Genomic DNA, 144,179 nt, shown 5'->3' with positions numbered 1-144,179 from the left:
GATATGCAATATTGTTTTTGTCAGACTAACAGTGCTGTATGAAGAAACCATACAGTTTCTCTTCTTCATGTATATATTTTTGACTTGGCACTTTTACACATAAGCTTAATAATTAAACGCAAAACATTTGCATAATTTGGTCCAAGGGTAACGTTTGCTGACTTGAATGCCTTGAGTTTGTCTACCTGGCTCAAACCAGTAAAAGTCCCCAGAGTCCACCCAACTCAGGTTACTCTCTCAAGTCTTGGAAAGTAAAGATGGCTAATCAGGAGTTCTGACTATGATCCCTTCAACCAGGTCAGACTAGCCAATGATCTCTGTCATCTGCCCTTTTGGTCACCAGTTCTAAAAGGAACTTTTTAAATTATTATTTGCATAATATGCCGTGTAATACAATGTAATTCTAAATCCAAGCAGATTATTAATGAAAGTTAATTTTCTATATAATTATTTTAGTCTTTAAGTTTAGCTTTATGTAAAGCTATTTTTCTAACTTTCCTTGTATGGTGCTCTGCTTCCTTTAGAAATATCTGCTAGTTTGAATTAGTTAAAGGCTTGCAGTCATCCTGTCATAATTTTTAAATCTGTTCATCACCAGGCACTAAAATTATCATTTTTATTGCTAAACTACAGACAAGAAATATGAGAGATTGGCTTTGTCATACCTGCTAGTTTAAATTTGTAGCTTGTAAAATTTAAACTTGAAGATTGTAGACATTCTCTTATTTCTTTCGTAAAATAATGTAATTTGTTCATCACCAGGCTCTAAACTAAACATTTTTATTCCTAAACTACATACAAGAAATACGAGAGATTGGCTTTGTCATACCTGCTAGTTTAAAGTTGTTAGAAGCTTGTAGCCATTATCTTACTTCTGTAATAAAATAATTTTATTTGTTCATCATCAGGCACTAAACTAATCATTTTTATTGCTAAACTACAGACAAGAAATATGATAGACGAGCCGACCCGCTGCATATCATACGCCGCTATTTAGTTGTTATTTTTTCTACTTTTCAGTAATTCATAATTTGTGAATTCGACACTACCAACGCTGACACTGAAAATATTTTTTTAAAACACTATAAGTAGCTCGTTAAGGACAATAACACCCACCACCACCACCCCCCCCTCTCCGTTAAATTAAACTCCACTTAGTTTCCCCCCCCCCCCCCCCCCCCACATTTAAAATCGTTTCAAACTAAATTATCTGCCCCTAATAGTCGTCACTAAACCCGGCTCTGCTTGTAAACATTTAGCGTGAACACAGATCACCAGACCATGTAGGGGTGGGGGTGGTAGGGAGCGCACTTACAGCTTGTTTTCTAGTGTCTCCCAGAAGAGAATTATATATAGAGATTGGCTTTGTCAATGTACACACATTGTCTTAATATTTTTATTATGTGAGTTAATGTGCTAATGATAAAGTTTTGATTGTCAATAGAAAGCCTAGCAGTGGATGATGTGTAAGTGATTTTTCTATCCTTCAATCCAACAAATTGTTTTAGCAGCTGAGCATATGAAAATAAGAATAAAATCTAAAATTACGCAAAAATAAACATTTAATCACTTTAAATTTTAAATTATTTTAATGATTGATCTCAAAAGCTTGTGTTTTTATCGTGGGAGGTGTAAAATACAAATTTTTAAATGATTTACACTTTTTAAAATTTAAACAATCAGTAAATCCAATATTCTGTGCAATTCTACCTCATCTTTCCATGATTAGATGTTGATTATTTATTTCATATGTCTGGGCAATTCGGCAGATGTATATTTTTTTATTTATAATATATTCTGGCTAGTTGAAATAAAAAATAATTTTATGGTGCTGTTCATTTTTATAAAGATGTTAATTAATTTAACGAAATAATATCCAAAAGTGATGATACACGCATAATAATTAATTGAATTATTTTTAATGGATTAACATGTTTTTCAGCTCTGATTTTAAAATATCAGTTGGTTTCTATCTTAAGCTTTAAAATGTTTTATAGTCAGGGTAAAACTGATTCTCATTTTGTTAATTTTTACACTTTAAAACATTTCATTAAAAATTGTTTGGATGCCTTTAAAAAAATTAGGTTTTCTGTACAAATTAATTGAAATATTTGTGCTGTTCGTAAAAAGCTGGAAGTTTTTTATCTAGTCACCTTGTTTTAATAAATAAGCATGTTTAGTTAATTGGTTATATAAGCCTTACAAATTAGTACCAAATCTTGCCTTGTTTTTTGTTTTACTTACAATCCTGTATTCAATCATCCCTTCATGTGTGGACATATAAATAAGTTTTTATTGTTTTTAAATTTAACGAGATGAGTATCTTTTTTTTAAACATTAATATGTATGGGGAAAATGTTTTTGCAATACCTGTATTAATAATTATGACATTTAAAAAGTGGGATTTTAATTTTGTAGTTTACTGATTTATGTTGCATATATTTCTATACATAACACAATAGATTATCTCTAATAATTTGATAAATAGCTTCTATTGAAAATCAAATATACTTTTCAAATAATCAAATATAAAATTATAAATTTATATAATTTTTTTTGACAGCTTCTTTTTGCTAAATAAGTGTTTCAACCTATAATTGCATTAAACTATCATTTTTATTTATTTGAAATAACAAAGAATTAGTTATAACTAAATTCTTCACGCAGATGAACAATAAAAATGTGTTTTTAAAGTAACAATTAGCCAGTCAAAAATATTCCAGATAATTTTCATATTGAAAATTTAAGATATTTTCTCTATTTTTGTGGTCTACTAGAATAACGGCTGCTATTTGTGTAACTCGTTAGAAATACAAAGTGCTTCTCTTATTGTTCTAGTTTAGTATTCCTAGAAATGACATAACCTCATGTTGAAGGAACAATAGTTTCAATAACTAAAAAGGCCTAATCAACAACAAAATTTATTTTATATTGACTTAATTTTATTGATATGAATTTTAAATGTTCAAAAATTCAGGCCAGATATTTTTTTTTAAATGCAGTATATCTTTTAGCTATACTTGTGATTCCTGTTTAAAGTAACTCTATGAATGCTAGTAATGTTGTAGAATTTAAATTTGTGTTCAACTATAATGTTAATGTTTTGATATGCATTTCTATACAGTGCCTTACCTTACACTGTTACACTTTTAAAGAAATAAAGTTTTTAAAAAAAAAATCAAACTTGTATTTTGTTTGTTTTTAAAAGGATGCTTATAAGTCCTGAAACATATATTAATAAAAAGCAGGTTATATTTTTAGAAGTTTGCATCAGTGTGTGCTTTAATCTTGTCCTTTGATTTTAAAATTTAAAAAATCAAAGGTGAAAATGAGAATTAAATTTATGAGGGTTTATTAGATTTTTTTTCCCTAAAATAAAATTGAGTTCTATTTAAATACATTACTGGATTCATCTAACACATTTTTTAAGGTTCAGATCCATATAGGTTTATAAAAATTTGTATTGTGTATACTGGGTGGTGAATTTCTGTAAATTGTTGAGCACACTGTTACAAACTTTTTAAACATCTTAATTGTATAAATAAGCAGAAGGGATAGCTGAACTTTCACCCCTAATGTCTTGAATCTGTAGGACTTCTGAGCTGTCAGATCTATGCTGTTTCTTGCACACAAGTTTTGTACAGTACCTGAATCAGGTCAGGGAAGTAGCAATAGCTTGAGTTATACTGGCTAAAAATGTTTATGTTGAAGTCTCAGTAACAGAAAATCTCTTAATCTTTCCATTGAACGATATTGCCTTTAAATAATTGGTTAAAAAAAATAAATTAAGTCAAATAAACTAGGTTTTTCTTAGATTTAACCTAGAAAAAAAACACAACATTCTTTATTAAAACACAAATGTTTTAGCAGACTCCAACAGACATTATTTTGTAAGTAAACTGTTTATTTTTAAAAACAAAACATTAACAAGAGAGAAAGATTTAATATGTACATATTTGTTCTACTTTGTGTGACCAGCTGTCACTTTACATACTAAATTCAAACAAAATTACATATCCTGTAATTTAAAAAAAAAAACAAGAGAAAACAAATTCAGTTAAATTTATATTAATGTAAGATTTTTCAAAGTAAATAAATGCAAAAATATTCTTAAATATTTAAATTCTTAAAATGTATGAAACAAAACAAATTTATTTTGTTTTATACTGGATTTTACTGTTAAGCATAACTATAAATAATAATTTAAACCTATGGGCATTGAATGAGCTTTAAAATGTGTTAACAAAATGTTCAATAAAAAAGTATCACAGGATAAAATTTAAATAAAATTATTGCATTTACATAAATTTTATTACTTTAACGTACAAAAATTCAATAAAAATTGTATTCAATGTTCTAAACAAAAAAAGGGGACATAATGTATAGCTACAATTATCAAATTTAAAAACAAATTATCATTCAATCAGCCTTTACTTAGCAGCAATTCATAAACCCATTTCTTGTAAACAAAGATCATTTATAGCTACAATATATTACCTCCCATATTTAATAATTGTCGACAGAAAAATACAAAGGTCTACTAGTATAATTCAAATAACATAAAAAAAAGTGCTTTAAATTTTCACAGGTTTATTCTCAATTAAAAATATCTGGTATTTGACTTTTTTATACAAAAGGAAAATTATTCTCATATTTTTTTAATCATTTAGAAATTGCATGCTCAAAATCTGAGACATGATTTTAAATTTAAGAACACAATGTGACCACAGTAAAATAGAAAAAAAAATTAATATGTTACAAATGAGGTCTTCTAATGATTTTCACCAAGTTAATTACTTATAACTAAATACTATACTTTTATAAATCAAAAGTTTTAACTAACCTAATTACAATCAGATTTTACATTTTTTTAATAGTAGATAAACTTATCTCCTTTATTTTATCACATATTAAATTAAAATTATTTAATCTTTTTTGTACATTCAAGATTTGTGTACTGCAAAGACAAATGGATGACATCAATAATACTGAGAATTATGTTTAACAAGTTTAGAGATCATGAATTATATAAGCCAGAGATGTGGAGTCTGCACATTATTTAACCCTTTCAGCCCTACAATCAGTCTCTTCTTTTTTCTTTGTTTTTATTGTAAATCTAATTTTTTAAATATTCTAAGTGTACTGTGATTAATTAATTTTTATATTTAATTACAAACCATTTTAAAGTAAAAAAAATGTTTTCTGGCAACTTCTACTGATTGGGATTTTATGAGTCTAATAAGGTAAAACGTTGAGGTATTTTAAATCAATTATTTTAAAACCCCTTACTCTTCTTTGGTGGATTTAAGGCTAAAAGGGTCAATGTGTGACCAATAAATAATAAGTTTGATCGGAGGGGAGGGGGGGTGCGTGACAGAGAGAGAATAACAATTTTAGCACATTTTTATTAACAAGTGTAGAAATTCTAAAAATTTGTATTGAGTTGAAATTATTTGTATGTCTATAACAAAAGCTAGAAACCTTAATCTTAGATAGGTATAAAAAAAAATTTGCATTAAACAAGACTTAGATCAGTATACTATAGATGAAATAAAAATTGATATGCACAGCCATATATATAAGATGTTTTATAATAAAAAGTTGTTTTTTTTATTTTGGGATGGTTAAATGACAATGATGTGAACCCATTATTTTGTAAAAATTTAAACATTGATTCAAAGAATGATGAAAGCTTTGCATGCTTCAGAAGAACAGCAATAGGAATAGTCTCGCATGCTTAAACACCACGTCAATTTTTATGTCATTTAACATTCTCAGTTTTACAAATAGAAAGATTTAATGAATTATTAAACACGTAAATGTCATTTCTAAAAAAATTGGTTGAAACCACATCAATTTTTTCATCAATCAAGTTTTAAAATATAAATTATATTAACCACATTACACATTTCCAGTAACATCAATTTAACATTTAATATAATCATTTAACATTTTAAACTGCTGTTGGTGTCACTTTATCATTCTTAACACTTCTTAACACTTGCTGTAGCTCAGGGGTCTCCAAACTACGGCCCGCGGGCATGATGCGGCCCGCCAAGTCCTCTTATCCGGCCCGCAGAGATCTTTTTGTCCAAGGAAAAAACGTTTGTTGGTGATGGCTGAGGATATTTTCCCAGAAAAATCACGACATGTCTGGAAGAAACTGGCCCCCGAACTGAAATTTGATAGTTAATGCGGCCCTTGGACTGAAAAGTTTGGAGACCCCTGCTCTAGCTAAATGAACTGAAACAATTTGTATCAAAATTAATCAAATAATGCATAGGTAATTTCTAGGAAATGAAATGCACTTCAGTGTTAAACATTAGACCTCATTAAATAAAATGAATAAATATAGTCAAACATTGCATGAATCAGATAACATATAAAAACTTCAGGTTAATAATTTTAAAAAATGAATTTATGCATGGTCCATATTTAACTTTCATTTACCTCATTCTTTTTAAATATGAAGATCTAAAGTAAAAGAAGTATCAAAACTTTGAAATCACCTGAATGCTAAAGTGCCTTGAAAGTTGTTGTTTTTTTTCAACAAGATTGTTACAAAAAAATGATTCAAAAATAAAATAAAATATGCAGCCTAAAACATGTCTTAATGTTTAATATTTGTATGTTGTTGTGTATATATCTAACAGTCATCTTTTCATATATGAAGATCTAAAGTAAAAGACGTATCAAAACTTTAAAATCACCTCAATGCTAAAGTGCCTTGAAAGTTTTTTTTTTAACCAGATTGTAACAAAAAAATGATTCAAAAAATCAAAATAAATATGCAGCCTAAAACTTGTCTGAATGTTTAATATTTGTAAGTTGTTGTGTATATATCTAACAGTAATCTTTTCAATTATAAGATTTTAAGAAAAGAAGAAGGTTGGGTTAAAAATACCGGATAAATAATTCCCCAAGATCACAGTTTCTTCTTTGGTCAATGTTTACATTGTGTAAGTCAACAAGTAGGCCTGATGCCAGTCTTACCTAATTGCTGCTAACTAGTAACAGCTGTGTATTTTCTATTTCCACTGTCCAATGACGATTACATTATAAATAGTAAATAGTGTTAATGCATGTCAACTTATTATTGATAATTTACTTTAAAATTGTTCAGAATTATTGACTAGACGTTTGTTGTCGTAAGACTAATTTATGACACATTTAAGTTTAAAAATTAGTTATACTTGGTGGGCTAAGTCTTCTCTACTACTTTGGTAGCAATATAAAAAATAATAATAAAATGTAAAAAAAAAAACTTACATTCAAAATCTAAGCAATTTTCTTATTGACAAACATTCTTATAAGATGAGTTGTTTAAGAGATTCTACTCCTTATGGGTACTGGTTAATGTTTACTACACTGTATTGATACATTTTAGTACAAGTCCCAATTGAACCTTAGAATGGAATTCACAACTTTTGGATAAGCAATCAAACTAGTTTTCTAAAGTGTTTTTTTTCCAATCAATAAATGTAATACAGTAAATTCAAACTATTATTAATTATTTAATTTTAAAATACATCTAATTTAAAAATTACACTGTTTAATTTAGTTTAAATATATTATTTACATAAAATAAAATACATTATATTAAAGAAAATCTAAATAAGACCAATGATTAGAAAAATGTTAACTGACCAATGGCTGATGAAATAGAAATATTAGCAAAAGGTTGGTTAAAAAAAAATATTAACTAACCAAAAGTTGGTTAAATAAATAACTTTTCAATGTACAAATATTTACACTGTTCTCAATCCATCAGAGGCGAAGACACCATAATTTTAAATAGTAAAACATGGACTGCTATGCAAGGGCCTTTTAAAAGCAAACAAACATAGATAAAATTATAATAGTTGCTCTATTTACTTTGCTCCCGACACTTCCTCTCTGTATTGCTGACCTTATTCACATAAATATATAGATTATAGCTCTTGATCTTTCCCTATCACATGTATATATTTATATAAATATTAGGTGCAAATGCCCATATGCTACCACCTCCATAGCAACACCTTAGTAATTTCATTTATGGCACAGTTATAATTCAAGAAGATTAATACAGATACTGTAGGAATTCAAGACAAAATAGATTATTTTTCATACACATCCTCTAAGACACAGAAGGGCAATAAGTATAATTTGTGCACTTTTTTTAAAGTGTACCACGTTTTTCTTTGATTTAGCATTGAAATATCAAATCAGCAGTAGTGACAGTAGATAAGGACAAGAAATGTTGTATAAGCAAACCGTATTCGCAACTAAATAAAAAAACTCACAGAGATGGTTGAATTAGCTTCTAAAAAGCCGAGTCATTATGTGACTCTGACAAAGTGTTCAGGGTCATATTTCGGTTGTCAGCAGGCCTGTACGTGTCTGTAGACCTCATTGTAGCAGTATACGGTTTGAATGAATTCGAGCTCTCGATGCTGCCACGTAAAGCAGTCAGATCCAACGGAGGCACCTCGGCCTCCCACTTCCTCTTCGGGACTGGGGTAAGGGGGAGGAGTTTCTTGTTAGTGCTGTACTTTAGGCTCCCGTCTGCGTTCAGCTCAGCGCTGTGGTTGAGGTGAAAGAGGTGGGTGGTGTTAAGCTCTTCGCTGTCAGGCTCCCCACCGCTGTCAGGCCCACTGCTGGAGTGTTTACGATAAGATTCTGTCCTAAAATTGGCGTTTGGTTCTCCTTTACAAATGAGCTCGCTGGAGGTTGATCTGGAGCCCATTTTTTGATATGGTGGGGTGGTGGATGATAACTTAGTATGCCAGACTTCTTCTTGGCTGCTTTTATAATACATTGATGGATTATCTGATAATTGTAAAAAAGAAAATTTTGAGTTACTATTTGTTTTGTTTTGTGAAAAATTTAAAAAGAAAATAACTTTTAAGAAATAATAGTAAAATACAACATTTCACCTCTCATACATTCAAATTTAATTTAGATCAACTGCATGTGGCAACTTACCAACAGCTGATATTTCTATCTCCTGGTCTGGAGAGCTCAGCAGTTTTTTCTTTTTCTTCCTCTTCAGTTTTCTTATATGTGTCTCCTCAGTGGCCTGGTGAAACTGTGCAGGAATGGGAGGTCAAAGGTTAGATGGTGATGAAGGGCTTTAAACTGGTGGGTTTGTTTATCAATCGAGCAAGCTGTATCTTATTGTCAGTACTGTTGATGTTGAGATGCTATGTATGTGTTATCATAGCTGCGAGTAAGAGGTTTGTTTTGGTGGTTGAGAAACTAATACAACTACATTTGTACTTGGAGCAGGCAGAAGCAAAGAGGGGAGTAAAAGAAGTACTCTGGACATTAAAAGATGGAGAATGTGTACAGTATTAAGCCAAATGGATGTGTAAATATTATCATAACCATTACGTAAATTTATCAGGTTTACAGTTAATTCTTACATACTAGTTACACCAAAAAAAAACAATTAGCAGAATTCATGTGTGATGTTCAAAGTCCAAAAATCATGTGTTGAGATTTTTTTAAAGTTTCATGAAGTGATTATCTTATCAATTAAAAAGTTTGCAAATTGACCATACAACTCAAACATGGTGTAAAAACAGAATGCATGAGAACGAATATCCCTAAAACAAGTTTAAACTGGCTTAATTGTGTTTCAAAAATATTTTCTCATTAGAAAATTGATTTTAACATGATCATTGGGACATAGTTGTATTTGATAGTAAAATATAATTTTGGTATTTAAATAAACACTATCAAAATGTGAATATATCTATGTATAGTTACTAAGACACATACTTTGGAATCCTTTATTGGGCTGGTGAGTGGAGGGGGTGTTTCCCCACCACCATTTCTTTCTGTTTCCTCTAATGCCTTTTGATAGTTGTGTAAATCTTCTTCAGATCTGGTAGTAATAAATGTAAAGTTTAAAAATTGGAAATGAATATATTAGATTACAGATCTTTTTTCTACTGCACTGTAAACAACTAGAGCTACAATTAATGCATAATGTACATTTCAAGACTAATGTATAATTCCCTTTTAAGAGCTAGATGAATTTATATTACTCCTAATTTTTTTACTTACTTTGTCTTAGGCTCACACCCAGAATTCTTACTTGGTGTTATCTTATTGATCTGAAAAATGTAAAATGTGCCATTACATATTTTAATACTGATTAGGTGACACCTTGTCCATAACTCTATGGTACCTACATATCACTTAACAATGTCCTATTAACTATAGCAATAAAACATGACTGAACGTTGTAATGACAACATTGATTATGCAGTTACCTTTAAATATTAAGTTTATTTGTAGTGTTCAAAATATATGACTTTTAATCAAATGGAGGCTTCTGTGATAATAACTGCATTTTTAATACTACTTTGACATTTAATTATATCACTGATTGACACCTTACCTATAGTTCTAAGGTAACTACAATTTTCTATTAGCTATAGTAATAAAACACTACTGACTGTTGTATTGACAGTATTGATTTTGAAGTTGGCCTTAATTACTAAGCTCATGTATGTTTTTAAAAAGGGTGATTTCTAATCACATTAAAACATCTGTGATAATAATTCAGCATTTTTTAATACTACGGTACCTTTAAAGGCTGAGGCTTCGACAAGGGAGAATTTTTCCCATTTGCTGAGCTCTCTTCTTTCATACTTTCTTTCTCTCGTTGCATAATAATAAAATCATAGGTAGACAGATCTTTATAAACTGGAAAATAAATGCATTTTTAAGCCTTAGTCATTTTGAAAGTCAACGGTATTTATAATTTTATTCAAACGTTGTGCTTCCTGTTACACCAGAGCATTGAGGCTAAGCTTAGAGTTGGAATCAGAATGAAGTTAAATGTTTAGGCAGGGACAGCATGTCCAAGCGGTAGAGCTTAACCGCAAGTCTCGAGTTCAAATCCGTTTTCAAAAACAATGTCCCAGATCATGTTAGGGAAAGTAAAATGCTGCTGGACATAGTGCTGACCACACCATCCTTTTGTATTCCAAGGTCAAAAAAGGTTAACTCTACTTCACTGACCCCTTGGACTGTCATTGTCATGATTGAAAGGGAACTTCACTTTTTTTTAATGCTAAGGTAATAGGTCTAGGATTAGGTTTGGTTTATTTTTTGTTAATGTTGATAGTATTTATTGAAAGCATTACACTTATCATTGTCTCAGATTTACAGGCAAGCATGATATTTTATTGCATTAAACATTATTATTTTTCATCATTAAACCAATTAAAGTTTTTTTTTATATATTCTAGAATAAAATACTTTAAAAAATGGCTATCTGAAAACTATGTAGGTAATGTACACTGTAAGTTATAAATCAGGTCACAGAGACAGAACTAATAACTAAAGCTTATACAACTCAGTGAAAGATTAAACATAAGAAAGATAACAAAGATAACTTACTGAGCCATACATGGAACTGAGTTAAATGAACAAGGAAACCAAAAGCAATGATTGCTAGTATCACAGTCAGAATATCAATGGCCAGGAAAACTCCATTGGCCACAGGCTTATCAAACATGAGAAGTGTTGCTGCCTCACTTGAGCCATTGGAGCCTAGAAGTAAAGTTATTCTCAAAATAGTTTGTGTAATTATCAAATGTATGTACTGTAACAACCATATCATAGGGGCTGTTGTTTACATTTTAAACATTGCTTAATAAATATTAGTAAATATTATTTCAAAATTAAATTAAATTTGATGTTAAGTCCAATTTAGACAGAATTAGGTTTAATTAGAGTTGCTGCAGATGTACTAGTAATATGGCTCTTTCAATTATTAAAAAAAAAATATTTCTTGTATTGTGAAAATTTATTTTTAAAGCCAATTTTTTAAAAAATATAAACTACTTAAACAGCACAAATATAGCTACCTTGGTAGACATGTAGAATGTTCCCACTTTTTTTATCAGTAAAGAAAGCAATAAAATCCAACAGTCCTATGCAAATAACAATGGAAGATGACAGTATAGCAAACACCAAAGTTGAGAAGAACCACCTGTTGAATACATTTAAAGCAATTCTTTTAAAGAATCTGTTTATATTTATACAGTTAACTTTAAAAAAAATATGGCTCCATAATCTAATCAACCATTGGATGATTGCGCATTGGAAATCCAAGCAGAACACCTGGGCCCTAAGTTGAGAAGAGCCGGATGTTGTCCATCTATCAGGCCCACCTCTCTCAACATAGCTGATGGACCCGAGGGACAGGACTTAAAAATAACTGACATGACAACGTATAAATAATCACGTCAAATATAATTACTTTACACACCTTTAATTTATATTCAAGTTTTTAAGAACATTGAATCTTCAGAATTATAACTCTTTTCAAATAATATTTAAAGTAAAGTACTTATTTTGATGTTAGGCATTAAGATTTCCACAAATTTTAATGTATGCATATTTTTTTACCATACACTCCCATACATAGTTACAAACTAGAGTATATCTATTTACAACTGTTACAATACATGCATATCATACTGCCCTTACACATAATTATATACTAGTAATAAAGTTCCCCGCACAACTGTTAATACAAACAACCTTCCCCACCCCCTTACCCTCCCCCCCCCACACAAACAATCAATACATACTTGTAATTCCTGTCCCCCACACAGTTGTTCAACCATCTACAGTGGTGATCAAATCCAGACACACATTTATTGCATGCACTGCAATGTTTGGACTTTGGACCCCTGAAAAGTTTAAGATACACATTTTAGCAATGATTATCATTACACATCACACATTAATAGCCTCATTACTCCATTAACAAATGGAGGTGTAATTCCACAATATTTCTAATAAACCTAATTCAGGTCATATAAAATATCCTATGTTTAATGCATACAGTAATTCCAGGCTTGTTTTTCTGGCCTTAGATACTCGTTCTTAGCCTTACATAGGCCGTATTCGTTCCTAGCCTTATATAAGCCGTATTTGTTCTTAGCCTTACATAAGCCGTATGTCTATTAAACGTAACAAATAAAAGTTGTATTATGTTACAACTAACGTGATGTCCCTAACAGACAATCATCATCTTGAAACAGTGTACAATAGAAGGTTCAATGTATCCTTCAGAGACCTAACCACCAAAAATAGAGATAAAGTAGTTTTAAAATGGACTATGAGAAAAGAAAACTTGCTAATGAGCAGTTGAATGTTTTACCCCATAAAAACGCTTTTTAATTTTAACTTAAAAACCTATTAACATGATGCAAAAAATGCAAAAATAACATCTATGAAAATAAAAACTAAAGGAGCAGAGATTTTTCTTAATTTGGGTCTTTCAAAAAAAAAAAATTGCTTACACATTAACTTGACACAAGGAACATGTCTGGTTTTCAATGGCGTGCTTGTGTTTGGTTCTGTCCAGTTTTGGGACATGTTTGTTTCCCCCCTTCTCCCTCACAGCCTTGTCAGCGGGGTCCAGTGAAGTAGCAAACAGCATTGTGACAACCAGACCAAAGACAAAAAATGTGGTTATCTGGATCTGGTTAAAGGTTTGTATTACTTTTCTACTTATATAATGAAATTTTTTACTATGAAAGAACCATGTAAAAATTATACAACACAAAGGGGGATGGGTGGTGGTTCAAGATGTGAAATATAATATTAGGGCTGATGGTAGTCTATGCATTTTATAAGATGGTGGGTTGAAATGCAAATGCGTATTGCATATAGTACTAAAATGCTGCAGTTTCTTTAAATGTTATGTAGGTGGGGGGAGAGGTGATTCAAGATGTGAAATATAATATTAGGGTGGATGGTGGTCTATGAAATTATAGTATTTTATAAGATGGTGGGTCGAAATTTCCGTATAATACTAAATACACAATACCGCAGTTGAATACAAATGTTTGTACATAGTTTAACTTTAAATTAGCTAATTCCTCATGCATCACACACACGTTCCCTATTTTTAAAATACACAATCGAAAATTTCAAACGTCTGTTTTTAGAAATATTATACATTATATACCAAGTAAAGAAGCAATAAATAAAGCTAAAAAGGATACACAGTACAAAGGAATGTGTGCAGCAGATATCAGTGCTGGGATGAGGCATCCATACTGAATGATTATAAAGTAGATAATGACAATCCAAGACAGCATCTGAAGGCAAAAAGAAATTTAAATATTTAACGAACACATGGATAATAACAATCTAAATATATACTGTCATCTGTAGAATTGACATCTAACTTAGCTTAAGGAAAAAACCATTTACTTTAATTTTTAAAAATATGTGTTTATATTAAGGATATTGAAATGTAATTCTACTAAAAAAATATGAATTCTTTAAACTAACAGTTATTTTTTTTTATAAGTAACATAAATTAGTACGGTTAAATATATTAATTAATTCCAATTGATAACTTGCCTGTAAAAAGTGCCATGGACAGTCCCAGCCATGTGTTCGACTAGTATCAGCATTCTCATCCATTGTGATATACAGTTACAACAGCAGAACAACTTCAAAATCAATTGGTTAGCTGACTCACAAAAAGAAATAACATCTCTGTTTCTATGATACCTAGATTTTGAAAAGATTTGGATACAACTGTTTAGTTTAGGTTGTACAATACAGCCACAATATGTTAATACGGTATATGACTAACCATGGTACCTAAATAAAGTTAGGAAGGGTCTTTCATTTTTTATAATAGATCTATAATCCAAAATTGTACTTATTTAGAGAAAAATTAAACTTAACCTGATAAAGAAATTAAAATGTGACATACAAGTTGTATTAGAAGATTGTAAATTATAATACTAATCTTTACAAATATATGTCACTAAGGGTCCTAAGGCTAAGGAAGATGTGGTCGAATGGTAGAGTTAATTACTGCTAGCCCAAAAGTCTTACGTTTGGATCCCAGTCTCAAGTCCTTAGCCTTAGCCTAAGGCCTAAGGCAAGGATTAAGATGTCCATGAGTCCACCTAGCTCTGATAGGTACCTAACTCATGTTATGGAAGCAAAGGTGGCTGGGCATAGTACTAACCACACTATCCCAATATGGATATGTGCTGTTTTCATTTAAAGTTTAAACAGATTGAATTCTACTTAATCTGCCCCATGTGTCGGTGGGGGGGGGGGGGCGGAGCACAAATGGGCAATGGGTAAAGAATCATTAATTGAATATGAAGGGTCTTAATAATTTCTGAAAGAGGTTGGATAAGAAGGACCTGTATAAATATACTTATTCAAATAGACTAAACTGACTAGATTTAGATTTCTAGGTCTAAATTGCTGAGTAAATCAACAAACAAAAAAATAAATTTAAATAACAAATGTAGGAGGCCTAAAAAAAAAAAGATTGTTTTTTTTTAACATTTCCATAACCACAAAGCTAGAATTTAGTCTACAATTCTATATTATATTATTTTTGTTTTGGGGATTTGTTTTTAACCAAGTAGATCTATGACAATCAATTAAGTTATTTTTCATAAATAGATCTACCTGGTAGTAAAATTATTTCCTTTTAAAATGCTGCAGTTTCTTTAGCCTGAACGCCATCTTGAATCCAAGGCAACAATTCCATAACTTGTCCCGTAACACTTTTGCTTGTTCATTGACATCACAAATAACAACCAAAAAATATTGATCCATTTTTTATTCATGTAGAATGTAGATCTATATAAAATTTTTATAAATAAAGGTTTGTTTAAGGTGACTTTTTTCTTGTATCGGACTGTTGTTAATTGTTTTAATTCATTTATTTTAAAAAAGAGGCTGAAAAAATAAATTAGAAATTTTGGACTAGTCAGTTATTTTGCAGTTTATTTAAATTTAATTATTTTTATTCTGACTTTGTACTTGTGTTTCGATTATTTCCGGGTCACAGATTCTGCGTACTACATGTAAACAATCACGAACAGAAATGAACTTCACCTTTTCTCATAGTTTGTTGTTAAACCGGCTTCTAATATTGACACAATGTCAGGAGCCGCCAAACTTATACGCAAAAATATTTTTCAGACACATAAATCTGTTTTTGAAGCACTGTCTTCAAAATGTCAACCGATGCATGCACAGTTGTATCGCACCAGACCAAGTAAATCTCACCCGCTACAGCTGAGTTTTCATTCAACTTGTTTTTGTGAGAGATTACCATTCTGTAAGTACTTAAATGTAAAAATATAGATCTAGATTAATATACAGATCTAATTATAAGAATTAGTCATAAATATTAGTAGGCCTAACACTAATAGATTAATTTAATAATTATTATTAAATTAAGTAGGCCTATGTGGCAGTATGTGCCTCATTTTTCTAGTAGGGATCTACTCAAAATATCTTATCTCCTAAATTGCCAAAATGAATATTCACTAGATCTAGATCTATCTATTCACTCTCAGTTTCAACTAGATCTAAATTTAGCATAGGATGTCTTAATTATTTAGTAAATGATATGTAATTAGTTAGGCCTATGATATGACTAATAAAAAAAAAATAATGTAGCTTATAATAATAATAATAATAAACCATTGGACAACTTTAATTTTTTAAATCGAAATTTTGTCATTGAATATTTATATGCAGGTTATTTTTCACGCACATGTGCAAATGATAGTAAGCATGGTGCAAAAAATACTTGGAATCTAAATTCTGAAGGATGTCCACAAGGTATTCAAGGAGATGACTGTACTACCTTTGAGCTTTGGAAAAAAAACTGTCAAAAGTAGGCACATGTGGCATGTAAATGTCCCTTTTTACAAATCAGAGGTTTCATTTAACTTTTTAGTCTTCATCTAGTCTACAAATTATAAATGGTGAACAGGAAGCCATTTATATCTTAAATTAAAAGTTGGATAACCAAATAACATTTAGTCTTTTTTTTTAGCATTTATTGGCATTATAATATTTCTAGTAAAAGTGTGTCTACTGTTATATAAATTTATACAAGTAGGCTTATGCATATACTTTTATGTAATGTCTATTTTATTTTATTTTTATATATGCTACTTTCTGCAGGTATGGTTTGCAAAATTGTAATGAACAGCTACAAGGAGTACAGTCTGGAAGGAAAACTATGGGAGAGATTTTAGCTGAACAGGAGAAGATAATAGCAGAAATAGCCAAACAGTATGCTGCAAGAAATGACAAGCACCGCAGTAGTTTCCAAGGATCTCAAGATAATGCTCCTGTATTCACTACTAGAGATGATTCTGGTCATCAAGGTGTTCAAGGTAAGGTTAATTTTTTCATTACAATGATAGTTAAATAATAGTTCAAAAGGAAATCAGAAGGGCTAGTAGCAGATAGCCTAAATGAATTACCTAAATAGCATAAAGGTACTGTGAAAACTTTCAATGACCAGTACCAGTAAATATGTCACACTTAACATTAATAAGTTACAGTTTTTATTGTAATAAAAATCACAATGATTATGACTTAGTTTAAACTTTCTATATTTTCTACATTTACAGTTAAAGCCATTTCTTTCAAGTATATCAGAAGCCTGTATTTCATGTTAAAGTTTTATTTTGATTCAGTTCATTTGTTTTATAAATATCATTTACAGAAAGCACCAAAAACGGCCATAGCAGTGACAGGCACCACAGTAGTGCCCAAGGAGCTCAGGACAGCAGCCCAGCCTTCTCTGACAACAAAGATTACCCAGGACCACAGGGTATCCAAGGTAGGATGAATAATTGTTTTGAAAAAAAAAAAGATATTGTACTTTTTTCGCACTTTATAATATTTGGTCTTTGGCTAAAAAAAAATTTTAAATCAAGTATTAATCAAGATGTGTGCACTAAAAATTACTACTTAAAATTCAAATTCATATAATAAAGAAAATTTGAACCATTAAAATCCTTTTTTTTTATGTTTATGTTGTTGTTGTTTCAGTCATATTATTTGATAACCCATAAAAACCAAAATTTGTTTGTAATCCTTTTTAGTTAATAAATGATTTAAATAAACTGAAATTTCCACATGGATCAATAATACTTGTTTAAAAAAATGTTTAAATTTTCTTTGTTTTTATGCACAATTTAAAAGTTTTCTTTTATTCATACAGGTACACAGCATGAGAAGAAACAATGTAATAAGTGTTTAAAGAAAAAATAAGTCGTCCAGTGCATGAGTCTGTAACCAGTGCAGACATAAAGTGAATAAATCTTGTGTATTCATTTTTTTATAATACTTTCATAGAATTATAAGTTAAAATAACTGGCAATAGAATTTACATTCAGACCAGTTGACGTTTTTTATATTGGCCTGAGTTATAATATTTAAATATTTATATTTTGAGTGTGTTGTTTCTTTTCACAGTTATATTCCCATAGAAGTATCTCCAAGCTTTTTTCACAGATTTATGTTACACTGAATTTCAGTTTTTTAAAGAAATCGTTAGGTGCTTTTATTTCAAGTAGCATTGTTGTATTTAATATATTAGAACTTCTTCACATTTTACAATAGGTGTTTTAAACACCAATTTTTGTTGCTGATATTACTGGCATTCTAATACAAATGCCTAAGGATGATAGATCTTACCAACACTTTTGTGCTTGGTTGTCCGTGTGTGATGTTGCTGTAAAGGGCAGGCTTTTAAAAAATTATTTTTCTGTACCTCGCCAAAGGTGAACAAATATAACAGAGGTGTTGTCATTCCTATATTGACAATATATATTGTGGTGTGTTTTTTTTTTAGATTTAAATTGTCACTGTCACAAGCCAAAATGTTTTACACATTAAGAAAAAAATAAAAATATAAGCCTAGTATTATGGTGCTTATGTAACTCATCTATTCTTGTTGTTTATTTATTTTTGTGTTATTTGTTAGAAAATTTTGTTTTGATGTTTTAAAACAGGCTTGCTCTTATGCTAAAAAGTTGAATATAGCCCACTTTTTTCTCCAAAGTAGTAATAAGAAACTGATACTTTTCCTGTGCTGTTATGTTCTCTTTGGAAAGTGAATTTTTAGAGTGGTAATGTTAGGACATTATTCCTATTGTTATAATAATGCCAACAGCCGTTATAGCTAATACTCATGGGAATTATTTAATTTGATATTAAGTGTATACAATATAGGCTTACCAGGTAACATGAGGTTGAATGAAAATGTACTATAGTAGGCTTTTGTCACCATTTAGATATTTGTTGTGACCTATTTTGAAATCATCATTAATTTATTAAACTTAAATTTAACATTAATTTAATTAATCATGGATATAATTTGTCTATATTGGATACATTCTTTTAAGAAATAAAATCATTTTGCTCTACAGTTTAAACAAAAGGTTTTTTTGTTTGTTTTTTGATGAAATAAAATATGATGCGTAAATGCGGATTTGTTCTCTTCAATTCAAGGAAAGCAATGTTTGGTGGGGTAAAACTCCTTTACCGGTGGGTGGATAGTCTAGATGTTTCACATTGGGTTATTTTCCTTTTAATAATTTATTTTCAAAAGTTTTTTTTTTTTTAATGTGCATCGTCACGGTATGAGAGAGGTTAGGAAAAAGTAGACCAAGGAAGAATAAACGCCAACTGTCTGTATCTATGCTATGTCATTGCTCTTAGAGTACATGTGCCCTTACAGTACATAGTACACATAGTAATAGTATTGTTTCGATTTATGTGCCAATGGTTTTTTAAAGAAGTTAAAAAACGTAACAATACAATCCTTAACTTCCGGGTCAAATTAGTGTTTGTTTTCGGTTTGAGACAATCACGCAACGAGTGAGTGTACTCTCAGTGTGAGTGTACGGTTATGTAACGGTAGCGGACTTAACTTGTCGACATTTAGATATAGATCTTCTCGATGACTGTGGTAGGCTATTTTGAAAAGATTTAGACTATTTATTTAGATTTAATAAAACCCAGGTAAACTTAAACGGTAATCTATCGTTTTGGGTACGTAAAATCGCCTGCGACTAGTAATGTGAAAAACAGGTGACTCCTTACATTTTAATAATTATTTCACATTTTGATGAGGATTTATGTTTTGAAAAATACAAAAATGTTTCCTTGTTTCATTTATTTATTGTTTTTAAACAATAAATTAAAACTTTTCAGTAATAGTTTTTAAATGAACACCAGTGATGTTTCCAACAGATGCAACCAGGCTCATTTACTATAGCAGCCATCTTGTTAAAGTTTTATTTTTATAGACTTAAAGCGCCAGATTCAGGCGGAAGTCACTATTTTACAAATGGCTGCTGTTTATATAGTATATAGCAAATATTGCTTGCAGACACTGCTGTTTAAAGTTGATTTCTGGCCGATATTGATATATTTAGCCATTGATTTGGGTTTATTATTCATTTATCTATAATATTTGACACAAACATATCACAATATACTTCTATTACAGCCTTGACAATGAGGTAACGTTTTCGTACATTAATAGCCGCGGGCGATTTTACGTACCCAAAACGATAGATTACCGTAGTCACTACTACTACTAACTACAGTTAGTAACAGTTGACTACACTCAGACTACCCTGACTTAACAGTACTTACACTACTTTCTACTTTCTACTAGTGACTAGACTACAGCTTTACTTTACACAAACAGTTGAGTGAGTGTATACTAGGTTAAATTATGGATTTTTTAAAATAAAATATTCTGTTATTTCAAATACACCATTAAGTTCCTTACCCCTTAAGAGAACATTTGACACCACATTTAAATATCTAGCTTACTCATACTCGGTTGACGAGAGAGAGAGAATTTGAAAATTAATCTAGAATGGAAAATGAACGTTAAAATCTCGTTCTTGCCCCTCGACCGGCATAACATGACGTCTTGGACTTGTGTACATGAGCTTTTAATTCCCGCCATGGTAATTGCGTCAGCTTAGGTTATTTACTCACTGGAAAATAACAAAAAGCAACTGGTTGATAATAAAACTAGATCTAGTTATTTTATTATTTATTAAATTCTACTCTACATGTTATTCATACCATTTTATGAAGTAATGAACACCTGCATAAATCAAATTACCATAATAAATATTTTTATTTCAAATTCTAATTTTAAATAATAAATATGCTTAAAATTAAAATAATATGATAGTAATAGTTATGATAATTTATAAATACATTTTACACTCAATTCACATTATATTGAGTCAACAGTGTGGCAGCTGAGTTTCATACATGTGTATACAGTTAATAGTAATACAGACACACTGTCTGTAGTGTAGTATACTATACACTATACTCATTATTCACTATACAGTCACAGTGTTGAGACTTGAGAGTAGTGTAGTAACGTAATGTAAACAAACAAGTTAGCCTACTGAAATTATTAGTTTTATTAGGCCTACTGGGAAAGAGGGCTCCGGTATTACTGTAAATCCCTAATAAATTTTTAATTAAAGTGTCATGCTGTAAACCACTGTCTAGTTTATTCTACTGTTGAACTAGGCCTGCCTAAAATAAATTTGAAAAAAAAAAACGTGAACATAATTTTTTTAAACTCTTAACTTTATTTTTAGTTTGTTAAAATATTAGGCCTATAATAATTTCAACATAATAAAAATATAAAATAAACACAGTGACTTCGTGGTATGTGGCCTGAGTTTGGGGACCGGGACGATCTGTCAGTAATTCAAAGGGTTGATTCTAAATATCATCCTAATATTTAATATAGCATCTAACATTTAGAAGGCTATCTCAAGTAACTTGGAAAGTTCAGGTTTTGTGATGATTTTATATTTTATTATAGATCTAGAGAATCTAGATGTTTTTAATAATATCATTAACTCCTCAGAATTTCAGAGCTTGCCATCAGATGGCATCCAAGCTATTACTAGGCTGCCATGTCAGACCTTCTGGGAATGTAGCTCTGAGATTGTTTTCAAGTGCTAAAAAATATCAGATCTTTATGAAAAGTTCTGTTTCTGCATTTCCATTCACAAATCTGAATAGTGTTCGTGGTAAGCACGTTTTATTCTCATTATACTTTTGTTGAGTTAATATTTTAAGACAAATATGAATGTGATTATTTGTTGGTATTTAGTTCCACAGCTATGTAGATACTTTACAGTAAATAATTGATAACAATTAGCCATGAGTTATGTAGATAATTGTTTAAATTTTGATTATTTTCTACAAGTCTCATAGTGTCATAGTTAAGGATGAACATGCTTACAAACAAGAAATCATCATTAATGTAAAATGCCTTGCAAGAAATATGTGTACCTTAATCTATTCAAGCATATCCTTTACAAATGGGAAAAACAAACAAAATAATTCAAATTTTTACTACATTTTATTTAAAACTGGATTTAGCTAGATCTTATATAAGTTCTATATGTTTTAATTCTGCTACTTATCTAGCCAGCTCTACAAAATCAGACAATGATTTAAATCTCACTCGCGATGCTTGCCCTCAAGGAATTCAAGGAGATGACTGTGTTACTTTTAAGCTCTGGCTGCGGAACTGTCAACGGTTTGTTTATATTATTTTTTTTTTCAGATACTCTCCTTAAGATTGGTTAAGTCATTTACATTTTTTAACAAGATATCAGATCATTTAGCTAGCCATATTGTCGGTGTCCTTTTTGGTGAAAGAACCAGACTTTTTAAATTGCTAAGGCTTAAGTCAAATATCTTTAGTTTTGAATCCAAAGATTAAAATGTTGAAATCTATTATTTAGCCATTTATAGATTTTAACATTTATTGCATACTTTACAATATGCTTTACAGAAAAAGACTATGCTGCAATAAAATTATATGCTACAATAACCTGTTTCGTTTTGTTTTTTATTAAAGAGAGAACTTTCTGCCCTCTCACAAGAGGCTTTAGGTTAAAATATAATGTTGTATGGTGGTTTCCTACAATTAAATAATATTATGAGATCCTTAAGTTGCCTTTACTTTGTATAGGCTTAATTATTTTAGGACATTATAGGTAATAAGCTATGTAATAATTTTTTTATTATATTCAATTTAAGATAAAGTAGAATATTATTAATTGTGTATTGTACATTTCTGTATCATTTATCTTACAGTTATGGCATTGAAAATTGTAATGAACAATTACAAGGCATACAGTCTGGAAGAAAAACTCTAGCTGAGGTAATGGCAGAGCAAGAAAAACTAATAGAAGATGTTGCAGAACATTACAGAGCTGCTCATAGGAAAAACCATCAACATAGCAGCATTCAGGGTTGCCAGGATAGCTATTCGTCATTGCCAGATAAAGATTTGCCTTGCCCTCAAGGAGTGCAAGGTTAGAGATTTTTAAAAATATGTGAGTGGCGGCTCATCATGGGTAGAAACTGTAATTATAGTTCTAGGTTGATTTTATTGTGTTGCTGAATTAATTTATGTTGAAAATGTTTATTATCATAACTTAATCCAACAACAGTTTTTAAAAACTGTGTCAAAAACATTTGTTCATACATGCTATTATATATATATATATATATATATATATATATATATATATATATATATATATATATATATATATATATATTTATTTATATATATTCTGAGACAACTCTGTGTGTGTATAGTGTCAGATACATTAGCTGAGATGTTTATTATAGCTGAATGCCCTAATCTTTTTTGTGGTGTTTTTACAACAGAATATAATGGAGTTTTAAAATTTTATACAACTTTGTGTGATATCAGTCGTTTATTTGCTCAGGTTTAGATTGTGCACAGTTCAAACTATGGCTTGAAAACTGCCATAGGTTTGGCCTACACAACTGCTTGGAGCAATACAAGAGCTTGAAAGATGGACAAAAAACTTTGGCTGAGGTTGGTTTATTTATTGGTTGTCATCTGATTCTCAAATAATATGTTGATATAATTGTAAAAAAAAAAATTTTTTATCCCGAGTACTTAGAAATGACATACAAGCAATCGAGATATACCCCAAATCCTTAGTACACTAAAGAGGCTCAAGTTCATAGTATATTATAATGGGTACCTGAGTGAAGCAAAGTAAATGCAGATGGGCATAGGAACAACTCCACTTTTATATGCTAAGGTTACAGATACAGATGAACTGAATGGAATGCCTGCTCTGAAAGGGTACTTAGGCCCATTGAGTAGAAGTTTTTAAGTGTCGGAAAATGGTGTGAATATTAAGCCTATATCTTTAATGCAATGACACCTTTATTAGATGTGTTAATTGTTACAAAAATATATCTGTTTTTGAAATCCTGTTAACTATTTCATTTATAAACAGCTTAACATAATTAACACTATCCCTTCATATGCAGAGTTAACAGAAACAGGTGGACTCTACTTCACTTGCCCCATATAATTAAATATACAAAATAAATGAATCAGAACTAGCAGCAAAAATTCCAAATATCTGAAAAAAAAAATGTTTCAATTTGAAGTAGAGATTATTTAGAAAGGAAAATCTAGAACTAAAGTTTTTAATACGTTGTTTTTAAATTTAAATGTTAAAAGAAAAAATTTCTCCCACAGATATTTTCAGAGCAGGATAAAGTGATCAGAGAGGCTGCCAGCTACGCTTATCAGATAAAAAAACAGCAGTTCAGGAAATACTCAACATCCAGTAGTAACTCAAGTAACATCCCACCAACAGAGGGCGCTGCAGATCCGCCTGGTCAGCTGACCCAGAAACAAAAACTGAAGAGAGCTGTGAAAGAATATGGCAGCACTGTCATTGTGTTCCATGTCACAATCTCGTTAATGTCACTGGGTTTTTTCTACTTGCTAGTTTCAAGGTAAACAGGGCTTTTTTTTTACCTGTTAGTTTCACGATAAATGGGGGCTCTTTTTACCTGATAGTTTCACTGTAAATGGGGGCTTTTTAACCTGGTAGTTTCAATGTAAATGGGGCTTTTTTTTACCTGATAGTTTTAAGGTAAATAAAGTTGTTTTTTTAACATAAAGTCTCAAGGTGACAGTAAAAAGGGAATATTAAATTTTTTAGTGCTAGGAATTTGTACTGTTGAGATTGATCAATCACAGCTAACTATTTTTTGTTTTGATTTAAAAAAAAAGAATTGTTAAAAATTGGTATGAATAGATTAACTAAATGGTTTTTAATTAATGGTTTGGAATCTTTTCAATTTTTAGAACTATTATAGTTTTAGCATTAAGTAACCTATTATTACACAATTTCGATCGATCACAGCTAACTATTTTTGTTTTGATTTTAAAAAAAGAATTGTTAAAAATTGTTATGAATAGAGTAACTAAATGGTTTTTAATTAATGGTTTGGAATCTTTTCAATTTTTAGAACTATTATAGTTTTAGCATTAAGTAACCTAGTATTACACAATTTTGATCGATCACAGCTAACTATTTTTTGTTTTGATTTTAAAAAAAGAATTGTTAAAAATTGGTATGAATATATTAACTAAATGGTTTTTAATTAATGGTTTGGAATCTTTTCAATTTTTAGAACTATTATAGTTTTAGTATTAAGTAACCTAGTATTACACAATTTTGATCGATCACAGCTAACTATTTTTTGTTTTGATTTTAAAAAAAGAATTGTTAAAAATTGGTATGAATAGATTAACTAAATGGTTTTTAATTAATGGTTTGGAATCTTTTTAATTTTTAGAACTATTATAGTTTTAGTATTAAGTAACCTAGTATTACACAATTTTGATCGATCACAGCTATTTTTTGTTTTGATTTTAAAAAAAGAATTGTTAAAAATTGGTATGAATAGATTAACTAAATGGTTTTTAATTAATGGTTTGGAATCTTGACAATTTTTAGAACTATTATAGTTTTAGTATTAAGTAAGCTAGTATTACACAATTTTGATCGACCACAGCTAACTATTTTTTGTTTTGATTTTTAAAAAAGAATTGTTAAAAATTGGTATGAATAGATTAACTAAATGGTTTTTAATTAATGGTTTGGAATCTTTTCAATTTTTAGAACTATTATACTTTTAGTATTAAGTAAGCTAGTATTACACAATACCTTATCAGAAAGAAACAACTTTGATTGAAGTGTCATTTAAATTTCTTGGTTTCTGTTTAGCTTTCATGTGTCAGAAACTTTTATTAATGCTTTGTTTTGATCGTTTCAGTTAATTTTACTACCTAGCTATCAGAGCATTATACCATCAATTCATTGAAATTACTTGGTTCATTTTTCAGTGGCATTGATGTGGTCGGCCTTCTGTCAAAACTGGGCGTTGGAGAGTCGCTCCTCCAGAACAAGTTAGCCGCAGGAACTGGGACTTTTGTTGTGGCATACGCCGTCCACAAGGTGTTTGCACCTGTGAGAATAGCCACCACACTAACAGCCACGCCTTTTATTGTTAGATATCTACGCCGTGTTGGATTCTTGAAAGTACCCAAGTCTTGAGGCACGGATTTCTCTCCCTTGTTGATTAACCAGAGTTATCTTGTGTTCAAATAATGAATGTACTGTGTGTAAAGAACAATGAGATTTGTTTGTTACATTTTCTGACCAGATAACAGAATGATGAGAAAACTTTATTAAAAACTTATTGTTATTGTATCCATGTTGATTAGGTTTATATAATCTATATACACATCACTTGCAGTAAAAAAAAAATACAACACAGTATCTATTCATTGTAGACTTTTGTTGATTAGTTACTGTATAACCTCGATTATACTGCAGTGTTATGAAGTGCATTAATTGAATAGTTAGTGATTAAGCATTATAAAACAGTCAAATTATTTATTAGTTTATGGAGGCATAAGGTGACCAGGACATCTTTGGGGCAAGGATTTAGATGTTTGGAATGGTCATTGATGTAAGTTCCTATTAGTTTAATTCCACCTTTTCTGGTGCCAAAAATTTCGTCTATAAAATTTTCTTTGTTTTGTAAATCATTTCTTATGAGGTGCTAGATGGTAATTTTTTATCTAATATCTAATAATTAATAGTCTGTAATCATGGCTTGTAGTTGAAACTAATACAGTATACTGAGACTTAGGCAATCAAATTGAGTTCAATGAAGAAGTGTTATTGAACATCAGATTAAAATAACGCTTGTTGGTTGCTCAAGTATTTGATTTGCTTATACTCAGTATTCTGTAGTGATCTTGTAATATCTTCAATAAATCCATGACGTATTGAAATATCACAATATTACTTTTTGAGGGTTTATAAAACAGGTATGTTGAAAATGCATTACTTTAGTGTGACTAAAATGGCTCATTTTATTTTAACCAGAAGCAAATCAAATTTTACTTTGCTAACCATTTTTCTTGTCAACAGCCAGGGTTACAGCCCTAAAGCTGTTGGCAGCCTAGTGCCATGGTACACCTTTCATTATTGCTTTTATTGATTGATATTTATTTATTTACAATTGAATTTTTTTTATTGTTGTTATACTTTACCTTTCTTTTTTAGTATACTGACAAGAAAATAGATCTTGTATTTTCTCTGATTACATTTTGATAGTTATTAACGAAAATAATTCAGACAGATAACCGTAGTATGTTATTATTAAGCATCTGTATCATTTAAAAGTTTTGTAAAGGATATTATCCCCTTTATATTTGTTATTTATAAAGTCCACATTTTAAGTTTTAAAATGTTGATACTATTACTAGACTATTTTTTAATAATAGTCAGAGAACGAATTTTGTCTCAACATATTTGAAAAGCTTCAGATTGTGTTTAATTTCACATCAAACTTTAGATTGTACACGTTTTAAGTATGCCTTGTGAATATCAGATTTTTCAGATGATTTCACTTTAAAAGATATTCACCAAAAATTGGTTGGTTTCAAAATAATAAATTTGAATACAAAAAGTGAGAAATACTACCCATTGTTTTTTTTTTCTTTTAGAAGGCAGTTTTTGATCTAACCCTAAAGGTTTGGTCAGTCAGTTTCAGGGGTTCGGCTGAGGTCAAGACACTTTTTATCAGTGCAGACGATAGAACTATTGAGAAGGGTTATGTGAATGTGCATTTGAATTGAAGCTCAAGTTCAAGCTTGAAGGTGGAACCCATCTTTGTGTCACATTTTCAAAATTCTCAGTAGTGAACAGGAATTTTGCTCAAAAGTTAGTCTTAAAAAATTAATGGGGGAAAATTGATGGGTAGAGTGTTTTAGTCAGTTAAATTGCTGGGAGGGGGGTGGGCGCATGTTGACAACAATGCATAGTTGTTTTGTTGTCGGGCCTTGGGGTTTACATAAATAACAGATTCGTCTTTTGAACAAAATTTAACTTAAGAACAAGTACACAAGAAAATATTTTTATTGACTGCACTCCGTCCCTGAACGATTTTTGTTTTATAAGGGGAAGTAAGAATATTATGGGTTTTATAGCAAAGGGAAACAACGCATAAAAGAAGAATATATACTTTATAATATTAAATTAGAAATATGCGTAAAGGAATAAAATTATTATTTTCTTGTAAAAAAATTACATAATATTTTTATTTTATATTTTTCATCAATATTGCTTTATCTTTTGTTTTGAAATTTTATGTATACCAAATGCATAAAATTCAACGCTTTAGCTTTCTATAATACAGTTTTGTAAATGAAGAATCTCCGTCGAGAGTCAAGCATACTTACCTGGCACAGGAGGCACCTTGATCAGCAAGGAGGTCCTCCCAGGGCGAGGCCTGCACATTGCACTTCGTGTGGGTTGACCCCTGCGATCACCCCAAATGTGGGTGACTCGGGTGCGTAATTTTTTCGTAGGGGGGACTGCGTTCGCGCTATCCCCTGATAAATAAATTGAAACAACTGGTAACGACTTGCAGCGTACGCTAGTAAAACTGAGTATGCTCTACGAAACCAATCCATTTGGGCAGCTACTACCAGTAACAGGTTGTATTAAAATTTCATTTTGCGCATTTTTCCGATGCGCAATTATTTTTTAATTGCGCTATTTTCCGTTGCGCATCTTTCTGGTCACCGAAATTAAAATCATCCTAATCTTGTTACTGCCTAGAAATGTACCTTTGGTCGTATAATATGTACAACACCCAAAAATCGACTGGCAACCATCCGGGAAGGTAGTAGGCCCTTATCGGAGACAAAACATACACCAGTTGCCAGTCAGGGGTTAAATAATGTCATGCAGCGGCATCAACTTAACGCTGTCACTTATCACATTCTCACACTAGTCTCGGCTCGGTGGCGTAGCATCCGCCGTGGGCCCATGGACATTGAAAGTTTGGGGGCCCTCTTAACACCGAGTCCCTGAGTCCTCCCAGCTCTGATGGGTACCTAACTCAAGTTAGGGAAAGTAAAGGTGGCTGGGCATAGTGCTGACCAGACTATCCCTTCATATGTCGAGGTCACAGAAACAGGTGAACTTTACTTCACTTGCCCCATAGACCGCCAGGTTTGAAAGGGAACTTTACTTTACTTTACTTAACACCGTACCGTGTATGCCAGCTATCAAAAATAGAGGAAATTTGTGACACTCATTACTATAGTTCTGTATAATATTTATTACGTCTTTTCAATTTTATTTTACTAAGTTATGTACAAAATTTCTTTTTGTTATTTATCTTTTCAATTTTATTTTACTAAGTTATGTATAAAATTTCTTTTTGTTATTTATTGTACAGCCCATTTTAGGCCTCTTGTAAAATTAAATATACGAGCCGGCCCGCGGCATAACATACGCCGCTATTTAGTTGTTTTATCTTCTACTTGTCAGTAATTCATAATGTGTGAATTCGGCAGTATCAACGCTGCCACTGAAAATATTTCTTTAAAACACTATATTATATAGACTATAAGTAGCTCGTTAAGGACGATAACCCCCTCCCCCTCCGTTAAAGTAAACTCCACTTAGTTAACCCCCCCCCCCCCTTACGTTTAAAATCGTTTCAAACTAAATTTTCTGCCCCTAATAGTCGTCACTAAACCCGGCTCTGCTTGTAAACATTTAGCGTGAACCACAGCTCACCAGACCATGTAGGTGTGGGGGTGGTAGGGAGCGCGCTTACAGCTTGTTTTCTAGCGTCTCCAAGAAGAGAATTATATATATAGATAATTATATTAGGCCTAAACTATTAAAATCATGACGCAAGCTAACAGAAACTAAATTATTATAAAAGTGCAAAATGCACATAACCTACATCTAAATTGTACACATCGTTAAAAACTGGAAAGTTTTCAAAATACCCAGAGGCGTAGCGAGGGGCGGGGGGGACATATGTCCCCGGGCGCCGACCTTAGGGGGGCGCCAAATTGAAAGTTCGAGGGGGGGTGCAAATCGAAAGTTTGAGGGGGGGTGCAAATGAAAAGTTCGAGGGGGGGGTGCAAATCGAAAGTTTGAGGGGGGGGGGGGGTTGCAAATGAAAAGTTCGAGGGGGGGGGAGTGCAAATCGAAAATTTGCTCCCGAGGGGGGGCGCCAAATTGAAAGTAAGTCCCCGGGCGCCGGGAAGGGTCGCTACGCCTCTGAAAATACCTAACCTTCTCCTAGTTCGATTTAACGGCATAATCACCTTTAAATAAATTGGCTATAACCAGCGTTTCTTCCAGACTTTTTTCTCCGGGGGGGGGGGGGGGGGGCACTTGAAATTTTCGGGGGGGGGGTAGACTAAAAAGTATATATTTTCTATATAAATTATATAAATTTCATTTCGTTCGGGGGGGGGGGGCGGTAAAAAATTTTCGAGATGCCTGGAAGAAACTCTGGCTATAACACATTTCTTTCCAATACTCGTGATTTAAAAATAATCAAAGAAAATAATAAGTTGTTTTAAGGGCGCGATTTATTTACTTAATCTGCCAGGAGGCCTTCGGATCTCGGGGGGAGGGGGGAGGGGGGGGGAGGTGCGTGGACTTTGTCCACCTTGTTTACATGGTTGTTACGCCACTTACTAGCCTTATAATCAACCCGAGAGTTCATAGTCTACGATAAGCTTAACAAACGTACCACATGCGCCCATAATTCAATCTTAGAGGCGTCGTCAAGCAGAGGCGTCGCGAATCGGGAACTGGGGGTGCGGACCGCACCGGGTGACACCAATTGGGGGGGGGGGGCGATGACACCACGACAACAAAAAAATAATTATATGTAGAAGAAAATGTTTTTGCTAGTTCAATTGAAAATTATAGTTAAAAAGTATTTTATGTACAAATTGACGATCCCAACATATTGAGGGGGGGGGGGGGTGAGACCATGACATAAACATGTTAACTAGAGAGAAAACACAATACTACGTCCATCTATATTAATAACCGACTATGCAAAAACAACGTTACTATTAACTTTGCACACTTTAAAGCTGTCCCTCCTAGAGGTGGCGGTGTGACAACAACTGCTAAATTCACAGAGGAAATAAAAGTTTAGTTGAATATTTTCAATAACTTATAAGTCAGCCAATAAAAGGGGTGGGATGACACCATAAGGGGGGGGGGGTCAATATTTTCTAGGGTGGGGCGGATATAACTTCCGTTTCGATCGGGGGGAGCCAACCCCCCCCCCCCCCCCCAAGAGATGCCTGGAAGAAACTCTGGATAGATGCGGAAAGTTTTGGGCTTTTTAAAAGCAATGTTAACTCTTACATTTTCAGCTAGGCGACTTAACATTTTTACCCCCACTGAGATAGGCCACGTTTACTTTTTTTTTCCGAAAATCTGCCTAAAGCCTCACAAATGTCAAACCTTGCCCAAATGAAAGTTAGAAAAATTCGCTAAAAACCAAATCCTGCCCAAATATGCCGAAGCAGAAGTCGGGTACTTCAGTGATTTAGTCGGCAACACGAAGTGCGTGGATAAGTTGCGTTTAATCATTTGTTTTGTGTTATTTAAAAAATATGTCTTGAGCCCACCACACGTTATTGAAGTCAGAACTCTCTCTCAGTAGTGCAGGACAAAAGACCGATATCCAAAAGGCCGACATGTACAAAAGACCGACACGGGCGGGAAGGGCCGACACCATTAAAGTCGACTGGATATAAGGCCGGCAAACATAAAAATCCTAATACGCAAATTATTGTTTACTTCATAGCTCCTCTCTAGACAACCCACAAATAATAAAGTCAAAGGTCTCCGGCATCACATGTTTAAGGCGGAACGTTCAAGAAAAGTGACGGTGCTAGTTGCTATCCGTAGATGGTAAAAATCGGGTCCTTGAGATGACACAAACGATCAACAACATGGGTTACTAATGTCTGGCATAATCAACCTGCTTTAATGTTTGTGAAGAACAAAACGAGCTTTATACTAGCTTCATTTTATCACTAAAACTACTTTAACTGAGAAACCTGACAGCAAAACCACACTTGAATTTTTACGTGGTAAAACACACAATTTATTTTACCTGGCGCTATTTTTTCTATGTTGTACTTTAACTTCCTTATTATGTAACTTGATTTTAATAAACACTAAACACTTTTGAAATTGGAGTTTGTTGTTTTATAAAAATTTGTCGACATTATGACTGATGTTCGGTCGGCTTATTTATGTCGGCCATACGGTCTATCGGCCTTATGGTATGTCGGCTTATTGTCCTGTCGGCCTTCATTTGTCGGTCTTTTAGTTGTCGACCTTTTTTCCTGTCGGTATTTTGGCTTGTCGGCCTTTTGTCCTTGTCAGACTTTTATCCGGATCCCCTCTCTGACGAACCCTTACTTGCTGAGGCAACATCTCTAATTGTTGGGTTACGGTTTAGGTTTATTTATATTATTTAGGCTTAGGGAGATACTATGAACAAGCATAGATAGTGGTTATGTTGGCTACATTATTTATTTTAAAAACAAAAATAAAAAACATTTGTTGCTTTATAAATCTGGGTCTAATAGCCTAGTTTTTTGGTTACCATTGTTTATTAACCTAAAATTTACGTGGAAATTTGGAACGAAACGAAACGCTCCTTTTTCATAAGCATGGCTACCCCACTTGAACAAATTTTGGCGCGGCTTCTTGAGCCTGATAACGACGTTATTCAAAAGGTATTTCAATTTTGAAGATATTAGCAGTATATTCTTTAAATTACCCTTTGTTAAAAAAACGTGAGGATTTTGTCTAGTCTTACAAATAGCGATTATTTCACTCGGTCTCAACAGCAGTGAAGAACCGACCTTCCTTCAGAAATTTTCTTCCCCTTTTCCTTTTTTTCTTTTCCAGTTCTTACACCCTGCCTCGCATGCTCACTAGATCTAGATTTCTAGATTATAGAATAGATTCTGTTTCTTTGATATCGATTTTTTGACAAAAATGTATTCTAATTTTCGCTAATAGGCCCAACTTATAATAATAATATAATACTGGCGTAACAGATCAAATCAAATGGGGCCTGTGGACATAACTGTTACTACTGTTTAGTTAGTCTCATATAAATTCAATTTTCTTCAAATTATAAAAAAAATAGCATATAATTGTAGAGCTTTAAAAATGCAATCCAACAGTATCAATTTTATTAATTTAGCATAATCGGTTGATTAAATATAATTTTTTTAGTGTCGCAAATAAAATATATAGTATTATATAGAAACGCGACCAAAAACGCAGGTAAAAAGTCAAATTCACTTGTTTTAAAGCTAGTAAGCAAGAAAAGACATGATTCTTTCTTACTATTGAAATCAGTTTGCCTATACCTACATTTTTTTACACCAAGGTGAAAGTAAATAGTTTATATAAATTTATAAAATGCCATTTATATAATTTATTGTATGTTTTGTGATGAATTTTCATTGGAAAATACCGCATTTGGAAGCAGAAAGGTAAATTCTACAGAACAGATGTTGTTAGGAATGTTATAGATTATAGATCTAGGCCTATATCAAAATGTTTGTTTAATAAAATTCAATTAGAGTCCACCCATTTCTGATGGGTACCTGATATACATTGGGGAAATTAAAGGTAAAAAGTAAAGGCGGCTGTGAATATCGCTGACCACACGGACAATCACTTCATATGCCGAGGTCAAGAAACATGAACTCTACTTCATCTGCCAAATAGATTGCTTTGACTACAGAGGAATCTTAATTAATGTTTACAGGGGCCTAATAAAATTGAGTTATGTTTGTAAAAACATTAGGCCTAAGCTTTAAAAACTTATTTTGGTCAATATCGGAAAAAAAAATCTTTTCGACTAAATGGGTTGAAAAAAGCTTTGAATTTGTTTCATTGTTTGTTATTATATCTTGTAGTATTTAGAATTGAAGCTTTCTTTCTTAATTACAAGTTGTATTAATTTCAAACCTTAATGTAATTTCTTTTTAATTCAGTATTAGCCTAAATGTAAGGTAGGCTACAGAATTCAGATATTACCTATGGTTTTGTGGTTTTATATGTTTATAACATTTGTGTTTATGAAATGACCTAATGAAGTTATCAAGCAAACTGTTTTATTATTATTTTAATAGGCCTGCAAGTTATAAGTACAAAATATAGATATCTAATCACTAGATCTAGGTCTAAGTTTAAGAAAAAACTACCAAAAGGGTTTGAAATACTTAAATATAGTACTAAAAGTAGCTATGTTTTGAAAAAAAAATATCTTAAACTGGAGACATTGAATTTAAAAGTCATTATAAAAACTCCACGATCTAGAATCTAGATTTATTTCTAGATCTCTAGATCTAGTAGGAATACAGATTTAGAGGCTTTCCCATCAGTATCAATGTACTATCTTAGCTATGTGGGAGGTCAGTACGAGTTCACTGGGAAAAAAATCGGATCTGCCGTAGGGGGGTGGGTTTAGTGCGCAAATGCTCCTGACCGATTGCCAAAAGGTACAGAAATTCTAAAGATACATTTTAAAAGAAAAATGGACAGCTGAACTGCAGTTATCAAAATATCTGTGTAAGTAGAAGTATAAATAATAATATTTTACACAAATATAGCTGTCTTTTGCTAAATTTAGCTCAATTTCCACGAAAATCGCATCCGGTCGCAATAATTTTTATATCAGCTTGTCAGCCATTCAACGATCTATCACGTGTAGCAGACGCCAAACAGATTTACCCGTATGGTATTGCGCGAATGCTATTTTTAGCAACAGTGCCGAGACGCGATCGAAAAAAACGAACTAGAAAGTGGCCATAAAAAAGCGGGTCAGGGAGGTAATTCAACTCGCGTTATGAGACTAGCTATACTGTTAGTGTTACTCAGTTACTGATATGACTGTCAGTGATTGACCGTGACGACACTGAACCTCTTTCACCTGGGGCATTTGCAGGTTGTTGGGGTAGGGGTGGAAACACCAGGCGTAAGGGCCCACTGTCTTTTTAATACCCTTGGGCCCCTGGCTATCTTTTATCCCACTCGGGGGGGGGGGGCATGGGTCCACCTTCAATCACCTTGTTTAGTTGTTACAAGTTACATGGTTAAAAATGCCACGGGTAATAAGTTAGACAACTTTCATCAAAGGATGGTGAATGCAGCCTATATTTAATATCGAAGTGTCTACTCGGAAGAAGATTTTTTCTCCCCAACGTCTCCATTTAGTCGGCAAAAGATAGTTCTGCGCATGCGCAGTGACCTATGGCTAGGGTTAGGGCTAGAATGAGGGTTAGGGTTAGGGATAGGATTAGGGCTAGGGTTAGGGATAGGGTTAAGGATAGGATTAGGGTTGGTGTTAGGGTTCTGCGGTTGTAAACACACGCATGCGCAGTACCATAGAAAACATCGCCGCTAAGGCAAGTCGTAGTTTCTCTCCATTGCGCATGCGTATCGCATGCGTATCTTATTCCGACTAGAATCGGCCATTTAATATTATATATAGATCTAGATTACTATAGGCCTTGGCATATAGGCCTATAGACTATAGATCTATATTAAAATAATCATTCACTCATCAACACTACAACACTGACACAGAACAGCCTTCTGAAGATGGCCAGCCCTTTTACTTTTCTATTAGTATTGCTCACTGGCTATTAGATTTCTATAGAAATCTTCTAGATTCTATACCTGTAGTTTAACACAATGAGAATAAAATGCATTTCGGTGTAGGCTAACTGCTACTCAGTAATTCATTAGGCTACTTTACTTAGTAGATATTCTCGCTAAATCTGAAATTTTCTCACTAATTTTGAGGTTTTTAGGTAGTTTTAAACTAAATTAATTAATTTAATATTTTTCACTCACTGCCATGGTACAGCACACCTCTCCATTACAACCATCTTATGTTTGTGGCCACGACAAACCACAAATCGGTTCAACTTTTTAACTGGCTATGATCCAGAGTTCCTCACTAGTGATAATCCAAATAGGGGTCACATGGTTTTAAAAAAATGGTTGTGATATGAATGCTGGTCTTAAAAAAAACAGCTCACAATATTTGATTTCTGATAAAACTAATAATGCTTCACCTATTCGCTCATTTTTGTATTATATTATTCTCCATTTAACAGTAGGCAGTAATATTTTAATATTAATTTTTAGCTTAAGCATAACCTAATTACTTGAGTAAAAAGATATCATAGGTCCACTCGACTTTATTAAATATTTCATAAAGAATTTCAATTTATGAAGCATTCTTGTTTGTGTAGGCTACTCTTGATTTGAAGGAAGCATTCAAAGACCCATCCACACTTACAGCACTATGCCAGATACTTGGGACATCTCCTCAACCTCAGGTAAAATTTACCTGTAATTTACTTATGCTACTTACCATTGTCACAAAATCAAATTTTTTCACTTGTATCTACATTGTTTAAATTTGTAATTTTGTAGGACTTTCTATATTGCTTAGGATGAACTTTATATTCTTTTTAAGGTATGGATTAATATTTTTATTTCCATCATAAATAATTCAAAGGATGTATATTAATATAAGTAAAGTGGCCTTTCAGACCATAGATTCCATACAGCATTTTATATAAATAAAATTTCCTTTTTTTTTAGATCCGCCATTATGCAGCTGTTTTGATCAGACGTAAGATTCATAAGTCCAAGCAATGGGCTGCGCTGAGCAATGAGTTTAAAGACAGGTATTTGATGCTGATTGTCAATTTATTTGCCTGTAAATAAATATTAAATAAAAAAATGTAATAAAATAATAATTTTTTTTTACATTTAACAATGGGTAGGGCCTACTCAAATAAAATGAATTTGAACTTTTAAATTTCTATTTACAGCATCAGAGGTAACATACTTCAGCTGCTGGTCCAAGAACAAGAGTAAGCACATTAAGTTTTAATATGAGATGTAGATTTTTAAAAAAAATTTTTTTTTAGTGATCGTATTAGTAACTTTATTTTTTTTTTTTTAAATGTATGTAATTCTATTGTAGTAGGCCTTACCTTGTATACGATGTAACATTAAAATGTTAAACTACCTTTTAAAATAGTAAAAGTGCAAGGTCTGCTATAGGCATGATAGTTGGTGTCATAGCACGTCTTGATACACCAAGCAATAGATGGCCTGCTCTGTTTGAGTTCCTTGTTACCTTTACTAAAGATGAGGATCCTGTCAAGAGAGAGGTGAGAGTATTTTTTTTACCTGTAAACCCAATCTTTTCACTCACAAAAATTGATTTGTTGTACTCATGTCCCATAGCTTTTATTTGTGTTGTTTGTACTATTATTTTTTTAATGCTGCAAAGTATTTTTTTTATATAAGAATTGATTGAAGTTAACGTTTTTTAACTTTTAGTGTCACAAGTATGTTGCTATTCTACTCTTACACTTTGTTTTATTTTTACATATAATTTTTGAAAACCTGTTGAAATTGTGTATAAAAATGAAAATTTCTTTTTTTAAAAAAACATTACAAATTTACATCACTCAACAGTATAAACAGTAGATTAGAATGTCAGATCTAACATTAGTATCTAGATTTAAACTGATTTTAATTGCTTAAAACATGTTGAATTTTTTTTTTTTGTAGGTTGGAATGTATGTTTTGTCAACTGTCACGTCCATTGCTGCAGAACAAATGAAGCCTCACATGGTCTCTCTCTTGACACTCCTTGCTGAAGCTCTTAATGACAAAGCTAACATTCAAGTCTGTTATCTTGCAATCAAGTGAGTTTTTGAAGATTTTCAAGACAATTTTCCAACCTAGTTACACAATTTTTATTAGTTTGGTTCATATGTAGAATGTTTTCAAATTTTTACTAACAATTACGAACGAAAAATATTTCTAAGTTCATTAATATATCTTACTACCACATACCTGCCCCAATTTAATGCCTTTTGTGACCTTAACAGTATACACATTTTTAGTTGTAAATGTGTTATATGGTTTAAAAATATGGTTTATTTTTACTTTTTTGTACCACAGGTCTATGACTGATTTGGTGTTTTACATAGGAGATGCTGAAATGGTTAGTTTAAACTGTCTGTAATATTAGCTTCACCAGTTAAGGCATTTTAAACAAGGTTTAGTGTTTGTTGACCAGTATTACAATAATTGTATGATTCTAGCATGTTGCTGTTAATTTAAGTAAGTGCGTAACATGCATTTTCAGTATATTGATTGAGTGTTGTAATTAAATTAAAGTAACAAACATTTTAGTTAAATTCACTGAAAATAAAAAGAAATTGTGAGATTATTTTATTCACTCAGGTAGTTCAGTCTGTGATGTTTATGCTCTGTTTAGTAGGTTTTATGTAAAATAATTTTAAAACAATTTTTTTTTTCAGAAATATGTGCAGAATGTTGTCCCTAGAGTTCTAGAAGTAGTACAGGCATTGGCTGCCTCAGATGAGGTAATGAGAGGTTTACAAGCAATCATAGAAAATTGTCAAAAACATATTTCCTTAAGGGAATTTACAATAGCTTTGTTTAGCTTCATTTTGATCAACAGTTTTAATTATAGGAGTTTAAGATTAATACTCTTTGGTGGCTGTTACAGAGAGATTTAGAAGCCAGTTGTAATATGAAAGATAAAAAAATTTATTCATGTTTAAATTCAGATATTATAAAGAACTTGGGTAACATTTTTTTTTTAGGAAAAGGCTTGTGTTGCGCTGGAGTTCTTTGATGAACTGCTTGAATCAGAAGTTGCCATCATTGTTCCTCACCTGAAACCTTTGGTGCAATATTGTCTCCAGGTAATGGTGATACATATTGCATTGATGTGACTTAAATTAATACTTTTCCCTTTTGATTTTGACTTGTTTGTTAAAAGTATTAGTTGTTTTTTTTTTTTGTTGGGAAATTGAATTTTAATGGAGATGATAAAAATGAAAAACCCAATAGTTTTACAATTATATTTCTTGCTGTAGACATAAAGTCTACTGACAAATTGCACAGCTTGGAATTTTAGGGAATATGAGGCTTCAAGAAATTGCAAATCATTAAAAGGCAGTTGGATTTTTTAATGACTTCAATGTTGAGCAATTATTTCACTATTAAAATACATTTTTAGTTGGGTATATTTTGTTGATAACATTTTGTGATATTTGTATTGATATGAATGTTTTGGGTGTAAGCAGCTTTACAAGGTTCTTGTAATGGTGATGGTCTGAAAAATATTTCAACTTTTTATTTTTTCTTTGGCCATTAATTTGACATTAAATACTTGAAAGCTACCATCATTAATTTCAGATAGCAAAGAACAAAGACTACACTGACTCCTTGCGAGTTAAGGCCATGTCGTTTGTTGCTTCTCTTATTCGACTTAAAAAGAAGGTAAGTTTTCAACACATTCAATATATATTTTTAAAAACAGCTATCTGTGTGTATTTAATTTAAATGAATACACTTTTTTTCATTTGAGGATATGTTTTGATATAAATTTCTTTTACTAAATTGATAATTTTAAACATTTCAAAAACTTTAAAAAATGTCTTTCTATTAAAGACTGTGATCAAGCACCACTTAGTTGACCCCATCCTGCAAGTTTTATTTCCCATTATCTGTGATGATGAAGAGGAGGAAGATGATGGTGAGGAGGAGGAAGAGGTTCACAGTCCATCTCAATATGCTGTTCAGGTCAGTTGCTCTTTTAATTGGTTTAAAATTAAACGACCATATTTTTCAAATTTATTAAATAAATTATGGTAATTCTTCAGCTATTTTATCAGAGAAGAAAAAAAGCCCTACATTCAAACTTTTTAAAAAAATATTCAAATTTAAAATTACAAATTCAGAGTCTATTATTGGTTTGTCGCTTAACAGTAATTTATGTTGTTATCAAAAATAAAAAAATTTATAAATAAAATATAAAACTACTTCAGTGTTTTTTTGTAAACTTATTCTTCACCACGTAACTTGTTTGAATTGTTTTTATCTAAACCCTAAACAGAATTACAAAAATAATCCGCATTTACACATTTTTTTTTACAGGTTATTGACACAATGGCACTACATCTGCCACCTGAGAAATTTTTAAGCAAAGTGGTAAGTTCACTGGGTTTTTCTGATGATTTAAGTTTTTGCAAGCTGATATACAAGAGGTACAAACCATATTTAAACTGAATCTTAAGTTCGCTTTTTTTTTTTAAAGTTTTAAAATCGAGGAACAAGAAATTTTGTATAAAATTAGAGCATAACACGTCTTGATTTTCATTTACCATTACTGTAAATTATCTTTAAGTCACCCGTGTATAATTGTATAGCACCATGTGAGATTCTAACATGTTTATAGACGCCCATGGTGGAGACTTGTTTGAAGAGCGCAGCAGCCTCCCACAGAAGAGCTGCTTACCTGGTGATGGCTGTCATTGTGGAAGGTTGTGGTGACTATGTTATGAACAAGTAAGCTTTTGGTTTCTTCTTCTTTTTTTTTTGACGTTTTAGTTCTGGTGATAATGTTTAAAAGTAGTCGAAATTTAACAGTGATTTATAGCACAAAGATATGGGGCTACCTAGCCTTATTTTTTAAAATGGTATTAGATCTTACGCTTAATGCTCAATACTGTTCAGCCAACAGTCATGAGAGTACCAGATCAGTCATGCACTATTTTAAAATGTTTTTTTGTTGAATGTTGTAGATAAACTTTAACAGTGATTTATAACATATATAGGGCTCTTACGTGACTATCAGGCTTTAGTATTTTTTTATTGCTACTTTAGACCTTACCCATACAGCTTAATATAGTCCTGCCAGCAAGTATCAGAATTAGTTCAGTCATGCACTATCAACTTGTATTATGTAACTTTATTGACTATTGTAGAATGCTGGCACAAATGCTGCATACTGTGTGCCAAGGTTTGAATGACCCCTCCCACATTGTTAGGAATGCTGCACTTTTTGCTGTGGGACAGTTCTCTGAGCACCTTCAGGTAAAGTGATGTAGTACTTTTTAATAAGCTTGTTGGCTTTTGTTAGAGAAGTAAAAAAACAAACTTTTTTGAAATCTTTAAATATTCTTATATTAGATGACGTTGGTTTCCTAAAATTGTCTTATTTTAAAAGTTTTTGTTGGTCTTTTTTTAAAGCGAACTACTTAAATTAGTCAAGTATATAACTAACACTTTTAGTGTTTTTAAAAAATGTTTTAAATTGTTTTGTACTTTCAGCCTGATATTAGCAACTATGCAAACGAGTTGCTTCCCATATTATTCCAATACTTGAATAAATCAATGGAGGAAGCAGATAAGAATCCTAAAGGTGTCATCAAAAGTCACTATGCCTTGGAGATGTTCTGTGAAAATCTAGGTGAGTGTCTTGTCAACAGTCATGACATAATGTTGGCAGTGTAACGCACTACATTTTATCTTAATTTTTTAACCTGTTTGTGATGAAGCTTAATAAATTGTAATAGAAAGGGCCATTTATTTATTTTGTGTATGCAATTTCCATGTTAGTGAAATTGTTTTTTTTTCTTTTAGGTGTTGGCATTTTGCCCTACTTGTCGGACTTGATGAATTATCTTATGAATGTTGTCAGAAATTGTAACCTTTACAAACCAAAAGAACTGGCTATTAGTGCAATAGGAGCTGCAGGTAAAAGACAATCCATTTGTTTTTATTTTTAAATAATAATAAATTGAGATTTCAACTTAAATATAGACTTAAAAATATAATTTTTCAAATGTTTTAAACATATTTTTAAAAAATGTTTACTGGTTTTCTATTTTGAGTGAACTCAAATTTTGAAATTAATTTTTACAGCTAATGCTGCGAAAGAAGATATGAAGCCATACTTTAAAGATATTTTAGAGATGTTCAAAGTGTATCTCACAGTTAGCAATAATGTTGACGAGGAGACTAAAAAGTTACAGTTAGCCGCAATTGGTAAGTTTTAGTAATGCAATGCAACAGTTATATTTCATCATGTGCTGTCTATGAAGCATGATAAAATAGTGACTTCTGGCTTTTGTTCAGGTTGTTAAAATAACATGGTTGTAATTGTAAAAGCATTATTTTTGTCTTTAGGGGAATTGTTAGATAATTTGTAAAAAAAAAAAAATTATTTGTACTGTGGTTTGGCTTAGTCACCCAAATATGTGGTTTTAGTTTACCATATGTTATAAGGGATCACTTTAGTTTTTCTTCCCACCTGACTTTAGTGTAATTTACTTGATTAAAGGCTAATGCTAAATTTTAAAATACCACCTGCAGTAACACAAAAAATAATCCAGTCTAATTGAAAGATAGAATGTATTTGCATACTTAAAAAGCTAAGTTCTACACCACCACTGTAACCAAGATAATATTGGGTCTATCTAACAAATGGTACCTGACATGATGATTTTAAAATTTTTTATTTTGATAAATTAGCTAGAGGTAATTTTAAAAAAATACACTTTCAGATACCTTGGCTGTTTTTGCTCGAAGTATAGGGGAGGAAACTTTCCGTCCTTTAGCCACTGAATGCATACAGCTGGGTCTCAACCTCCTCAACAATACCACAGATCCAGATCTTCGAAGATGTGTGTAAGTAGTTCTTGGCACCTAGGGCGTCAGGGTTGGTTTTTTCTTCACAAGCCCAGTTTTTACATACTATTTCTTGTAAGCTCAATGTAAATGTAATTCAGCAAGGTATTTTGCTATAAATGCATAGAACTTTTTAAAACCTCTTTGTGTTAATTGATGATTTCAGATATAGTTTGTTTGCTGCAATCTCCACTGTACTTAAAGAAGAGATGGGGAAATACTTAGATGCTATTGTCAACTTTATGGTGTCTTCTATGAAATCTACTGAAGGCATTAAGGTAAGCAATGTGCAGTATTTTTTGTATTTCATAAATTCAAATACATTTTTCATTGCATCTGTTTCTAATGGGGGTTATTCTATCTACATTGCACAGGCGCATTACAAATCTGATGCAGAGGCAGTGACCGTGTTTGATGAGGATGAGTTCAATGATGATGAGAATCTTGAATATGATGATGCTGATGATGAAGAAGAAAACTACAAACTTGAAGGGTAAGTTTAAAACTGGCTTACCTTGATCTCCTCAAATTTCAGGAAATCCCTTAAATGTTCTTAACTTTAGTCATGCCATAAATATTAATGTTGGTAAAGCATGCATGGCTGTTTACTTGGCTATATATTTTTTTAATTTTATGACCAACCCCTTTTTTAAAAAAAATACAGGTTTTTTAAAAAAAATTACTTTTATAATAACTTTTTACTTTTGAAATTTTTAAATTTCCTGACAGGATCTCAGTAGAGAATGCTTACCTTGATGAGAAAGAGGACGCATGTTGTGCATTGGGAGAAGTAGCCCTTAACACTGGGTAGGTTGGACTTAACATTTTAGCTTTATATGTTGTGCTTTACCCGCTTTTGTTTTGTACCAATATAGTGTTAGTTAGCCAGCACCATCGCAATTATGGGTTTTTCTTTCATTCTACCATGCGGCATATATTTTTTGTTATAATCACTAGTCTATACAGGATTGATCTTTGTTGTCTGTTAGTTGGCATTTGTTAATGGGTATGAATTCTTGGCTAACTGTTCAAATAAAATTTCATCTTGGTTAAAATATCTATTTGCATTTTATTATTTGTCTGTAAAATCTAGAAATAACTTAACCAGCATCTGTCACAGTAATCTTATATGTGTTATTATTTAAATTAAAACAGTGATTCTAAATATTTGTCATTAAAACTGACTTTTCAACTTGCAGGAAAGCTTTCCTCCCCTATCTCCAGTCATCCTACAATGAAGTCTTGGATCTTGTTGCCTATCCAGCTGTAGGGATTAAAAAGGGTGCTTTCTCAACACTGGGACAGTTGTGTTTATGTGTTCATAACTCTTTTAAAGAAACCAACTCAGAAGATGCATTAACTGGTAGGCACACATTTTGAATATGTTAAACCGTTAACCATTTCTTTTTGTTTTTATGAGTTATCCAACACTTTTTCTATAACTGTTTTTATGAGTTATTGAGTTATTGCTTTAACTTTCCCATTCTAGTTAACTAAAACAAACCACAATATTTATTGTTGCTATCATCAACTTTGTAGATTATACACCTTAGGTAAAAGTAAATAAGTAAGGATTTCTCTTTAGATCTAGCAATCCATTTGGCAAATGAAGTAGAGTTCATGTTTTTCTTGACCTCTGCATGTGAAGTTAGGTATGGTAAGCACTTTGCCCAGCCGCCTTTACTTTCCCTAACGTGAGTTAGGTACCCATCAGAGCTGGGTAGACTCAGGGACGTTCAACTGGCTTGGACCCGGATTTGAGACTTTCGGGTTGGCAGCCTAGCACATACACCTTATGTAGAGGCTACATATTCCCTTCCATACAGAATGTGTTAATCTTTTCCAGGACTTATAACTCATCTTTTGTACTTGTCAATCCACTTAAACTGGATTACCATTTGAGCCATCAGTTATTTTTTTTTTATATAGCTGTTGTATCTAGAATACTAACCTGTTCATAACCCCTCTCTGCAGCTTTAAAGATGATGATCGTGGGGGTTGTGCCCAAGTACCTGGAGGCAATCAAAACAGAAGTTGACCGCACAGTGGTGATGACAGCTGTTGATGCCCTGCAGGAGCTGTTGGATAAAATTGGCCAGCTAGTCCTCTCAATCACTGGAGCAGCTGATGCTATCCTCTCCGCAATGAAGGAAATTTTTACCCACAAGGTAGGATTGATTTTTATTAAAGCACTTTAAAATTTTGCTATATTAATAGTAGGCCTATGTACTTTGTTTTTATTTTAAAAATTGAAGAATAAGACTTGTTTTTGTATCATGAGATTTGAAATAAGGTCATTTAAAATTATATAAACCTTTAAAGTTATTTTTAAAATTACTGTTTAATAAATATTTCTAGATTGTTAATTTAATAATTATGCTAACAAAAATTAAAATAAATTTTTCTAAATTTTTTATTCCCTATTCTTCAGGTAGCTTGCCAGGATCAGGAAGATGATGGTGAAGATGAAACAGAAGCAGAGTTTGACAGCATGCTCATTGAGTCTGCAGGAGATGTACTTCCTGTCATGGCAAGAATCATGGGCGGTGACAATTTCCTACCATTTTTTACCTCTTTCGTTCAAGACTTGCTCAAGAGACTAGTAAGCATCATACTTCATCTTTACTTCTAAAAACATTTGTATAATTAACTTTTGTTTATAATTGATTTGTTAAGAGGGAAGTCCAATGCTTCTTTTTATACATTTTTTTTAGAAAGAGACTTCCTCCACATCAGAAAAGTCATTTGCTGTAGGCACATTAGCTGAAGTGATTGAGGCCTGTGGTCCCCCTGTTGGTTGTGCATTTACTAGTGTTTTGTATCCTGTGTTCACACGCATGACAAAAGATGAAGATGAGGAGGTGCGAAGCAACTCAGTCTTTGCTCTAGGTGTTTTAGCTGTGAATGGGGGTGATGCCATGATTAGGTAAGTGTTCATCTCTACATCACTCTGAAAGCACAAACTGCTACCCATGCTATCTATATAAACATTTTAAAAACCTGCCTATATTTTGAATCAATTTTCCAAATATTTAAATTGAGGAAATGAGAAATTGTATTAAAAAAATTAAGTGAAAGGAAATGGAACTTAGGTAGTGAGACTATCAACAATAGTCCTGAGGTTTTAGATTTTGAACTTTTTACTAAGATTTAACTGGTTCTAAAAAAAAATTCACTTAATTTCCTTGAACACCTAGTTGATTGCTTGCCATTTTTTAGATACCATGGTATAAAATACTATGGAATTTTAAAATCACTTGCTTTCTATCAATACTTTAATTATATAATTTTGTTGAAGTAGCTTAGTACATTTTATTTTGATGAAATGCTGATTAGACATTAGTATAGAATTGTGATTTTATTGGTTACTAGCCTAGTGTTCGGAACAGTGTTACTATTATGGCTCAGGTTAGAGTAGCAATAAAAAGCTTTGATATGATCTACTGCTACAATTACAACACATTCAACTGTTTATCTAATTTTTATGATATTTTTTTACTCTTAGTCATTACACAGACATACTGAAGACATTATTTACTGTGATGAATGCTGAGAGGAATCCCAGAGTGTTGGATAATGTTTGTGCTGCAGTGTGTAGGATGGTGTGGCATAGTCAGCAGAATGTTCCCCTTGCCCAGGTAACCTCTTTTACTCTGTATTAGATTAACAGTGGTAAAAAAATATTACTTTTTGCACTGGTAATTTTTTTTATCACTGTTAATTTAGTTAGGAACATTTCACCTCGAGTGGTAATTTAATTCCAGTTTTTTTTTTTGTACAGCTGTCATTTTTACTGATAAAATATTTTTTTCTCAGGTTCTTCCTGTGATTGTTCAACTGTTGCCACTGAAGGAAGACTTTGAAGAGAATGTGACAGTATTTACGTGTCTAATGAAGTTATACACAGAAAATGTTCAGGAAGTAAGGAAGACTTTTTATTTAATGGTTTCTACTGGACTAGTTGTGAGCATATTTTGTACCTTAGTACAACTGACCCAGTGTTATGTTGGTGGTTTCACTCTTGTTTATATATTTAAATAAAACATCATTTGATCCTGCTACAATTTTAATTGGATTAACATTAAGTGTTTCTTTAAACTGCTAACAGCAGCTGTTATCTGGGGGAATGGTTGTTTAAGGGGATATGCTATGTTTTTTTCTATTTTTTACACTTTAAGATCTAAAGCCTTTTGAATACTTTTATCATATTTGGCATATAAAAGTAAGTACTAAATAGCAAAAAAGAGGGTCGAAAACAATTTTGGTTGTCATGGAAACCCAAAAAACCTCCGCCATTTTGAATTTTACGGTACTTTTAAAAATACTAAGGCTTTTTTATTTATGCACCTATAGCAATCAAATTTAAACTGCTTATATTTCAGTATATATCAAAACTTTTGTCACGACAACTTTTTGAAATAATTACTAGTAAGAATTTTACAAGGTCTAAAAAATCGTACCCTTTTTAGTATTCAAAAGTTTCAAAATGTGCATATTAATTACCAAATACTTTTTTTCTATGAAAGCAATCACAATTCCCTCGTGACAAAAGTTGTATTTTTGCATCAAGAACATTTACTGAAAATATGGTTTGCATTGTTTAATAAATAAAAAAGTAGTAGGCTTTTTAGTGTTAAAAACCTGCGAACTGAGAAAAACAGCCAAAAGTAACAAAAATTGGGTCAGGAAAGTACCATATCTGTGTAAACTGCAAAGCCGATTGTAAGCTTTGGGTGTTTCCGAGATGTAGGAAATTAAGTTTATTAGATACATGAGAAATCCAGCTTTCCAATGATGTCAAATACAATATAATGACGGATATAAAACTTTTTATAGAGAGCTTGTAAGATTGGGAAAAATTATTTTTTAATTAATAGGGTCATAAAAATCGTAATTTAAACACATAAAATATTTTTTTCTCTTTAAAGTTATTATTTTCTTTATACAAAAATGGACAAAGTATCCAAAAGTGCAAGAAACCCATCATGACGTAAAACAAGAAATTTTGTGATTTTTTTCCGCTCATATCCCCTTAAAGAAGATAAAACAAACTATGGAATGCACAAATTTAAGTCAATGCTACCTGTTTGGCTAAATGGTTTAGGTGATAGTGTTTAAAAGTGATTTTTCTAAACTAATTTGAATTTTTATTAATTAGGTAAAGTGGGTTAACCACTAATTCACTTTTGGTTTACATATTTTCTTAGTTTGATTTTATAGTGTTGCTTAGTATAATTATTTTTGAGTCTTGAATTTAGGTGCTTTGATTTTAATGCGTTAAATTCAGTCAATCTCGTGGTAGTTGGCAACACTTTCTTTGGTACTCTTTAATGGGGCTATATAGGAATTCTTAATTAAGTATTGATATAAAAACACAAAGAGGATGGGTCTCACTATCTAACAAATAGTGACACCCATCTTCTAACAAATCATCACATCTCATTAGTTGTAATATATTTTACATAATTATTTGCTCGTTCTAAACTATTTTAAAACATCAATTTATTACAAAGTAGAGGTTGACCTTGTCATTTTTTCTTTTTCACTCATTTTTGTCTGTGAAACCTTGCAAATTACCAAATAAAATATATCTTTCTTAATTGTTTAACCTATTTTACTGGTCAAAATGTATTTTTTATATATTATTTAATATTAATTTAACAAAGTATTATTTTGTATATGAAAATGGGCGTGACTAAATGTATTAAAATATTTCAGTTGATCCCGTACATTCCTAAAATTGTGGAGACGGTGGCCGTGGTGATTAGAACAGAGAAGATCAAGGAAGGTGAGTGTGAGTGCCAATTTTTTTACTACAAGCTATTTGTAGTTGTGGCTTGCAGTGAGTAGAAAAATATGCACTAAAATCACTTTAATGTAGAGTAATTTTAACATGGAAGTAGTATTTTTTGCACACTTTTGACCAATCCCAACAACGTTAGATTTTCACTTCTTGTTGCTTGAGAATAGAATATTTGCTCTGGATTTATTCACCTTCTTGTAAGACTTATTTTAAAAACCTTTCATGTAGTTTATATAGAATCATGCAAAAATATATAATTAATAAACATTAAAATTATTGAGAAGCGTAATGCATTGCTGGGGTTGGTCACTGTGACAATAAGAGCCGTAAGTCTCTTTCTGAATAAAACAAAGTTCACTCTGATAGCTCTTTTATTGTTGTTTAAGCTACTTGTTTCAACTTCAGATCATAGCAACTTACAGTTTTTAACTGTTCTAGAATTCTATGCAATTCTTTTTAGAAGTATCACTTAAAATTAAGAGTATTGACTGGCAACCATGATTTGATTGAAATTATCAAAGATTTTATCATATTAGCTCTCAGTTTTAAAAAAGATTGTCACTTGTAATGTCTTTTACTTAGAAGTTTTATAAGGGTATTTGAAATGTTTTGCTATCGAAATATCATAACTCTCTCTATGTGCACTATCACATACCCAATAGTTATTCCAATAAGAATGTATTGATTTAAAGTATTAACAATTGCTTTGCTTATTTAATCCTGTAAAGAAATATAAATTGTGCTATTATATTTATTTATTCATATTACTTGCTTCAGTATGTAACCAGAACACAGCACTGCTTAAGTTTTACTTCACTTTTTAAAAAATCTGTTATAGAATGTCAACTAGGAAATCTGTATTGTGACTTAGGCTTTATATATAGTTTTCCTAATCTGTATACATAGAATTATTAGCAATAAGCAACCTATTTTAGCAACTAATCCATGTATTTAGATATTTTATCTTACTGTGTTACCTGTAGTATTTTACTGTTGTATTTTATAGTTGCATACAATGCACAATGTTCTTGTTGCACATGATCTGTAATTTTTCTTATTGTGGATTTTTATTTATTCTTACAGGGCATATTTATAAATGCCTTTCAATTTTTTAATCTTGTAGATACAATAATTTGATGTAAAAAATTAACTGCTAATTATTGTAAATAGCTATTGTTAAAAAAATATTTTTTGAAAAAAAAATTATAATTATTTTGTTTAAATTTAGGAACTAAGGCCCTTTATCTAGTGTTTTTTATAATGGGTTTTCAGGTAAAAAAAAAAAAGTATTTTTCTAGAAAACTAAGACTTTGTTTCCTCATTGAATATTTCATTTGTTTTCAGACACACAAACCCTTCTAGTCCATTTCATTCATAGCGTCCACACCAAATTTCCTGCAGAGTTTGAGCAGGTGAGGTCCCGTCTGGAACCAGAGCTTGTGGCAGTCCTTGACCTTTGCCTGAGCACCCAAGCTCCAGACATGCCAGTCTCTTGATTGTGACAGAGTTGAATGACTCAAATTTTTGTTTTGTTGTTTACATTTTTTTTTTTAAATTGTTTTTAAAACTGAGTAAAGAATTTTTAGTTGTCCCTCCCTTCCCTGTCATCAGGTGGTTTTGATAACTTCAACAAAAAGAAATCACTGCGTAGTTATTTGTGTTAAATCAGGGGTCTCCAAACTTTTCAGTCCGAGGGCCGCATTAACTATCAAATTTCAGTTCGGGGGCCAGTTTTTTCAAGGCATGTCTGATTTTTTTTCTGGGCAAAGTTCTTCAGCTATCAACAACCAACAATTTTTCCTTGTACAAAAATATCTTCGCGGGCCGTAGTTTGGAGACCCCTGTGTTAAATAATTGATGTGAGGTTTTTTTTCGCATACTTTGTTTTGGGTTAGCTACAATATACCAAGTGCAATGATTCCTTAAGTTTTGTCAAAAACTGTATACAGCCAGAGAATAAAAAGCCATGCATTTTTTTTATTTTTGTGTGCTGGAAACTACTACAGTGATAAGTCAGAATTAACTTTTGACCATACTTTGTGATTGTAATTGACCTGTTGGCTGAAAAACCAATGTATTGATCATTTCATGTTTTCTTTTTAGATTCAAAAGGCTTTATTCTATGGGTTAAACTATTTTATTCAGTTGTTTTTGTTTTTAAAATATTAAGAGTTTAAGAAAAGGACAAATTTAGATCTTTTTAAGTTAAAAAAAATATTCTATAACATTATTGAAACTCCGAAAGTCTCAAGTTTGAAACCGGGTTCAGGTCCGTAGAATGACCCTGAGTCCACCCAGCTCTGATGGTTACCTGACTTAAGTTGGGGAAAGTAAAGGCGGCTGGGCATAGTGCTATCCCTTTATAAATCGAGGTCACAGATAAAGGTGAATTATACTTCACTTGCAACATAGACCGTCAAAAGGCAACTTTACTATTGAAACATAAAATGAACAGTTGAGATTGTGTTGAAAATGTCCATCTGTACATACTACATAATGCATTGACATAATACTTACAACCCTAAACGAAAAATGATAAACATTGAAGTATTTTGAAGTCTTGTACATGTTTTTTCTACTGTGTCTATAAAATTGATGATGATGAAATGTGTCTCTGTTTTAGTGTTTAGCGCTGGTCTTTAACCCTCTCTATGCTGCTTTTTGTTGTTAACCCCCCCTCCCCCTCCTCTCTTTAAATTGGGAATTCCCTTTGTATTTATCCCATTCTTGTGAAAACAACAGTTTGCCCATATTTTTTGTATATAGGTATTTATATGGGTAATATTTCTATATGCCTTCTGGTACATGTTCTTTCATCTGTGGATTGACAAAGTATTTAATTTGCTTCTATTTATGTCATTAATTTCATGCATGGGATTTATATTTGAATAATCTCATTACCCTTTATTTAAAAAAAAATTACAGCAGTGTATTTTTACGGCTATTTTGTGTATTTGTTTTATTTATTCAAGTGAAGCAATATTTTATTACCTGCCTCCAATGCAAGACCAGCCCTTAACTCTAAAGATAAGGACCTAAAAATGTTGCTGATGAAACTATAAATGTTTAAGAAAAATAAAATTGTATCTAGTCCAAACAGCTGCTATGTTTAGTGGTGATTCTTTTTTAAGGAAGTTTGAAAAATATAAATGCTGTACAAAATAGTTCTTTAATTTATAATCTGCTTCTTTCTCCTGATCTGCATTTCTCTTACAAGTCTGTCATAATGTTGAATGTTTTTTTTTATATGATTAGAAATAGTATTCTTACATTGTCTTGACATGTTTTTTTCTTTTTTTTTTTTGTTAATCTATCTAAAATATTTCTTTGTAATGCTAATTCAAGATTTTAACTACTGACATGCTAGGTTATTCTTCAGTCAAAAAGTTCTATTTTAAGCATCCAGCCTTATGAATTATTCTGCTGCTTAGAAGTGCCACAATTCCTGCAAAAAAAATGTATATTGTAATTTTTTAAAAGTTAATTGTATAAACTAAAAGAAATTTTATAAGAAAACCTGTAATAGAAAATCTCAATTTAAAAATTACTTTACTTGATGATGTCCATATTATGTTTTAGAAATATCAGTCTTTTTATACTTGAAATGTAAAATTTAAAAACATTAAATATTTTTAGTATGGTATCTTATCATCAAAATGGAAGATATTAATTAATAATACTTAGATCATGAAAATTGTGTTTTATAAACTGTATGACAACTTGTTTTACTTTGGAAAATAAAAACAGAACTCCCTTAAGAAATTTGTTTTGTTTTAGGTTGTGAACAAAAAAACTTAAAAAATTATTTTTTAGTAGGCTACCTGTTTAAAACTTTAGGACTAATCATATATATTGCACAACACAAAATATGAGTTTAAAATCCTCTTTCACATTAAACATTGCATTCAGATCATCACAATTTGGTATTACGTAGATCGTTACTGATGATGAACAGTGCCATTGTCACTAGTGTTTCTAAATCTAAAACATTTTTTTTTTCGGGTGAAAAAAAAAATTTGACTATCTGCAGTTACAAGAATTACAGTGCAGCCAAAAGAATGTAAGTCAACAAAGTCTTGCTAGAGCCATTTTTGTGCGCTGACATAATGATCAAGGATAGTGACAAATTTTTTAAAAAATCAGCCAGTCTATTAGGCAGAGTTTCTACCAGGCATCTTTTCAGGGGGGTGGGGGGATCCGCCGCCCCCCCCCCCCCCCCCGAACGAAATGGAATATATTTAAAAAAAAAAATTACCAGTGTCCGCCCCTCCCATCCTGGAGAAGAAAAAGTCTGAAATAAACACTGAATGGCAGTAGGACATTCACTGATCCCTAGTCTGAAAAAAAAACCTACCCTTTTGTATAACCTTAACATTAAATTAAAGTGAACCCTTACCGTAATGCAAGGGAGAAGTTTAGTTTAGGATTAAGTTTATATTTAGAGTTTGTGCTGGTGTTTCCGTAGAGCTAGGGTTTAATTTTTATTTACCTTTGAGTGAATAAACGTATCCTACACTATACCGGTTACCTATTTTAGCAATTTTTGCTAAAAAAAAAGTTCGCTAAATAACGGGCTCTTGTGTTTCTTACTTAGCCTGAACGTATTATCTCGTTTTATTGATTTTTTCTTAGGGATTGTCCGGTTTTTATGTTCTATCTTTGGAACAGTCTCTAATATGATATATTACAATTTTCATAGTTGGATTATATAAGCTTGTTGGAACTAAGTCACAAAGCAGCAACATTCATCTGACGAGGTAGGCCTATCACTTTGTAATTTAAACCTACAGAATTGCTACGTATACGTATAATCAAACTCAATTGATTTGAAACTTTAGACGCTACACTTAAAAGCAGGCGTGTTCAGAAAAAACGACTCCTGTTTATAAATTGTTATAGCCTACTAAAGTGGAATGCAAATGCAGTGTCAACAAATTTAAATTTTAAATCAGCATCTTGAGCTAAAATGTGAAGTCTTTTTTACTGTATGGCTCGGAGACAGAGGGTAACCAACAGTTGAAAACGAAATAAAAGAAAAGGAAAGGTGGTGAATAGGGCACCAACTTGGAAAGGCAGCGAACAGCCAGGATCGTCTCAAGGGGGGGGGGGGGGGGGTCCAATTTTTACCCGGGGAACAAACTTTCGATTTGCACCCCCCCCCTCAAACTTTCAATTTGCACCCCCCCCCCCTCAAACTTTCGATTTGCACCCCCCGTCATACTTTTTATATAAATACCGAGGGGTCTATGGGGGGGGGGGGGTTATGACCCCCCCCTATCCCCCCTGCCTACGCCACTGACAGCGAATAACATTAACACAACTCGACAAACTGGCGTGGAAGAGGTGGAGACAAACAAGTCATGAAGGTAATCATTCGAAATAGAGATAGGGGAGTTTGGAATGTTATAGATTGAGCTTTAAAGATAAAAAGTTAATTGATGAAGTGCTGCCTTGGCCTATGTTCGTCAGGGAGCCGAAAAGAATGAAAAGAGGAAAATCGGAGTTTAGAAGTGGGTTCGTTGAAGGTGCAAGCTATAAATGGGTCCATATTCAGTCGTTTTTTAGAACACATAGAAACTAGTAGGCTTATATTATAGGCGGACATTGTTTATATATTTTCTATATAAATTCCATTTCGTTTGAGGGGGGGGGCGGGGGGGGTAGACTTTCTTCGGGGGAGCTCTGCTCGGGGGGGGGGGTAGACTTTCTTCGGGGGAGCTCTGCCCCCCCCCCCCCCCCCGAAGAGATGCATGGAAGAAACTGATCACATTTTATTGATATTGTTGCTAATTCAACTAGAAAAAATTCAAATGCTCCCCCACCCTATCCGGGAGAAATAAGTCTGAAAAAAAAAGAACAACTGAAAAGAAAAACCCACAGTTCTTGTAGTGTTGGGCTCCCCGCAGACCTCCCAAGGTGAGTTCCAGAACGGAACACATATTTTAAGCTTGACCGTCTTTAGTTATAATTGTGAAATGTCTATATTGTGAGATTATTTAATGATTTTTTTGTTTTTGAAAAAAAAAGGTTATGAATGTTATAGATGTTCAGCCTACAATTGTTATATATGAATCCTTAAGAAGAGGGTGAAAATATGAAAAATTAGCTGATTAATTTGCGACTAAAACGATTTTAGACGCATTTGTTGCACTATCTCATGTTCTATGTCTACTAACATTAAGTATTGCAATCTACAACAGCTATTGATGTATTTATTTTTCAACGTTATAATACTAAATAGACCTACCAAACTATTTTGTTTAGAACTTCTGCTCTATATAATTTTTTTTACAATAGCAAATAATAACTTAAAGTTGTATTTATAAGTAAGCGGTAAACCGAAGGTGCAAACATTTGAAATAAATATTAAGTTAAGTAACGAATTATCTCCTATTTGGAAATCCAAATACCATAATTTTATCCAAGGGAAACAACTTTCTCAAGAATAGCTAAATTAACCAAGTGTAACTAAGACATGCTTGAAAAACACAATAAACCGCTTTAAATTTCAATACTTAATAATTATAATAAGTATTTTATATAAGCTATGTAACTTTTCTAAGTAATATATTTTACTCATTAACTAATTAACTGTAGGTTTTGTTTGAAAGTCTAAATACCGTTGCTTTATTATAACATACTTTTAGTCAATTTTGATGACATTTCTTTTAATTGCGGTGTGTGCTGTCATTTATCGTTATTTTAATTATACAACATACAACAAAAAAAAAAAAAAAAAAAAAAAAAAAAAAAAAAAAAAATTTGGTTTTATAACACCAGCACAAACTGCAATACCACCCACTCCACAAGCCCCCATGCCAAGCAGTCACCAAAACTCCCCAATCAAAGACGCAGCAACTAACCCAAGAACACCGCCCAAAAAGCAGCCTCCAACACAAATGCCAACGTCACCCGCCCAGCCAGCACCAGCACCAAGCAGCCAACAAGCAAGCACAGCCATTGAACCAACAGCCCCAAGTACAAGCATAACGGAATCATCAAACATCAAATCAAATACATCAAAAGTACTCTTACCAAACTTTGCTTTACCACTCGCGCTGAGCCAGAACACTTTTACGTTCACAGCGACGCCAAACTCTAGCAACCCCAATCAAAGCGTAGATATGAGTGACAGCACACATTCAAAAAGGAAAAAGGAAGTTAGCCCCACAGACACAAAACAATCAAAAAGTCAAAAAACCAAAATGCGGATATATGATAACAAACAGTGCAGGTTCTGCACCCTCCTTTTCAAAAATGCTTCGGAAGTGACGGTACACGAACGTCACAAACATACAGACTTCTTAATATGTGAGGTCTGTGATGGCGAAGATGTGTACCTAGACATATATGCGCACTACAAACAAAAGCATCCAGAAAAAACTGTATACTTTTGCCATTCTTGCACCCTAAACCTCCCATTAAAGGGTATGAAAGCACACACTGAAAGCCACCATCCGATGCCTAAAAAATAAAGTATTTGTTCTTAAAAAGTTTAACTTTATAAACGTTTTGTATTAGAAATGCAACAATTTGTATTATTTGTATATATTTTCATGCAAACCTACTCTTGCTGCCAACCCTTGGGAAGGGAAAGCAGCAAGAGAGGAACAATATTAAACGCCAAAAAGAAAAAAAAACATTTGGTTGTATACAACATTTGGTTGAATGATTGTTTATCCATCTGTAATTTTACAAATGTGAATAGTGAATAGTATTTTGTGCAAAAAAAAAAAAAAAAAAAAAATACAACATTTGGTTATGTTGGACCCGAAAAATAATAATTACAGACCTTAAAATATTGTAAAGCATGTTACATACATAATTGAGCATTATATATTAGAATTCCATTTGGAACCTTGTGTGTGTTATTTTTTTTCTTCACATTTTATACATTGTAAGTACTTTTTTTCTTTTTTATTTCTTGTGTGTGTTGTCTGGCCCCGGGTGGGCCTCACGCACAACTATGTCGGAAAAATACATCAAACGGCTATTCCTGCCGAAGTTTGGCTTGGCAGGACATGCGCCAAAAACTCTAGAGATTTTCATAGAAGAGGGTTTTTCTTTAGCTACCCTCACAGCTGACGAACTAAAAAGAGAGCTATGTATGTTATGTAGCCTATCACCAGCTGAATTTGAAGGTCTGTATAACTATGGGACACTGCGTAAATGGTATGTCACCATTAGATCAAAGGAACTATATGAGAAAATGCACCTAAAAGAATTTCACAGAGATGTGCCACCTGGGGTAACATCCAGATACAGAGTGCAGAGAATATCAATAACCTACGCCGACAAATCTGGACAAAGAGGCATGCTGAAATGGCTGCCTTCCAAGACAAGCGACGATGATATAATGGCGATTCTGAAATCTATTAGCAGTCAGGACTCAACACCAACATCAAGGTGCAAGAAGAAGATTTTTTTGGTCGGATCTTGGGTCCTGCCCCCACCAGAGGCGTAGCGGGCTAATCCGGTGCCCGGGGCGGACTATCAATTTTGCGCTCCCCATATCTATATATAGTTATTCCTGTCTGTGAAAAAGCCCCCCCCCCCCCACAAGCTGGAAAGGTTTGTGGCGCTTCTTAACAGTTACTATCCCGTAACATCTTCTATTTCGGTGTCACAAAGTTATAAAATCAGTGTGTGAAGCCTTGTAGTCGTTTATTTTTCTTAGCTTTGACAGTATAATTCGATACTTCACCTTAAAATGAGCTTTCAAATTAATTTCTATACCCCTTTTGGCACCCCCTTAAGGTCGGCGCCCGGGGCGGCCGCCCCACCCGCCCTTCCATAGCTACGCCTCTGGCCCCCACCCCCTCCGCATTGCGGGTTCTTGCGGCATGGTTGTTCCGTCCCTGGCCACAGTATACATTAGCTTTTTTTTTTAAACTTTGCTTATGGCAATGTTTAATTGAATTAAGTAAAAGTTTGAGAGAAACGAAACTTCTTAACTAAAATGAACTATCCCAGTAAGCACACATATATTGACCCAATATTGGCTAAACGTTGGTTACCAATATTGGCTACATCTTGGTGCAACATTTGCTCAACCTTGGCCAAACACTGGTAGTGAAACTCGGCATGATGTTGGCGCAATATTGGCTATATCCTGGCTACATATTGGCCCAGCATTGGCTATATCTTGGTCAAATATTGGCTATATCTTGGCCCAATATTGGCTATATCATGATTACATCTTGGCCCAATATTGGCTATATCTTGGCCCAATATTGGCTACATCTAGGCCCAATATTGGCTACATCTTGGCCCAATATTGGCTACATCTTGGCCCTATATTGACTACATCTTGGCCCAATATTGGCTACATCTTGGCCCAATATTGGCTACATCTTGGCCCAATATTGGCTATATCCTGGTTACATCTTGGCCCAATATTGGCTATATCCTGGTTACATCTTGGCCCAATATTGGCTACATCTGGGTCCGATAATGGCTATATCTATATATAGTCATTTCTTTACAATTCTGGCTGGAGAAATCGTACATGTGAGTTAGGGGTCATTCATAAATGACGTCACGCTTTTTTGGACGATTTTTACCTCCCACCTCTCCTCCGTCACACATCGTCACAAAAAGCCAGACCCCCTAAAATGACGTCACACTTCAGCCTACACCCACCCCCCCCCCCCTCAAAATGCAGTTGAATTTTTCTAAAAACATCGATATTTTTCCAAAATCTTGTCTGAACTATGTCAAAATAGATAATTTCAATCAATTCCTATTGCAATTTATTAAAACAGTTTTCTAAAACGCGAAATAACGTCTAAAATTCGTTTTCTAACATTGCTTTTTTATAATTCAAAAGTGTGACGTCGCACCATCTGAACCCCTCCCCCCTCCCACTCGTCACACACCGTCACAAAATTACGGACCCCCCCCCCTCACCCCCTACGAATGTGACGTCATTTATGGACGACCCCTTAACACAATCGGTTTCCTTTTAAAGTGTTAAAAAAATTCTACACTCCAATCCAGTGTAAATCCTTCCGATTTTTGGTGGCTAAAAAGCGTCCCCCCCCCCAAACATATTTTTAAAAAAAAAGGTGAGCGTTTTATAGCGGTCATTAACATTCAACACTAAAGGGTATTTTGTTTTTTATTGTTACAAATTGTAAAGTGTACGTTGATACTATTGTTTTTTTTTATGTTTTAAAGATTTTTCTACTCACCAATCTGTTGTAGGCGATCCTTCTGATTTAAGTTGGCGAAAAAGCGCTCCCCCCAACTTGGATAAATTTTGTGAGCAGTTTTTACTGGTAACTGACTTATAAGCGTATTTATTTTACTGGTACACAATCAAGGTAGAAAATAGTTAAATCAGTATCTAAAGCTTAGAATCCGTTTATTTTCTTAACTCAAACTGTAAATAATTCAATATTTCGGCTAAAAATGAGCTTTTTTTGTACAAAAAAATTCAAACTCTTTTGGCGCCCCTCAAGATTGGCGCCCGGTGCTGCCACTCCCTCCCCCAAGCTCCGCCATTGGTAATGTGACCTCGATTATGAACGACCCCTTTTACATTTTTGCCTGCCAATAAAATGCAACAGAACTGAGAAAATTCAATTGAAAATTGCGTTTGAAAAATAAATGGTGACGTCACACTTTCAAAACTTTCACCATGTTTATCGTCACATTTTCCGTACCGCTTTCCATTGGAGTATGGTGTAATGTGGCGAGGGTCCCAGTAAAGTTACAAAAAAGTAAACAAAAAAACTCGTTAGGCCTAGTGTGTAGGCTAGTTTCTATGCATTGCATCACCATTCCCTACTATTTCGATTTTAGAATTTCATTATTAGCCTGCTATGAAACACCAAAATGTAATATATTTCTATAATACAATACTATTATCCAAAAAAATAAAAACAAAAAATCTAATTAGTTACAAGAAGATTATTTCAGCCTAGATTCTAGTTGAATTAAATTGATATTTCGTCTGTAATTTAAGTGCTTTGAATAATCGTCGTTAAATGTCATGACTTTAATTTGTATAATTTATTAAAAGTGTAACAATGTGTTTCCGTAGTTCAGTTCAAGTGCGAGTCAGCACTGTTAAGCACACCACGAAAACATTAGGTCTAACATGCTGTCGTAAGGGGATAGACAGTGGTCATCGGTTCATAATTTAGCTTAGATATCATCCCATTCTCATTTTGTGTAGAATCTTAGTAACATTATGCCGCCAGAACCCTTACTGACCACTGAAAATAACATCGATTCTCATAAAAACATGGAGAAAGCAGATTTGGTGGAACCTAAGCTGGTTGGTGATGTTGATGTGAAATCTGATGTTGCTAATGAAAAAATGGGGTTGAAACAGAAAATAACTCTATGGAATGGAGTTACATTAATTGTGGGAACAATAATTGGTTCTGGAATATTTGTTTCGCCTAAAGGAGTATTAATGGAAACGGGCTCCGTAAGTAGATCTACATTTCTTTAATAAATTAAATTATCTTCGCTTTGCAGCTCTGGCAGATAAGGCATGGCATAATAAATGGTTTCTCTAAATCACGGACCAGAACTAGATCTAGAGCTAGCTAGGTACTAGAAATCTAGATGTAGATTTTTAAAAATCTAGATCTAGTCTAATGTTCTAGACTCGACTACATCTACACAAATTCAAATAATAAACACCGATTTCTAGATTTAGAATATAAATCTAGAAGATCTAGATCTAGATTCTAGATCTAGTCTAGTATCAAGTGAAACATTGTTTTTGGAATATGTACTTTTGATGGATCATTAAAAATGACGTCACACTTCTAATTGGGGGGGGGGGGGGAGAGGGGGATTTTTGACAAGGGGGAGCGGTGATTTCAGAAAGTGACAACACATTGTGATTTTTTAATTTAAAAAAAAGTCATGTTAGAAGCTAAATATTAGCCTTTATTTCGCGTTTATATAGATATAGGCCTATTCGGTGTTACCCGAGCTCAGGAATAAAATTTGTTAAACACAAAGTGCGATTTTGAAGTGTATATATATATATATATATATATATATATATATATATATATATATATATATATATATATATATATATATATATATATATATATATATATATATATATATATATATATATATATATATATATATATATATATAGTTGCAATTTGTATCACCCCCCCCCCCTTCCCATTTTGCCAACTGGCGTGAATTTGTGAACACATTTTTTAAAAATCCACCTATTAATTAAAGTGGAAAAAAAGCAACGTTTTCAAAGTAAATTACTAGTAAGACATAGTTTCACAACCACCCCGTCGTTGACTGGCCTACCAATTATTGAGAATATTAAGCTACTTTTCTCTCTGTTAATTTTGCAGTAGGTCTCGTCCTCACCCCCGGCTGATAGTTTTTTTTAACATTGTGCACAGTTAATAGTAACGTCCGCACCGGGTAACACCAAAACGAAATATTAAGTTCCTTTTTGGAACATGACGGTCCTCGGGGCAAGTGAAGTGGAGTTCACTTAATACGAAATATAAGTAATTTCAATAATAGTCTGGCTTTTTCCGGTTAGTTTAGTAGCTCAGTACATATCTATTATCATTAGGCATAGGGTGACACCAAATTTCAGTTCTTTTAATATATCCTACATGTAGTTGTTGGCAGCGGGGGTAGTTTCTTTCAGGCACCTCCTAGGGGGGGGGAGGAACAGCGTCTACCGCCCCCCCTCCTTGAACGAAATATAATTTAAATAGAAATTATATAATATATACTTTTACCAGTGTATCCCCCCCCCCTCCACGAAAAAAAATCAAGTGCCCTCCTTCCCCAAAGAATATAAAAAGTCTGAAAAAAACCCACTGGGGGGGGGGGGGATAACAACCTGGGTTACCCCATCGGGTATCACTCGACCTAATGTCCCCCACTGTATCACCACACCGAAGCACGGTTGATATCTACACAGAAATGGATCGTAACCTAACCATGGACGTCAGTTCTCTACAGACGTATGTTTCAAACAAGCCGACACTATCACGATATCTGGCTATTTACATGCGATTTTTCCAATGCTAAACTATTCAGACCCAAACGTGTCTGGGTCTTGGCTTTCATCCACAGGAAGTGACGTCACAATTGCTGCCTTGATTTTGCATAAGCTGAGTTGTGTTATACACTGACATTGACAATCGGAGTGTTTACATTTTGTTCCTTAATAATGAGTTGACAGAACAAAATCGAATTTTTAAAAATCCATTATACTAATGTACCTTAGTCTAGCCCCGAGGCGTAGCGACCCTTCCCGGCGCCCGGGGACAAACTTTCAATTTGGCGCCCCCTCGGGATCAACCTTTCAATTTTCGATTTGCACCCCCCCCCCCCCAAACTTTCTATTTGCACCCCCCCCCCTCATATATTTTATATACATATATATAAAGCAAAAATGCAGCTAAAATGAGATTGTAATTTGTTTTTCCAACCCATTTTGGCGCCCCCTAAGGTCGGCGCCCGCGGACATATGTACCCCCGCCCCCCCCCCCCCCCCCATCGCTACGCCTCTGGTCTAGCCTTAATCCTGACTCAAGCATTGACCCTAAACTAACATTAGCAGCGATGATAGCATGAAAAAAAGTCCACAAACAATGTGATGCGCTGCCGAATATCTTGTTGCCTTTTTATTTTAATAAAAGCCATTGGTTGACAATCCTGACACTTTTAGCTGCAGCTTTATTTGAAAGATAACACTCAATCAACCTATCAAAGGTGCACTCGGTTCCCTTGTCAATCAGATTTTATAAACACGTCCGTGTCGAGTTCCGTGACGTGACCCCTGGCATGATGTGACGTGGTCAAGTTACCTGTGGCCAGCCCTAGGACTTTACTTGTATAAGCCCTCATGGCAACTAGATTCTGGGCAAGTTTAACGCTTGTATAAGCCCTCACGGCAACTAGATTCTGGGCAAGTTTAAGCACTTGTATAAGCCCTCACGGCAACTAGATTCTGGGCAAGTTTAAGCACTTGTATAAGCCCTCACAGCATCTAGATTCTGGGCAAGTTTAACGCTTGTATAAACATGCAAGGGATCTAGATTTTGGGCAAGTCACTTGTATAAGCCCCCAAGGCATTTAGAGCTAGATTCTGGGCAAGTTTAACGCTTGTATAAGCCTGCAAAGGATCTAGACTTTGGACAAGTTTAAACACTCTGTATAAGTCTTCAATACATTTAGATTTTTTGGCAACTTCAGATTCTGAGAAAGTCACTTGTTTAAGCCTTGAGATATCTAGATGTTTGGCAGCTTTAGCCACTTTATAAGCCTGCAATGGATCTAGATTTTGTGCAAGTCACTTGTATAAGCCTTCGAGGCAATCTAGATTCCGAGCAACTTTAACGCTTGTATAGGCCTACAAGTATCTAAATATTAGGCAAGAACCGCTCAAGGCGCCTAGACTATGGGCAGTAGCGTCACAAGGCGGGGCTGTGGGGTGCGGTTTGCACCCGTTGACACCGTTTACACGGTGACACTAAATCGTTTTTTTAATTTAAAAAAAAATGAATTTCTACTTATGTCTTAATCTAGAACTGACCCCAACATCTAAAATTATTTTGTCACCCCCACCCTTCTCTTCTTACCACAGGGTGATACCAAATGGCTTTTTAAAAAAAAAAATTCTTTAAAAAAAATGAATTTCTATTAATGTCTTTATCTATAACTGACCCCCACATCTGAAATTATTTTGTCACCCCTCTCTCCCCCCCCCCTTTTTACCACAGGGTGACACCACATCGTTTTTTTTTTTAAATTTTCTTTAAAAAATTGAATTTCTACTAATGTCTTAATCTAGAACTGACTCCCTACATCTAAAATTATTTTGTCACCACCCCCTTTTTACCACAGGTGGGCCTATGTCTGGTGGTCTGGTGTGCGTGTGGTCTCATCTCCCTGATCGGCGCCCTGTGTTACGCCGAACTGGGGACCACCATCACGCGGTCGGGTGGCGACTACGCTTACATCAGGGAGGCGTTCGGGCCGCTCATGGCTTTTCTGCAGCTGTGGGTAAGTAGACGTGGACTTTTTAACGCTAAAATTAGCACCTTAATTGGAACGTCAATTAGTGCGGGCCTTATCGCTTTTTTAAACAAGTTTTTCATTTAACCTAATTAACAACATAATAAAGCAATAAATCACATTTTATTTAATTATATAATGATTTCATGTACTGTTACACTGGGGTAAAAAAAAATACCTTTTCGATGCATAATGTTCGTGTTTTTACTATAGACACCCAGCACCTAATAAATATATCTCTACATGTTTGTTAACCCATTATTAGCTGTGTACTCTAACATTTGTCAGAAACGCATTGATAAACTGGATGTAACTACATATACAAATAAACTCTGTTACCCGCCCCTATTTCTGCCAGATAGCTAATATTTGGTACGAGAGTTTCTTTTAGGCCTCTATCCGGGGACACTGCCCCCCCCCCCCCCCCCGAGCAACTCCCACCCCCGGACGAAACAAACATATAGAATGTATAGAAAAAAAATATATCTTCTCCCTTGGGAAATATAAGTTATGCCACTGTGCCCCCCCCCTCTCTCCCGGAGAAAAAATGTCTGAAAGAAACTCTGTTAGGTACACGCCCGAATATCAGACAGATACTGCTTAATTCGGTGGAGCCTCGATTTTTAATCAAAATCCAACCTTAAACAAATCTCAAACACCATCTTAAATAAAACTGCTACTTCATATTCTAGATTAAATAGTGACTCTAACACAACTTATTTCGTAATTAAACTAATAAAAAACGTATTCATATTTACATATTTACAAGGGATACAATTAATCGAACACGGTGCCTTAAATGCATTAGCTCTATGTTTTTTCTTTCTAATATTCTGACGACCTAATGTTAAAATAAAATGTCACCAGTTTGTTTTACGGCTGTTTTTTTTTTTAAATATGAAGAATAATATTTGCATTTTTTTTTACATTGCGATGGCTTTTATGGTATTTAATAAACTCAGTATTATAGTTGATATACTGCATGTATTTATATCCAAACTCGAATTACGCCCATGCAGAGTTTCTTCCAGGCATGTCTGCGGGGGGAGGGGGGGGGTCTATCGAAGAAATTCTACCGCCCCCCCCCCCCCCCCGAACGAAATTAAATTTATATAGAAAATATATACTTTTAACAGTATCCGCTCCCCCGAAATATTAGTCCGCCCCCCCCCCCCCCCCCCCCCGAAAATTTCAAGTACCCCCATCCCCGGAGAAAAAAGTCTGGAAGAAACACTGCCATGGTACCCTGAATTTTAAAGGCACAAAATGACTTGTATATTTTGCAATATATAAACAATCCTTGGATTATATATATATATATATATATATATATATATATATATATATATATATATATATTTATATATATATTTATATATATATATATAATATATAGTTTCATGGGCGCCTCATAACTTCAGTCTAAAGCTAAATGCACTCCTGCTATTACTTTAAAAAAATAATTAGGACAGTAGGTATTGGCAAATTGATAGTGTATGCATTGAACAGTTATAAACAGTTTTTCTTTCATGTCCATCGCCGCCCACACAAATGTAAATACGTAAATTTGAATGCCACGTTGATGGGCTGTAAATAGTCGTCCTATCACCCTTATGTGGGCGTCGCTAATGGCGGGGGGGGGGGGCATGGTGGGAGGGGTGTCCTGTTTAATTCATGTAACAGGTGGTCATGGTTAAATAAAATTGTGGATTATTAAAGTGTTGGGATTATCCTTGGCTTTGACACCTTGCCGGTATTGTGTGGGAAGAATCTTCTAGACTGTAACCCTGACCTGTGCTTTCTGGGTGGTTTTTTTGGGTTAAGCTCTATTAGAATAATTGCTTGTTTTGTTTTTCTCCACTGTAACCTTTAAGCCCGGCTTTAAAAAAAGGAAATTTAATCTCTCACATGGACTAAGTGAACTGTCATTTACTAACATATGGGTGGGGTGGTAGAGCTCACGACTGCTTGCCCAGAGAGTCTCGAGTTCAGATCCTGGGGTCACGGCCGGAGGACCTTTTCTGGGTTCACCCAGCTATAGTGGGTACCTGAGGGACAGCACAGGCCTCTGTTCATAGAACTGACTGCACTATCCCTTTTATATGCCGCGGTGTCTGAAACATGAACTCTACTTCAACTGCCTCATTGGCCCCCCAGGGTAGCTAAGATACTTATAACGGTATGGATGGAGTGGTGGCAAGGTACGGTGTGGTTGGATGGTAAGATTATGACTGCAGACCCGAAAATCTCGAGTTCGGATCCCGGGTTCGAGTGTGTAGCACGTACCTGAGTCCACCCAGCTATGATGGGTACCTGACTCACGTTATGGAAAATGACAGTCCGCTGTATTCCGCACTAGCCCTTTATAAACCTAGGTCACAGAAACAGATGAACTCTACTTCATCCGCTTTATTGGCCTGCAGGGTAGCTAGCACTGATAAGGGTTTGCATGAAGTGGCAAATAGTTTTAATTGGACCCGTGAGAATAGTCGCGATAATTGTGTTTAAATTAGATTGACCGTTAAGTGTACCCCTCTCCGTACAGGTTAAGTGGGCGTCAATGTACCCCCTCACCATTAGGTTATAGTTTTTATATTTGATGTACTTCAATAAATCAATGGTTACCCGACTTTTGTTAAGGAAAAAATAAAGAGATGACTGGGCATAGTGCTGACCACACCATCCCTTCTTGCCGAGGTCAAGAAACATGTGAGCTCTACTTCATCTCCCCTTTGGATCGTTAAGTCTGAAAAGGAAACTTGACTTTTTAAAAAAAATACATCAATTCCTGATCTTATCTTCTTCTTTCTTAGTTATATTTATATCGGAGGATCCAGACAACTAGTCCAACTTCTTGGACAAATTGGACTATGGTCTCATGATCTGCGGGCACCACACACAGTTTATCACTGGGGTCTTGTCTTCGATACTTGCGATTTTATTGCGTTCGATATATCATCTCCTTCTATGTAGCACCTGTCCACATTTACAAAACAAGGTAACTGTGTTCACATTTTCAAATCAAATTAAATGTTTCCATATTTTCAAAACAAGTTAAATATTTCCACATTTTCAAAACAAGGTAAATTTTTCCACATTTTGAAAACAAGTTAAATCTTTCCACATATTCAAAACAAGGTAAATTTTTCTACATTTTCAAAACAAGTTAAATTTTTCCACATTTTCAAAACCAGGTTAATGAGTGTCCAGATTTTGAGAACAAGGTAAATGTATTCAACACAAAAAAATCTCTTTGCCCACACAGCTGTCGAGATATTTGGGACTCGGCAGTTTAAAAAATTTTTTTTTTACATTCATTAGACGAGAGGTCAAGGTTGTCCTACTAAAAAAATAAATAATGAAGACAGCGGTTTTGTAATTCGAGTCGTGTCTGACACTGTCCTTATCTGTAGGATGTGCTGGATCAGTGGTTCTTAAACTTGGGTTAGATCGAACCCCAGTAGATCGGTGAGTTAGTCTTATGGGTTTGGTGAGTGTTAGGGGTTTGGTGAGTTAGTCTTAGGGGTTCGGTGAGTTAGTCTTAGGGGTTCGGCGAGTTAGTCTTATGGGTTTGGTGAGTGTTAGGGGTTTGGTGAGTTAGTCTTAGGGGTTCGGTGTCTTAGGGGTTCGATGAGTTAGTCTTAGGGGTTTGGTGAGTGTTAGGGGTTTGGTGAGTTAGTCTTAGGGGTTCAGTGTCTTAGGAATTCGGTGAGTTAGTCTTAGGAGTTCGGTGTCTGAGGGGTTCGGTGATTTAGTCTTAAGGGTTCGTTGAGTTAGTCTTAGGGGTTTCGGTGAGTTAGTCTTAGGGGTTCGGTGAGTTAGTCTTAAGGGGTTCGGTGAGTAAGTCATAGGAGATCAGTGTCTTAAGGGTTCGATGAGTTAGTCTTTAGGATTCGGCGGAGGTCAAGACACAAACCCGAATCATATGATTCACGATCGGATTTTGTGGCGGCGGACTATAGCACACTATTAGGAAGGGTTCGTCGAATCCGCATAAGAAACTGCTGGGGCTCGATACCTTCAAAAAGGTTGAGAACCGCTGCATTTGGTCAGAGAAGGTTCGGATCACGCGTGGAGACTAATATTCGATTCTTTTCAGTTACAAGAATTGTTTTGGGTTGTGGGAAATTAATGAAAAAAAAAACAACAAAAGAATTTTTTTATTTAGGGGGGGGGGGGCGGAGGGGGGGGGGGAAGAAAGTGGGGACTGCTGTCAGCCAAGCACTCGGTAACAATCCTCCCATTGTTGTTGTATAACGGGTCTTCTCACTCCTTGTGGCGAGGAATTCGGACTTTGGTGTCAAAAAAGATAATCCATCCGAGGGGGGGGGGGGGGGGAAAGAGTGTGACAGGAGTTACTTTTAAAGTTTAAATAAAATGAAGAAAAAGTTTATTTTCTTTAGGATTTGGCTACTCGGAAAGGGTTGGTTTAGGCGCATTGTTACGCTATCTTTTGTGTGGATGATGGGGGGGGGGGGGGGGGGGGTCGGTTGGGTTTTTTGTGACTTGTGCCAATAGGTGGGGGAGGGGTGGGTGTAAATCTCCTTTATCTATGGATACATGTAGACCTATTTTTAAAAAAAAGTGTAATGGGTTATTGTGTTTAATAAAATGCATGTTGGAATGTGCCAAACTGAGGATCGTTTGTAATTTATATTCAAGTTATATATCCACTCAACACAGCTAGAAGACCATTACAATAAAGACAGTCCGACCGTTTAACACAGCTTGACGTCATATGTTATTTTTACGGTCTCCTAATTTAAATATTGGTCTAGCATCGATTCATAGCGACATTGTTGGCGTGTTAACTGTAGCGTGGCTCTCCCCTTGTGTTAAGAGTTGTTATTGTAATTGTGAAAACCGTTTGATACGGACGAAAGCTGTTTGCTGAATCCTGTTTTTTTTTATCTATGTAACAGGTGCTAGTGGATGCCCTCACATAGCTGCAGGTCAATATCGACTCGTATATGGTTCAAGTTCGTCACGAATATAGAAATTATAGCACGGTATTGTTAAATATAGAAAACGCTGTATGCTTTGAAGTCTTTATTAAAGGGGTCCATGTAGTTTTTAACCCCTCTGTGGGATAGGAGGAGGGGGAGGGGGAGGAGCTGAAATATCTAGATAGTCACTTATCCTATCTGTTAAGTATCCCTCTTTGTTGTAGTGATGTCAAGTAGCGCTGGGTTATTTTTACAAGCTTATATTTAACTTGCTTCCGCATACTTGCCTTTGAAGTGCCTTTTTGTCTTCTTCCGTCATGGATCGAAACTGCCGAGCGTAATTTCGACCACTTCTAACTGACCGATTCGTTTCAAACTTTGCACGTGGGCCAAGACCCGTTGACAATGCCGTCTGACATAAAATTTGACTTTGATGCATAATTATTAATCTGTATTCATTTAATACAGTAGCGTGTTTTTTTTTAAACCTCTAGGTGGAGGTCGGGGTGTGGCTAATTTTGCACCCATGATGCATTTCGGAGATCTGCAGTCACTAGGTCACCAATCTCGCGCAATCAGTAAAGGAAAAAAAAAAAGGGTTTCAGGCAGATTTAAAAACGAAAAAAGATTCCCATCTCTTATATCCAACACAATTGTCTTTTTCTCGTGACGTGTTTAGAGTCTGCAGTGTCATAAACTTAGCCGTAGCCTTGAGCGTGCGATTTATTATTGAGCGTGGATTTATTATTGCCCACAGACCGTATCTCTAGTTTGAGCTGCATCATTTTAATACCTGAGCTACAATGCATACGTCTTCTTGTTACTTAATGTTTATCCGGGAGCAGGACATGACACTCTCCCCGTCAATTATCCCATCCCGGGCATAATCCCCGAAGCTATTACCCCCCTCCCCCTCCACGTCTCTTGACATTTACTCCTCCCCCCACCCATGTAGGGATAAGTTAGGGCTAGGGTTAAGGCTAGTGTCAGGACCAGGGTTAGATGTAGGTTTAGAGTTTGGGTTAGGGTCAGTGTTTCTTCCAGACTTTTTTCTCCGGGGGGGGGGGGGGCACTTGAAATTTTCGGGGGGGGGGGGGGCGGACACTGTTAAAAGTATATATTTTCTATATAAATTATATAAATTTCATATCGTTCGGGGGGCGGTCGATTTTTTTTTCGGGGAGGGGGGGGGGGGCGAAGAGATGCCTGGAAGAAAATCTGGTTAGGGTTCTTTAGCAGTTTTTCAGTTATTTAGTCGTTGCATCATTCTTGAATTATTCGCCCCCCTCCCTAATACAGTTACACAATTTGACATGCCATTTGAGTTTAGAACGTCAACTTTATGATAGATCCTATATAAAACGTCGACCAGATTATCATTTTAAAAAAAGTAGATCTAAAGTACTTCACGTAGGCCTAGTTTTCTGCCGCGTATAGTTAAAAATGTCGGCAAGACTTTGAGAGGAACTAACTCAACAAAATTAAATCAGTTGCTACTAAATAAAACAAGAGTAATTCCTGCGTTTAAATGACGGAAATTTGTTTTACAAAAAAATGTGAATGACTGATTTTCCTTTTTCTCCAGGTGAACTTGATTGTGATCATTTTCCTTTTTTCTCCAGGTGAACTTGATTGTGATCAGATTTTCCTTTTTCTCCAGGTGAACTTGATTGTGATCATTTTCCTTTTTTCTCCAGGTGAACTTGATTGTGATCAGATTTTTCCTTTTTTCTCCAGGTGAACTTGATTGTCATCATTTTCCTTTTTCTCCAGGTGAACTTGATTGTGATCAGATTTTCCTTTTTTCTCCAGGTGAACTTGATTGTGATAAGATTTTCCCTTTTTCTCCAGGTGAACTTGATTGTGATCAGGCCGACGGCGCAGGCCATCGTGGCCTTGACCTTCGCCTACTACATGCTCCAGCCCATCTTCCCGGACTGCAACCCCCCGCAGGTGGCCACCCGACTTCTGGCCGCCCTCTGTATCAGTAAGTCTGCCCTTTCTGCCCTCTGTCTGCCCATACTGCCCTCTATGTGCCATTAAGTCTGCCTTTTCTGCCCTCCTTCTGCCCTCCTTCTGCAAATACTGCCCTCCTTCTGCCAGTAAGTCAGCCTTTTCTGCCCTTACTGTCTCTTCCCTCCCTCTGCCAATATCACCTTCCATGTGCCAGTAGGTCTTCCCAACCCGTGCTGCCCAGTGTATCTTCCAGACTTTTTTTCTCCAGGGGGGGGGGGGGGCGGACAAATTTCCGGGGGGGGGGGGCGAACACTGTTAAAAGTATATATTTTCTATATAAATTCCATTTCGTTCGGGGGGGGGGGGTAGACCTACTTCGCCCCACCCCCGAAGAGATCCCTGGGAAAAACTCTGATGCTGCCCTCCCCTGTATTAGTCAGTCTGCCTTCTGCCCAAACCGCCATCCATGTGCCAGTAAGTCTGCCCTTTCTGCCCTCTGTACCAACCAGTCTGCCCTTTTTGTCCTCATCTGTAATCAAACCATCAACTTCCGGTGTGCTATTTTAAAATCTGAGCTAATCAGACGTAGTACTTTAGTCACATTAAATTACAGTCCACTTATAGAATTAAATAGAAATTGATGATTTTTCCTTCTGTTTTTTTTTAAAGTGCTGCAGTATAATTAGCAAGTAGTGTAGAAAAACAAAAACGCTATTAAAAACTATTAAATTAAGTTGGAGGCGTGTACTGTTGAGAGCAGTGCGTCATGCTTGACCTGATAAGTTATCTTAGTTACTTCTGTCCGTTTTTTAAAAGACATTACATAATACATTAGATGGCTGTCAGTTAAGTGTTTTCACAGTTTTTGGAAGCCATTTGTAATGTTAACACCCGCTTGTCTTGTTATTAACGGTCCTTGCCGCTTGCATCAATCACATACATGCTCCATACAGAATCTCTACAACCAAAATGTTTTTTTTTTGCTGTGCCACCATCATGTATCATCCAAAACTGACCAGAAAATTTTAGTCCACCCCCCTTCCCCTTCTATGGTCGCACCTCGTCATAAAAAGCTAGAACCCCCCCCCCCCCCTCCCTTTCTACTTACGGCAAAGCCCAATCCATCCCTCGCTCAATTTGAAAATCTGATTCCAGGGAAGCGATATTTTCTGACAGTACTCACCTAGTAGATGGCAATTTCCCTTTTCTTAGCTACATTTTCCCCCCACCCACCGTTCTCTACCCCCTACCGACCTCATTGGTTATCTTTGTCGACACTAGACGTATTGTTACTGTGGTAACTGATCGATTATTTGCTACTTGATCAAACGATAAACATGATTTCTGATGATCAGTTCACTAGAATTCGAGCGAAAAAAAGACAGTATTGTAAGCCGCCGTATGAAATGTAAATACACCCTGACGATACCATCACACACTGACGTTGATGACAGTGGCGTAGCTAGGGGAGGGTGGGTGGGGCGGCCGCTTAATGAAGCGCCAAAGGGGGTTGAAAAGAAATTAAGAAGTCCTTTTAAGCTGAAGTATTGAATTATACTCATTCAAAGTGTGGCATCATAGCTAAAGTTAGTGACTGGAAAAAAGCGCCACCAATTTTTTCAACTGGGTGGGGGGCGCTTTTTCACTAACATGAATAAATATAATTTTGATGGAAGGGGGGGGGGGGGCACACAATTAATAGTTCGTCCTGGGCGCCGGAATGGGTAGCTACGCCTTTGGTTGATGATTCCCCCTACACCCACCTCCATGCGGACGATTCCCCTCCCCCACACTCCTCCCACACACACAAAACTGACCCACACCAGTGATTGTTTTGTTGTTTTGCGCGGCAAGCGACTTGATCAGAATGTATCGAGAACGGCTGAGCGTGTGTGCTACCCCCACGCCGAGTCGCCTGTTTTATATGCATGAGATTTTAACACCGTGAGCTATCTACGTCTGGGGTTTCCCGCTAGTTGTAGTCCGATATCTTGTTTGTTTCGTCGTTTTTTTTTCGCTATGTAGATTCGTGTTTTTAAATGAGCCGAATTTTTTTATTGGGCTGAATCTGCTAAGTAAGAAATGGAAGATAGTATTGTGCAATATATTAGCGTGGCTTATTGCTATTAATGAGATGGGGGTGGGGGTTTCGTTAGTGCAGTGGTTCTTAACCTGGGCTCGATTAAACACCAGGGGTTCGGCGAGCCAGTCTCAGGGGTTCGGCGTTGACCAAGACACACGCCCGACTTAAATGAATCACGATCGGATTTTGTCAGAACGAACAATAGAATTATTGAAAAGGGTTCAATGAATGCGCATAAGAAACTAGTGGGGTTCGGTACCACAAAAAAAAGTTAAGAACCACTGCTTTAGTGTCTATTATCTGTTAGCTTAGTTATAAGATTATGGGGGCTCGGAGAATAGCGTTATTTTGGTGTTAGATTTTATATATAAAAAATGAAAACACATTAATATAGATCTAGATCTGACGACTTCTTACTTAACGTGAACAGCTTGTACGAGGACAGTCAGGCTACATCCGTATTGAATACTTAATTATGTAGATTGGCGTGTTAATTAATGGATGGTGAAGAGCTTTTGTAAATTCACAGCCTTGTGGTTTTATAGTATCTTCCGTTTTTGTTTGCGGTGTATGTGATACGAACGTAGGGGTCGTCCATAAACGACGTCACATGCCTGGCGTGGGGAGGGGTTGGGGTGGAGGTGGGTTTTTTTTTTTGTGACGAAGTGAACAAATAGGAGTGGGTATACAAAACATGTGACGTGATATTTAATTTTAGAACAAAACAACTTAAACGTCAATTTACGTCAGATTTAAAACTATTTAAAGGGGGTTGGGGGGGGGGTGTTGGGACGTTGTGATAGGGTTAAAAACAAGTGGTTATAGAACATTGGGTATTGGTTTAGACTTGCAATGTTGTAAGCTTAAGGAAAGTAATCAAAACATGATTACGTAGTCGAGTATTACTGAATGTTCAATGAGAACATTTATCTTCATTTTTCTCTTCTTTTTTAAATGGGATAGATCCATATAGTATTCAGAACCTGTTTACAGAGAACTTGTGTAAACAATGTCTGTAGAGACTTGTATAGATCATGTCTTAGAACATATCGTTAGAACATTCAAGGGAACGGTGTTTTCAGCATCTGATTTGGCATCCCCCCCCACACACACACCACGTGTGCTGTGAACTTATAGGGTTTGATGGGTATCAAGGGGGTCGGCGTGGTCGAGTCGGTTAAGCCCATGTTAGCTAAACCGAAAAGTCTCGAGTTCGAACCCTTGGCAGATGAGGCTCGTTAGCTGGGGACAGCCACTCTTCTAGGAGAGACAACTCCAAAATCAAAGAACTGCTGCCTTGTAGTTTGTTCTTGGTTGGACAAAGGCTATGGAAGCAAATCCAAAAAAGAAAGGCAAGCTGAAATCGGAGTCAATAGCCTCAATGGCGCTTAACCAGTTGACACGTATCCTTTATTGTGATGGAGGCGTGTTGAAAAAAGTCTCCAGTTCAAACCCTCTGGCAGATATGGATTGATACCTTCCAACACTAACAATTAAGAATGAAGAAGAAAAAGATGGGTATCAAGGATATCTCATGTAACTCCATTGGAATTTTGGAACCCTAAATTTAATATATTGTACTCTTTACTTCATGCAAACCCAGCCTGTTATGAAAAATATTTACTGTAGTCTGAACAGTTGCTGATGATTATCAATGACATTTTTTTTTCTTTGATATTCTCACACATTGAGGAATAGAAATTCATGAGAGTTTAAAAAAAAATACAAAACTTAACAAGCATTAGTTCTTATTGATTTGGATTAATTAGGCTAATTACACCAGTGAGCTGCTGATTTAATGAATTGAGTTCTTAGAGTCCTCCTAATGACATCTAATCCTGTCATTTCATGATATGACACCTGATGGCTTCATATCTTGACATTCAAATGTCAACTACACACATAATGCCTCACAGGAAATCGATATACTGGTTTAGGAAGCAGGACATTCCCCCCCCCCCCCCCCGTCATTTACCCCAGATATTCCCTTCACCACTAACATTACAACAGAGCAGTTACCCCCCCCCCTGCAAATCACCCCCCCCCCCGTCAATTACCCCCAGACATTCCTCCCCTCCGACGTTACCACAGAGCAATTACCCCCCCCCCCTCCCTGCAAATTACCCCCCCCCCCCAGATGATTCCCCATGGTCATTTAGAGATAGATGCAATGTGGAGGATATGTTAGGGCTTGGGTTAGGATTAGTATAGGAGTTGGATATAGGTAATGGGTTAGATGTAGGTTTAGATTTGGGGTTAGGATTGGGGTTGGGGTTAAGGGTAATTATAGGTTTGGGGTTAGGGTTTGGGTCAGCTTACTTAAGTTTCTGGGTGTGGTGGTGGTGGTGGTGTGTGTGTGTGGGGGGGGGGGGGTCATTACCCTGTGGGGTAATCTACAGGGGTAATATAAGGGCTAACATTTGTGAAGGTTTATTTCTGTAAGGTACCCTAACATTTCTGAACATTTATTTCTCTAAGGTACCCTAACATTTCTGAACATTTATTTCTGTAAGGTACCCTAACATTTCTGAACATTTATTTCTGTAAGGTACCCTAACATTTGTGAACAGTTATTTCTGTAAGGTACCCTAACATTCGTGAACATTTATTTCTGTAAGGTACCCTAACATTCGTGAACGCCATGAGTGTGAGAGCGGCCACTAGGATCCAGGACATCTTCACGGCCGCCAAGCTGCTAGCCCTAGTCATCATCATCCTCACCGGTGTTGTGCTCATTGCTAAAGGTACAAAACTTGTCGTTTTGATCTACTACAGTACAGAAGTTTAAAAATATTTCGGGTGTCTCAAGTTCGGATTCTGGGTACATCACTGAGTCCACTAAGCTTTGACACATCAGGGAAAGTAATGTCGGCTGGGCATGGTGCTGACCACACTATCCGTTCATATTCCGAGGTGTCACTGAAACAGGTGAACTCTACTTCACCTACCCATGGACTGTAAGGTTTGAAGGGGTACCTTATATGTTATGTAAAAGTAAAGTTTCCCTTTCAAACCTGACGAGCTACGCGGCAAGTGAAGTAGAGTTTACTTGTTTCTGTGACCTCAGGGTAGTGTGGGGATGTTATGTAATAAAATGTTATTGCTGGAATAACTTGATGTATATGTTTGTAGAAATGAGTTGAAGCTTATCAATGTATCCCCCCAGGTTCAGTGGAACACCTGAACACAGCGTTCGAGGATACGAATCTCAGCGTGGGCAAGATATCCCTGGCATTTTATTCCGGACTGTTCGCCTATGCTGGCTGGTAGGTTCAGACGTGTGGTGTGTTTCATTGTCTGCCCTCACAACTATGTTTTGTACCTGTTTTACCCTTATATGTAATGTAGTTAGTAGATTTGTTGTTCTTACCTGTGTAGTGTTTTATACCTGTATGCTTACTTGATGTGCTTTGTACCTCTTATGTGTTTTGTATGTATGTTCTTACTTGTTAGATGCTTCGTACCCGTACTCGTAAGGTTCTTCATATTTATAAGGTGCATCATACCCATAATTGCTTTGTACTCATAAGGTGCTTTATCCCTGTAAGGTGCTTCATACCTAGAAGGTGCTTTGTACCTGTAAGGTGCTATGTACCTGTACGATACTTCATAGTTGTAAAGTGCTATTTTCCCATAAGGTGCTTTGTATCTATAAAGTGCTATATACCCATAAGGTGCTTTGTACCTTTTAAAATGCTATGTACCCCTAAGGTGCTTTTTACTTGTATCTCATGTCCCAATGTTTGTCCACACCATTTGTGTACACCAGCTGACCTTGTAATCCTCACCGCTGTCAACCCTCAGCCCACTGGTTGAGTTAGTAAATGCCGTTGCTGTTAACCTAAGAGCCCTGGTTTAAATCCTGCTTGCGCACTGCTTTGATAGATTTAAAAATTGTTTACTATTATTATTTAAAAGGGAACTTTATAATCTTAAATTATTCAAATTATTATTTTAAAAAAGTGCGTACTTATTGTTTCCCTAAAAATTCTCCCCCTTACATATTATTTTACACAGACCCACTTGATATGAAGCTGATGCATCAAATTCTGTCACATTAGTATTCAGTCAACAAATGGTTTTATAAAGTGCTTGTCAGAAATCATCTTCCCCATCCTCTTCCCATCCCCCCCTCCTCCCCCCTCCCCCCTCCCCCCAATTACACGCGGGGCAGTGTGCACATCAACAGATCAATAATTTCCTCATTACCTACACAGACATTGACGTCACTTGACCTTCGACATGACACCTTAAGCCCCATGTCCCCAAGTTAACCCTTTGGTTGTGAACGAGAAGCCTATACCAATCTTTGTTCATTGGTGGTTACGTTAGGGTTAATGGAGTTCATGTACATTGCTGCTAAAAATAAATGTTGGGTCTGATTTAGAGTTACATTCAAGCAGCTAAAAAAGGACATTTGTCATTTAAGAAAAGTACAGTTCCCTTTTCGAACCTGATGGTGCATGGTGCAAGTGAAGTAGAGTTCACCTGTTTCTGTGACCTCTGCATTTGATGGGAGAAGGTGGTTAGCACTAAACCCAGACGCCATTTTAGAATACTTATTTTAAAAAGTTGTTGTGAAAGATTACATTATTTTAAAAACCAAATGAGTTTTAAATTTCAAAGTTTTAGTGACTGTTATTTTTAAAAAAATCTATGATTAGTTAACTAACAAAAGTTATATACAAAAGTTATATACAGAAGGATGTTGTATGGTAACTATACATGTACATAATAAACATAGTTTGGCCATAGTCTAATATTTGTATTAAAGGGTTATGTGTATATATGTACACCAATGACATACAATGGCATAGTGCTGACCATACTATCCCGAGGTCACAGAAACAGGTGAACTCTACATCACTTGACCCATAGGCCATCAAGGTTCGAAAATGGGAATTTTATTTAACTTTACATGTCAGACAATGCCAATATAAATGAGCCTTCTTTAAAAAGGGAGTGTTAAATTAGTGGTAATAAACTAAACCTTTATACATCTTGCTAATATCAATGCTGACACTACCATAGCCCAAAAAAATCCTTCATTTCTGATCCTAACACTCTGCTTGATATTACAATAGTATGAACAAGTATTATACAAGCATTATACTAAAAACAAGTAGCGGAAATATTTAAGAAGAAAAATGAAATAAATATAAGCTAAAGTGTTAAACCATGGCTCTTGAACGCCACTCCAACCCATATTACTCAATATAACATAAACATATAAAGATAAACCACAACCCCATTCCCTATGTGTTAAGTAATATGTGCACATCTATAAAATTAATGAGTTGACTTGGAGCAATAAAACAATGATTAAATTAATGAGCTGGATTAATCTCCCACTACCTGGTGAGTTTCCCAGGTAAGATATAATCTGTCTACATCAGCCGTTAGGGGCAGGGCCAGGGATTAAGTCTTTAATCCCATTCAAGTCCAAACTGTATTTGAACTGTGGTTAATGGCATGACCCAGGGCAATGTGATCCAAGTGTGTATTTGAAATGCATAGAGTTGGATTGTCTGTGCCCTGTATGCTTTGCTCACTGGCCTGTAGGCATGTCTGCTTCAACTATCAGGGGAGGGGGGATGTGGGTGGGTGTTACTGTTCTATTTATAGAATTTTTAGGTTCTGAAAAAAATACTTTTTTAACATTTAAATTTTTTTTTTTTTAGTTTTAGATCTATACAGTTTGAGAGAATTATTAATAAAGTGTATTTATAATAATTAATGAAAAAGTAAATATGGCATATAAAAATAGATCAAAATAACCATTATGGAATGCAATAATGTTTCTGTTGGTGAACAGTTTTGTTTGTTATCTCACCCCTTAACTGGCCTGTAATAAAATGACAGTTGGGAAAAAGGTACATATGACTACTAGATCTATAGGACTAGATTAGGGCAGAGGTCGGCAACCTGCATCGTGCATGCTGCTCTTTTGATGTCAATTAGCATGTCTCTCCAGTTCCATAATAATTATATTCTTTTATTATAAAAACTAAAAAAAAATTATACTGTGAAAACAAAAAGAACTTTAAACAAAATTAAAAACAATGAGAATAGGTGGAGTAGAACATGGACAGCTGACAGCCGCTGGGCCCAAAACTATGCTATGGCCAGCCCCCTGGCAATGGTTCCATGCTTTCCACTACCAAAGTGCACATTAAAATGTTTGTGGCTCTTTAAAAATTCGGAAATTTTGTAGATTGGAAATTTAGGCACTTTAGTCTCAAAAGGTTTGCAGACCCCTGGGCTAGGGTTTTGGGTTATGTATTTTGTGATACCTGATGTAAGTGTGACAAGACAGTATGCAATTTAAAACCTGCATAGGCTTGTAGACACGCAGACAGTGTTGCTTTAAAATTATTCAGAATATTGAAATTTTCCTTAAGGCCCCTTTTCTTAACATTTAAAGAATTGTGGCACAATATTCTAATATTAAAAAAAAGTTATTTCTGAACTAGTAGTTATAATACATGTTGTTCAGGTAAAGGTGAATTGCTAAATATTTATCTCCCCTTTCCTTGCAGGAATTTTCTCAATTTTGTCACAGAAGAAATGATTGACCCATACAAGTGAGTTAGCACTAGCAGTTTTTTGTTTGCTTGAGCACTTGAACCATGAAGTATTTACCTCCCCTTAATTACACCCTCTTATGTTTGAATTACCTCCCCTTAGAGTTGAATCATGAACTGCACATTAATGTATATTTCAATAAACAATAGCATAATGGTTATAAATAAACACATTAAAAGTTTATATAAAAAGTTTGACAACTAAAATTAAATTTATTGACAGGCTCAAAAATTAAAATTGCGATTTTTGTGAATAGATTTAATTTTAATTGTTTAATATATTTATTTTTGAATATTTAAAAATGTTAACTTTTAAAAAAATAAAATAAAAACATTAATATTTTAATTAGCATTGAGTCATTGTCTTCCCTTCCCCAGAAATTTGCCCCGTGCTATTTATATCTCCATTCCACTGGTCACCATGGTCTACGTGCTGGTCAACGTGGCCTACTTCACCGCCATGTCACCACAGGAGATGATGACGTCCTACGCTACAGCAGTGGTGAGTCCTTTTAGCTTGACCACAGTCCCACCCCACACAATACCACAGGAGAGTATGAGATTATGTTGTTCTATGCTACAGCAGTGGTCACTCATTTAAGCTTGACCCCTCCCCCCATCCACCCCCTATCACAGAAGATTATGTTGTCCTATGGTGGTCAGTTTTAGCTTGACCGCTACCCACCCCCTATCACAGGATCCTAGATATTTTTTTAGTTTTTGAGTGCTAGAGCACTTGACTACTTACCTGAAAGTCTCAAGTTCAGTTACCAGATCGGAGACTGTAGGACGTTCCTGAGTTCACTCGGTGATGCCGGTTTGGCTCAAGTTAGGGAAGTAAGTGTGGCTTGACATTTTCCCTTGAAATGTCAAGGGCACAGAAATGGGTGAACTCTACTTCATACGCCTTAATTAGCCATTGGGCGCTGAAACCAGCAAACTCTACTTCATCTGCCTTATTGACAATAGGGCACAGAAACAGGTGAACTTTGCTTCATCTGCATTATTGGCTGTCATGTCAAAAATGGTAACTTTACTAATAATTTTAAGTTGACCCAAATCATGTTAACATGAGTCTTCTCATATTAAATTGAATCCTTCTCATTTTGTATGACCCATATCAAACAACATGAAACTTTTTTTTAGAAGCTTTCTGTTATAATTTGGTTTTCTTTTTTTCTCATGCTCAGACTTTTGGTCAAAATGTGTTTGGTATAGCTGCTGCCATCATTCCTATTTTTGTTGCCCTCTCCACATTTGGAGGAGTTAATGGCTTGCTCTTCACTTCAGGAAGGTAATTATTTTTTTTTGTTGTGCTACAGTCAACTCCTAGTTTTACCACAAGCATTAAAACAAATTTGTGGTTTTTATGGCTTGTGGCTGGGGGTGTAGAACAATGAACAAATAACTATTTAATTTACAATACAAACTAAAGTAACATGGCTCTGTATGTATATATATAGTCTCACATCCCATCTCACCTGTGTGTTAAATTGGATCTCACCTGTTGACCCCTTGTTTGCCACAGATTGTGTTTTGTCGGTGCTAGAGAGGGCCAGCTGCCTGGCATCATGGCCATGATCAGCGTCACACGTCACACACCTTTACCTGCCATTTTATTCACTGTAAGTATTTTATTCACTGTAAGTATTTTATTCACTGTACGTATTTTATTCACCTTTGTGTTTTTACACATGGCGTACATGACTTTCATAGACTGAAGCAGTGGGTTTGTTTGTTAGACTAATGTGAGTTGGGCATTGTGAAAACAGTCTCCAGTCCTTACTTAGATGTAATAAGAGTATCTGTGTTGTTTACTTATCAAAGTTTGGTAGGTAAAATAGTTTAATTAAAATTAAGCTTTTTTAATTAGATAAACTATCGCGTAACCATGGTCATTTAAAAAATTAATTAAACTACCCTAATTAACATTTAAAAAAAAACCTGGTAGAAAATGTTCATGAAAGGTTCATTTAGTAAAATATACAAAAAACAAAAAATGTGTTTTTTTTATGATAAATTGGGGTGATACCGGTCTTTAAGTACAATGTGTTAGCTAAAGGTCTGTGTGTTGCGTACTATAGCTATGGCTTACAAGTGTTTTTTTTCCTTAATGTATCACTTAATGTTGGTGGTATGGAATAGCATGGTCAGATGGTAGAATGCATAGCTGCTACTCTGAAAGATTCAAGTTCAGATCCTAGACTCGAATACATAAAATGACTTAAAGTTTACCCACCTGTAGAGGTAAAGCCAGGTAAAGATGGCTGGGAATAGAAGAGACCACACTATCCGTTTATTTTATATGCCGAGTTCACAGATTCAGATGATCTCTACTTCATTGGCCTTACACACTGGCTACATAAAAGTAAAACACTGTACTTTTTAAAACATGGGGATCATGTGTTCTATCCTCTAACATAGATAACCCATGGCTGAAATAAAATTCTGTTTTTGTTATAAATTTGTCTAGGGAGGACTTTCTATAGTGATGCTCATCTCCGACAACATCTACTCCCTGATCAACTACCTCAGCTTCACCCAGTGGCTGTCTGTAGGGGGGTCCATTGCTGGCATGGTGGTGCTGAGGTTCACTAGACCTGAGATGAAAAGGCCCATCAAGGTAGGTTTTTATATGTTTGTGTTTAGGTTTACTGTGATGAAAAGACCCATTAAGGTAGGATGTTTTTATATGTTTGTGTTTAGGTTTACTGAAATGAAAAGGCCCATTAAGGTAGGATGTTTTTATATGTTTGTGTTTAGGTTTACTCAGATAAAAAGGCCCATTAAGGTAGGATGTTTTTATATGGTGGTGTTTAGGTTTACTCAGATAAAAAGGCCCATTAAGGTAGGATGTTTTTATATGGTGGTGTTTAGGTTTACTGAGATAAAAAGGCCCATTACGTAGGGCTGTTATGTGGGGGTCTAGGACATTACCCCCCCCCTGTTAATTACCCTCTCCCACTGACATTATCCCCTGGAGTCTTTATCTGCCTTGTCAATTACACCCCCCCCCTGCTAAAGAACCCTAACCCAAACCACAAGCCCATCCTCTTCCCACACGGTGGTCCTTTTGTACACTTGACATTTTAAAAAAAATATATATTAAAAAAATTTCCTAGTAAAACACAAATATTAATATTGTTTTGCACTATTGGAATTATGGCACCTCTTTTTGTGTCGGAAGTTAACCCTAACCCCAACATCAATCGTAACCCCAACTCTAAACCTACATCTAACTCTAACCCTTACCCTATCACTAGCCATAACCTTAACCTAACCCTAAGTCTATCCCTAACTGGGGGGAGGGGGGAGTAATATCCCACTCCCATTACATCAGTTTATAAATACATGTAATATCTCTGGGAATTGTTTAAAAACTAGTGTAAAATCTCAAAAACAACTTTGTGTGAAATCTTTAAAAATGCTAGTGTTAAATTAGCAAGGACATGATAAGTTAGGATTGATGCAAATTCAGTAGGGGAAGGACCTAATCAATTACTAAAAATAAACAGTTTATTAGTGGTTAAAGAGCGTTTTTAAAAATTATTTTGTTTTTGTAAGTTATGTAGCCTATGTGGTTACTATACATAAAACAGTTTTTTTTACCTTACGTGCTTGGTAACAAAATGTTGTGGCCTGATGAAACAAACTGCCAATGCCTGCCTCAACTCACCCCCCTACATTACCATCCCCAGATGCCACTGGTCATCCCATTCCTGTTCCTGGCCATTGTCCTGTTCCTGTTGATTGTGCCGCTGGTGGCCGCCCCCTACGACACAGGCATGGGCGTGCTCATTGTGTTTTCAGGGGTGCCAGTCTACATCCTTGGTGTGGTCTGGAAAAATAAACCTAAAGCATTCCAAGACATGATGAGTAAGTTGACGAATCTTGTTTAGTTTTTTGGTTTTTTAGTGCACTTCGAATATTAATTTTCAGGCTTTAACTACACTTTAAATATCAGTTTTTATGCTTCATCGCACTTTGACTACACGTTTTATGCTTGATTACACTTCAGATATTAGTTTTTAAGCTTCAAGCATACTTTGAATATTGTCTCTTAATTTAAGAACCTAATTTAAAAAGTTTGTAGCAGACTATTAATTTTTGACAGTTTAGCATGTATAAGATTAATATTTCCTTGCTTAATTTTTTTTATACAAATGAGCACAAAAATGAACTTGTGGTATGCCTTTGAAACAGATGAACCTTTAGTTAGTACATTGCTGTGGCACTTTGATTTAATTGTTGTATTAAAATAAACTGCTTAAATTTTAAAAATTTCTTATCATTGTGGATAGGTTAACTATCAATGAAATAATTTTTTCTCATTTTTCAGTGAGTTTGACTGTAATGGGACAAAAAACAATGGGTGTGTCCCCCACAGAAGATCAAAAAGAAATCTAAACAAATTCAACTGGACATTCTGAAACTGTGTATCCCATAATGCACCTGGATTTCTCTTATTTCCTGTTGTGTTGTATTCCACACAGTGCTGCAGTGAGGGATAATGATTAATTTTTTTTTTCTAATGACAGTGCAATGTGATCATCAGACATTATCTACATTATTGTAGTTTACACTGGAGTTTACATTATTATTATTCATAATGTTTTACAAACTGGGTTCAATGACCAACCATGACAGGTGGATATGCAATACTGGCCGAAATGGAAATTGTTTAATTGGGATATATTGCCCGTCTTGGCATTCAGAAAACTCATGACAAAAACATTCATGTTGACTTAAATGGTTTTATACCCAAGTTTTAGGAGAAAGTTTCAGTGTATTCTTTTTTAAAAAAGATTTATTCTTTAGCACAGTGGTGCTATCCACACACTTGGTCGTGCTATACACACACTTGGTCATGCTATACACACACCTGGTGGTGCTATACACACACCTGGTGGTGCTATACACACCTGGTGGGGCTATACACACCTGGTGGTGCTATACACACACCTGGTGGTGCTATACACACACCTGGTTGGGCTATACACACACCTGGTGGGGATATACACACACCTGGTGGGGCTATACACACACCTGGTTGGGCTATACACACACCTGGTGGTGCTATACACACACCTGGTTGGGCTATACACACACCTGGTGGGGATATACACACACCTGGTGGGGCTACAGGTGAACTTCTAATGTGGTGTAGTGTCGTAATGTGCTAAACCAGCATTCTGTGTCTTCCAAACAAGGGCCGGAACTTGCCTGATTGTGCACAACAAAGGGGGATAGTTTGCCTGCATGTTTGTGTACAAGAAAGGGGGATAATTTGCCTGCCTGTTTGTGGCCACGAAAGGGGAGACTTTGCCTGTTGTTTAACATAATGTAGTTGGTTGGGGGGATAATTTTTTTTTGTTTAGACAAAATAGTTGAAAGGACATGACTGGTGGATTAACAGGGGAAAGAACTTGCCTGATGTATTATTAGGGGAAATAACTAGCCTGGTGGAATCACCAGGAAAAAGTATTGTCCCTTTACTTTTTACACTGTTTTAATTTATTGCTGTGGAATTTCAGAATACTCCTTTTAAGATCTGCTGAAACAGAAACGGACTGGTGTTCAATCATTTATTTGTGCATCTTGTGTTTAATTTATTATGCAAATTTATTGAAAGGTCTGAACTGTTAATGGTGTTACTTAAAGTTATAATGGAACAAAGTTTTTTTTTAGAATGACGTTGCTTGAATGCACAATTGGATTTGTTTTGTACATATTCAGGTACAACCCCTTAATTACTTAAAATTTAAACAAAAACATGCTGAAAATATTTTTACCAGTGTCAATTATACTTATATGTTAATGCTTAATACTTCTATTTAATAATTTAAGCAGACATTTTAATTTCTTAGAGCACAAGAGAATAATCAGGATTGCATGAAGCATTGATAATATAATTTACGTTTGTCCTAACTCACTGTTTTCAACATTCCAACGATAATAGGGCTGGTAAGTAGGTCACCAACCAGTTCTATGGCTCATGCAGGTTTTATTGAGCCGTAGAACTGGTTGGTGACCTACTTACCAGCCCTATTGTCTGCTCTCCCGAATGTTAAGTTTAATATGGTCTCAGTTGAATATAATAGGCATTATTTTATTATAGGCTTGTATTTCAAAGTATTGTTTATATTTTAAAACTGTTTCAGGTTTATATTTTAAAACATTTACACGTTTTGAAACTGTTGCAGTTTATTTGTAGTTCATTGCAGGTATACACTATCAAAACGTAATATTTTAAAAACACATTTCGCCACTTGATTTAATTCAGTATGCAATGTTATGTAATTTTCCAAGAATCTCAAATAGTTCCTTCACATCGCTAGTCATCAAGGGTCATTCATAAATGACATCATGCAAGTTCTGTCACGTTTTCGCTCTTCACCCCTTCTTTGACAGTCAAAGCCTGCCTCGGAATAACATGAGTTTTCATGACCTTTATTTTTACCAAGTACAAAAATATATGCTGACACATTTTCTTCACCTACCTTTCATCACAAAATTAGCACATCTAAGAAAAACAAGTCCCCGAGGTGCATGATGTCATTTATAGACAACCCTTCAACCCAGAGTTTTATTTTTTAGTACTGCTCATGATATATTTATCAGTCCAGGAATGTGACATTTCACCATAGTATGTCATTTTACAACTGCAGCTTTTTCAAGATAAAGCAAAAGCTCCTTAATAGTGTTGGAATTTAAAGTTTTTTTAATTCATCCATTTTAGGTGGAATTTTTTTTAAAGTGCTCAGTCTCAATTCAAACATTTTATCGATAAGTAAATTGTTACAATTATTTGTGACATTTTAAAATATTTAGTCATAACTCAGAAAGTAAAAAAAATGTTTGCATTATATGACATCTCCTAAATTTGTAATCAAATATGCTGCAAGTATATTAAAACTATTTGTAACTTATGGAGCAAAAAAAAATACAGATTTTAAGTATCTCACAATTGAAATCAAACATTTACACAATCTAAATAAAAACAGATATGACTAAAAGTGGTGGAGCGTCACAATTTAATTGGGTCCATTTTGTAAACAAACATTTACAAGTTGTTTGATACAAAACCCATGTTCCTTATTGCCACTAAGTTTATTACTGGATGTGTGTGGGGTGTGGTCTATTTATTTTCTGGCAAGAATATTGAATTTCTATTATTATGTTTGTTTCCTAACTTAATTTGTGTAAATAGTATCAGTACCTGTGTCCCCCGTTAGTTAAGTACTAAATTTAATTTGGCATTAAATTAACCTTTAGTTAAGGACTAAATTTAATTTGGCATGAAATTAACCCTTAGTTAAGTTCTAAATTTAATTTGGCATTAAATTAACCTTTAGTTAAGTACTAAATTTAATTTGGCATTAAATTAACCTTTAATTAAGTACTAAATTTAATTTGGTATAAAATTAACCTTTTAAAAAAAGTCTGTTTTATAGATGAGCCAATCAAATGGTAGGTTATTCTAAAGTTATTTTAACATTACTGGTGTTGGTTGTATGATACAGATGGGTTTTTGTGTGTTGTAAATAGTGTAGATAAAAGTTGAACAGAATGAAGTGTTGTTTTACATCTTTTCTTTTGATGTTTTTAAGATAATCACTGCTCAAGAGTTGTATGATTAAGTTTTAGTAATTAAAAGTAGATTTACATATTGGAATTTTCAGTTTAATGTATGAGCGTTTTTAATGAAATATTGTTTTTAAAAGGTTTTATTTTTAGGTTAAAAATTTACATTTGTTAAATATTTAAAGTTAGATGTTTTTACCACTTTTCTTGTGTCCATTATCTGTGGTTGGGTTTGTTTGTAGTCAAATTTTGAAGTTAGCTGTTTTTACCACTTTGCTTGTGTCCATTATCTGTGGTTGGGTTTGTGGTCACATTTTTTTGTAACTCACTAAACACATTTTTCTGACCAACACTTACCCTTATAAACAAAGTTCCTTCTCATATTGAGTTTTGTTAAAAGCTTGTTATCGTAAGGTTTATACATATACTTGTTTTGGTGAACCACTTCCCTAACCTAATCTCATGAATCGGTGTAGATCTTTGTATGTGATATTAGAATTTCTATTTCTTTCTAATAAAAAGTCAATATCTTGTTATCAATGGAGAAAATCGATGTCGTTGTTTCCAAATTTGCTATATGGATACATTTATTTGTGCATGGTTGATTCATATGTAGATTAATTGGTGCACTTGTTAAAGGGAGGTGTTGTATTGTTAAATATGAATAAAAAGTTAATAAAGAATAATTTTAGTGTAGACGTAAATTCTTGATATAATAAACCGGGAGTGATCTCCCCTAAACTTTCTCGAATATTCTTATATAAAATAACAGGGGATGGAAACTCGGGCTATAGACATGATTTTTAATCCATTTCAAATACTTAAAGTTTTAAAAATAGAATAAAATCTCGTAGACAAATTAATTGCACACCAAGTGAACGCAAATAAAAAAAGCGCATAATAGTGCGCAATATTATTAGTACTTTTAAAATTTACATTAGTTTTTTGAGAAATCGGAAGTAGCGTAAATTACTACTTCCAGTCAACGGAAATTACTCAAAATTTAACAGAAGGTAGAGAATTAGATCTTTTACTTACATGTGAAATTTCATTTATCTATCTGAAATAGTACTCAAGTTATAGGCTTTTAAAAAATTCAAAGTAGGAAAAGTACCACTTCCGGTTATCGGAAATCGCTCAAAAGTTGATACGGATCTACGATTTTGATAAAATACTTATATATGAAATTTCATCAACCTAGCTGTAACGGTACTCAAGTTATCGTGTTTACATACGGACAGACAGACACAGACACACACACACACAGACATACGGACAAGATTGCAAAATTATGTTTTTCCGTATCAGTGAGGTGTAAAACGTCGAGATTTGTAAAAATCTCGATTTTTTTTTTTTGCACGATTACAATACTTTCTCTATACTACGTATATACGAGAAAGTAAAAAAGGGCATTAGGTTATGTTATGTATGTAGATGCTTGAAAAAAGGAAAATTAATTTTGTTGAACTTTTTAATAAGCGTAAATGTTAATAAAGCATACTAGATATTCGATTGGTATTATGTTGCAGTTGACAAGTTAGGCATTACTATTAAAATTGTTTAACAGTTGATCAAGAAATGAGTAAAAGGGCATTAATTAATGGTTTTTAGATAGTGTATCAAGCCATGGATAACTGTCTCTTTTCCTACAGGTCTAAGAAAGATTTTTAAAATTACTTGTTTACTTAGAAAACAAAATGTGCACAGGTTATTAAATCAAAACCAGAAAGAATGAATTTTAAAATTGTGAATTTTTCACTGCCATATTTTAAAAAAATGTTTGTTCATTTTTATTTGACTAGATGTTTACAAATTTTTTTCTTATTTTTAATGTCAACATTAACTCAACTCTTAAATTTAGCTTTTGAAATGTTTACTTATTGTGTAATGATTATTTGTATTATTACCTTAACATTTTTTTTTCTTGTTGGCCTTTAGTTTTCAAAATTTCAATTCTAAAAACACATTTCAACAGGCTAATGGCCATGTTAAGCTTTTTTTTTAAAGGATTGACATGAACACATCTTAAATCTTTTTAAAAATTTTCTATATAAACTGGTGATGGATTAAAACTTTTTGTATAGTGGGGGAAAACTTGGAAATAGTATCTTAGTAATAAATATTACCCAAAAGCTTTCAGTTTCTAAAGATTTGAGATTGTTATCATCGAAACCATTTCAGGGAAGATAAAATTATATATATATAATCCTTATTGAAACTTTCAATTTTCAAATACTCTGAATTGTGTGGGAGATGTCTGTTTATTTTGTTTCTTCTGCACAGAAGTATGAATGTGCTTTTATTGTTCAACGAAAAATTTTAAGTTTTGATTCTTTACTTATGAATAAAATGCATTCATAAAATGATATTCAGATTTTTGTATCTGTAAATAAAAAAGGCTTAAATATGAGAGAACGAAATTGATTGAAGACAGGATTTCATATCTTTATTGCAATAGTCAAATGTAGTAGATCTACATGTGGCCAAAAATAAAACAGCAGGAAGTTCTTGTAAAAAAAAATATCCCTTTTTATATAATATGAAATAATAGGTGTGCTTGCAGGATTCTTCCAAATGCTTATTAAAATAAGCCAACATCAGTAAAAAAAGGTACAAGAATTAAAAAAAATGCATCACAAAAAAAATTACTTGCCAATAAAATTTACATGAAAGAAATTTCTCTATTGTTTGTATACAACATGTACATATAAAAACTCAATTAAAAATGTTTGTAAAGGTTGTACAAAAAAAAATAAAAATCGTACAACTTTTTTTACTCCCCGCCACAAATCATTGCTCTACAATATTTGTAAACCCATGGCTAAGAAATATACAAGCCACTGATATAAAAAAAAAACAACATTCAGAAATTTAAGATTTGTACTTCTGCCCCAGAAAAATGCCAAGTGCCACCACTCCCCCTGCCACCACAGCACCTGTTGCTACCTTGGTGATTGCCTTTTTGGCCAGGTACACCATCAAGCCTTTCTTGGCGCCCAACACAACCTTCTGAATGGTTCCTCTCTGCTGGGCTTGGTTCCAGTATTCGATTAGGGCTGGACGCTTCTCAGCAATCAAAAACCTGTAGTGAAATGAAAGTGTTAGAACTGTTTTATTTTTTTTTTACATTATGCTGGAATATGGACAACAGCAGGTGTCTATTTGTTTTGTTACATTGTCTGTTATAAATATTGTGCCCTTTCAGACTCGATTAATTTCTATGAAGTCAGGTATCGTATTCAGCATTACGCCCAGTCGGGACGGCGTGGCCTAGCAGTGGAGCGCTAGACTGCTAACCCGATAGTTTTGAGTTCGAATCCGGGTTCAAGTTAGTGGAACGTCCCTGAGTCCACTCAGCATTAGGGAAAGTAAAGGCTGTTGGGCATAGTGCTGACCACATTATCACCTTATATGCCAAGGTCAAGAAACATATGAACTCCACTTCATCTGCCCAATAGATCGTTAGGTCTAAAGAGGAATTTTTACTTTACTATGCCCAGTCACCTTTACTTTCCCTAATTCCAGTCAGGCACCCACTAGGGGTGTCCTATGGACGAGCCTCTACAAATGTAATTAGTACTCGTTAACCATGCAGACACAATAGGTAATATTAGTAGAGATTATTAGATAAATTTACAAATGTTAAAACTAGTCCCAGCTGAAAGTTGTATTTAAATCTAAAAATGATGCAGAGATATAAAGCTACATTAATGAACCATGAGTTAATTAATACATTTTTAAAATGTATTTTTAAAGTAGCCTATATAAAAACAAATACCAAAATTGAAAAATCATTGGATCAAAGAAAGTTGGAAAATTGTTAATAACGTAAAAATGTTTTTGTAAAAATGAGTTGACCAACCTCTGAATGAGACCAACATTGATAAGCCTGCCAAGAAGGATACAGAGGGTGATATCTGCTGCAGTAAAATTTGGCCCACACAACCAGTGCTGGATGATGTTTTCTGTTAAAGTTGACATGCAAATAAATATTTAACTGAATAGTAATATTTTGTTTACAACGCTAATTTATTTTTTATTAACAGCAAAGCCAGTTGACATTGAAAAAAAAAAGAAAAAATACCCAAAGAAATTTATAAATTTTAAAATCTGAAAATCATTTTATTATCTGTTTAAGTTTCCTCTGTCTTTTTTCTAAATGTGAAATCTGAAAAATACTATGTTTTTATCTTTCTCTCCCCCTCCCCCTATAACTTTTCCTGTCTTGTGTGGTATATCTTTGGTTGATCCTCTTTACCCACTCCCGTTACAGAAAAACTAACTTAAGCAATTATTTATTTTTAATATTATGTTCTAATTGTTTTACTAAATTTTTAAAAAGATGGCAATAATTTTTGAAGGAATTTTAAAAATTAACTTTTTAGTCAAAAAATAAATAAATTCTGAACAATGAGCTCACAAAGATTCATAAGGTTATAATATCAAATGTTAAACTTTATAATATTATTTTGCAATAAAGTATTTTGCTTAATACAAGTGCAGCATCATGATATCACATAAATCAGTAATTTTCTGAGTTTTAAAAATATTTAATTAGTATAGTTCAATAGTGAAATTAGGTGGTGTGTTAACCCTTGCAGCTTGCTTCTAAACAATAACTTATTTTGTTGGTAAATAAATACAAATTTTTAGTTTACTTTAAAAAAAAACTCACCAGTTCTGCTTTTCCTTAACTGGGCTTCTAGCTCATCAAACAATGGTTCAAGGTCATCAATCAGTTTAGCAATGTAGTTCTTGTCTAGCATAATAGAGGGCTTGTTTCTAAATTTCTCGATTTTGTCATCGTAGGCTTCTCTCAGGTCTGGGTTTTTGTCTCGAAGTGCTTCCATCCTTGCAACTGCTTTTTTGGCTTTCGCTTCATATCCTTGATAGTAGAAGGTTTATGGTTCAAAAGTCAGAAAGTACAATCTTCTTCTTCTTCGTTCTTAATTTTTTGTGTTGAAAGGGATCGAGATTTATCTGCCAGTGGGTTTGAACTCGAGACTTTTTAAAATTTATCAACCATGAGCTTTTTGCCGACTCGACCACACCTCCAACACAATTAAGGATACATGTCAACTGGTTATGCGAAATTGAGGCCATTGACTCAGATTTGAGCCTGCTTTTCTTTTTGGGATTTGCTTCCATAGCCTTTGTCCAACCAAGAACAAGCTACAAGGCAGCAGTTGTTTGATTTTGGAGTTGTCTCTCCTAGAAGAGTGGCTGTCCCTAGCTAACGAGCCTCATCTGCCCGAGGGTTCGAACTCGAGACTTTTTGGTTTAGCAACCATTAGCTTTACCGACTCGACCACACCGACCCCCAGAGAAAGTACAATAATAAAGACACATTTTTTGTTCATTTGTTAGATAAAAAAAAATATTTTCACTGTAAATGTATTTATATTTAAAATACAAAACTATGGAGTAGAAAAAGAATTTTGTAATAGTATTAAATAAATGAATGTCAACTATATTTGGTGCCTTTAAAAATAATTTTAAATATAATTTTAAATTTAAGTAGAAAAAAAAATTACATTTAAAAAAATATTTCTGAGTTACCTTCCTTAGTTTGTCTGTACATAGCTGGCATCTTGATTTCACCTACAGCAAGTTCAGGGTGCAACAAGACACCAAAGGTCAAACCTTCCACATTGAGGCTGTTAAACTTTGACCTCCATTCCTGCACTAGCTTGCCCTCTGGTGTGCTGGGGTCAGGGACAAGCACCGGAGCTGATAAAAATAAATTATTATTCATAATTAGGCACTAATCTATACATATTATTCTCTTCATGGACAAGACGACGCAATCTGAAAATCTAACCCTCCGCCCGCCCCCTCCCTCGCTCTCTCCAGGCATGCGCAACAGACCATTTCGCTACCACCCCCACCTCCACCAGTCTGGTGAGCTGTGGTTCACCCCGAATGTTTACAATCGTAGAGCCGGGTCAAATTAGTGACGGCTATAAGGGGCGGATAATTTAGCTTTTAAATGATTTGAAACTAAGGGGAGTTAAGAAGTTCTGCTTGATATTTTCATTGTCGCCTGTAAACTGACATCAAGGACGACTGCTTTCAAGGGAGCGGGGGAAGATAGGGTAGTGTCGAAATCACAAATTATGAATTACTGAAAAGTAGAAAATAAAACAACTAAATAGCGGTGTATACTACGCAGCAGGTCGGCTAGTTTAAATTTTTTAAAAAGTTGGATTTAAGTTTGTGCTTCTGCATTTTTCAGACTAGTTAAGGTCTTTATCATCTGTGTCTGACTATGCAGCGCTGTGCACATTTTGGTTGCCCTGGATATGCAATCAAACAGAAAATTAAAAGAAACAAGAGGAAGGGAAAAACTATTTGAAGACTCAGTGTGGAGGAAAGGGATAGTCAAACTTGTCTTGATTCAATGAAATTATCTATGTATTAACTAAAATTGTAAAGATTATAACATTCAATATGAAGGATTTTTTAAACAAACTTTAAGGTTGAACTACACAGTAGCACCATTGTAGTTTCCATTATTAGGGGTTATTAAAAAAATTACATTACATAACAATATACAATAAGTCTAACAAAAATGCAGGATAATTATAGTTATTATTATTGGAGAAACACAATTTTTTTAACATTAAACATAAAGAAAAGCATACAGTTTTAAAATAGTAACACCACCATCTAAAAGTTACCATTATTCAGTTTATCCACAGTGTCTATGACATTTTCAGACTCAGTGACGAACTTGTCGCCCAGCTTCAGCATGGGTACTTGCCCTTTTGGGTTCAGTCGCAGGTACCACGGCTCAGTCTGTTGGTGTTCAGGCAGGCAGATAACTGTTTGCTTGTACCTGACATTTTTCTCTTCCAGCGCCAACTGAGCCTGAAAACAGGACATGGCCTTGTAAACATCACTGCTATATTAGAAGGGATGGCATGGTTGGATGGTAGAGCTTACGACTGCTAACCCAAAAGTCTCGAGATTGAATCCCAGTTCTGATGGGGACCTGACTCATGTTAGGGAGTCAAAGACGGCTGGGCATAGTACTGACCACACTACCCCTTTGTATGCTAAGTTAATTAAAACAGATAAACACTACTTAATCTGTCCTATGTGTCTTGGGCAGGAATGGGAATAGATGATGATGATGAAGTTATCTAAGGAACTTTATTCTAACACAAACCCTATATTAAACTTTTACAGGGAGCTATAACGGGCTCTAAGGGACGGAGTGGTCTAGCGGTAGAGAGCTGGACTACTAACCAGTAAGTCTCGAGTTTAAATCCGGGTTCAAATCAGTAGACCATCTTGAGTCCACCCAACTCTGATGGCTACCTAACTCATGTTAAGGAAAGTAAAGGGGCTGGGTTGAGTTCACTTGCCCAATACACTGTCAGTTTTGAAAAGGAAACTTTTTTAACTTTACTTTTATAATGGGCTTTGGAAAATATGTTCTATCTCCCAGTATGAAAAAAAAATATCCCTATTTCACCAATAGATACAACGGGTGCACCCCATCTCTTATTTATACATAAAATAAAGTCTTTTATTGATTCAAATCATTTCAGGTTACTGTGCTATTGCATTTTTAATCACATTGATCTCTCAACTGTAATAAAACTTAAAGCAAAATGACTTTAAAGAATGTCAAATAATGAAATAGCACAGTAGGTCATTTGATCCACTGCAGCTTGGAGTGGAGTAAAGGAATTGGGTTTATAATCTGGAACAACCTAGATACAAATTTAAATTTTGGTGTGGGGAATGTTGATTTAGACCTCTGATTAAATAAGAACTACATTTTTGCCAAGGGAATGTTGATTTTGACATTAGGTTAGATAAGAACTTAGTTTCAGCCTATGAAATGTTCATTGCCTATGAGTAAGAACTTAGTTTCAGCCTATGAAATGTTCATTGGCTTTGAGTGAGAACTTAGTTTTAGCCTATGAAATGTTCATTGGCTTTGAGTGAGAACTTAGTTTTAGCCTATGAAATGTTCATTGGCTTTGAGTGAGAACTTAGTTTTAGTCTATGAAATGTTCATTGGCTTTGAGTGAGAACTTAGTTTTAGCCTATGAAATGTGCATTGGCTTTGAATAAGAACCCAAGCTGGAAATATTAAATACTGAAATATTAATGTTACATTTGTAAAAAAAAAAAACTATCTTAACTATAAAGAAAAATTTTAAAACACTCTTTGAATAGATTGGCTAGTTACCTTTTGAGAAAAAAATGATCCTGGCCAGAAAAATAACTGTACAGGTAGGGATGCCATAGTAAAACAAACTTCCTACAGTGAAGTCCTTCTATGTATGGCAACAGAAGACTTAAGCCTATTTTTAAAAATAAAGAAAAACTTTCAGGTAAAAAAAAACCCAAACACTTTTTATGTGTAGCTAATTTTAACACAAACAATTAGTGTAAACAATGCATACACAAAGGTCAATGAGTAAGCTGTTCAGCAGAAAATGCAAGTTCTTTTTTTAAATTTTTTTTGTCGCAGTCATGTCCCTTTAAACTTGTGTTTACTTTAAAGTCTCAATGTTTACAAATTTTGAAGGAGGCTGAGAACAAAGATAAGCAAAGTGTAGATCAAACAAAACTGGGTGAAGGTTATGAGCTTTAGTTTTGTAGAGCGCAGAATTTCTTCTGTGACTAAAATAAGTAGGTCTCGACCTAAAAACAAGTTCATTAGTAGGCAGTTTCTTTCAGACACCTTTTTAGGGAGCAGTGTTGCTTCCCCCCCCCCCCCACCCAACAAAATATAATTTATACAGAAAATGTACATTTTTACCAGTTTCTGTAGACCCCCTCTCCCCCCCCCCCCCCCTCCCTGAGATAAAAGTTTAAAAGAAACTGTTTATGTAAGCCGTAAGGCCTAACTAAATTTTGATAAAAAAGCCAACAAAGAGCTACCCATTTTATCATCTTATTAAACAAAATATTTTATGCTTAGTTTAGTCTTCAACAATCTGCTAAATAAAAATATAATTAATGGATCATTGTAAGCTAAAACAAGTGATTAATAATAATTTATATTATAATGTATTATGTATGAATGTTTTAGATTTAAAAAAAAATGAAATTTCGGCAAAAAAATAATTTCATTATAATAAATTAATATAGATCTATAGCCTGGAATAACTTTTAAGTGAGGTTAATTGAAATACCATGCACAATAATCAATGGGCTCTATTTAAATTAGCCAGCTATACACACATACGGATAGAAGGAGTTGCCTATACATAACTTTAACCTTAAATATAAGGGTAGAACTTGAGGTAAGGTGTTTAGTTTTTTTCTATTACTGGCCAAAATGTTCTTGCTAATTGTTGATTACTAGTGCAGAATGTTAACTCCAGCACACAAGTTTATTCCTGACCCTGTGGCAGTATTTACAAAATCATATTGGCAAATTTCATACATGCTTATTTACACTAAAGCTAAAGGTTTGAAACCCTTTGTGTCTTGGGCACAAAAAATAATAATTTTTTTTTTGCACACAGACAAAAGGTTGAAGTACACCCTGGAAAAAAATGCAAAATTATAAAAAGTGGGCAAATGTATTATATATATATATAAGGCTTATTGGAGGTTTTCCATAAGATTCCTTAGGCCTATAAATTTAATAATCAAAGTATGAAGGTGCAAAGTTAACATTAACGGTTAAAGCTATCAATAACAATAATAACATGGAAATGGGGATTTGACTTTTTGACACCATCACCATAGTCTATAGTAGACTACTATAACTATAGATCTAGTAATTAGTAAAGTTTTTTTGGGAGAATTTTTATATCGGTGTCCGATAATGAAATAAAAGGGGTGTTAGGTTACTGGTAGTTAACTAAATAACTAAATACTAAATACACACTTGGCTGGCTAATGTCAATGCTAACCCTGTCCTTAACCCTAACTAATACTTAGACTGTCAATTAGATTGCAGGTGGTTGGGGTGGGGGGTGTAAACCAAAAAGAGTAGTCATTCAAATTGCGTTTTAGTACTTTACTTTTAGACTCAATGATGATTGACTCAACGAGTAGAAGTCTCTAGGCCCTAGGCCTACAGCCTACGGTAATCTATCGTTTTGGGTACGTAAAATCGCCCGCGATTTGTAATGTGAAAAACAGGTGACTCCTTAAATTTTAATAATTATTTCACATTTTGAGGAGGATTTATGTTTTTAAAAATTCAAAAATGTTTCCTTGATTCATTTATGTACCTGTTTTTAAACAATTGAATTAAAACTTTTCCGTAATAAATGAAGACTAGCGATGTTTCCAACAGATGCAACCATGCTCATTTACTATAGCAGCCATCTTGTCTAAGTTTTATTTTTATAAGCTTTTAGCGCCAGATTCAGGGGGAAGCCACTCTATTTTACAAATGGCTGCTGTTTATATAGCAAATCTTGCTCTCAGACACTGCTGTTTAAAGTTAATTTCTGGCCTATATCGATATATTTAGCCATTGATTTAGGTTTATTATTCATTTATCTATAATATTTGACACAAAAGTATGACAATATACTTCTATTAAAGCCTTGACAATGAGGTAACGTTTTCGTACATAAATAGCCGCGGGCGATTTTACGTACCCAAAACGATAGATTACCCAGCCTACTGACTGAGTATTTAGTATTTTAAGTAAGATTTTTGTTTACAGCATCAGTCAGCTAGATAAAAAGCGCGGGCAAGTAACAAAGGGTGTTTGGATAATTAAATTATTATTTCAGTAAGCGATATGAAGTTACATGAGACCTACCTACGAAAGAATAAACAAGCCGTAGGGACGATGAGGTGAGGGACACCGACTAGGCTTAAAAACAATGGGTCAATAAAACGATTTTACCGGTGCTAGAATGAAGGTCAAAGGTCATATTTACAAAAGTGCGATGCAAGGGCGATAAACGTAGAAACCGTTTGGCATTAACGCCCTTGGAATATCTATATACTTTGTAAAATTGTAATATCAAAAGTTGTAAATATAGGTTATATAGGCCTATCAATTATCACTCCCCCCCCCCCCGAAGTAAGTCTACCGCCCCCCCCCCCCCCCGAACGAAAAGGAATTTTTATAGAAAACATACTTTTACCAGTGTCCCCCCCCCCCCCGGAGAAAAAAAAATCTGGAAGAAACACTGATTATCTTAATCACCATTCTCTGCTAACGTTGTTTACACAATCAGAACCCTTACTCAAATTTTTAAAAAAATTAGATAAAAATTTTGTGAAAATAATTGACAGCTTTAATAAACTTTGTATAGTAAAAAAATTCATTGTTCAAAAATATTATTTTCTTCCCCATTACTAGTGAATAAATGAGCAAATATTGATTCCATAATTATAAAATGTGTTAAAATAGTTGCCACCACATATCACATAGAGAGAGTATTCTATCAGAGTTTGGTTTCAATACATGGGTAGGCTACCTTGATAAAATTGGACTTGAAGGCAGCTCCACAATTCCTTTCATTTTGTTAAACTCTCTACATGTAGGCCTACCTTATGGGTCACTGGTCTGAATAAATTTAAGATAAAGCTGGACTGCTAACCCGTAAGTTCAAATCCAGATTCAAGTCAGTAGACTGCCCCTGAGTCCACCCAACTCTGATGGGTACCTAACTCACGTTAGGGAAAGTAAAGGCGGCTGGGCATAGTGCTGACCACACTATCTCTTCATATGCCGAGGTCACAGAAGCAAGTGAACTCTACGTCACTTGCCCTATAGACCATCAGGTTTGAAAAGGGAACTTTACTTTTACTTTTACACAAAATATTTTAGCTACATATTAACTGGAAAATAAAGATTAAGTCAGCAAGAAGGAGGTAAGCAAATGCAAATGTTACAAGGCAAAGCTAGGCTAAAACAGACACAAATGCTGCTGGAGAGAGGTTGAATTGCTGCCCTTGTTTTCAAAATGAGCGTATAAAGAAATTTTTATGAATGTAAAAGCACCAAAAAAAAAAAAAAAAGAAGAAGCAATCCACATAAATGCACACAAGCTTCCTGGGAGTGACATCACAGAAAGCCAGAAAGCAAAAAGACAACACAACATGAGTTAATTTAATTTTGTTTTATTTATTTTTTATACCCGTAAAAAAACAATAAGAATAAAAATGTCTTTCTCAGATAAATGTTTACAAAAAATTAATAGCAGAAGGCACACACTAGCACCATATTTATTGTCTTTGTACATAAACATATTTTAAACATGAAAAAAGTAAATTGCATATTTAATACCAGGGTAAACAAGGGTAAAGTTAAAAAAAAAACAGTACATTTTATAACATCTCTCTCCTACTGGCAGTGTTGGCCCTTAAACAGAAACACCATTTTAAATTTTCCTCATTTCAGGTTCAAGGATCAGAGGTAGAAAAGTTTATCTTTAAATTTAATTTAAACTTCAAATTTAGAGTTTACCATTTCTGGTTTAGGTGTAACTAAGGAACACCGAATGTTACAATCAGAAAGCCCAATCGGCACAGTGGTTACATAATTTTGTACATTAAAATAAATATTCGACATTCTATAACTGCACAACTCCATGTTTGCATTACATAAAAAAATTTGTAAGTCATCACAAATTTCTATAACATTAACATTGATGCAATTTGATTAAAAACAATCATATTTATAAACGGATTGAATGCAACCACATTATATTCTCACTAAAAAATTATCAATTAAAATAAGATATTTTACTCCCCGCCACAAATCATTGCTCTACAATATTTGTAAACCCATGGCTAAGAAATATACAACTCAAGCCACTGATAAAAAAAACATTCAGCACTTTAAAAAAATAATTTGTTCGAAGCATAAATGCCAAATGCAACCATTCCCACGGCCACCACAGCACCTCTTGCTACCTTGGTGATTGCCTTTTTGGCCAGGTACACCATCAAGCCTTTCTTGGGACCCAACACAACCTTCTTAATGGTTCCTCTCTGCTGGGCTTGGTTCCAGTACTCGATTAGGGCTGGACGCTTCTCAGCTTTCAAAAACCTGTAGTGAAATGAAAGTGTTTGAACTGTTTTATTATTATTTTTTTACATTATGCTGGAGTATGGACAACATTAGTTTCATTAGTGTCTGTTATAAATACTGTGCCCTTTCAGATTCGATTGCCCATAGGGCAGATGAAGTAGAGTTTAATTTCTATGAAGGCAGGTTTTGTAATCCGCACTATGCCCAGTCACCTTTACTTTCCCTAATTCCAGTCAGGCACCCACCAGAGGTGTCCTATGGACAAGCTTCTACAAATGTAGTTTGTACTTATTAGCCATGCAGACACAATTGGCAACATTAGTAGAGATTATTAGATAAATTTACGAATATCAAAACTAGTCCCAGCTGAAAGTTGTAGTTAAATCTTATAATGATGCAGAGATATAAAACTACACTAAAGAACCATGAATTAATTTTTTAATACATTTTTTAAATGTATTTTTAAGTATATAAAACAAATATAAAAATTGAAAAATCATTGGATCAAAGAAAGGTGGAAAATTGTCAATAATCTAAAAAAAATTTTTGTTGTTAAGATGAGTTGACCAACCTCTGGATGAGACCAACGTTGATGAGCCTGCCCAGAAGGATACAGAGGGTAATATCTGCTGCAGTAAAATTTGGCCCACACAACCAGTGCTGGGTGATGTTTTCTGTTAAAATTTCACATGCAAATAAATATTTAGCTGAATAGTAACAATTCTTTTTTTTACAAAAAAAAACCGCTAATTTATTTTTGTCGAACAGCAAAGCCTGTTGGCATAAAAAAAGAAAAAATCCCAAAGAAATTTTTAAAATCTGAAAAATCATTTTATTATCGGTTTCAGATTCCTGTTGTTTTTTTTCTAAATGTGAAATCTGAAAAATACTATGTTTTTATTTTTCTACTCCCCATCACTCTTCCTGTCTTGTTGGGTATTTCTTTGGTTGTTCCTCTTTACACACTCCAGTTACAGAAAAACTAACTTAAGCAATTATTTATTTTTAATTTTATGTTCTAATTGTTGTTTTACTAAAGTTTTAAAAAGATGGCTATAATTTTTTAAGGAATTTAAAAAAATTAACTTTTTAGTCAAAAAATAAAACAAATCTGAACAATGAGCTCACAAAGATTCATAAGCTTATAATATCAAATGTTAGACTTTATAATATTATCTTACAATAAAGCACTTTGCTTTGTTCAAGTGCAGCATTATGATATCGCAAAAATCAGTAGTTTTCTTAGTTTTAAAAATAAAACATTTAATAAATATAGTTCAACCTTGAAATTATGTGGTGTGGTAACACTTGCAGCTTGCTACTAAACAATAATTTGTTTTGTTGGTAAATAAATACAAATTTTCAGTTTACTTTAAAAAAAACCTCACTAGTTCTGCTTTTCCTTAACTGGGCTTCTAGCTCATCAAACAATGTTTCAAGGCCATCAATCAGTTTAGCAATGTAGTTCTTGTCTAGCATAATAGAGGGATTGTTTCTAAATTTCTCAATTTTGTCATCATAGGCTTCTCTCAGGTCTGGGTTTTTGTCTCGAAGTGCATTCATCCTCGCAACTTCTTTTATGGTTTCATATCCTTGATAGTAGAAGGTTTATGATTCAAAAGTCAGAATAATAAATAATAATAAAGACACATTTTTAGTTCATTTGTTAGAGCAAAAAAAAAAAACATTTTTCTCACTGTAATGTATTTATATTTAAAATACAAAACTATGGTGTGAAACAGAATTTTGTAATGGTATTAAATAAATGAATGTTAGCTATGTTTGGTGCCTTCAAAAAATTTCAAATATAATTTAAAATTTTAAGTAGAAAAAAAAAATTACATTTAATAAAATATTTTAGAGTTACCTTCCTTAGTTATTCTGTACATATATGGCATCTTGATTTTACCAACTGCAAGTTCAGGGTGCAACAAGACACCAAAGGTCAAATCTTCTACATTGAGGCTGTTAAACTTTGACCTCCATTCCTGCACTAGCTTGCCCTCTGGTGTGCTGGGGTCAGGGACAAGCACAGGAGCTGATAAAAATAATTTATTATACATAATTAGGCACTAATCTGTACATATTATTCTCTTCATGGACAAGACGACGCAATCTGAAAATCTAACCCTCCTCCCGCCCCCTCCCTCGCTCCCCAGCCATGCGCAAGAGACCATTTCGCTACCACCCACACCACCACCAGTCTGGTGAGCTGTGGTTCACCCTGAATGTTTACAATCGTAGAGCCGGGTCAAATTAGTGTAGGCTATAAGGGGCGGATAATTTAACTTTTAAACAATTTGAAACTAATAGGAGGTTAAGAAGTTCTGCTTGATCTTTTCATTGTCACCTGTAGACTGTCATCAAGAACAGCTGCTTTCAAGGGGGCAGGGGAAGGTAGGGTAGTGTCGAAATCACAAATTGTGAATTACTGAAAAGTAGAAAATAAAACACCTAAATAGCGGCGTATACTACGCAGTGGGTCGGCTCGTTTAAAATAAAAAAAGAAGATGGATTTAAGTTTGTGCCTCTGCATTTTTCAGGCAAGTTAAGGTCTTTATCATCTGTGCCTGACTATGCAGCACTGTGCACATTTTGATTGCCCAGGAAATGTAATCAAACAGAAAAATTAAAAGAAACAAGAGAAAAGAAAAAACTATTTGAAGACTCATCATAGAGGAAAGGGATAGTCAAACTTGTTTTGATTCAACAAAATAATTATCTATGCCTTAACTAAAATTATAATGATAATAAGTTACCATTTGTAGTTTTGTTTTTAAAACCAAACTTTAAGGTTAAAATACACAGTAGCACCATTGTAGTTTCCTGTATTAGGGGTTATTAAAAAAATTACATAACAATAAACGTATAATTCTAACAAAAACGCAAGATAATTACAGTTATTATTATTGGAGAAATAATTTTTTAAAACAGTAAACAAAAAAGGAAAGTATACAATTTAAAAATACTAACACCAACATCTATAAGTTACCGTTATTGAGTTTATCCACGGTGTCTATGACATTTTCAGGCTCTGTGACGAACTTGTCGCCCAGCTTCAGCATGGGTACTTGCCCTTTTGGGTTTAGTCGCAGGTACCAGGGCTCAGTCTGTTGGTGTTCAGGCAGGCAGATGACTGTTTGCTTGTACTTGACCTTTTTCTCTTCCAGCGCCAACTGAGCCTAAAACAGGACATGGCCTTGTAAACATCACTGCTATATTAGAAGGGATGGCATGGTTGGATGGTAGAGATTACGACTGGTAACCCAAAAGTCTAGAGATTGAATCCCAGGTTCTGTAGGGCACCCCTGAGTCCACCCAGCTCTGATGGGGAGCTGACTCATGGTAGGGAGTCAAAGACGGCTGGGCATAGTACTGACCACACTATCCCTTTGTATGCCAAGTTAATTGAAACAGACAAACACTACTTAATCTGTGCTATGTGACTTAGGCACTAATGGGAATAGATGATGATGATGAAGGAACTTTATTCTAGCACAAACCCTATATATAACTTTTACAGGGAGCTATAATGGGCTCTAAGGGATGGAGTGGTCTAGCGGTAGAGAGCTGGACTGCTAACCGTAAGTCTCGAGTTTAAATCCGAGTCAAGCTCAAGTCAGTAGACCACCCCTGAGTTCACCCAACTCTGATGGCTACCTAACTCACGTTAGGGAAATTTAAGGGGGTGGACCGAGCTCACCGAAACAAAGTGAACTTTACTTCACTTGCCCTATACACAATCAGGTTTGAAAAGGAAACTTTTTTAACTTTACTTTTATAATGGGCTCTGGAAAACAATTTCTATGTCGGTCTATCTCCCAGTATGATAACAAATATCCCCATTTCACCAAAGGATAAAATGGGTGCACCCAATCTCTAATTTTATTTATACATTAAATAAAGTGAGTTTTTTATTGATTCGAATCACTGCAGGTTGCTAGACCAAGCTTACTGCACCATTGCATTTTTAATCACATTGATCTCTCAGCTGTAATAAAACTTTAAGCAAAATGACTTTAAAGAATGTCAAATAATGAAATAGCACAGTAGGTAAATTGATCCACTGCAGCATGGAGGAATTGGGTTTATAATCTAGAACAACCTAGATACAAATTAAATTTTTGTGCAGGGAATGTTGATTTAGACCTCTGATTAAATAAGAACTACATTTTTGCCTAGGGAATGTTGATTTTGACAATAAGGTTAGATAAGAACTAAGTTTCAGCCTATGAAATGTTCATTTGCTTTGCATAAGAACTTAGTTTCAGCCTATGAAATGTTCATTGGCTTTGAGTAAGAACTTAGATTCAGCCTATGAAATGTTCATTGGCTTTGAGTAAGAACTTAGATTCAGCCTATGAAATGTTCATTGGCTTTGAGTAAGGACTTAGGCCTACTTAAGTTTCAGCCAATGAAATGTTCATTGACTTTGAGTGAGAACCAAAGCTGGAAATATTAAATACTGAAATATTATTGTTACATTTGTAAAAATAAAATTATATTAACTATAAAGAAAAAATTTAATTTAAAAAAAAAAAGATTGGCTAGTTACCTTTTGAGAAAAGAATGATTCTGGCCAGAAAAATAGCTGTACTGGTAGGGATGCCATAGTAAAACAAACTTCCTACTGTGAAGTCCTCCTATGTATGGCTACTCTATCTACACAAGACCTTAAGCCTATTTTTAAAAATAAAGAAAAACTTTCAGGTAAAAAAAAAAACCAAAAACTTTTTATGTGTAGCTAATTTTAACACAAACAATTAGTGTAAACAATGTATATACAAAGGTCAATGAGTAAGCTGTTCAGCAGAAAATGCAAGTTCTTTTTTTTTAATTTTTTTTAAATAATGGATCATTGTAAGCTAAAACAAGAGATTAATAATTTATATTACGTTTTAGATTATAAACATTTAAATTTCTGCAAAACAAGTTTTATATTAATAAATTAAATACATGACCTGGCTTAATACACTAAATGAATAACTTGTAGGCCCCCTAAGTGAGGTTAATTGAAATACCATGCACAATGGGCTCTATTTAAATTAGCTGTACACACATGGATGGGAGGAGTTGCCTATACATAAATTTAACCTTAAATATGAGGGTTAAGCTTTGGGGGTCAGGACCAGAGTTAGGTTTAGGTGTTTAGTTTTTTCTATTACTGGCAAAAATGTTCTTGCTAATTGTTGATTACTGGTGCAGAATAACTCTAGTACATAAGTTTATGCTGACCCTGTGGCAGTAGGTTGTCATATTATAGTATGTAGGCCTATTTACAAAATCATTGGCAAGTTTCATACTTGTTTATTTACACTTAAGCTAAAGGTTTGAAGCCCTTTGTGTCTCTGGCACAAAAAGGAAAAGATGATGACAGGCTTGAAAAATGGAAAAAAGAAATATTTCATAAAGAAAATTTATACTTTAACCGGTGATTGCCCCCTCTCCATAAAAAAAATATTTTTGTGTACGCAGATAAAAGTGCACACTTGAAAAAAAAAATTAAATTATACAAAGTGGGCAAATGTATTTGATGTAAAATGTAAGGCTTAACTGGAGGTTGCCCATAAAACTCCATAAATATTTAATAATTTTAGTATGAGGCCTTCATATTTTTCAAGAAAACGAAATGCTAATTCAGTGTTGGTCCAACACCGTATATTATGAATAAAATAAAATATTGTCTTTTTAATAAAATATAATGATTGAACATTGTTAAAATATAACTATCAGTTGCAGATGCCTTGAATTAGTTAAGATTTCAATAGATACATAATAAGTATCATTATTCTTAACCGCTTCGGCCATTATCGATAATAGGTAATTATCGACATTTGCCGATCGTCGGCTGAAATTTTAAGACCATATTCACTTCTTGAGGCATTATCTAATTCAAGCGAGGGTTAAATTTAAAAAGGAAAGACTTTATAAGAAACTTAAAACAAAAATCTAGGTGTACATGTAAAAAAACAACGGCTATCAGGTTTAGTTATTAAATAAATTAATTATTAATATTTCTACATACCTGTCCAAGAAGTGTAAATTACTCTAAGATACGTCGATGGTGACGAGAAAAAGTTTAATCAATAGCAGGTCGTTTATTCCTAGACTAGTTCGATATTCATGGTGATTTGAGTGAAGTGAATGATTTTCAAATGAGAATCTGGCTAGCGAGCTAGGTTTTGCCTGACGGAAACCAGAATCAATTTTGATACGGCGGCAGTAGCGCAATTTCCGGGCCGAGATTTGATTCAATTATTGAAGGTGCAAAGTTAATGGTTAAAGTTATATATTAACTAGCTGCATCCCGTGCTCCGCCACGGTAAATCTTTTTAAAAATTAAATGTACCAACTTTGGAACAGAACAAAACAAACAAAAAACGCGAAAACGGTCGGTCACGTGACCTTTTGTCTCGCATTTTACCACAACCCGATATTTACGCTAAGTGGTGTTGAAATGCGAAAATTTCTGCGAAAAATTTACCGCACCCGATTTTCAGTGGTACGAGCCTACCCGCAGCGTATCATACGCCGCTATTTAGTTGTTTTATTTTCTACTTTTCAGTAATTCATAATTTGTAAATTCGACAGTACCAATGCTGCCACTGAAAATATTTGCTTTAAAACACTAACCCCCCCCCCTTCCCACTTTCCCCTAACCCCGACCCTACACCCCCCCCCCGTGAAAGCAGCCTACTATTAGTTATTTCTTAGTTACCTCCTGTATGTTTAAAATCGAACTAAATTATCTGCCCCTAATAGAAACCCGGCTGTACGGCTCTTCGATTTGTAAACATTTAGCTTTGTAAAAATTTAGAGTGAACACCGCTCACCAGACAATGTTGGGGTGGGGTGGGGGGTGATAGTGATAGAGAGAAAGAGAAAGAGAGGGGACTGCAAGGAGGCGCTTGCAGCTTGTTTTCTAACTGATCCCAGAAGAGAATTATATATATAGATTTGGTCCTGACTTCAACGACGTTTCGTTTAAAATGTTAAAACTTCCAATTTTTCCGTCGCTAGACATACTGATGATCTTTTGTGTCAACTTAGAATACCACCTTGTTCGAAACCGACGGAAATACCGCCGACGATAGATCAACTTCTTTCTTTTGTGCGGAACGCCGAGGCCGCCCGATTTACCGTCTTTGAAGATCACCGTGGCCGAATCCGCTGCCGCCGCAAACGTATTATGTATTGTTGCATAGAAATGAGGGGGGGGGGGGGTTAGATGTTGTGACGTCACACTATAAAAAAGCAATGTTAGACGTTATTTCGCGTTTTAGAAATCTGTTTTAATAAATTGTAATAGGAATTGATTAAAATACTCGATTTTGACAGAAATTAGACAAGATTTTGGGATATATCGATGTGACGTCATTTTAGTGGGGGGGGGGGGGGGGTCTGGTATTTTGTGAAAATGTGTGACAGGGTGTAAAAATCGTCAAAAAAAGTGTGACGTCATTTATGGAAGACTCCTTTTAGCTATTAAATGGTAGTTTTGTCGATAGCGGACTTTAATGACTTTATTCAGATTATCGTCAGGCGTACATTTTTTTCCCATTCTGTTCATATTCGTGTTCTGTGTTAGCACAGTATAAACCAATTCACAATGACACAGCTCACGTTTGTATAAACATGAGCGGCCTAGATTTTTAAAATTAATGTCGACTGAGACGGGATTTTCCTCTGGCTAACGAGAGCGGGCGATGACAGTAGCACAGCAACAATGTATTAGGATTTTAAAATAAATAGATCTAGATCTATCTATATCTTCTTAGTATCTATCTATATATATAATAAAATCTAGATAAAAAAATAACAACATACAACACTCGTGTTAAAGGGTATGGCTACATGCTTGTTTATTTTAAAACAAAACAAAACAATTTAAATAAATAAAGATGTAAAAAGCATAAAAAAAACTTTTTTTCGCAAAAAGTGTCTCGCTATTTACCCTTGATTCCGCGGGTATGTCTCGCATTATCTTCTCACATTTTCCCGCCTCGCCATTTCGCTTTTCGCGTCTCGCAATTTCCCAACGCCCTAGATATCTATTCTAATTCTAGATATTTTAGTATTTTCTAGATTAGATTTAATTTAGATTTTAGATCTAGTCTAGATCATAGATCTAATCTATAACTTAACATTTATTAACATTAACTTATTAACTTAATGATTAAGTTAACAGACACGATGAGATTTTCCGTTTTCTTGACCCTGTTTTTTCTTTTCCTAACAACAGCATCTCTGAATCCTGATTCTGTCAGCTAGATTCTTGATTCTAGATCTAGATCTCTAGATCTAGATAAAAATAAAAGGCGAGGCAAGTAACAAAGGATGTTGGGATAAATTTAATATTATTTCAATAAGCGATATGCCGTTACACGAGATTGTAGGGAAAAAAAGTCACAGGAAAAAAAAAACACAGGAAAAAAAACACAGAAAAAAAGTCACAGGAAAAAAAGTCACAGGAAAAAAAGTCACAAATATATATTTGCATGATATTTGTTAATACTTTTATGTATTAAATATTTAGAGAGTGCAAATTAACTTATGATCATAGTATGATGAGGTGGGTCGTGAGTGACACCGACTGAGCATTAAAAACAAGGCAGGGGCGGAACTACAGTGCCGCCAGACCCCGCAATGCGGGGAGGGGGGGGGGGGGCACGCCGTTTAGGGGGCCCACAGCCGCCCATAATCATTTTTTTTTATAGTTAAAAAAATTAATTTTCTTGCATTTTTTACCTGATGGTTATTTTGAAAAAAGAATACTATAGCTGCGGTTGGATTATCTTTATTCTATTGACACCATCCCACGCTCTTGTATATTCTTTTTCCTACAATCAAACACACGCTGTTGTCGGCAAAATTCTTTTGAAAAAAACATCAATTGCGCGAGAGGCCGCTGGATATTAAGACGACTTTTTGAGACCATCCCACATTCGGTACAGGATAAAAGTACATCGGCGCTTTGTTAGCCCTTTTAAGTTCCTTACCCAAACCTCCCCTCCCGCTCTTAGCCTTACAAGAAGCGAATAGATAGCGCCTCAACAACTAAGCTAGCTCATCTCGGTGATGGTGTGGACAATCTAGCGCCCCAACAACTAATATCCAAGAAATAAAGTGCTGACATTGTTTACGTTTAATTGTTCTAGAAAACAAGGCAAACGTCTAAAATAAATACACGATTAATAACGTGTTTTTAATATATATATATAAATATATATATATATATATATATATATATATATATATATATATATATATATATATTAGTTTCGCCACTGGCACCTTGATAGTGGTTTGGTAAATAACAAACAGATCTAATACAGTAGTTATGTTATATAGTAGCTAAGACATGCTGTTGCGTAAAAAAAAAATATACACATGAGCTGTAGTGTGAAAGATAGGCAAACGTTCAAACCACTTCCATAAATTATTTCCCTTTTTTAAATAGTCAAATAGGGCTGCTCATAATTAATAAGCTCCTTTTACTAGGTTTGTACTAAACAAATTAAGCAGCAATTACTTATCTTAATTATTATTTTAAGAAAAATAAGTACTAAAGAATGGCATAGTATAAAAATGAAATGTAGTTAAAATTAATAATATAAATATAAAAAAAACAACATAAAAATAAACAAAACACGAGACACCATTAATTATACAAAGCTTTCATTATTTATATACTTTTGACCGACTTGAGGGTTAGAAGTATTTAGTCGATCATAAAATAAAACAGTTTTTCAAAACATACCAATGCAATCACAGACATTTAGTGATTAGTTTTAATTGAATTTCTTATTTTCAAAACCCGGTCAGGCCAGTATTGAGTATCCTATGTTCGTATTGTGTGTTTGTATATATATATATATATATATATATATATATATATATATATATATATATATATATATATATATATATATATATATATATATATATATATATATATATATATATATACATATAAATTATATATATATATATATATATATATATATATATATATATATATATATATATATATATATATATATATATGTATATATATATATATATATATGTATATATATATGTATATATATATATGTATATATATGTATATATATGTATATATATATATATATATATATATATATATATATATATATATATATAATTTATATGTATACATATACATATATGGGGGGGGGGGTGCAAAAAAAAATTGCGGGGTGGCCCATTTTTTCTAGTTCCGCTACTGAAACAAGGAAGTGGCTTTTCGGACATGGGTCCCAATAGCGGTAGTGGCTATTGGGACCCGGGTCCGAATAGATCAGTGTTTCTTCCAGACTTTTTTCTCCGGGGGGGGGGGGGCACTTGAAATCTTCGGGGGGGGGGGCGGTAAACTTTTTTCGGGGGGGCGGACACTGTTAAAAGTATATATTTTCTATATAAATTATATAAATTTCATTTCGTTCGGGGGGGGGGGGGGGCGGTAAAAAATTTTCGGGGGGGGGGGGGGGGCTTTGTCCCCCCCCCCCGAAGAGATGCCTGGAAGAAACTCTGGAATAGATGCATCCTAAAAAACATGGGTCAATAAAACGATTTTACCGGTGCGAGAATGAAGGTCAAAGGTCATATTTACAAAAGTGCGATGCAAGGGTGATAAACGTAGAAACCGTTCGGCATTAACGCCCTTGGACTATCGTTCGAATATCAGAAGTTGTAAATATAGACTATAGACCTATCAATCCCCCCCCCCTAAAGAAACGGAATTTATATAGAAAACATACTTTTACCAGTGTCCGGCCACCCACCCCACCTCCCCGGAGAAAAAAGTCTGGAAGAAACACTGATTATCAGTAGTTACAGTTGATAAATCCAATAGTCCCGGACAGTGGCGGAACTAGAAAAAAAAGGCCCCCCCGCAGAATTTTTTTTTGGGCCCCTATATATATATATATATATATATATATATATATATATATATATATATATATATATATATATATATATATATATATATATATATATATATATATATATATATATATATATATATATATATATATATATATATATATATATATATATGGCCCCAATAAGTTTTCGAAGTGAGAAACACCGTCTCTATAAATCTAGCCCAACACACTAAACTGACGATGAGTTTTAAGAGGCTTTTATCAAAACGTTACCAACCGTGTATTTTTAGACGTGTGCCCTGTTTTCCAGAAGTTGAATTAAATATTAACAATTTCGGCAGTTCATTTCTACCAACTAGACACGCCAAGGCATGCTGTAAGTCCCTCGGCGACGGCCCAGGTGTCCGGGGGGGGGGGGCTTTGCCCCCCCGAAAATCTTTTACCGCCCCCCCCCCCGAACGAAATGAAATTTATATACTTTATATAGAAAATATATACTTTTAACAGTCTACCGCCCCCCTCCCCGAAAATTTCAAGTGCCCCCCCGGAGAAAAAAGTCTGGAAGAAACACTGGTTACATTACTGCACGGGTGATGGGCGCGACATATTGTTTCTTCCGGCAGTCCGGAAGAAACATTGGTGCAACACTTGATTAGATTTAGTCATCGAGTGTAGTAGCGAGACTTATTCCCAGTGTTGAGGGAACTTTTAAACGACTGGATGTGGGGGCCAACCTGCTCATATGTGATGCGCTCAGGATGACACTGTCGCCGGTGATTTCAAGTAGTAACCTCATCCGCTTATGCAAGATCTCGGGGCGCTAAATCACATATTTCCGTTGGGCGTCCCCACTCCAATATGTAAACAAATGTTAGCCTATGACAGAAACCTTTGCGTGGCTGTCCTCAACAGCTTCCAAAGTTTTCATGGCGATTGGGTAAATGATGCAGTAATGCAAAATAGACAGAAACATGTTTTTCACATGTACAACTGTATGTGGCCAGCTCACGCGTCGGATAACCTTCTGATTTGGGGGGGGGGGGGGGGGGAAATCCACAAATGACGTCACATTTTTTAACGACTAACAAAAAGCCAGACCCTCACACACCCCACCTCAATAACGTCATGTATAAATAGTAATTGACTATTAATTATATAATAATGTTCAATTAATTCTAAACGTTCTAATTAATTTCTAAATAATTATATAAAAAATAATCTTACCTTCCCTGTTTTGTAAATTAGTTTAGATGTGCCTAATACTAATAGTATGCAAATAAATTAATATCTGTTGACTAGTGTTGTCTAGTGTCTGACAAAATGTGCTAAATTGGTGAATCGTACGGTTAGGAAGTAGTTCATAAACGATACATTGATCCACTCGATACTTGCGAGGCTAAAAAAGAGGGATGGGATGGGGGTCGGCTCGGGAAAAAACTTGAAAGAGACAACAAAGCGCCTATGTACCATCGCCCATTGTAAAACTTACTCAGGGGAGATAATTCCAAGTATAGGCCTTAAAAGTTTACTATGATATTTCTTGTAAAAGTAAAAAACAAGTAAACGTATATAAAAACGAAGTTTCTAGTATTATATTCTTTTTTATTATTTGTAGGATACAAGATAGTACAGAATACAAATTCAACCACTATCACTAACACATATTAACATTGACAAATGTTCAATGGATTTCGGCGGGTCCCTAACTAATGCCGCAAAGAAAAACCGCGCATCATGAAAGCCACTTCATATGTAGCGGCTTCTCGTGCTATGGTCTTTGTTGTTTTTTTAAAAAGAATTTTGCCGGCGACAGCGTGGGGAAATAGAACTCGGCCTTGACGATGGTTAAAAAATACAACTATAAATAAAAAGAAATGTTATCCCCATCCCCTGACCCACCCATCCGCCACAGTACACTTTGGAGGATCGGTCAAACAGTTACGTGTCCTCTATTTAGCTATCAAAGGGGGGCAACCAGTCAAATGTGTCATTCAAATTTGAAGCGTTGCCTATATTTTACACTGTATTTTGTGTAATGGATTTTATTTTTTTTGCTGAAGAGCGTGGTATAGTGACTGTAAAATAAAGATAATCTTACCGCAGCTACAGTGTTTTTCTTTTACAAACTAAATATCAAGGCAAAAATGCACGAAAATTAAATTCAAAATAAAAAAAAATACTAATTATGGTCAGCAGTGGGCCCCTAAACGGCCTGCCCCCCCCCCACCCGCATTGTGGGGTCTGGAGGCACTGTAGTTCCGCCCCTGTATAGATCTTTTGGCTGTTTTTAGGCTTAAAAGCTAGATCATTGTATCCTAAAAATTTTTAACTTTAATGTGTTTAGTGTTAATAACTAATGTTCCATTAATACGTGTACTAATTATAAAACGATTAATAATATAAAGACGAGTCTTACCTTCCTTGTTGTGTGAATTAGATTCGTCAACGAAATACTTCATCAGGTAAATGAACAACTACTGACTAGTGTCTTTAACAAAATGTGCAGAAGTGGTCAGTTTAAAGTTCAGTAGTTCATAAACGGTTCGTTAATCTATGCATTACATCTTATTGTAAGAGTAAGGGTGTGGTGAGGAGTAGAGGTTAGGGGGATGGGGGGGGGGGGGAGGGTAGAGAGTTGGGAAGGTTCAAGGGAAGGGGACAAGAAAGCGCCGATGAACATCTACATCAATAGTACCGACTTTTTCCGGTCGTCTAGAAGACCAGGATAGTCGCCGCAACATTTCCCCAGCCCGATTTTCAAAGCTTTTTTGTTCTCCTAATCGACGCCACTAAAAAAGAACGTTAGGCTGCGTCTAACGTGTTTGTTTGTAACTGTAGAAGAAACATAACTCGACATCTACCTAATTTTTTTAATTTAAATTAAAAAAATTTTTTTTTAAAATAATTTAGCCATCATTTTTGGGCCCCCAATCGGCCTGGGCCCCCCCGCATTGCGGGGTCTGGCGGCACTGTAGTTCCGCCCCTGGTCCCGGAAATGATTTAATCACCATTCTCTGCTAACGTTGTTTACACAATCAGAACCCTTACTCAACTTGTAAAAAAATCAGATAAAAATTTCCTGAAAATAATTGACTTCTTTAATCAACTTTGAATAGTAAAAAAAATTCATTGTTAAAAAATATTACGGTAAAATCTTAGTTTAGCGTCGTAAATTCCAACGTAGCTAGTAATGTAAGATGAAGGTAACTAATGAATATTTCTTTCATTTGGCCATATTTATGTCCTATTTTACATAACATAACAGATTATTGAACAACAAATCATAATCCAAGACCTAACCAGTCATAAATATCCTGGAATAAACTTTAAACTACCCCGTTCGAGACAACAATGAGTAAATACAAGCAGCGGCCATGTTTTAAAAACAATAAATTGTCTATTCGTATGTCTTTTGTGTTGATTTTGTGGTTTAATATGATTGTTTTGTATTGTTTTAATATATGCCGGGGGTCGTCCATAAATAACGTCACACTCGTAGGGGGGAGGGGGGTCCGTAATTTTGTGACGTTGTGTGATGAGGGGGAGGGGTTCAGATGGTGCGACGCGTCACACTTTTGCATTTTAAAAAAGCAATGTTACAAAACGAATTTTAGACGTTATTTTGCGTTTTAAAAAACTGTTTTAATACATTGTAATAACAATTGATTAAAATACTCTATTTTGACAGAGTTCAGACAAGATTTTGGAAAAATATAGCTGTTTAAAAAAAATTCAACTGCAATTTTGAGGGGGGGGGGGTTGTAGGCTGAGATGTGACGTCATTTTAGGGGGGGGGGGGTCTGGCTTTTTGTGACGACGTGTGACGGAGGGGAGGGGGGGGTAAAAATCGTCAAAAAAAGCGTGACATCATTTATGGATGACCCCCTGTATAGTAATTTTTCTTTTTTTTAAATATAGTTGACATGAATGACTAATAGACCTTATCAGACTTAATAGTGTGCATCCAAGACCACAACAATTGTTGGGAGATCGAACGTTTGAACACTTTATTTGCAGTAAGCAAATCAATATTAGATCGCTCATAAATGACGTCGCTCTTAAGATAGTAATGACAGCGTGCATTATTACAGAGCAAACATATGAACATATTGTTTCAGATAGAAATTGTGATTTGTGGTGGGGAGAGGTTGAGTAGAACTCAGCGATGTGATTTTGGAGACGGGTCAGGTTTTTTTTCTCGTGAAAACGGGATGGTTGTGGGAGAAAGACCAGCTGTAGAAGTATGACGCGTCATTCATTGGTGATCCATTTTCTCAGTGGGGTCGATAGAACTATTAAGAAGGGTCTAGAAATGTAAAAAGCTTGCCGAGTCGCATTTCTTGAACCCTACCTTTTTCATTCCCCCACTTAGCACATCGTCACCGAGTTAACGCTCGCGCGTGACGTCATGTAGCGGTACAGCCGACCGTTAAGCTAATTTTATAGAAAAAAAAACAAGCACTGCCTTTTTGACGCTTTTGCGACGTTTAGTTTGATTACATAAGTTGGTGTTCATTAAACAGCCCCTAACACATCTATCACTCGTCCATTTAAACGTACGTAGTTATTTCTGCAAGCTTGCTGTCTTGATACTTTCGGCCCTTCAAAATGTATTAAGCTCACACCGTATAGAACTAGACTACCCATATTAAGCTCCAAAAGAAGCTTGGTGAAAACAGGATGGCCGTCCGATTTTGTAGCTGCTCTGCGCTTTATAAAAACCACAATAAACGATAAGATGACACTTATATTAAAGTAAATTATAGTTCTGAATCTTGATACATTAAAAGTGATATTCGGAAATTAAGAGCCAGACAGTCAACATGATATTTCAATTAAAGTTTAAGTCCAAGAAAATAAATTTCCTCAAACCTTGGAACATTACTAAATTTTCGCGCAGTTTAGAGAAATTGAATTTAAGTATTTACGTCATCTTACAAAGCGCGATAGCCTACTGGTGCTCTAACGCAGCCCATGCTAATGGCCGTATTCCTAACGCCCCGCATTAGACGCGGCTTATACGTCGGCAGGCATTTGGTGGCAAGCCTTTGTGATGTGTAGCGGCCGTTTTGCCAAATGTCTTAAACTAGCAGGCTTGCAACATTTGTGATGATTCGTTTTAAGCAAGGTATAGGTATACTAATGCTTATTTATCGTTATTTTGATTGAACAAAGCATTATAGAGGTTCTCCATCAACCATCTAGGTATTTTTCCCCGTTCACCTCCTTTCATGAAACGGACACGTCATAAATTGCAAAGCCGCCTGAGTTGACGTCACAAATCTTCACTCACTCCCGTAGCAAATCATGTGTGACATCATTTATGGGCAACCCCATATCACTCACTTGTGTGCCTGATATTGACAATTTGACAACAAAGGATAACCAACATGTGTCTGGCAGGTGGAGACTTGAGATCGACCATAATGACAACACGCACTTAAGGGGTGGATTGGCTCATTGTTTTAGATGATGTTTTACGAGGGAAGCTGGTGGATAATACATTTTGTCTCTCTGTATATATAAATGATGACAAACATTTAATGTTGTCAAAATTATGGTTAGAGATCTTAGATAAGGCAGAGTGAAGCGTAATTTTTTACATTATGACTTGTTGTGACATTGACGACAAAAATATGACGGAGGTTGGGGTTTAATTAAGGTAAAGAGAAGTAAAAAAAATGTCATAAGTTAGAATTACTGATTGATGAAAAGAAAAACCTGAAATGAAAATAGTGAACATGCAAACAATAAGAAAAAACTCACAACTAATTAGTAATAGTAAGATCAAATAAACATTAGTAAAAAAAAAACGTGATTTAATACATGGATACAAGTTGCATCTCACAATGCTTCTAGAATTAATAAAGTTGTTTGTTAGGAAATTCACATTTAAAAAAAAAAATGCTTTGTAATACGGACTACACAACAAGACGATCATATTTAAATACATTTTCATATGAATAGAAATTAAAGGGAAGCTACTCTCAATAACATTTTCTTAAGATGGCTGCTGTTTTTAATAGCAAATTTACTATCTCGAACAGGGTTGATAAAAGTTAATTTCAGGATATTTAAATTGATTTAACCATAAATGGTGATCTATTATTCAATTATCTATAATATTTTATCAAAATATACGAAAATATACTCATATTTAATGACATATTCATAAATTCACTCTCTCCCACATTACTAGTTTTGGCCGAATTTACGACGCTAAACTAAGATTTTACCAATATTACTTTTTTTTCTTCACTACTAGTGAATAAATGAGCAAATATTGATGCCGTGATTATAAAATAGTTGCCAACACATATCACATAGAGAGAGTATTCTATTAGAGTTTGGTTCCAATACAATACATGGGTAGGCTACCTTAATAAAAATTGGACTTGAAGGCAGCTCCACAATTCCTTTCATTTTGTTAAACTCTCTACATGTAGGCCTACCTTATGGGTCACTGGTCTGAATAAATTTAAGATGAAGCTGGACTGCTAACCCGAAAGTTTCGAGTTCAAATCCGGGTTCAAGTCAGTAGACCGTCCCTGAGTCCACCCAACTCTGATGGGTATCTAACTCACGTTAGGGAAAGTAAAGGCAGCTGGGCATAGTGCTGAGCACACTATCTCTTCATATGCCGAGGTCACAGAAACTAGTGAACTCTACGTCACTTGCCCTATAGACCGTCAGGTTTGAAAAGGGAACTTTACTTTTACACAAAATATTTTAGCTACATATTAACTAGAAAATAAAGATGCAAGTCAGCAAGAAGGAGGTAAGCAAATACATATGTTACAAGGCCAAGTTAGGCTAAAAGTACTAAAACAGAAACGAAAGCTGCTGGAGTGAGGTTGAATTGCTGCCCTTGGTTTCAAAATGAGTGTATACAGATAATTTAAAAAAAATGTAAAGCATAAAAAGAAAAAAAAAAGCAATCCACATAAAAGTATACAAGATTCCGGGGAATGACATCACAGAAAGCAAAAAGATAACACAACATGAGTTAATTTAATTTTGTTTTATTTATTTTTTATACCTGTAAAAACACAATCAGCATAAAAATGTCTTTCTCAGGTAATTGTTTACAAAAAAAATAATAGTAGAAGGCACACACTAGCACCACATTCATTTTTTTTGTTCATAAAAATATTTTAAACATGAAAAAAGTAAATGGCATAATATTTAATACCGGGGTAAGCAAGGCTAAAGGTAAAAAAAAAATACAGTACATTTTATAAGATTTCTCTCCTGTTAGCCCACAAACAGAAACACCATTCCTAATTTTCCTCGTTTCAGGTTCAAGGCAAGTATTAGAGGTAGAAAGGTTAATCTTTAAATTTGATTTAAACTTTCAAATTGAAAGTTTACCATTTCTGGTTTGGGTGTAAATATGGAACACCGAATGTTAAAATCAGAAAGCACAATCGGCACAGTAGTAACATAATTTTGTACATTAAAATAAATATTCAACATTTGATAAGTGCACAACTCCATGTTTGCATTACATAAAAAATTTTTGATTGTAAGTCATCACAAATTTCTATAAGATTGATACAATTTGATTGAAAACAATCATATTTATAAACGGATTGAATGCAGCCACATTATATTCTCACTAAAAATTATCAATTAAAATAAGATTGTAAGTCATGGCTAAATTTTGTAAAATTGATAAATTTTGATTATAAACAATAATATGTTTCATTAGGAATTATTAACCAATGGGGTGCAACCACATTATATTCTCACTAAAAATTATCAATTAAATTAATAATTTATTCTGGATATAAGATAAAAAGAAAGTACAATTTTAGTATAATTAAAATTCTTACAAAGTCATTTCCCTTAGAGATATAAAATGAAAGATTGAAACAGGGAAGGAACCAAACATATTGAAGAAGTTAAAAACATTTTTTTCAAAGAAAAGTGTCGGAACATTAGCTGAACCTTAATTTAAATTTAAGGTTAACTGTTAAAAAAACGTTTCTCAATTGCATGAATGGATCATATCCTTTTATGGGTGGCATTGTTCTTGAATTGATGACCTTCACCTCTTAAGGGTAAACTTTACCCCTTATGAATATACCTACCCCATCTAACTCATTTTTTTCTTTATGTTAATGATGAGTGGGTGTTATCATTGCAGTGAATCTTGAATAGATTCTCTGTGCTAAGTTTCTGATGGTCACATTGGAGCTGTAGTTTTGATACTGCATGGGAATATTTTTAAAAAAAAATTAATTAATTAGGGCAAATTTACTAATAAACTTTACTAATATTTTCTTTTTTGTTTGTCTCATTTTGATGTTTTCTTTTTAATAAATGTATTTATTGAATGTAGTCACGGACTTTTAGAGAAAAAAAAAATGATATCAAACAACGATATGAGGTGTGTGGTCAGGTCATATATACAAACTGCAATGAAAAGTTTGGCAAAATCCTTTTCTGAAAATACTAGTAGTTTTACCAGATACGGCAGGCCCCTGACTAAAAGAATCATTACTTACTACAAAACTAAACCACTACTGCCTGGTAGTTTGGATGGACAAAAGGCTATGGAGGCAAATCCAAAAAGAAAAGCAGGCTGAAATAGGACTCAAGCGCATATAACAGGTTGATACGTAATACATAACTGAGTTGGAATCCAGTCCAACATTACAATTAAAAACATGACTAAAATAAATCATCTAAGATGGGTAACTGACTAAAAATAGTAAAATGGGTAAATAAAGCGCAGCTGCACATGTAGCTATCCACAGAGTTCCTCCAAATTCTATGGTCACAGAGACATTTTTACTAAATCATTTTTATGAAATATCAGATCTCAAAAAGGTGACAGAACCATTGCCTTTAATAATTTTTCGTTAATATGGGAGTGAGTGGGAGAGATGACAGTTGAAAGTTCAAGGGTTTGAACAGCTGCTTTTAGAAATAATACAAGTAAACAACCATATATATGTAACGAGTCCCCGAGTCTATCCTGCCGACAACGCCAAATGTAACGAGTCTCTGGCTACCCTGCCGACAACGCCAAACGTGACCTTCCCGAGTCTAACCACTCATTCCACACAACATTGACCACAGCATAGATACTCGAAGATGCAGGTTCATTATTGATCCTTTTATTACATGAATCAAAGAATGCTTCACAATAATATAATGAATCAAGAGAGATGTTTCACAATAATAGTCTGAATCAACGGACCCCCAACAGTCCTCACTAGGCTTCATCTAACTGAATACACATGTCTATCGTCCTTCTTAACACAATACGGCTAACCCGTTCAATAACCAACTTGATACTGCCACACTGACTGACTGATCGAGCGAGCGAGCGAGAGAGAGAGAACCAGCGAGTTCAGCCGTCGCCTTCCTATCTATCCCCTTCATAATCGTACTCATATTCGGTCCTATCATAATCGTAATCGTTACATCAGAATGTTAATTACGCCGCTTCTGTTGTACAGTCCGATTTAATAAGCCATCTGCATCCTGTCACATCAAAGTTGACAGACCGTTCTTTTGTATCGCTTCCCGAGATACTACGCCTTGGCTTTCTGATCGTTATCAGCCACCACCTGTGTTATTGCATCAGTCGTGTCAAAGTTGACAGCGCTGTACCGCGTTCTTATGTCTGGTAACTTCCCCTAGTTACATATAAATATATACCTTTTTGATGTTGGTTAAAGAAAAGAATAATAAAGGTAAACAACCATATATATAATTATATACCTTTTGGATGTTGGTTAAAGAAAAGAATAATAAAGGTAAACAACCATATATATACCTTTTTGTTGTTGGTTAAAGAAAACAATAATAAAGGTAAACGATGAAAACTGTAATACTAAAGCGAACACACAACTGACGCTGTAAATTACATGTCTGAGGCCAAAAAAAAAAAAAAAAAAAAAAAAAAAAAAAAGGTAAACAACCATAGATATAAATATATACCTTTTTGATGTTGGTTTAAGAAAAGAATAATAAAGGTAAACAACCATATATATAAATATATACCTTTTTGATGGTGACCATAATGGTGGGGTACTCAACAAGCACAGCAGGACTTATAGGCATCAGGTCCAAGTCTTCCAGAGCAGACACAGCTTGATCTACATCCTGTCAAACGTTTTGGTTGTTAGGTGGTTGTTTACTTTATCAGAAGTTAGACACTTTTTGTTTTTAAAAACCCACTGAACACGTAATCGCTGCTCATACTAAGAGTTGGAATTTGAGCAACCGCTGGTTTTAACTAACATGTATCTTTCACGCCACCCCTATGTGTTGTCCAAGCGTCATTTAACACACATTTTTTCATTTGGATATCGTAACCTTTAGACAAGACATGATTTCAGTGTTGAGTCCAAAATTATGTCACTGGGCGTCTTTTAAGTCTTATCTTTAACTGTTGTGAACTGATGAAGACCTTGGGTCAAAAGGTCCTTTATATCTGTAATTGTGTTTAATATGTGAGTATACTAACACTATGGGACGGTAAGGCCTAGCGGTAGGGCGCTAGACTGCTAACCCGAAACTTGAGTGTTCAAATCCAGTCCACGAGTGCACCCAGCTCTGATGGGTACCTAATTCACGTAAGGGAAAATAAAGATGGCTGGGCCTAGTGCTGACCACACTATCCCTTCATTAGCTGAGGTCACTGAAACAGATATACTCTATCTACCCCTTTTGTCTTGGACATGAACAGGAAAAGATGACGATACTAAGACTATCCATTTAATCATCATTTCCACAGATTTGTAAAATCCAAGAGTTACTGTATAGTGGAGATACAGGCTGACATGGCTTAAACAGCAAATCTAACTAAAAAACATGGTGTTAGCCTGTAAAGGAGAAGACAACTCACCACACTGTTTACTTTTAAAGATGACCTGATGACCTTGTTCAACCTCTTCAGCTCACCCAGGATAACTGTAGGTGACACAAGAATGGTCATTTCAATGTTTCTATTTTAGGATAGATACCCCATGGGAGACAGCGTGGTGGAATAGTACAGCATTGTAAAGTCTTGAGTTTGGATCCCAGGCTCAAGTCTGTATGCCGTCCTTGAGCCCACCCAGCTGTGATGAGTACCTGACTCACGTTAGGGAAAGTAAAGGCGGCTAAGATAGTGCTGACCACGCTATCCCTCCAAATGCCGAGGTTAATGAAACAGATGAACTCTACTTAATTTGTCCCAATGATCATAAGGTTGGAAAGGATACTTTACTTTTATAGCTACCCTAATCTTGGACAATACTGTATCCATGAAACTGGTGAACTCTACTTCATCTGTCCCAATGATTGTAAGGTTTGAAACCGTACTTCACTTTTATAGCTACCCTAATCTTGGACAATACTGTATCCATGAAACTGGTGAACTCTACTTCATCTGTCCCAATGATTGTAAGGTTTGAAACCGTACTTCACTTTTATAGCTACCCTAATCTTGGACAATACTGTATCCATGAAACTGGTGAACTCTACTTCATCTGTCCCAATGATTGTAAGGTTTGAAACCGTACTTCACTTTTATAGCTAGCCTAATCTTGGACAATACTGTATCTATAACCAAAGACATTCTTAAAAAGAACCTAGTAATTATGAAAGCTATACCTGTTTGCAGCCTCTGTCTTTTCTTGGCTCTCAACACCTGCTGATCTTGGTTTACCTGACTCTGGTTATCATTAGAGGATGTAGACGGTGACGACAGAGATGGAGCTGGTAGTGACATGGATGATGACAGCAATGACCCTGGTGCCAATGACAGTGTTGCCGAAGATGCACATGACGACAGCAATGACCTTGTTGCTGATGACAGTGATGCTGATCTTGTCACTGCCGGTTCAGCTGATGACACAGCAGTTAGAGTGTCAGTGTGTAAAACACTACTCTCGCTAGACTCCACCCTCTGTACCTTAGAGGGCGTGGCATCCTGGCAGGTAAGTTTTCTCTTGAGGTTCATAGAGTTCTGTGTCACATGACCAGGCGAGCTAAAATTATCACATCTTGTATCACAGTCCCAGCAGTCATGAGCTTTTGTGATAAAACTATTTTTATCCTCAACCTTGACCTTTGTAAAATTATGAGGTAACGAGTCTGGTGGGTGGATTAAGCTGGTTGCTGTCAGGTTAGAGCATTCGGCTTCTACAAATGTGTTATCACAACTTTCTGGAAGATTATTATTCCTGACAATGTCTTCCACTGACCCATGAGTTGAAATAACTTCCCTAAGATGTAGGTTGCCAAGTGTATCATTTACATCTATCTTGGATGGCTCAAAAGTTTCACTAGCTTTTCTCACTTCTACTTCATCTGCAAGTTCACTAACTTGATTCACTTTATCTACTATGTCTATATTTTTTGTTTCAGTATCACTGTTTAGATCTATCACTTTATTTGTTGTATCTATTAGTGTTAGGCCACCCTCTTGTCTCTCTATACCTAACAGATCTATACATTCATGTGTTGCAGTGGTTTCAGTCTCCAGGTCACAACTCCACTGCTCTGTATGAGAAGCATCCACCACCTGATCCTGGATAGAGACATCATGCTCATGCAAAGTCACATCTATACGATCCTGTGTCGCCACAACCACCACCTCTGGTATAGCCACAGCTACAAACTCCTGTATAGCCACATCTATTGGCTCCTGTGTAGCCACACCCTGCTCCTGTGTAGCCACATCCACCACCTCTTGTGTAGCCACACCCACCACCTGCTCCTGTGAAGCCACACCCACCACCTCCTGTGTAGCCACACCCACCACCTCTTGTGAAGCCACACCCACCACCTGCTCCTGTGAAGCCACACCCACCACCTCCTGTGTAGCCCCATCCACCACCTGCTCCTGTGAAGCCACACCCACCAACTCCTGTGTAGCCACATCTACCACCTGCTCCTGTGTAGCCACACCCACATCCTGCTCCTGTGTAGCCACACCCACATACTGTTCCTGTGTAGCCATATCCTGCTCCTGTGTAGCCAAATTCACATCATGCTCATGTGTAGCCCCATCCTGCTCCTGTGTAGCCACATCCTGCTCCTGTGTAGCCACACCCACATCCTGCTCCTGTGTAGCAACATCCTGCTCCTGTGTAGCCACATCCTGCTCCTGTGTAGCCACACCCACATCCTGCTCCTGTGTAGCCACATCCACATCCTGCTCCTGTGTAGCCACATCCTGCTCCTGTGTAGCCACATTCTGCTCCTGTGTAGCCACATTCTGCTCCTGTGTAGCCCCATCCTGCTCCTGTGTAGCCACATCCTGCTCCTGTGTAGCCACATCCCCATCCTGCTCCTGTGTAGCCCCATCCTGCTCCTGTGTAGCCACATCCCCATCCTGCTCCTGTGTAGCCACATCCTGCTCCTGTGTAGCCCCATCCTGCTCCTGTGTAGCCCCATCCTGCTCCTGTGTAGCCACATCCACATCCTGCTCCTGTGTAGCCACATCCTGCTCCTGTGTAGCCACATCCACATCCTGCTCCTGTGTAGCCCCATCCTGCTCCTGTGTAGCCACATCCCCATCCTGCTCCTGTGTAGCCACATCCTGCTCCTGTGTAGCCCCATCCTGCTCCTGTGTAGCCCCATCCTGCTCCTGTGTAGCCACATCCACATCCTGCTCCTGTGTAGCCACATCCCCATCCTGCTCCTGTGTAGCCACATTCTGCTCCTGTGTAGCCACATCCGCATCCTGTATAGCCACACCCACCACCTGCTCCTGTGTAGCCACATCCTGCTCCTGTGTAGCCACACCCACATCCTGCTCATGTGTAGCCACACCCACATCCTGCTCCTGTATAAATACATCCACATCCTGCTCCTGTGTAGCCACACCCACATCCTGCTCCTGTGTAGCAACATCCTGCTCCTGTGTAGCCACATCCTGCTCCTGTGTAGCCACACCCACATCCTGCTCCTGTGTAGCAACATCCTGCTCCTGTGTAGCCACATCCTGCTCCTGTGTAGCCACATCCTGCTCCTGTGTAACCACATCCTGCTCCTGTGTAGCCACATCCTGCTCCTGTGTAGCCACATTCACATCCTGCTCCTGTGTAACTACATCATCCACCTGCTCTTCCATCAAAATCTCACTATTAAATAAATCCTCAGAAAACACCTCATCAGCACAAGATTCACTCATGCTACTATATGTAGAGCTCTTCTCTGTCTGAAGTAACACAAAGTCCTGTTTCCTTCTTTTAGACTGTGTAGCCATGCTGTCTGTAGACAACCTTTTCAACCTTCTTATTTTGTCATCACATCTCAGTAATGGGAAATGATGATCTGTATGTTGTGTACACTTAGATTTATCCATATTTTGTTCTGTAATAAAAGAAACATCTGCACATACATCACTTACAGTTACACGTTCACTATTTTTAAAAATCAGATCCTCACTTCTTGTTACATTTTCAACCAAGTTTCTATTCAACAAATCAATATCTAGGCTTTGCTTAGTTTCATTAAAAATTCCCAGAATTTCTGAACAGTTTGTAATTTTAGGTGCTTGTATGAGCGATTCTTTAGGTTCAGTATTTGAAAAATTGACTTCTTTTTTGTCTGTCATGGTTATTTCAGAGACAACATTTCCATTTTCCTTATCCTGAGTGTTCACATGTTTTTCTGTTTGCTTCTCTTCAACACTGGAAACAATGCTACTTTCAGTCACATCAACACTAGCAGAAATGCTACTTTCAGTACCATCAACACTAGCAGAAATGCTACTGTCAGTTCCTCCAACACTAGTAAATTTGCTACTTTCAGTTCCATCAACACAAATGCTATTTTTAGCCTCACCAAGGTCACCATCATGGCTTCCACACTGTTTCCATCTTCTAGTTAAAAGAGCTCCACCCACATCACAGCTCACAGCTTGTTTCAAACCAGTCTTGTCTACCCCATCTTCACAATGATTTAGACCTTCACTATGACCTGTGCTCGTTAACAATGTAGAGGGCCCCTCGTCATTAGCCTCCGCTTGTGACCACACAAGGCGTAGGTCATCCTCGCTATCACTCGGCTGGCTGGCACCAGACTCTGACTCATCCACCCCGACATCAGGTGAGTAGTGGAGCGTGATTTTGGTGGTACAGTGACTCTCACCAGATGGCGTTGTGGTGCCAGTGGCCGATATGTTGAGTTGGTGAAGAATGTTGCAGTCACCAAGGCCAAGAGCAAGAAGAAATAATTTTTTACACAGGAGATCTTTTGTATCAGAGTTGATGCCCCTGTCATCAGAGTTTATGCCCTTGTCATTAGAGTTGATGCCCTTGTCATCAGAGTTGATGCCCTTGTCATGAGAGTTGTCAATATTTGAGTTTGTGCTATTGACAAAATATGTGACGTCATTTACATCTTCTTGTGTGACATCATCATTTACATCTTGTGTGGCATCATTTACATTTTGAATAACATCATCATTTACATTTTGAATAACATCAACATTTACATATTCTTGTGTGATATCATCATTTACATCTTGTGTGACATCATCATTTACATCTTGAATAACATCACCATCTACATCTTCTTGTGTGATATCATCAATTGCTTTTTCTTGTGTAACATCATTTACATCTTGTGTGACATCATCATTTACATCTTGAATAACATCAATATCTTGAATAACATCATCATTTGCATCTTCTTGTGTGACGTTATTTGCCACTTGTTGTGAAACATCATCTATTACCTTTTCTTTTCTAACATCATCATTTACATCTCGAATAACATCATTTGCCACATCTTTCATGACATTTGATACATCTTGTGTGACATCATTATTTACATCTTTGTGGGCGACATCATAATTTGACTCTTCTTGAATAACATCATCATTTACATCTTGAATAGCATCATCGTTAGCCTTTTCTTGTGTGACATCATCATATGCCACAAGTTGTATAACATCCTCGCCTACATTTTCTTCTATAACATCATCAATAGATTCTTCTATTGTAACATGATTGACCTCTTTCAGTTTCCCTTCATTGACAGACTGCAGTAATGAAATGTTGACTGTAGGCTCCTCACTGGCAGTCACAAAACCATACAAATTATCATTATTTTCTGACTCCATTTCTTGAGGTGCATTATCATTCTCTGGAACATTCTGGGGTAAGATACACTCCATATTTAGTCCTTCACTAGTCAAGCTATCAACCATATCAATAATGGTGGGTCTATTGTTACAAGCCCCATTCAAAATAATACTGTTCTGTTGTTTTATAACATTTTCGAGATTTAGACTAACTTCATCATTATTTGGACCAACGTATGCATCACTAATGTTTTTGTCTTTACCATCAATATTCATTTCTTTTATAACATTTCCATAATCTAAACTTTGTTTCGCATCTGTTCCAGAATTTAAATCAACTCTGTCAACAATATTGTTTTGTGTCCTATCTCTACCACTACTGTTCTGGTTTAATTCCTCGCCCTCTGGATTATAACCTCCATGTATTGCATGTATCAGACACTTAGATTCCACATCTTCGTCAGGGTCCTCTATAACTTTCTGCACCACGGCCTGCAGACCCTCCACACTGATATCAGATTGACTGAAGTCTTCGTCAAAGTCTGCGCAGATGTGCTGCACTATTTCCTTCCTCACAGCTGAAGCTGTGTTATACATTGGTATACATCCTGGAAGTGGGGAACGACGTAGAGATTGGTGTTGAAGTGTGAAACAGTGAACATCGTTAACGTCTTCAGAACTCGTTAAGGCGCCCTGGTTGGTGGAATTCTCTAATGAAACCTTTACACCAACATCAACACTATCGTCATAGCTGTTTGACACTGTGTCAACTGGATTAGAAGTTTCACAGCTGTCTATAATGTTTAGAGTTTTTTCACACTGTTCTGACCCCATCACTTCAAAACTCGTTAAGGCGCCCTGGTTGGTGGAATTCTCTAATGAAATGTTTACACCAACATCAACACTATCATCACAACTGTTTGATACTTTGTCAACTGGATTAGAAGAAATTTCACGGCTGTCTATGTTTGGAGTTTTTTCACAGTCACACTGTTCTGACCCCATCATTGAAAGATGATCTGTGTTGATGTGACAACTGGATCTGGTTGTTTCCTTCTCACAGATAGAATTTATTTTTTTAATGCAGGAATTACAATGTGAATCCACGCTTAAAGCAATGTTATTTGATTCAGGGGTCGCCATTGTATTGGGACTTAGTGGTGAGGGGAGTTGGTCATACATGGTAGCAGCTACACCTTTTTTTCAGTGGTTGACACCTGGGATACTATGATCTACACCTGCGTCACAATTATTTACACCTGAATCACAATGATCTACAACTTCGTCACCAGGTACACCTGCATCACAATCTACACCTGCATCACAATGGTCTACACCTGCATCACAATGATCTACACCTGCGTCAGACAGAACAACACCTGCATCACAATGATCTACACCTGTGTCAGACAGAACAACACCTGCATCACAATGTACTTCTGCATCACAATGATCTACACCTGTGTCACAATGTACACCTGCATCACAATGATCTACACCTGCATCACAATGATCTACATCACCTGTGTCAGAATGATCTACAACCTTCTCACTATCAGTGTCAGGAGAAGTGTCTGACTTGGGTCCAGATGGCCCAGTTACCCCTATGTTACCACCACCACTGTCAGCCAATGGTTCAGTCCCTTTTCCATCATCTCTGTTAACTTGAGTGGTCTCCCATTCCATGGTAGCTCCAGGTAAACAAGCCTGCTCTGATGTAGCCACACTTGTACAAGCCTGCTCTGATGTAGCCCCAGTTGTACAAGCCTGCTCTGATGTAGCCACAGTTGTACAAGCCTGCTCTGATGTAGCACCTTCTGTACAACAAGCCTGCTCTGATGTAGCCCCAGTTGTACAAGCCTGCTCTGATGTAGCCACAGTTGTACAAGCCTGCTCTGATGTAGCACCTTCTGTACAACAAGCCTGCTCTGATGTAGCCACAGTTGTACAAGCCTGCTCTGATGTAGCCACAATTGTACAAGCCTGCTCTGATGTAGCCACAGTTGTACAAGCCTGCTCTGTTGTAGCCACAATTGTACAAGCCTGCTCTGATGTAGCCCCAGTTGTACAAACCAGCTCTGATGTAGCCACAGTTGTACAAAAAGTCTGCGCCTTATTCCTATCAGCATCAAGCAATAAAGATGGGGAGATCAAACCTCCATCATTTTGATCAATACTAGCATCGCCTTGCTCATGGACAGGTACATCTTCTGGAGTTGCTAATCCCCCATTTTCTGAACAAATTGTTAAACAAGGTTCCTTACCAAAAGATGTAAGCAAGCTGCCATCTTTTATTTGGCTGATAGTTACATCAGGAATTTTTCTGAGCTGAAGTCTATGTTTAGAACTAGAGCCGTATGTGGGAATATATTTTGGAGCAACGTTTATTTGTTTATCACATTCTGCATTTTCATCATCCATTTTTTGTTCAGTTGAACTAGTATTTGATTCTTGAATGTTATTTTCCACAAAGACTAAATTTGTGTTTTCAATTAGATTTTCTTCTGCGGATGTGATTGACTTTTCAGTAATGCTTTCCTCTATGAGTGTATATGAAGTTTCAGCAATACATTCCTTTATAACTGTATTAGTTAATTCAGCGATACTTTCGTTTATGACTATAATAGATATTTCAGCAATACTTTCCTCTATGACTATATTTGAAACTTCAGCAATACTGTCCTCTATGAATGAATTTGACATTTCCGCAATAATTTCGTCAGAAACTGTCTTCGATTTTTCACTGAAGTTTCCAACACCAAATGTATGAATGATACGATCTGCCTCCATTTCAGGTCTGACAGTGCCGTCATCTGCCGTAAACTCACACATACCCTGCTCAGAGTCTTCCCACTCAGAGATATCTGCACCATACGTCACGTCACATACACTGACCTTCTCTGTGTGTTTCGGTCTGGGCGAGTGAAAGAAATCTGTGATTCTCTTCTGAGGCTTGGTCGGGGTTGAGTGTGAGGCACCGTCAAGGTTCTCCGAGCCGTGATGGATGAAGGGTGAAGATGGTAGGAACTTGGTGTGTGATGGGGAATGAATGATGGGAGAAGTTGGCTGCCTAAAAACGCAGCTGTTCAATATCCCGTGCGCCATGTGATCAACATTTGAATTCGTTCTCAAATGATCAAACTGGAAGTGGGTGGATGTGTTTTCTAGGTTGATCTGGAAGAATAGCCACAAACGAGACTTAGACAAAAAATTTTTTTTTTTTTTACATTTAATTAAAATCTAGGACTGCTTCTGAACCTGGGTTTGATTGAACCCCTGGGGGATTAATTGAACCCCTGGGGGTTTAACTTAATCCCTCAGGGATTCGGCAGAGTTCAAGAAACACACCCAGCTCATTTGATTCACTATCAGATTATGTCAGTGCAGACAGTAGTTTTGTTTATAAGGGTTCTGTGAATGCACATTTGAAACCAGTGGTGTTTGGTACTTCCAAAAAGGTTAAGAATTTCTGATCGAGGAACATCTCATTAAATTAATGTGTTTATGTTGATTATATTTTATCAATATTTATTAAAATAACTCATTTTACTGAATCATCAATTATACATTCTTACATTCAATAAATAAATCTAGGGGCTTGTGAAGATGTAAGACAAATCATAGATTACATAAAAAATGTAGTTAGCTTGTGAATAAGTAAGATAATTTACATCACTTACATTATCCTCTAAAACTGCTCTATGTAGGCCGACATTGCAGGTACACTTTTCAAACTGAAATAATTATTAGCAATAAATAAGAACATATGTAGCATTACCACAGATGGCTTTATATAACTTATTACAAGCATAACAAGAAATCAGTTTAAAAAAATATTTTTAAAAAAGCAAGTAAAATTCAATAAAGCTGTCACATAAAAATTAAAGATAACAGATACAACAAAAAAAATTAAGGGTATCATAATAAAGTTCCCTTTTTGAACCTGACGGTCCATGGGTCAAGTGAAGTAGAGTTCACCTATTTCAGTGACCTTGGCATATGTGGTCAGCACTATGCCCAGCCACCTTTACTTTCCCTCACGTCAGAGCTGGGATGCTCTACTGACTTGAACCCAGATTTGGGTTAGCAGTCTGGGGCTCTACCACTAGGCCAGGCTGTCACATGGGTATCATAAATAGCAAAAAATCACTACGAATAACTTTATTCCATCCAATAGTTCTATTCATCTGACATTTAACACATTGGTTGTAAACTTCGGCTGGTGCTTTGTTTTACTTACAATGAACTGGTACTCTGAATCTGGCTGTCTCTTCCAAACCCCTGTGGCTAATTTTAACCCCCAGGGATGTCCAAATGTTATGGCGTCCCCTTCTTGCAAAACAACACTGCCTGCAAAAAAATAAAAACTATAAACTAATCAGCCTAAATAAATTTAAAAATTACCAACAGGTTTTTCATTAAGATTTTTCTATCATTGAGGATACCGATGTCCGATAACAGACTCTTCCATAAATAAATAGGGGAATTAGGTTGTTAGTAGTATTGTAATCTTGATTAGTTTATTGGCAAGAAATTAGGGTTAGGCGTAGGGTTGGACTAGAGTTAGGGATAGCATTGACATTAGCAAGCCATGTGCGTATTTTAGTTAACTACCAGTAACCTGGTTAGAAATTAGGGTTAGGCATAGGGTAGAACTAGAGTTGGGGTTAGCATTGACATTAGAAAGCCATGTGTGTATTTAGTTAACCTAACCTAACACCCCTTTTTAAGAAGATTTTATTATTGGACACAGGTATAAAAAGTATCCCAAAATAAATATACCATCTCTTTACAAATTTTAATTATAAAAAAAAAGATCATCGTACCACACATTTTAGTGTTGTTGATAAAAACTCCATTCAGGCTGTCATCATAGAGCCTGTACAAATTGTTGTCTTGTCTGACCACTCGAGCATGAAGACGAGATATATACTGGCTTGATACAGCATCTGATGAATCCAGGAGGAAATCTACTTGACTTCTGTTGCGCCCAATCAATGTTGTGACTTTGTGAAGACTGAAAATTTGACAATTAAAAAGTTAATTAAAAAGTTAATTAAAACAGCATCTGATGAATCCAGGAGAAAATCTACTTGACTACTGTTGCGACCAATCAATGTTGTGACTTTGTGAAGACTGAAAATTTGACATTTAAAAAGATAATTAAAAAGTTAATTAAAAAGTTGATTAAAACAGCATCTGATGAATCCAGGAGTAAATCTACTTGACTACTGTTGTGCCCAATCAATGTTGTGACTTTGTGAAGACTGAAAATTTGACATTTAAAAAGAGAATTAAAATAATTTTTAAAGTGTTGTTGACAGTTGTGTTTTCTTCTATGCTGTCACAATATAAATATTTGCGCTTAAATGCCACACTAGGGAGGGCTCATTAAAAGAGTCTAACAAAGACTAACTTATCAAACCAGGAACATTAGATCTATAGTAGGGACTAAAAACAGTCTTTGTTAAAAAAAAATGTCTTCTTTCTGATCTAACAACAGATGTTAACTGTTGTGAACTGTTAAAATATAATAAAATGGTCTTACTCCATAACATCGAGGACTCCAGGTCTAGTTGCTCCAGGCCCAATTCTCCGCAAGTGATAAATGCCTAGTTCATTCATCTTAAGCAGCCTTGTTGCTACAAGATCTAGTAGTAGATCTGGTAGGTAGATCTAATTCTGGTAGGTAGATCTAATTAGTAATTACTAGACTAAGTAGAGCGGGGCTACATAAAAAAAAATCAAAGATAAAATTCTTCAATCATCAGATTAAAAGTAATAATAGTATTTGTTATTAAAGATGCACTTAAGTCAGTGACCAATCTGCTACCTAAGGCAGATATAATTTCTAATAATACAAAATTAATTTCAATAGTAACTATTCTAAACTTCAGAATCTAATTCTAAAGTAATAATAGGCTACAAAATGAATTGTTTCAAGATATAGAAAATAATATAGGCCGTAATAAATTTATTTGGCTGGGTAAATACTAGTAGGAGTAGGAGGACGGAGTGGTCTAGTGGTAGAGAGCTGGACAGCTAACCCGTATGTCTCGAGTTCGAACCCGAATTCAAGTCAGTAGATACTAGACTGTCCCTGAATCCACTCAGCTCTGATGGGTACCTAACTCACGTTAAAAGTGACGTTATATGCTAAGTAAATACGGTTGACTGATCACAGCCTCACACCACCCCCTCATACACCAAGGTCACAGAAACAAGTGAACTACTTCCTTGCCTTAAGGCTTAAGACCGTCAGGTTTGAAAGGGGACTTTAGTTACTTACTTAAATACTAGATCTAGTAATATCTAGACTCTAGATCAGTAGCGCAGCAAGGGGGGGGGGGGGGGACCAAAATGGGTTGGAAAAATAAATTGAAAGGTTGAGGGGGGTGCTAATTGAAAGTTTGAGGGGGGGGGGTGCAAATCGAAAGTTTGACGGGGTGGGGGGGGGGGGTGCAAATCGAAAAGTTTGTCCCCGGGCACCAAGAAGGGTCGCTACGCCTCTGCTCTAGATCCAATTAAAAATTTCTTTTTCAAAGTGCATTTCAGTTCTTCTCTGTCTGTACCTACTACCTAGGCCTAGAATCTCTAGAACAGTATGTTAACTATTAATAATATTAAATTATTTTGTTATTTTATAGGCCTAATGATTAGGAAAAATATTCTAAGCTAAGCTGTCTGAAGTCTGAAAAGAAAGATCATCTAGATCTAGATTTTTTTCTAGATAAGATCTAGATCTCTAGATCTACTTTAGTACTATCTACCAGTATTACCAGTGGTAGTACCACAATGACATAGATCTATTCTAATAATTTATTATTAATAAATGAATTAGGCCTAATGAATGGATATTATTTCATTATTTATTAATATTACTCAGTCAGTACTCAGCCATACTCGATTACTCGAGATCTCGCCTAGCTAGGGTCAGACAGACGGTAAAACTCCATTTTGGCGTATTTTATTCTCCGTTGCTTGTTTACCTCCAGCTGAGCGTATTTTATTATAACAACCGAAACACACCAAAACATTAGGAAAACACGATTTATTTATTTGTATTGTATTTTTGTTTTAACAAATGAATAAAAATGAATTAAAAAAAAACCCAAAGAGACTGACTTTGTTTTAGATTTTGATAATTAACTTTTGTCAAAACTTGAGAAAAATCCAGTTTTAGAATATTGAATGTGCTAGATCTATGTTCGTGTGTCAATTAGAATTTTCATGGCAATGGGTGAAGTACGTATTCACAATGTGGCAATTGCAAGGCGGTTAAGTTTGTATTGTTACAAGTATCTCTCAGGCATGATACTTTAAATAAACATTTAATATTTATGAACTTGCAATGACCCCAAAACTGAGGCCAACACCATTTAAAACAGCTATTGCCCGAGCTATGACGTATGCTGAATATGAATATGAATATCATTTTAAAATATACATATTACCTCTATATATATACATCTATATACATACATATATATATATATATATATATATATATATCATAAATGTTTATATATTTTATATGAAGGCGTATTTAATTTATGTACGACTCTCTGCATAAACAATGAATTCTAATTTTAATAAATTGTTTATTTACATACCTATGTAGTAAAAATAGTTTAATAAAGCTCACCTTAAAGTCAATGTGAACTCACGGTGAACCCTCGACCTGTAAGGATTTTTCTCCCGCTGACGATCACACGATATTTAATTGGAACAGTTCTAATGCTTTTTTATGTGTTTTTTTTTTTACATTTTCTAATTTAAATTCACATTCACAACCAATAAGTAGAGCTAGTGTTTTCCTAACGTTTTTGTGTGTTTCGGTTGTGTTTATAATAAAATACGCTCAACTGGAGATGAACGTGAAGCGGGGGAATAAAATACGCTAAAATGGAGTTTTACCCAGACAGACGTCTTATGCCCAGACTTAGGACGTCTTATGACAGTTACTCGTTAATAAATTAGACAATGTTAGGCTTAAAGAGGGCTTTTTAATGTAGTCTATAGTGCAAGGTTTACTAGAAAGTAGAATCTATCATCGAGCAGTATCATCGAGAAGAAGAGGCTTCGGGCCTAGATTTAGAATGAAGTGTGTTATTGTTATTCCATATTTACCGCGAAACACCAAAGGTCATTTCCTGTTTAGATGCAATCTACAACACATTCATTAATTATTATCTATAATAATAGTTTCGCTGTCTCTCTATCTATCTATCTGTCTGACAAGAACGCTCTAGAGAAAACACAAGGAATTTAAAAACCTGCACAGTAATTCGAAAAACGAAATATGACGTCGACACATTTAGCGTCGAGTAGAACATAATCTCAAACCAGAGAGTGCACACAGTAATGTAATGACGTCATTGAAACATTGAAAAAAAGGAAATGTTGTCTAATCTAAATGGTTTGCGTGAAGAGTTTCTTGCATACAATTCTTCGGGTAGGGGCGAAGCCCCACCCCCGCGTAAGAACGTCTGAGGGGGGTGGGGGTGGGGGGGGGGGGGTTGAGTGGGGGGGTGGTTTTAATTTAGACTTTTTCCTCCCCGGAGAGGGGTGGGGGTACTTGAAATTTTCGGGGGCGGGGGTAGAATTTTCGGGGAGGGGCGGACACTGGAAAAAGTATATAATTATATTTCGTTGAATGGGACGGTAGACATGTTTTTTTAGGGGGGGGGGGGGGGGGGGGGGGTTGTGGGTGGGGGTGGGGGGAGGGGGGGGGTGTGGGGGGGGGGATGGGGGGTGAGTGGGGGGGGTGGTTTTAATTTAGACTTTTTCCTCCCCGGAGAGGGGTGGGGGGTACTTGAAATTTTCGGGGGCGGGGGTAGAATTTTCGGGGAGGGGGCGGACACTGGAAAAAGTATATAATTATATTTTGTTGAATGGGACGGTAGACATGCTTTTTTTTGGGGGGGGGGGGTGGGTGGGGGGTGGGGGGGTGGTGGTGTGTGTGTGGGGGGGGGGGGGTGGGGGTGAGTGGGGGGGTGGTTTTAATTTAGACTTTTTCCTCCCCGGAGAGGGGTGAGGGTACTTGAAATTTTCGGGGGCGGGTGTAGAATTTTCGGGGAGGGGGCGGACACTGGAAAAAGTATATAATTATATTTCGTTGAATGGGACGGTAGACATGTTTTTTTGGAGTGGGGGGGGGGGGGGGGTGGGGGGGGGGGTGGGGAGTGGGGGGGGGTGGGGGGGAGGTGTGAGTGGGGGGGTGGGTGGGGCGGTGGTTTCCTCATCGATACTCTATAATAAAATTACCGCCTAATTAATGTGTCTAATCTAAAAAGTGGTTTTCTCGCAATTTCTTTAATGCAATTCTTCGCGTAGTGGCTAAGCGCGACACCAGTGTTTCTTTCAGACTTTTTCCTCCCCGGAGAGCGGTGGGGGTACTTGAAATTTTCGGGGGCGGGGGTAAAATTTTCGGGGAGGGGGCGGACACTGGAAAAAGTATATAATTATATTTCGTTGAATGGGACGGTAGACATGTTTTTTGGGGGGTGGGGGTGGGGTGGGGGTGGGTGGCGGTGGGTGGGGTGGGGGGGGCTGGTGTGTGGGGTGGGTGTGGGGTGGGGGGTGGGGGGGTGGTGTGTGTGTGTGGGGGGGGTGGGTTGGTTTTAGTTTAGAGAAAAGAGACAGCACTATCAACCTAGCGCCCGGTGTATCCTTCCTCAACGGGCCATTTTTCTCGTCTATAATAATAGTTTCGCTGTCTGTCTGTCTATCTGACAAGAACGCTCTGTCTGACAAGAACGCTCTAGAGAAAACACAAGCAATTTAAAAACATGCACAGTAATTCGAAAAACGAAATATGACGTCGACACATTTAGCGTAGAGTAGAACATAATCTCAAACCAGAGAGTGCACTCAGTAATGTAATGACGTCATTGATTATCGCGTAAACATTGAAAAAAAGGAAATGTTGTCTAATCTAAATGGTTTGCGTGAAGAGTTTCTTGCATACAATTCTTCGGGTAGGGGCGAAGCCCCACCCCCCGCGTAAGAACGTCTGAGCCCCCCCCCCCCCCCCCTCCCCAACTCAAAAGAAATTTCCTCATCGATACTCTATAATAAAATTACCGCCTAATTAACGTGTCTAATCTAAAAAGTGGTTTTCTTGCAATGGGACGGTAGACATGTTTTTTTTTGGGGGGGGGGGGGGGGGGGGGGTGGAGGGGTGGGGGGTGTGGGGGGGGGGGTGGGGGTGGTGTGGGTGGGTGGGTTGGTTTCAGTGTTTCTTTCAGACTTTTTCCTCCCCGGAGAGGGGTGGGGGTACTTGAAATTTTCGGGGGCGGGGGTAGAATTTTCTGGGAGGGGGCGGACACTGGAAAAAGTATATAATTATATTTCGTTGAATGGGACGGTAGACATATTTTTTTGGGGGTGGGGGGTGGTGGAGGGGTGGGGGGGGGGGGGTGTGTGTGGGGGGGGTGGTGTGTGTGGGGGGGGTGGTGTGTGGGGGGGTGTGTGGGGGGGTGGGTGGGGGGTGGGGGGGGGGGGGTTGGTTGGTTTCAGTGTTTCTTTCAGACTTTTTCCTCCCCGGAGAGGGGTGGGGGGTACTTGAAATTTTCGGGGGCGGGGGTAGAATTTTCTGGGAGGGGGCGGACACTGGAAAAAGTATATAATTATATTTCGTTGAATGGGACGGTAGACATGTTTTTTTTGGGGGGGGTGGGGGGGGCGGTATGTGGAGGGGGTGGTGTGTGGGGGTGAGGGGTGGGGGTGGTGTGTGGTGGGGGGTGGGGGTGGTGTGTGGGGGTGAGGGGTTGGGGTGGGGGTGGTGGGGGGTGGGGGTGGTGTGTGGGGGGGGTGGGGGGGGGGGTGGGGTGGGGGGGTGGGGGGTGGTGTGTGGGGGGGGGGGTGGGTTGGTTTTAGTTTTTTCTCGTCTATAATAATAGTTTCGCTGTCTGTCTGTCTATCTGACAAGAACGCTCTGTCTGACAAGAACGCTCTAGAGAAAACACAAGCAATTTAAAAACATGCATAGTATTTCGAAAAACGAAGTATGACGTCGACACATTTAGCGCAGAGTAGAACATAATCTCAAACCAGAGAGTGCACACAGTCATATGACGTCATTGATTATCGCGTAAACATTGAATTAAAAAGGAAATGTTGTCTAATCTAAATGGTTTGCGTGAAGAGTTTCTTGCATACAATTCTTCGGGTAGGGGCGAAGCCCCACCCCCCGCGTAAGAACGTCTGAGCCCCCCCCTCCCCAACTCAAAAGAAATTTCCTCATCGATACTCTATAATAAAATTACCGCCTAATTAATGTGTCTAATCTAAAAAGTGGTTTTCTTGCAATGGGACGGTAGACATGTTTTTTTTTGGGGTGGGGGGTGGTGGAGGGGTGGGGTGGGGGGGTGGTGTGTGTGTGTGGGGGGGGTGGTGTGGGGGGGTGGGGGGGTGGGTTGGTTTCAGTGTTTCTTTCAGACTTTTTCCTCCCCGGAGAGGGGTGGGGGTACTTGAAATTTTCGGGGGCGGGGGTAGAATTTTCTGGGAGGGGGCGGACACTGGAAAAAGTATATAATTATATTTCGTTGAATGGGACGGTAGACATGTTTTTTTTTGGGGGGGGGGGGGGGGGGGTGGGGGGGGGGCGGTGTGTGGTGGGGGGTGGGGGTGGTGTGTGGGGGTGAGGGGTTGGGGTGGGGTTGGTGTGTGGTGGGGGGTGGGGGTGGTTTGTGGGGGGTGGGGGTGGGGTGGTGGGGTGGGGGTGGTGTGTGGGGGGGGGTGGGTTGGTTTTAGTTTAGAGAAAAGAGACAGCACTATCAGCCTAGCGCCCGTTGTACCCTTCCTCAACGGGCCATTTATCTAGTTAATAATAATAATAATGTAATATGGTGCCCTGTCAAAACGGCCCAGGACAAATCGGTCCGTCAAAACGGCCCCGTTAATTCGACCCCGTCAAATCGACCCCCGACAAAACGACCCAGTCAAAACAGCCCCGTCAAAAGGGCCCCGACTTATTGGCTCCCGTCAAATGGGCTCCCGTTATATTGACTCGCGATATAGAACTATAGGCTCCCGACAAATGAGCTCCCGACATTTAGGCTCCCGACTAATGGACTCTCGACATATTAGCTCCCGACAAATAGGCTCAGGACATATTGGCTCCCGACAAAGCTGCTCCCGACATATTGGCTCCCTACATAAGGGCTCACAACAAATGGGCTCCCAACAAATGGGCTCATGACATATTGGCTACCGACAAATGGGCTCCCGACATATTGGCTACCGACAAAATGACTCTCGACATATTGGCTCCAGACAAATGAATGGCATGACCACTATTGGCATAAAAGTAACCATTTTGTCCTACCTCCACTACTACTATAACCTCTTTTTAATGCCTGAATGAAATTGTTTTTCATGAACCAACATCAATTCACAAACAAATCAAGCCCTTAACAGCTAAAATCTACCAATTTTAAAATTTTGATAATGTTTAATTTATAACAGTAAAGATCTGTTGCATAAAAGCGAGCACAGAAGTGAAAATGTACGATATACATGATGTTTACAGGATAACGACATTTTGTTTTGATAATCTACAAGCATACTGGAGGTAGGAAGGTGCAGCGTGGACCCTTCTCCCCCACACACTGAGTTGGAACAGCCTATAAACAACTCAATTATGGAAGTCATAGATAGATGACCCTTAAATTAGAACATACTTTATTTTATAATAGATAAACTAATATAAAAATAAGGCCTGCCGAACAAGAGATGCATACGTTGTATTACTTAAGAGTGTTGGATAAGCTAACTAATTGATGAAGGGGTCCCACTGGCAGGTGTCATATTCAATTAGACGTACCGCTTTGCCGGGAGACTTAGTCTCTACAGAAACAGTATTGTCAGTGGTACTTTTGTCTGGAGCCAAATTGACAGGAGCCTTTTTGTCGTGAGCCAAAATGACGCTAGCCTATTCGTCGGGAGTCGTAATGACGGGGGCCGTTTTGTGGAAAAAAACTAAATGACGGGAGCCTATATGTCGGGAGCCAAAATGACAGGAGCCTATTTGTCAGGAGCCTTATTGACTGGGGCCCTTTTGTCGGGAGCCTATATAACGGGAGCGTATTTGTCGGGAGACTAAATGGCGGGAGCCTATTTATCTGGAGCCTTTATGACGGGGTCCATATGTCGCTGGCCATTTTGACGAGGTCAATTTGACGGGGCTCTTATGTCGGGGCCGTTTTGTCATTGGCCGTTTTGACGCCGCACGATGTAATATATTCAATTCAATTACATTTACGTTACGTCGTCTGCCTAAATACTAGATTCTAGTTGTAGAAATCGATACGATATTTCAATAAATACTAGGGCAACTAAACACTAGGCCTATATAACGTCTTTAATGCAAAATTTTGCATCACCTTTCCATCTGTGTTTCTTTCAGACTTTATTACCCCATTAATACAACCCAGCTCTATTAATAAACGGCTATGTATAGTCTATACATAAACATCGTTACTATTAAGTGTGTAGACATTAAAACTATCTCAGAGGAGGCAAGGGGGGGGGGGGGGGTTGTGAAACCAACTACAAATATTACAGAGGGAAAAAAAAGCTTTGTTGAATGTTGTCAATGACGGATACGTCAATCAAATGACCTGGTTAGAAAACGAGTTTTAGCCGTTATTTCGCGTGTTAGAAAACTATTTTAATAAACTGTAATAGGAATTGATTAAAATACTCTATGTTGATATGATAGAGTTCAGACAAGATTTTAGAAAAAATATCGATGTTTTTAGAAAAATTCAACAGCAATTTTGAGGCGGATTGTAGGCTGAGATGTGACGTCATTTTAGTGGGGGGGGGGGGGGGTGGGGGGGTCTGGTTTTGTGTGAAAGAGGTGAGCAGAGTTTCTTCCAGGCATCTCTTCGGGAAGGCTTTGCCCCCCCCCCCCGAAAAAAATTCTACCGCCCCCCGAACGAAATGAAATTTATATAATTTATATAGAAAATATATACTTTTAACAGTGTCCGCCCCCCCCCCCCCGAAGAAAGTCTACCGCCCCCCCCCCCCCCCGAAAATTTCAAGTGACCCCCCGGAGAAAAAAAGTCTGGAAGAAACACTGGAAGTGAGGTAAAAAACGTCAAAAAAGCGTGACGCCATTTATGGATGAGCCGGCGTTAGGAATACGTGGGACCCAGAGTAGTTTCTTCCAGGCAGTGTTTCTTCCAGAATTTTTTCTCCGGGGTGGGGGGGGGGGGGGCACTCGAAATTTTATGGGGGGGGGGGCGGTCAACATTTTTCGGGGGGGGGGGGGGGGGCGGCCACTAGTAACAGTGTATGTTTACTATATAAAATCCATCTCGTTCGGGGGGCGGTAGACTTTTTCGGGGAGGCTCAGCCCCCCCCCCTCCCCCGAAGAGATGCCTGGAAGAAACTCTGCTTCCGGGCATCTTCGGCTGCCCCCCCCCCCCCCTCCCGAAGAAAGTCTACCGCCCCCCGAACGAGATGGAATTTATTTAGAAAGTATATACTTTTAACAATGCCCCCCCCCCCCCGGAGAAAAAAGTCTCGAAGAAACACAGGTGGGGTCTAAGGCCAACCATCCGCGAGTGGCCTGAGTTTTTCTATTGGTGTCTAAAACATGTACAGTGAGGCTGTATTGTAAAGATGTCCTCATTTCTCACACGTCTAAAGCACCGACATTCACGTCAGCGCGAACATGCCACTGGGAAACTCATAAATAAGGTGTAACTGGCTGTCACGTGGTTTTCTCCCTAATTATAGACACAAACCTTCTCTTGTGAGACCGACTCCGATCACAGATCCAGTAACGTAGTATTCGAACCTGGGAGATCATTTTCTTAGGGTTTGCCATACCGTAGCCATAAATTTAAAAGTACAGTTATCCTTTAGGCCGATTCTAGTCGGAATAAGATACGCATGCGATACGCATGCGCAATGGAGAGAAACTACGACTTAGCGGCGATGTTTTCGATGGTACTGCGCACTTCGTATCCTTTACCTCACCCCACTAACTGTCACCCACCACAGTGTTCCAGTAGTTCCACCCCACTGAGCGTCCATGATTACATTTGAAAGTCATTTTTTTTATATCTGTAGCCGTAAACTGTTTGTTCACGATACGTAACCGTGTTTATTCACGATTCGAGCTAAGTCCAAATTACATCCATGTTTTTCTACTTGTTTTAAGTATAATTACTTTAGTGTTTGTTGATATTGTAATTTGTCTAAAATTCAGTGCTTACTAACAGTCTCTTTTCTAAATACACATAAAACGCATGCCTTTTATATTAACTAATGGTCATTTACAAACAACTTAAACAACTTTTTCTCATAATTTTTTGGCATGTATTGAATTTTCTTTAGTGATTTGGTCTCGATAACAGAACTCCCCCGAAGTGATGCCTGGAAGAAACTCTGTACAGTCCTGTGAACACTACGAATTAATCACATAATTTTATCAGTCTGTTAGTAATTCCGATTCTACTGAATCATATTGTTGTTTTATTTTAGTAGCTATGCATTTTAAAAACCTGTGTAGTGCTTTTATTCATCTCCATTCTCTAATGTAACTGAACAATGACTACAGAGGCGGTACTCAGCCCATCTAGATTGTGGTATGACTAAGGATTATCGACGACTATTTCTTATTATAACGATCCGCCCGCACTTCATCACCGATATAAATAGCAATTGGTGAGGGGGCCAGAGAAAGCTGACTTAAGCATAAAATGTAAATTAAGAAGGCCTGTTTTTATTAAAACGCCACCAAATTTATTTTTCACCCAATCGTTCATTAGAGACATTCAGGGGATAGCGCGAACGCAGTCCCCCCTACGAAAAAATTACGCACCCGAGTCACCCACATTTGGGGTGATCGCAGGGGTCAACCCACACGAAGTGCAATGTGCGGGCCTCGCCCTGGGAGGACCTCCTTGCTGATCAAGGTGCCTCCTGTGCCAGGTAAGTATGCATAACTCACCGTTTTGGTATATCAAGTATGAAAAAAAATAATAGATAGCTAAGGTGTGCATTTTAATAAATACATAAAATTAATAATTCAAATTGTAAGATTAAAACTGTTTTGTTTACATTTTCTTATAACACTATATATATATAAATTGTTTAAATAGACTGTAATTAAAATACGTTTTGACTTGTAGCTTAAATTTTATAATAAAAGTTAATGTAACAAAATTTATTAGTTGTCTCCCATGACTAATTTAACTACAATGTTATTACTTCCCCTCTTTATTGCTTTTTAAAAATATAATTAGTTTCAATATTTTAAAGAGGTCTTACATTTTATAGACCTATAGCACAAAGTATGACATTTTGGAGTATGCAGTATGAAAATCGGAGAGACTAAGCAAAATTTACCATACACATAGATTGATATAACGAACAAAACAAGATTTTAATTAGGCCGACAGATTTAAAAAAAAATGAACCGGACATAGTAAAAAAATATAGATCTACATAAGCGCAAGAATTAGACCAATTAAGAATTATCTTAACAAAAAAGCGGATTCGGCGAAGATATAGATCTAGATCTATAGTGAATTTAGTTACATTCCCTCATAGTCTAATCATTAAAAAAAATTATAAATAGCGAAAACAATATTAGATTTGTATTAAATAGGCCTAATAATTAGATCTACCTTCAGGTAACAAAGAGCTCTGTCACTATTACAAACAAATTTGTGGCTGTTTTTTTACCCAGGATTTTGGAGTCTAGATCTAGATAGAAATCTAGAATTTAGCATCATTTAAAATGTTTATCCGCAAGTCAAAAAACTTAAATAGCTGGCAAAAGTATACTCTTATTCTGGTACGTTTAATCATACTTGGTCATTACTTTGGCTTAGACTTTAGACGGTAATCTATCGTTTTTATTTTTAGGTAGTAGATTCTAGGTAGTAGGCTTACGTAAAATCGTCCGCGACTTGTAATGTGAAAAACAGGTGACTCCTTAAATTTTAATATTTTTTTCACATTTTGAGGAGGATTTATGTTTTGAGAATATACAAAAATGGGTAATCCCTTAGTTTAGCGTCGGTTATTATTCCGGAATCGTATAGCAGTAAAAAACAGTAAAACAATCCCAAAGTCTGTCACACACTTCCGGAATTCACCGAAAGTACTGTAAACCATACTTTATTTGGTGTCATCTTTTATTTTTATACAGAATGTTTAAAAATTTAGATAGATTTATTTTTGTAATCATTTTTACATTTTGTAATCATTTTTACTATTTTATTTTTATACAGAATGTTTAAAATTTAGATAGATTTATTTTTGTAATCATTTTTACATTTTGTAATCATTTTTACTATTTTCGTAATCTAGATTTTTTTTCTTGGCCCAGCAGCTAGATATCTACTAGCTAGATCTAGATCTAATTAATTAATGGTAGCAAATCCGCTGCAAGCAAAAAACATTAAATTATTAGCCTACACTTGACTTCATTATTTATATTAATATATGTTTTTTGTATTTTTAGATCTACTAATTTAAATCTACTATTATATTTATTCTTGTTTCCTTTTGTCGATTAAACTTAAAAAATTAAAACATTAATTTACTACAATCGACTTTCAATTTATTTA

At 35.6% G+C, this 144,179-nt stretch overlaps 7 protein-coding genes, 1 long non-coding RNA gene and 2 other non-coding genes across 12 annotated transcripts in view; 5 read left to right on the top strand and 5 right to left on the bottom strand.

Annotated features, from left to right (window-relative positions):
* Positions 1 to 7,657: 7,657 nt before the first annotated feature.
* Positions 7,658 to 15,570, bottom strand: LOC131951815 (palmitoyltransferase ZDHHC11-like). Its single transcript, XM_059314216.1, has 12 exons — positions 15,466 to 15,570; positions 14,386 to 14,538; positions 14,022 to 14,117; positions 13,314 to 13,489; positions 12,597 to 12,698; positions 11,868 to 11,992; positions 11,398 to 11,550; positions 10,580 to 10,698; positions 10,054 to 10,103; positions 9,766 to 9,871; positions 8,968 to 9,070; positions 7,658 to 8,811 (listed from the first exon to the last, which is right to left on the bottom strand). The coding sequence occupies exons 2-12, from the start codon at positions 14,446 to 14,448 to the stop codon at positions 8,306 to 8,308; spliced, it is 1,599 nt and encodes a 532-aa protein (XP_059170199.1). The 5' UTR covers positions 14,449 to 14,538; positions 15,466 to 15,570; the 3' UTR covers positions 7,658 to 8,305.
* A 289-nt stretch (positions 15,571 to 15,859) lies between these two features.
* On the top strand, positions 15,860 to 27,709 carry LOC131951812 (uncharacterized). The gene is made up of 12 exons (XM_059314213.1): positions 15,860 to 16,123; positions 16,549 to 16,687; positions 16,981 to 17,195; positions 17,531 to 17,647; positions 18,032 to 18,062; positions 19,659 to 19,692; positions 21,731 to 21,896; positions 22,300 to 22,411; positions 22,975 to 23,195; positions 23,619 to 23,731; positions 24,413 to 24,675; positions 26,075 to 27,709. The coding sequence occupies exons 1-12, from the start codon at positions 15,943 to 15,945 to the stop codon at positions 26,283 to 26,285; spliced, it is 1,803 nt and encodes a 600-aa protein (XP_059170196.1). The 5' UTR covers positions 15,860 to 15,942; the 3' UTR covers positions 26,286 to 27,709.
* A 766-nt stretch (positions 27,710 to 28,475) lies between these two features.
* LOC131951824 (U1 spliceosomal RNA) lies at positions 28,476 to 28,639 on the top strand. Its single transcript, XR_009388448.1, has one exon. It is a non-coding gene; the product is annotated as a U1 spliceosomal RNA (small nuclear RNA).
* Positions 28,640 to 32,730: 4,091 nt separating this feature from the next.
* Positions 32,731 to 52,200, top strand: LOC131951814 (importin-4). Of its 2 annotated transcripts, none has more exons than XM_059314214.1 (29): positions 32,731 to 32,830; positions 36,377 to 36,463; positions 36,732 to 36,817; positions 36,965 to 37,006; positions 37,177 to 37,309; positions 37,716 to 37,852; positions 38,112 to 38,154; positions 38,474 to 38,539; positions 38,783 to 38,884; positions 39,381 to 39,464; positions 39,636 to 39,767; positions 40,122 to 40,175; positions 40,423 to 40,532; positions 40,952 to 41,060; positions 41,298 to 41,436; positions 41,610 to 41,723; positions 41,892 to 42,014; positions 42,533 to 42,656; positions 42,823 to 42,934; positions 43,031 to 43,149; positions 43,386 to 43,463; positions 43,856 to 44,019; positions 44,631 to 44,824; positions 45,088 to 45,258; positions 45,371 to 45,582; positions 46,162 to 46,294; positions 46,473 to 46,577; positions 48,375 to 48,450; positions 49,804 to 52,200. In XM_059314214.1, exons 1-29 carry the CDS (start codon positions 32,765 to 32,767, stop codon positions 49,953 to 49,955), a joined length of 3,267 nt encoding a protein of 1,088 aa, XP_059170197.1. In that variant the 5' UTR covers positions 32,731 to 32,764; the 3' UTR covers positions 49,956 to 52,200. The 2 variants fall into 2 exon arrangements, with proteins under 2 accessions (XP_059170197.1, XP_059170198.1); XM_059314215.1 differs by having other exon boundaries at positions 32,736 to 32,830; positions 48,375 to 48,444.
* LOC131951819 (uncharacterized) lies at positions 51,792 to 59,117 on the bottom strand. Its single transcript, XR_009388446.1, has 2 exons — positions 58,653 to 59,117; positions 51,792 to 51,904 (listed from the first exon to the last, which is right to left on the bottom strand). It is a non-coding gene; the product is annotated as an uncharacterized LOC131951819 (long non-coding RNA).
* Positions 59,118 to 59,560: 443 nt separating this feature from the next.
* Positions 59,561 to 89,078, top strand: LOC131951816 (large neutral amino acids transporter small subunit 1). The gene is made up of 12 exons (XM_059314218.1): positions 59,561 to 59,899; positions 63,328 to 63,486; positions 70,296 to 70,431; positions 75,102 to 75,227; positions 75,650 to 75,749; positions 79,023 to 79,067; positions 79,446 to 79,569; positions 80,258 to 80,361; positions 80,596 to 80,692; positions 81,541 to 81,690; positions 82,766 to 82,943; positions 83,407 to 89,078. Exons 1-12 carry the CDS (start codon positions 59,657 to 59,659, stop codon positions 83,472 to 83,474), a joined length of 1,530 nt encoding a protein of 509 aa, XP_059170201.1. The 5' UTR covers positions 59,561 to 59,656; the 3' UTR covers positions 83,475 to 89,078.
* A 2-nt stretch (positions 89,079 to 89,080) lies between these two features.
* Positions 89,081 to 97,514, bottom strand: LOC131951817 (ganglioside-induced differentiation-associated protein 1). 2 transcript variants are annotated; one of them, XM_059314220.1, is made up of 7 exons: positions 97,405 to 97,514; positions 94,858 to 94,972; positions 93,332 to 93,521; positions 92,211 to 92,381; positions 91,327 to 91,536; positions 90,514 to 90,616; positions 89,081 to 89,733 (listed from the first exon to the last, which is right to left on the bottom strand). In XM_059314220.1, the coding sequence occupies exons 2-7, from the start codon at positions 94,912 to 94,914 to the stop codon at positions 89,523 to 89,525; spliced, it is 942 nt and encodes a 313-aa protein (XP_059170203.1). In that variant the 5' UTR covers positions 94,915 to 94,972; positions 97,405 to 97,514; the 3' UTR covers positions 89,081 to 89,522. The 2 variants fall into 2 exon arrangements, with proteins under 2 accessions (XP_059170203.1, XP_059170202.1); XM_059314219.1 differs by lacking the exon at positions 97,405 to 97,514 and adding an exon at positions 96,863 to 97,129.
* A 1,231-nt stretch (positions 97,515 to 98,745) lies between these two features.
* LOC131951818 (ganglioside-induced differentiation-associated protein 1-like) lies at positions 98,746 to 106,055 on the bottom strand. The gene is made up of 7 exons (XM_059314221.1): positions 105,656 to 106,055; positions 104,186 to 104,310; positions 102,623 to 102,812; positions 101,498 to 101,668; positions 101,019 to 101,222; positions 100,202 to 100,304; positions 98,746 to 99,648 (listed from the first exon to the last, which is right to left on the bottom strand). The coding sequence occupies exons 2-7, from the start codon at positions 104,240 to 104,242 to the stop codon at positions 99,438 to 99,440; spliced, it is 936 nt and encodes a 311-aa protein (XP_059170204.1). The 5' UTR covers positions 104,243 to 104,310; positions 105,656 to 106,055; the 3' UTR covers positions 98,746 to 99,437.
* A 36,322-nt stretch (positions 106,056 to 142,377) lies between these two features.
* Positions 142,378 to 142,541, bottom strand: LOC131951822 (U1 spliceosomal RNA). The gene has a single exon (XR_009388447.1). It is a non-coding gene; the product is annotated as a U1 spliceosomal RNA (small nuclear RNA).
* Positions 142,542 to 143,211: 670 nt separating this feature from the next.
* LOC131951821 (proteasome assembly chaperone 2) overlaps positions 143,212 to 144,179 on the top strand; it is a 4,826-nt gene continuing 3,858 nt past the window's right edge. Inside the window, exon 1 of the mRNA XM_059314223.1 lies at positions 143,212 to 143,401. Coding sequence (XP_059170206.1) covers positions 143,345 to 143,401 — 57 coding nt within the window. The 5' untranslated portion in view covers positions 143,212 to 143,344. The remainder of the gene's footprint in view (positions 143,402 to 144,179) is intronic.

This window comes from Physella acuta, unplaced genomic scaffold, assembly GCF_028476545.2.
Source record: "Physella acuta isolate Inbredline_101_S28 unplaced genomic scaffold, ASM2847654v3 ptg000830l, whole genome shotgun sequence".
Lineage (NCBI taxonomy): Eukaryota > Metazoa > Mollusca > Gastropoda > Physidae > Physella > Physella acuta.
This window is presented reverse-complemented; position numbering and strand designations above follow the sequence as displayed.

Bases quoted from the DNA above. Each gene is read 5' to 3' on its own strand.
- LOC131951812 (XM_059314213.1), top strand. From the start codon at position 15,943: ATGTCAGGAGCCGCCAAACTTATACGCAAAAATATTTTTCAGACACAT. The intron at 18,063-19,658 runs GTGTTTAAAGAA...GGGTCAAATTAG, and splicing joins GAGAAGAAACAATGTAATAA to TGTTTGTTTTCGGTTTGAGA. The intron at 23,196-23,618 runs GTTAGAGATTTT...TTATTTGCTCAG, and splicing joins TTGCCCTCAAGGAGTGCAAG to GTTTAGATTGTGCACAGTTC.
- LOC131951818 (XM_059314221.1), bottom strand. From the start codon at position 104,242: ATGGCATCCCTACCAGTACAGCTATTTTTCTGGCCAGAATCATTCTTT. The intron at 102,813-104,185 runs GTAACTAGCCAA...GTCCTGTTTTAG, and splicing joins AATCATTCTTTTCTCAAAAG to GCTCAGTTGGCGCTGGAAGA. The intron at 101,669-102,622 runs GTAACTTATAGA...TATTTTTATCAG, and splicing joins CGTGGATAAACTCAATAACG to CTCCTGTGCTTGTCCCTGAC.
- LOC131951816 (XM_059314218.1), top strand. From the start codon at position 59,657: ATGCCGCCAGAACCCTTACTGACCACTGAAAATAACATCGATTCTCAT. The intron at 75,228-75,649 runs GTACAAAACTTG...GTATCCCCCCAG, and splicing joins TGTTGTGCTCATTGCTAAAG to GTTCAGTGGAACACCTGAAC. The intron at 79,068-79,445 runs GTGAGTTAGCAC...TCCCTTCCCCAG, and splicing joins GAAATGATTGACCCATACAA to AAATTTGCCCCGTGCTATTT.
- LOC131951817 (XM_059314220.1), bottom strand. From the start codon at position 94,914: ATGGCATCCCTACCTGTACAGTTATTTTTCTGGCCAGGATCATTTTTT. The intron at 93,522-94,857 runs GTAACTAGCCAA...TCCTGTTTTCAG, and splicing joins GATCATTTTTTTCTCAAAAG to GCTCAGTTGGCGCTGGAAGA. The intron at 90,617-91,326 runs GTGAGTTTTTTT...CAACTTTAACAG, and splicing joins GTTAAGGAAAAGCAGAACTG to AAAACATCATCCAGCACTGG.
- LOC131951814 (XM_059314214.1), top strand. From the start codon at position 32,765: ATGGCTACCCCACTTGAACAAATTTTGGCGCGGCTTCTTGAGCCTGAT. The intron at 45,259-45,370 runs GTAAGCATCATA...CATTTTTTTTAG, and splicing joins AAGACTTGCTCAAGAGACTA to AAAGAGACTTCCTCCACATC. The intron at 45,583-46,161 runs GTAAGTGTTCAT...TTTTACTCTTAG, and splicing joins GGGGGTGATGCCATGATTAG to TCATTACACAGACATACTGA.
- LOC131951815 (XM_059314216.1), bottom strand. From the start codon at position 14,448: ATGGATGAGAATGCTGATACTAGTCGAACACATGGCTGGGACTGTCCA. The intron at 14,118-14,385 runs GCAAGTTATCAA...TTTTGCCTTCAG, and splicing joins GTCCATGGCACTTTTTACAG to ATGCTGTCTTGGATTGTCAT. The intron at 12,699-13,313 runs GTAAGCAATTTT...TAAACTTTTCAG, and splicing joins TCCTTGTGTCAAGTTAATGT to GGGTCCAAAGTCCAAACATT.